The 137,254-nt window shown below is 40.6% G+C and overlaps 2 protein-coding genes across 4 annotated transcripts in view; both read left to right on the top strand.

Moving 5' to 3' along the window:
- The first annotated feature begins 16,133 nt into the window (after nt 1-16,133).
- On the top strand, nt 16,134-100,946 carry LOC116645323 (protocadherin alpha-C2). 3 transcript variants are annotated; one of them, XM_032425470.1, is made up of 5 exons: nt 52,961-56,577; nt 65,977-66,035; nt 68,836-68,924; nt 98,221-98,322; nt 98,762-100,946. In XM_032425470.1, exons 1-5 carry the CDS (start codon nt 54,022-54,024, stop codon nt 98,830-98,832), a joined length of 2,877 nt encoding a protein of 958 aa, XP_032281361.1. In that variant the 5' UTR covers nt 52,961-54,021; the 3' UTR covers nt 98,833-100,946. The 3 variants fall into 3 exon arrangements, with proteins under 3 accessions (XP_032281360.1, XP_032281361.1, XP_032281359.1); XM_032425469.1 differs by lacking the exon at nt 52,961-56,577 and adding an exon at nt 16,134-20,069 and having other exon boundaries at nt 98,221-100,946; XM_032425468.1 differs by having other exon boundaries at nt 52,964-56,577; nt 98,221-100,946.
- A 36,149-nt stretch (nt 100,947-137,095) lies between these two features.
- The window catches only part of PCDHB1 (protocadherin beta 1), a 2,460-nt gene continuing 2,301 nt past the window's right edge, over nt 137,096-137,254 (top strand). The window contains exon 1 of the mRNA XM_032425452.1: nt 137,096-137,254. This exon is cut by the window's right edge and continues 2,301 nt beyond it. Within this exon, the coding sequence (XP_032281343.1) occupies nt 137,099-137,254 (156 nt within the window). The 5' untranslated portion in view covers nt 137,096-137,098.

The following is a 137,254-nucleotide window of genomic DNA, read 5'->3' as shown; positions in this document are numbered from 1 at the left end:
TACTCGCAGCAGAGGCGGCACAGGGTGTGCTCCGGGGAGGGCCCGCCGCAGCCTAAGACCGACCTCATGGCCTTCAGCCCCAGCCTTCCTCCGTGTCTGAGTTCTACGGAGGGAACGGGTGAAAGAGAACCAGACTTAGAACATTTGAAAGAGGTGAGTTCGTATTAAAAACTGCCCTACTCTTTTAGCCTAACTCTCAGTGTTATCGTTTAAGGTTCGTCTTTCTCAGTTGTAACATTATTCTTTAATTTTGCTCGTCGTCATGGTATTTAATGAGTGTTACTGACATCATGGATTGAATTATTGTTCAGATTGGGACGCCTAGGTGGCTCAGTCGGTTAAGCTTCGGACTTTATTTCGGCTCAGGTCCTGATCTCAAGGTCGGGAGATTGAGCCTCAGGTGGGGCTAGCTCTGAGTGTTGTGCCTGCTTAAAGTTTCTCTCTCTTCCTCTCTCTTTACCTCTCCCCCCACCCCACGCGCCTGTTCTGTCTCTCCAAACAAACAAATAAATAATTGTTCAGATTGAAATCGTAAATAAAAAGCCATAACAAATTGCCCATAATGCTAATCATTTGTGCGGGTTTTTTTTAGTATTACTAACAGTTTGTAAGTATTTATTTCCTATGTGCACATTTACAAGAAACCACACATTATGAATACTTAAGCGTTCAGAAAGGTTTGTTTAGTGAGGCTAATGAGAATTTTAAAACAAATGTGTTTATTTAAAAAATTTATACATATGCCCGTATATGTGTTTTCTTTTAAAGAGCACATAACCTCTTACAAAAATGCCCTTTAAAAGTTCATTATTTTTCTTTTTAAAAAATATTTTATTGGGCGCCTGGGTGGCTCAGTTGGTTAAGCGACTGCCTTCGGCTCAGGTCATGATCCTGGAGTCCCTGGATCGAGTCCCGCATCGGGCTCCCTGCTCGGCAGGGAGTCTGCTTCTCCCTCTGACCCTCCCCCCTCTCATGTGCTCTCTCTCATTCTCTCTCTCTCAAATAAATAAATAAAAAATAAAAATAAAAAAAATAAAAAATATTTTATTTATTTACTTGAGAGAGGAGAAAGAGCACAGAGGGAGACAGAGAAGCAACGCCTCCCCTCTCCCCGGTGAGCAAGGAGCCCGATGCAGGGCTCGATTCCAGGGCCCTGGGATCATGACCTGAGCCAAAAGCAGACATCCAGCCGACTGAGCCACCCAGGTGCCCCAGTTCATTTTTGTTTCTTTAAAAAAAAAAAAAACTCTTTTGGTTTGGTCCCTCCTCATTTTCTTCTGGGCGCATCACCATTCCCGTCAGGTATCCAATACAAAGGAGGCTTGTGATTTTCTTTTCACATATTTATTTGCAGTCACTTAATTGCTCCACACGTGCATGCATCTGATGGATTTTTTTGTTATTGTTTATTTTAGAAAGTTTATTAGGATAGATAATGCATTTTACACTTCTCAATCACCAATGTCTTTGGAAATCCCCACAAATCTGATACTTTTAATAGCTGTCTAGTACCTCATAATGCAGGATGAATCATTGATATATTCAGTTATTCACTTGTTGATGAGCACTTTGTTTCAAGTGTTCTTTTGCCCTCATAAACCATGCTGAACTATCATTTACATATTTCTAAAATATTGGTGCTTTTATTTCTGTGAAATTCACTTTCAGGCATGGAACAGACACATCAAAGGGTATTAATAATTTTAATTTTAAAATGTGTTGCTAGAGGGGCGCCTGGGTGGCTCAGTCGTTAGGTGTCTGCCTTCAGCTCGGGTCATGATCCCAGAGTCCTGGGATCGAGCCCCCGGAGCCCCGCATTGGGCTCCCTGCTCGGTCGGGAAGCCTACTTCTCCCTCTCCCACTCCCCCTGCTTGTGTTCCCTCTCTCACTGTGTCTCTCTCTGTCAAATAAATAAATAAAATCTTTTTAAAAAAAAATGTGTTGCTAGAGTACATTCCAAGAATTTTGTCATACTTTTAATTTCCACCAGCAAGTAATGAGCACCCTTTCTTATCTCTAAAATCAATAGTGGTTTTATATATCATTGTAACTTTAATTTTAATTCCACATACCACCAGTGAATTTGAGCATATTATCATTGAAAGAGGTTTTCTTTGATTTGTCATTTAAATTCGTGCCCATTTTTATTTGAAAAGTTTTTTTTTTTCAGTTTAGGAAAGTTCTTTGTAAAAAACAGATATTAACTTTTATCTTTTACCTATTTCACAATTTTTTTCCTCCTATACAATTTATATTGATTTGTTTATAGTATATTTTGCTATGTAAAAGTGTTTTTTATATTTCTATATTAAAATATGTTTATTTTTCTTTTATGGATTTTATAGTCTCCATGTTTAGTTAGGAAGATCTTAATTTTTATATGGAACATCCATTAATTAAAATAATAAACATTTATTTCTAATTTTAAGTTTATTTGAAAAATTGAAATATAATTGACCCATAACATTGTATTCATTTCAGATATACAATGTAATTATTTGATATTTGTATATATTGGGAAATGATCACCACAATAAGTCTAGTTAATACCCATAACCATATATTGTTACAAAATTTTTTTCTTTTAATGAGAACTCTTCAGATCTACTCTTAGCAACCTTCAAATATGCAATTCAGTATTATTAACTATAGTAACTATTCTGTATATTACTTATTTATTTTATAACCAGAAGTTTGTACCTTTTGCTCACCTTCACCCATTTTGCCCACTCTCATCCACTGCAAATGGCAAGCACCAATCTGTTCTCTGTATCTTTTAGGTTTTTTTAGGTTCCACATAAGTGAGATCATTTTTCTTTTTCTTCTTTTTTAAAAAAAGATTTTATGTATTTGAGAGAATAAGAGAGAGAGCATGCACAAGCAGGGGAGGAGGGGCAAAGGGAGAGGGAGAAGAAGACTCCCCACCCGGGCAGGTTGCCCAGTGCGGGGCTGGATTCCAGAACCCTGGGGTCATGACCTGAGCCAAAGGCAAACGCTTAACCGACTGAGCCACCGAGGCGCCCCCTTTTCTTTTTCTTTTTTAAGACATATTTATTTTAGAGCAAGAGAGAGAGAGAGAGAGCACAGGGGAGAACAGGGGGGAGGAGCTGATAGAGTCTTTTTTTAATGAACCTTTTAATTAATTAATTTATTTATTTATTTATATTATTATGTTATGTTAATCACCATACATTACATCATTAGTTTTTGATGTAGTGTTCCATGATTCATTGTTTGTGTATAACACCCAGTGCTCCATGCAGAACGTGCCCTCTTTAATACCCATCACCGGGCTAACCCATCCTCCCACCCCCTCTCCCCTCTAGAACCCTCAGTTTGTTTTTCAGAGTCCATCATCTCTCTGGTTCATCTCCCCCTCCGACTCCCCCCCCTTCATTCTTCCCCTCCTGCTATCTTCTTCTTCTTCTTTTTTTTTTTAACATATAATGTATTATTTGTTTCAGAGGTACAGATCTGTGATTCAACAGTCTTGCACAATTCACAGCGCTCACCATAGCACATACCCTCCCCAATGTCTATCACCCAGCCACCCCATCCCTCCCACCCCCCACCACTCCAGCAACCCTCAGTTTGTTTCCTGAGATTAAGAATCCCTCATATCAGTGAGGTCATATGATACATGTCTTTCTCTGATTGACTTATTTCGCTCAGCATAACACCCTCCAGTTCCATCCACGTCGTTGCAAATGGCAAGATTTCATTCCTTTTGATGGTTGCATAATATTCCATTGTATTTATATACCACATCTTCTTTATCCATTCATCTGTCGATGGACATCTTGGCTCTTTCCACAGTTTGGCTATTGTGGACATTGCGGCTATAAACATTGGGGTACACGTAGTCTTTTTTTTTTTTAAAGATTTTATTTATTTATTTGACAGAGAGAGACACAGCGAGAGAGGGAATACAAGCAGGGGGAGCGGGAGAGGGAGAAGCAGGCTTCCCGCGGAGCAGGGAGCCCGATGCGGGGCTCGATCCCAGGACCCAGGGATCATGACCTGAGCCGAAGGCAGACGCTTAACGACTGAGCCACCCAGGTGCCCCGGGGTACACGTAGTCTTAAGCAGACTCCGCTCTGAGCACGGAACCCTATCCAGGCTCCATCTCATGACCCTGAAATCACCACCCTGAGATCACGACCTGAGTGGAAACCAAGAGTCCGACACTTAACTAACTGCACCACCCAGGTTCCCCAAAATCATTTTTCTTAATATAGTTATTTATTGCTATAGACTTCCCTCTTAGCCCTGCTTTTGCTGCATCCCATAAGTTTTGGTACGTTGTGTTTCCATTTTCACTTGTTTCAAAATATTATTTCCTTTTGATTTCATTTTTGACCCACTGTTTTTCAGGAGTGTGTTATTTAATTTCCACATATTTCTGAATTTTCTAGTTTTCCTCCAGTTATCGACTTCTAGTTTCATATGGTTGTGGCCCGAAAAGCTACTCTGTATGATTTCAGTCTTATTTTGTGACCTAACATATGCTCTATCCTGGACAATGTTCCATGTGCGCTTGAGAAGAATGTGTATTCTACTGAAGTTGGTGGGTATGTTCTGTACATGTCTGTTAGGTCCATTTGGTCTAAAGTAGAGTTAAAATTCAATGTTTTCTTATTTATTATCTGTCTGGATGTTCTATCCATTGATGAAAGTGGGGTATTGAAGTCTTAAAGTGGTTATCACACCACCATATTACAATATTGGGTATTGTTAATCCAACTCTATACTTACTTTTACCAGCATATGTTATGTTTCCATATGTTTTCTTTCTTTTTTTTTTAAAGATTTTATTTGGTCACCTGGGTGGCTCAGTCGTTGAGCATCTGCCTTCGGCTCAGGTCATAGTCCCAGGGTCCTGGGATCGAGTCCCGCATCAGGCTCCCTGCTCTGTGGGAAGCCTGCTTCTCCCTCTCCCACTCCCCCTGCTTGTGTTCCCTCTCTCGCTGTGTCTCTCTCTGTCAAATAAATAAAATCTTTATTTTTTTAAAGATTTTATTTATTTATTTGACAGAACGGGAGAGCAGGAGAGCACAAGCAGTGGGAGCGGCAGAGGGAGAGGGAGAAGCAGGCCCCCTGCTGAGCAGGGAGCCCGATGTAGGGCTCTATCCCAGGACCCCGGGATCATGACCTGAGCCGAAGGCACATGCCCAACCAACTGAGCCAACCAGGAGCCCCTTCATATGTTTTCATGTTACTAGTTATCACTAGTTATCATCCTTTCATTGCAGCTTGAAGAACTCCTTTCAGCATTTCTTGTAAGGCAGGTCTAATGGCAATGAACTCCCCAGGCTTTTGTTTATTTGGGAAAGTCTTTATCTCACCTTCATTTCTGAAGGATAACTTTGCTGCATAAAGTATTCTTTGTTGGTGGTTTATTTTTATTTCAGCACTTTGAATTATATCACCCCATTCTCTCCTGGCCTGCAGTGTTTCTGGTGATAGCCTAATGGGGGTTCGCTTATAAGAGAGAAATTTTTCTCTCTTGTTGCTCTTAAAATTCTCTCTTTGCCTTTGATTTTATACAGTTTTATTATGATTCATCTCAGAGAAGATTATTTTGGATTGACATTTTGGGGTGACCTATTAGCTTCATGAACTTGGATGTCCAAATCTTTCCCCGTGTCTGAGAAGTTCTCTCTCATTATTTCTTTAAATAAGCTTCCTACCCTTTTCTGTCTTCTTCTGAGATTCCAGTGATAGTTTCTTTTAAAGGTGTCCCTGGGGCGCCTGGGTGGCTCGGTCAATTAAGCATCTGTCTTAGGCTCAGGTCATGATCCCAGGGTCCTGGGATGGAGCCCCGCATGAGGCTCCCTGCTCAGCGAGGACCCTGCTTCTCCCTCTCCTGTTCCCCCTGCTTGTGCTCTCTCTCTGTCAAATAAATAAATAAAATCTTTAAAAAATAAAAAAAAATAAAGGTGTCCCATAAGTCCTGTACGTCCCATAGTTTTTCTTTATTCCTTTTCACTATTTTTTCTTTTTGTTCCTTTAAAAATTTTTTTAATTTAAATTCAATTTAGTTAACATATATTGTGCATTATTAGTTACAGGAGTAGAATTTAGTGATTCATCAGTTGCATATAACACCCAGTGCTGATTACATCACATGTCTTCCTTAATGCCCATCATCCAGTTACTCCCATCCTCCCACCCCCCTCCCCTCCAGCAGCCCCCAGTTTGTTTCCTATAGCGCTCCTTTTGACTGGATAATTTAAAATGATCTTTGTTGCTCCCTCTAGTGTCTATCTGCAGCATTTCAGTTTTCTGGTTCTACAGCAATAAGCTGTTCTCCCTTGTTCTCAGTGGTCACTAGGCATTCAAAGTGTGCTAGTTTCCTGTCAGCACCCTAAGTCAGGTAAAACAGATACCAGCTTCTTAGGCAGCTTTCCAAAAACCCAAAAATGTGGACACATCCTCACTTTTCTCCCTCCTTCCCGAAGGAGCAAGCTGTCCCCTTGGTTTTTTTTTTTTGTTCTCCATAGCCTTCAGGCATCCAAATGATGCCAGTTTGATCAGTTCTCTGATTGAAGCAATATAGAAACTAGTCCTTTAGGCAGCCTTCTGAGAAGCTGATACATTGGATACATGCTGTGTTCTCCTTTTTCCTCTTGAAGGTGAAATAGCAAGCCAGGGTGTTCTTTCTTGGTGCTGAGGTGTGCCAGCGTGGGTGAGGGGCTGATGTGAGCAAAGTAAAAGTATTCTTTGTACTTGTTTCAGCACAGCTATTTCAGCCTTGTGTTCACCTGGGGTACTCCAGCTTTGTAACTGGATTCTGGAATCCTCATAAAGGAATTTTGGTCCATATATTGTTGTTCATGGTATTTTTGTGGGGAAATAGGGCTGGGAATTCCTATTCTGTTTTGGCAACAACCTGAGCAAACTAATATATAAGATATATTACATTTATTGATTTTCAGATATTAAACCAACTTTGCATTTCTGGGATAACTCTTACTTGGTGATGGTATATAATTTCTTTTATATATTGCTGAATTTGGTTTTCTGGTATTCCATTGAGTATTTTTGTGTTTATATTCATAAAAGATAGTGGTCTGCAGTTTTCCTTTCTGGTGTCTTTGGTTTTGGTATCAGGGTAATATAACCCTCAGAATGAGCCAGGAAGTATTTGCTCCTCTTCCTTTTTTTTTTCTTTTTTTAAAAATATTTTATTTGTTTATTTATGAGAAAACAGGGGAGAGGAGGAGGAGAGGGAGAGGGACAAGCAGATTCCACATTGGGCACTGAACCCTACATGGGACTCGATCTCAGGACCCTGGGATCATGACCTGAGCCAAAACCGAGTCAGATGCTTAACCAACTGAGCCATTCAATTGCCCTTTGCTCCTCTTCTATTCTTTGAAAGAGTTTGTAAAGAACTGCTATTAATATTTATTAAAATGTTTGATAGGATTCATTCATGATGCCTTTTGGTTCTTTTTTTTTTTTCTGTGTAGTTCTAATGTTACTAATTCAATCTTTTTACATTTCATATGTCCAGTCAGATTTTCTACTTTTTTTTTTACCCAATTTTGGTATTTGTGTATTCTAGGAGTTTGTTTCATCTAAACTACTCATCTTCTCTGAGATGAATCATAATAAAACTGTATAAAATCAAAGGCAAAGAGAGAATTTTAAGAGCAACAAGAGAGAAAAATTTCTCTCTTATAAGCGAACCCCCATTAGGCTATCACCAGAACTACACGCAGTTTAGTTTCATCTAAACTGCGCCTGGGTGGCTCAGTCGTTAAGCGTCTGCCTTCGGTTCAGGTCATGATCACAGGGTCCTGGGATCGAGCCCTGCATCGGGCTCCCTGCTCAGCGGGAAGCCTGCTTCTCCTTCTCGCACTCCCCCTGCTTGTGTTCCCTCTCTCGCTGTCTCTCTGTCAAATAAATAAAAAATCTTAAAAAAAAATAAACTACTCATTTATTGGCATACAAATGTTCATAGTATTCTCTTATCTTTTTTATTCCTTTAATGTTTGTAGTACTGTCTCCTTTCATTTCTGGTTTTAGTAATTTTCATTTTCTTGCTTTTTCTCTTGGTCAGTCTAGGTAAAGGTTTGTCAATTATGTTGATCTTTTCAAAGAACCAACTTGTGGCTTTGTCGTCTTTCTCTACTGTTTTTCCCTTCTTTATTTCACTTATTTTTACTTTAATCCTAATTATTTCTCTCCTTCTGTTTGCTTTAGATTTGGTTTGCTTTTATTTTTCTGGCATCTTAAAGTAAGAGGTTAGGTTATTGATTTGAGATATTTCTTCCTTCTCGGTGTCGACATTACAGCATTTTCCTCTGAGCACTTTTAGTTGCATTCCATAAGTTTTCATATATTGTGTCTTCATTTTCATTTATCTCAGAGTGTTTCCTAATTTTCCTTGTTCTTCTTTGACCCGTTGGTTATTTTAGCATATGTGATTTAATTTCCACATATTTGTGAATTCCCCACATTTCATTTTGTTATGATTTCTAATTTCATTTTGTTATGGTCAGAGAACGCATTTTGTATGTTATCAGTCTTTTTAAACTTATTGAAGCTTATTTTATGGCATGGTGTTGGGAAGGGCACTCTCATGTTCAGTCTTTCAACTTTCACTCAGTCAGATAAGAATGGGTCTTGGGGGGGTGCCTGGGTGGCTCAGTCGTTAGGCGTCTGCCTTTGGCTCAGGTCATGATCCCGGAGTCCTGGGATCGAGCCCCGCATCTGGCTCCCTGCTCTGTGGGAAGCCTGCTTCTCCCTCTCCCACTCCCCCTGCTTGTGTTCCCTCTCTCTCTGTGTCTCTCTCTGTCAAATAAATAAAATCTTAAAAAAAAAAGAATGGGTCTTGGGCTTGGAACCCTTCGTTACCAAGAAATGGAGTCTACACAGCCAGTGCTAGGCTTATCATCTTGTGTGGGAATATCTTTCCCTGTTTCAGGCTCACTGAAGCTCTTTTGTCTCTGCTTGGAGCACGTGAATCATGTGGCACCTGGCCAACCCCACTGTTGTATCTATCCTCTGTGAATAGGGGAAAAGATCTTTCTACTATGTTACAAGAGGGGTGCATGTAGGCATATTGCCCTGCAACAGCCTCTAGGGGAAACCCACTGGCCATGGGGTACTGATGCCCAATACTGAAGCTGATCTCGCTCTGTCTTTCTCTACCTAAGTACAATGCTGTTCCATCCTGCTGGACTGTACTGTGTTCTTCTTGGCAACTCTGATACCAAGATGCAATGGGCAGAAAGTATTTAGAGTCCTCCTTTGGTGTTGATAACTGGTGCACAGTCATCTGCTTGACACTTAGCATGTGGTCGGTTATGGAGAATGTTCTGTATGCAGTTGAGAAGAATGTATATTGTGCTGTCAGTGGATTAGTATTCTGTAGATGTCTTTTAGGTCTAGTTGGTTTACAGTGTTTTTAAAGCCTTCCGTTTCCTTACTGATCATCTGCCTAGTTGTTATCCATTGCTGGAAGTAAGGTATTAGAATCTCCAGCTTTGGGCGCCTGGGTGGCTCAGTTGGTTAAGCAACTGCCTTCGGCTCAGGTCATGATCCTGGAGTCCTGGGATCGAGTCCCGCATCGGGCTCCCTGCTCAGCAGGGAGTCTGCTTCTCCCTCTCCCGCTCCCCCCTCTTGTGCTCTCTCTCTCTCTCAAATAAATAAATAAAATCTTAAAAAAAAAAAATAGAATCTCCAGCTTTTAGTATTGAATTGTCTATTTCTTCTTTCATTTCTGTTAGCTTTTGCTTTATGTATTTAGGGGCTCTGTTGTTAACTGTCTATATGCTTATAATTGTTACACTTTCCTAACAAACTCTTGTCATTATGAAATGTCCCTCTTTATTTCTAGTAATATTTTTGTCTGATATTAGTATAGCCACTGCAGCTCTCTTGGGGTTGCTTTTTTCATAATATATGTTTTTCCATCCTTTACCCTCAACTTATTTGTATCTTTGAGTCCAAAGGTGCCTTCTGTAGATGGCATATGGTTGGACCTTGTAATTTTAATATCTAGTCTGATAATTCTGCCCAAGAGTGAATCTAGGGATGTAGTAAGGAATCCCACCAAGTTCTCACAGTGAACATCCAAGAAAGATCCCTTTGTGACTCTGGCAGTGAGACAGATGTACATGTTTATTTTCTAATCTTTCTTATAGTATTTATGGAGATCCCATTTTGGCTTGTTTTTGATTACGACTCATTTTCGAAAGGAGTTCCTTCAAGACTAGCTATCTGCAGGTGGAGAATGTAAATGGATGGGCCAGCAGTGCTCTGGACTAACATGAAGGTATCCTTATTACTGTTTGGTAGAGTGGTTTGTGTGTACCTTAGCTTTTACATACCTCCAGCTGCTGAGAATTGGCAGCTGCAGAGCAATTTGTTATCCAGAATTTTCTCTTCACCTTACTACAGACAACCTTAGGTTCACTCTTGAAATAATAGTGCTTCTGCTCTCTGTCACATTTATCCTGCTTTCTCTTATATTTTGTGCTGACAAATAGGATTATAGGAGAATCCTGCCAGATTCAGCCTATGTACCTAGATCTTTTTGTTTCAGTCTTGGGAGGAAAAAGTTTTCTCTACCTTCAAGGTTCTTTTGGCTGGTCTAAGAATTAAATTAACATGAGACAGATTAACAGGAGAAAATAAAATTTAATTACATACATACAGGGAATCCACATAAACATTAGAGATTCCAAAGACAGACAAAATAAAGTACATATATGACTTTCTGAACTAAACAGAAAGGGGTAGGGTCTAAGGCTTCAAAGGGGAAGAAGGAACTTCATAGGAAGAATGGAAAGAGTAAATGTTTGGTAAACAAATGTGTGCTGGGCCATCCAAAAAAAATATGACATTGGGAGGACTTTGATCAAACAGGCCTTGCTAGCTTCTTCCCTGTCTACCATTCTAGTTCATATTATGCTGCAGTTATCTATGGTGATAGCTACCTTCCGGGAACAGGTCCTGTAAATTCTTTTAGGCAGTTAGAGGGGAGACAAAAACAAAAAAACAAAAAACTTCTTGAGTCTTCTGTTTCTTAAAATAACTAGCCTATGATGAGCATGGGTTGTCGTATATAACTTTGAAGCATTGAATTCTATACCTGAAACTAATATTGCACTGTATGTTAACTAACTGGAATTTAAATGAAAACTTGGGAAAAAATAACCAGCCTGAAATAATATACCAGCCAAAGAGACAGATTTTGGGGTGGCAAATTTTGCATTCCTGTAGTTCCAAACAAGGAATCATTTGTTTTGCATTTCAGTGTGAACCACTACTCTGGGAAACCCCAGTCTACCAGCTCTTCCCAAGTCTCCAGTGGCAGGAATTCACTCTTAGCATTTTCTCACATCATGGTCCAATTTTTGTGGCACTTGGTAACTTCTTTTCATATATATTATGATTGAAGTTCAAGTGTTTTATAGAGTTTCATCAAAGATGAAAGCTAATCATGTCACTGAACTCTTTTTAGTTCTAATTTTCTGGGATTTTATGAGTAGAAAATTATATTACCTATAGATTTATCATCTAACAATATGTGTTATCCTTCTTTCTAACACACACACACACACACACACATTTCTTTATCTTATGTTGACCAGAATATCCAAGTTGGTATTGAATAATAACTATGACATGAAGTGTCTTGTTATGCTCATGATTTTTTGTGGAAATAATTCTGGTGTTTTACTGTTTAAAATGAAGATTTGGGATGCCTGGGTGGCTCAGTCAGTTTACGCGTCTGCCTTCGGTTCAGGTCATGATCTCAGGGTCCTGGGATCGAACCCTGCATTGGGCTCCTTCCTCAGCAGGGAGCCCACTTCTCCCTCTGCCTGCTGCTCCCCCTGCTTGTGCTCTGTCTCTTCCTCTGACAAATAAAGAAATAAAATCTTTAAATAATAAATAAAATGAAGATGGTCATTGTTTTGTGACAGCTGTCAAATTTTTATCAAATTTCTTTTAAGCATCTATCATAATGATGATCTAGTAATATTTTGTTTAGCCTGTTTTGAAACGATAATGTGAGATTTATGTAGAGTCTTTTCTGGAGAATGTTGATAGAGTGTCTTTGTCAGATTTTTATTTCAGGTTAAGCACTAATAAACCGATGTCAGGTTGGTTGGTAATGGTTGCAGGCCTTCCTTTTCAGCCACACTTGATGAAAATTTTCATCTGCAGCTCAGAGGAAGATCTAGTGTGACTGCTTACCAAATATGTAGCAATACAAAATTTGAATGTAGATAAAATATATTATGTGATTGAACTAGATAGGTTAACTTTTAACCCAATGATATTCAGCAAATTGAAGTAAAAAGAAAAAGTACACAAGTCTAGGACTTTTTGATCTGTGGCTTAAGAGCATCTAGAAGAAATAGGTGTGAATTTTAGTTTTCAATCCATCATGAAAAAGTATGTGATGAGCTAGATGCAATTTTAGACTCTGTTCCTTGGTTTGTAATATTTAAAATGAAAGTGATGCAGGCTGGCTGGGTCCAAGGATGCAGAGGGGGTCCCACAGGACCAGCCAAGAGGGTCCTTGGCTTCACACAGGATGGAGTTCAAACATGAGCCCAGAGGAAGTGAGAGCAGGGTTTATTGAAGATTCATGGAGAGAGCAGATACAGACAGTCTGGGAGACTCAGAAAGGAAAGAAAGAGAATCTAATCTTTGCTTGGCATTTAGGGTTTGGATTGAAGACAGTGGTCTGTCCCCTCAGACATTCAGGAATTGATCAAAACAAGGATGAGTTCTTAGACATCCTCCATAAGTCACTGAAGCTCTGGAGTCAGTGGTCTTGGAAAACAGTTGTGACGACCTCTCTTGGTCACTCCTTAGATGTTATCTGTTGTGCTGGAAGACTCTGAAGAAATCATTAACTCCTTGACTGTTACAAGGAGGACATACATTGAGGCATGTGTAAGACAGGGAAACTGAAGGGACCGCATGAAAAAACTGTTTTTGTTCCTTTTCCTTCTTCTATTCTTGCTAGGACCTATACCCGCACCTTACCACATGCCTTAATATATGTTCTTCTTATAAAGGAGAAAAGATCTCTTATAAAGGAGAAAAAGATCTCTTTTTATGTCAGATGTGGCCAACCTGGAGTATGACTTTAGGTTCTGAGGGCTACACTTTGAAGATGAAATGGAAAAAGATTTTTATTTTTTTTTTAATTTTTAAATTTTTTTTTAAAGATTTTATTTATTTTTTTGACAGAGAGAGACACAGCGAGAGAGGGAACACAAGCAGGGGGAGTGGGAGAGGGAGAGAGAGAAGCAGGCTTCCCACTGAGCAGGGAGCCCGATGCGGGGCTCGATCCCAGGACCCTGGGATAATGACCTGAGCCGAAGGCAGATGCTTAACGACTGAGCCACCCAAGCGCCCCTAGAAAAAGATTTTTAGAAAAAGGTAATTTTTGGAAAATTGGTACATAATTATAAAAAGTAGTGAGCAAACACAACATAGAGTCAGAGTGAAGATTCTCGAAGAAAAGTTCAAGATACTTTATATGGTATTATGTCATGGAGAAAAACTAGCTCTTTGGGATTAGAAATTTGAGAAAGAAATTCTGTAGTAATGTGTTATTGGTAAAGGATGAAAGTTAAAAAAAAAGTGACATAGGATGTTGTATATTGAGAGTGCTTTAGCCACTTATTTTGTGTGCCCAGAGCCTAGCTAGATGCTTAAGAAACAAAATTTGAGTAATATAGATCTCTACCCCCAAAGAACTCCTCCTCTGTTAGACTTGATTTGGGGGGGGGGGGGGTGAGAAGACTTGCTTTAGACACTTCATCAGCCTTTATAGGATGAAAATGTGCTTAATGTTATGCTGATATCATGTCTTTAAATTTAGTTTAAGTAGATAATATATTCCCAAGGAATAATTTTAAGCACTAAGAAAATCTGGTTTAGAGATACTTGGTGGCTCAGTTGGTTAAGTATCTGCCGTCAGGTCATGTCATGATCCCGAGGTCCTGGGATTGAGTCCCGCATTGAAGGAGACTGCTTCTCCCTCTGCCTGCTGCTCCCCCTGCTTGTGCGCGCTCTCTCTGACAAATCAATCAATCAATCAAATCTTAATTTTGTTTTAAGTGCAATATTCTTTTGTTGTGGGTCGTCGAGCACAAGGGCCAAGAAATTCTTGAGATACAATATGGTGCAACTTAGTAATTTATTTAAGTAGTGAGGGGACAGGGCCCCTGGGCAGAAACAGCTGCACTGTGGCTGTATGAAGCTGGTGGATATATGCTTAGTGCTGAAGCGGGAGGGGACATGCAGGGAGTATTAGATCATAAATATTTCTTTGAATTTCTACTCATAAAACTACTTTTGCAAGATTTCTCTGGTGCTTATCATCCAGTTCAATATTAACTATCAGTGAGATATACAGGCAGTCATGAGACCCTTTAAAGATGTATTTGAGCCTTATTAAAACTATGCAGGCCTTCTGGGCTAAATGTGAACATTTTTCTGCTTCCATCCCTCGTCACTTTTGTGGTATGTATCAGATTTACTATTTTCTCATTTGGCTGCAAGATCTCTAGTAGGAGCTTATGCATTATTGCTAGAAATCTTTTGAATTTATAACTTAAGGCCAAGTTTGGTTGGGAGAGCTTTATAATAGTAAGTCTTGGCAATAGAACCCAAGCAGAAATTAAGACTGTTTCTGTATTGAGTCCACTTAAAGTTGTACTTGTGCCTAATTAAAGCTTGAAAATGCCTGAATTAGGGGAAACTATGGAAAATGGCATAAAATGGCAAAATGAAATATTAGGTTCTGCCAAAGAGAAGTTTTATCGATTTATGAGTTAATGTTCACCTAGTTATCTTATACAAAAGGAAAAACTCTTGAGACTTCATCTTTGGGATATCTAAATATCCCAAATGTCTCCTAAATATTGCTTTCCCACAAACCCCAGGTTTGCCTACAGATAGGGAGGCAGATGGCAGGACAAATCCCACTAGGTGAGTGCTATTCACTTATTCTTGATAGAAATTAAATCCTTTGAAAATAATAATCAGTGGCAGTGTAGACAGAGAAATGGGAAAGGGGAGGAAACCAGAAGTCTGAGAGGTGTGTGAAGGGGGAAGAGTTTTTGTCAAGATTTTCCATGTTGATTCTCAGTATGAGTTTTTCCTTTTCCCCACTTACTAATCCACCACACATACTGTCCTCCTAGACAGAGCTTAGAAATCCTAAACCCGGTATAACTGGAAACTTGATTGCAGGTCCTAAAATCAGGGGCCTTCCAAAAGTTGAGTTAGTCTCTCCAGATGTATTTCATCTGCTGCTAATGGAAAAGTGAAAAGTATAACCTTACACCCCAAAGCTGTTAGCTTAGCTGGCAGCATTAAACGAAAATGAGGAAATGCAAATCCTAATCTCTGGCACTGAAGTAGATAATTAGTTTTGGTTCTGAAATTTGGTGAATAAATTTAATTTTTATGGGTTATCTCACATCCTAATGAGCATTCCCCGTGATAGCTATACTTATGACCCTACACAACACTTCACAGGGCTGACATGTTTTCTGCTTTAGTTTTATCCAAGACTTGGTGTCAATGATTTTCTTGGTTCCTTAACTCAGAAAGACAAATTAGTGGAGAGCATTTACTACTTAAATTGCCTTATGTTGCTGCTTGCCATGCTTCCCTGGAAGAGATAAGGGTTTGGGTTTGTATTGTTCCAGGGAGGTGATTGGTTCTTAGTGGCATAATGAATTTACCAATCCCACTTTCAGTTTTAAAACCAGAATGCTGGAACAGCCTGCCACCCCACCCCTCATTTTAATCAGCAATTTAAGATAGTATTCTAAAGTACTCAAACATACAATAAAGTTAAGAGAATTGTGTAATTAGCTCCCTTGTATCCAGCATTCAGCTTCAATAATTATCAACACTTCTAGGCAGTTTTCTGACCAGAAAATACATTGCCCTGGGATGGCTGGGTGGCTCAGTCAGTTAAGTGTCTGCCTTCTGCTCAGGTCATGATCCCAGGGTCCTGGGATTGAGTCCCACATCAGGCTCCTTGCTCAGTGGGGAGCCTGCTTCTCCCTCTGCCTGCCGCTCCTGCTGCTTGTGTCCTCTCTCTCTCTCTCTGACAAATAAATGGGTAAAATCTTAAAAGAAAGAAAGAATGAACATTGCCCTGAAAGCTTCAATTCTTGATCAGTATTCAGCTTTTGTCTTTCAAATTTTGGTTCCTGGGGCTTTGGACCCTGCAATTGTATTAAAAGAAGTTTAAGAAATTTAGTGTTTAATAGTCTTTTGAAGGCACTCTCTTTTTTCAGCTCGCCTACCCCCTCAGGGAAATCCCCTGGTTGTAGGGTGCAAGGCGAAATCTGGAGATATTTTTTGTAGCTCGGAGATGTTTTTCATAGAACTGATCAATATCCCTATTTCCCTTCAGGGGACCGGCCTAAAAACGAAATTGGAGAACGTATGGGCGGCTCGTCAGTTCCTACCCTGCCTCAACGCTATTTTCTAAATATTTACAGAGAGTAAATTTACAGAATAGTTTCCTGGTCACACTCTGGAGAGTATCTCAATTACTTTCTTCCCACTCCACTTCGCACGTCCTGTTGGGGATGAGTGTCAGTCTTTCTGAGTTTCAGGTGCTTGTACGGACTGGTTTCTAACCTCTCATCCAGAACGTCCAGGGCCGCTTGTGAGGCACTCCGTAGTAGGGCCTCCTGGGGAAAGAGAAACTGCTGACCCACAAAAAGCCAAACGAACTGTAAGCCTTGCACTCACCCACCCGGGTGCCTCGAAAAGCCAGAGTGCCGGGGAAGCTTGAGGAGGACCCTATTCCCCAATTTGCCCCTCGCTGGTCGCCTCTATTGAATTCTTGGCTCCTAGTGTAAAAAAAAGGGTGCAGGAGAGACTTTAACCCGCAGCAGAGAGGCTGGGAATCCAGCATGCGATGCACGTCAGCCCTTAATTTGGGGGCTCCTGTTTCCTTAAGCTTCGAAGGCGTGGTCATTCAGGGTCCCGATACCGCCTCTCGCCGCCACCGCCCGGCGGTTTTTCTGGGAGTTCCGCTCTCCTCGCGGGCACTGTAGGGGTTCTGGGGGTCCGAGCGCCCGGCACTAGACGTTCCGCGGTCAAACAGTGGCGAGAGGAGCCCAGCCGAGCTCAGCCCTAGCTACGAGCAGTCTTTAGGCGGCGTCTGTGGAGGTTAAGACGGGGCCGGTCTTAGGGCGTTGTCCTTAGAAACGCCGGTGGAGGGAAGATGTGTTAATTTCCCCGAGCGTCTTCCTTGCCCCGCCCGGCGCGGGCCGCCGGGACTTCGGAGAGATCCCAGCCAGCGGGGGAATGGAGACGGCGCCTCCCTAGCCCGAGCCGTTTACCTCGTCTCTGCACCCCTAGGCGGCGCTGCGCTCCTCCGCACCGGCCAGCCCCGCTTTCCCAGACGGCTGCCAAAGCTCCAGTCCGGCGAGCAGACCTTCCAGCCCGCCAGTCCCGGGCAATTCCAGTATATTCAGGAGGCCGAACGTCGGCGATCTGTGCCCTTCTAGCCCGCTGCGGCGGGCGGCCGGCCCTTGCTCTTTCCTAGGGTTCGTGCTCTCCGGGAGTCCGGAGCATGGTCCTGGGTCACTGCTGGTGGAGCGAGGACGCCGAAAGGGAGGATGGCGGGCTGGAAGGTGGCGGTTTTATGTCTGTGGGTCTCCTGCGGCTCTGCCGCCGGACAGCTGGAATACTCAGTGTTGGAGGAGACCGAGCGGGGCGTAGCCGTAGGCAATGTTTCCGCGGACTTGGGGCTGTCAGCGGCCGCTCTGTCCTTGAGGAACTTTCGCTTCCTTTCCGGCCACCGCGAGCCCTACTTCGGGGTGGATCTGGCCAGCGGTGGCTTGGTGGTCCTAGAGCCGGCGGACCGCGAACGGCTGTGCGAGACCAAAGCTGTCTGCGTCTTGACCTATGAGCTGGTGCTCGAGGACCCGCTGGAGCTACACACGATGCGAGTTCACGTCGTGGACACCAACGACAACTCGCCTTTCTTCCCTGCCGGCGACGTGCAGCTGCACATCCCCGAGTTCCTGATGCCGGGAGCCCGCTTTACTCTCCCTAATGCCCAAGATGCTGACGAGGGAAGCAACGGGGTCCTAAGCTACAGTCTGAGCCCCAGCCAGCACTTTCGCCTGATCATGGGATCGCAGGTGGACGGCAGTGAATACCCGGAGTTGGTATTAGCGAAAGCGCTGGATCGGGAGCAGCGCGCCACCCACCAGCTGGTGCTCAGCGCTAGGGACGGCGGGCAGCCCGCGCGCTCCGGAGACGCACGAGTTACCATCATAGTGGTGGACACAAACGACAATGCGCCTGTATTTGAGCGCACAGTGTACCGCGCCAAGGTACCAGAGACTGCACCGAACGGGACTGTGTTACTACGAGTTCAGGCCTCGGACCCGGATGAAGGCTCCAATGGGGAAATCCGGTACTCCTTAAGCAACAGCACGCGAGCAGCGCTGCGACACCACTTTCACGTGCACCCTAGAACTGGGGAGGTGCGGGTAGCTGCTTCACTAGGTCCACCTGAAACGTTGTTGGAGGCGTACATTGAGGCGAGGGATGAGGGCACCTTCGGTTTAGCTAGTACTGTCAAACTGCTGGTGGAAGTGATGGATGTGAATGATCATGCCCCCGAGGTGAATCTCCTGACTCCGTCCAGTTCAGTTTCTGAGGACGCTGCGCCTGGCACAGTGATTGCTCTCCTCAGTCTCAGGGATGAGGATCTCGGTCCCAACGGTAAGGTCGTTTGTAGCATGTCCAGTGGAGGCCCTTTTAAGCTGAAGGCTTCCTTTGACAACTACTACAGCTTGCTGACTGATGGGCCGCTGGACCGGGAGCAGGTCGGCGAATACCAGGTCCTGATCACTGCCTCAGATGGTGGCTCACCCGCCTTGAGCACCCGCAGGACACTGACTGTGTCTGTTGCTGATGTGAATGACAATTCACCAAGCTTTGCTCAACCACAACAGGAACTTTTTGTGGCTGAAAACAATGGTCCTGGGGCCTCTCTAGGCTGTGTGTTTGCCCAGGATCCTGACCTGGGGAAGAATGGCCTTGTCTTCTATGAGCTGCTGGATATTATCTCTGAAAGGCAGACAGCCTCTAGCTTGGTGGCAGTAGAATCATCCAGCGGGGCTATCATTGCCAAAACGTCCTTTGACTTTGAGCAGCTCAGGGGGTTTCATTTCCAAGTGGAAGCCCGGGATGGTGGCATTCCTCCCAGGAGTGCAACAGTGACTGTGAACTTGTTTGTGGTAGATAGGAATGACAATGCTCCAGTCATCTTGGTTCCCGTGCCCAGAAATGGCTCCGTTCCAGTGGAAATTGTGCCCCGCTCTGCCAGAAGTGGACACTTGGTCACAAAAGTGGTAGCAGAGGATGCAGACAGTGGCTCTAATGCTTGGCTTTCCTACCATATTTCTCAGGCTTCTGACTCCAGCCTTTTCAGAATTTCAGCCAGTATGGGAGAGCTCCGAACTGCCCGATTAATTCTTCCCAGTGATGTGGTTAAACAGAGGGTGGTGGTCGTGGTTCGGGACCAGGGAGACCCATCACTTTCCTCTTCTGTCACATTGGGTGTACTGTTGAGCAACTCTGTCCCTCAGGTCCTTCCAGACTTTGAAGATACCTGGGAAACAGGAGGCCACCTTTCTACCCAGAACCTGTACTTAGTAATTGCTCTGGCCTGTATTTCCTTTTTATTTCTGGGGTGGCTACTTTTCTTTTTGTGCATCAAGGTGAACCAGAGCCCAGTTTGTTGTTCTCAAAGGTGCTGTCGCTCCCCAGAGGAACTGAGGTATGCGAGGAAGATGGCTTCGAGCCCTTGTATGTTATCAGCCACAGTAGACGTCACTACAGTTGAGAGACTTTCTCAGACCTATCTCTATCAGGCCTCTCTAGGACTTGGTTCCGATAATAACAGTTTGCTGTTGCGTGGGGAATACAGTACTGCTGACCTGAGAAATCTGGCTACGGGGGTAGGACTGAATTTGCCAATATCCTGCATTCATATTCGGAATAGGAAAGGGGATCACATAAATGTCAATGCCATGGTAAGCAAATTTTTGGAGATTTGATTCCCTTGGCCAGGAGATGACTGCTAGCTGTGTTCTGAAATGCTTCTTAGGTGAGTCTTCGGCAACATTTATTCCACTGAATTGAACACTCCTGCTTAGCACCCACTGTGCTAAGAATTTTGGGCATATATAAGTATTAAAAGACTGTCCAAGGAGTTTATAGTTTATTTTTGAGAAACAAGGGTAAGAAATTCAAAACCATCAAAGAACAATAAAAGTAATACAGCATAAAGGTCTAAAATTAAGAAATAAGGCACCAGTTTCTGGTACAGGTAATAAATGACCTGGAAAGTTTTTAATTGCCTTTGGGAATTTGTTTAAGGAATTATTTAAAGCATAAATCCCTTCATTCAAAAAACTATTTTGTGCAACAGATATGTGTAAGACATTCTGACACCAAAAGTGGGAATGAAAAATATACACTACTCTTTGCATAACATAAGCATGATATCATGGAAGATGAGACATTTGCTCAAACCATTACAATACATGATTTAATGATGATAACCTAAAAAATGTAAAAATAAATTGCAATGGGTGTTCAAAGAAGGGAGAGAGAGACTGTGAGAGAACATCTAGGAAAGGAGGAAGGAGTCAGAGAAGGCATGATGGTAGAGATGGCATTTGAATTAAATCTTGAATGATACACCATCTAATACAATGCAACATATTTTCTAGGTCATACTTTAAATAAATGCCATTTTTGACAGAGTAGTCCTTTTCGAGAATGACACTCTAAAACATAGCTAATAGCTCCATACAGTGTTTCTCAGTATATGGAAATTATAAGCATGTCTCAGAACACCTGTTTGTATTGGTAGAAAGAAGATCAAACCATTGGGTGTAGGACTTGACAACCTTTAATTTTGTGTTTTTATTGATATATTTCACAAATAAAAGATGAGTAGTTTTTTAAATTTTAATTCCAGTGTAGTTAGCATACAGTGTTATATTCAATTCAGGTGTACAATATAATGATTCAACAATTCCGTATATTACTCAGTGCTTGAAAGGAAATTGTTACATCAGAAACATTAGTGTGTTCAAGGTGCATTTGCCATTCAAAGTCCATTCAACTTGGATTTAATTTTCTTATTATTTTAGAGGGCAGTATACTTTAAAATAAGTAAATACCATATTTGAGAGTAATGCATCTAGTGAAAGTTAAATTATTCAAATACTTAAAGGTATCCATAGTGGCCCTTTGCATTTCAGAAACTTTTTGAATAGAGTGAGGACAATCTTTAGCAATTTTACGATATGACTTTCTGACTTCTCATAGAGATCATGGAAACAAGGGAAGGAGGTATGCAGAGATTAGGGAAGAGAATGGAAGATTCCTTGTTTTACTATTCCAGGTAATAGGGGAAAAGTGAGTTATAAGTTATTCTCCTCAAATAATGATGTTAACTGCAAATAAAATAGATTTACATGCATTATAGTTTTGCATATTTGATATTCTCACATGACATAATAGAATGTAATATATGAGAGTAAATGCTTGCTGAATGAAAGAATAAATACATTTGCTAATGTATGAATTGGGTGGTAACATTGAGGGAAGAGTTCAACATCAAGGGCAAAGATTTAACTCACTTTTCCACTTTATATGTATATATATTTAACAGTTTAAAGATCACTTTCAAATATATTATTTCAATGGTTATTTTCTTCCTCATGTATAATAGTTAAATAACAAAATAGTGGGGTTTTCTGGTCCTAGAACTAGCTTGAAAAACCTCAATGCTGTGTTCTGTTGCTAAATATGATTGCAGTTCCTCTCGATAACAAAGTGATTAGTAGGAATGCAGGTTTTTGTACTGTGAAAGTCACAGTGGATGCAAATTAAAATGCAGTTAATTTTAAGGGAGAAAATTGGTGCACTATAATGTTAGTATTTCAGGTATCAAAACATGTAATGTGTAAATGCTCTTCCTATCAAGAAAATTCATAATTTCTTTTATTTCATTGTTTTCTATAACAAAGAGAGATGAGAATACCAGTAATGTCTGAAGTTTGGGAGTCGGGTATTGTTTGAAAAACACATATTAAGCAGACTTGAAAGGAAATGGATCTGGGAGTTAGAAAATTATTTAAAAGGAAGAATGTAGGGGCGCCTGGGTAGCTCAGTTGTTTAAGCGCCCAACTCTTGATCTCAGCTCAGGTCTTGATCTCAGGGTTGTGAGTTCAAGCTCTACCTTGGGCTCCATGTTGGGCATGGAGCCTACTTAAAAAAATAAATGAAAGGATAAATATAACTAATAACAGAGAAAAATATCCCTTGCCACCAAATTTTTAAACTTAAATGAGTGACAGTAACAAAGATAAACTGTTCATACATTCAGGAATACTGTGCCATCCCATTCATCCACTTGAGAAGTCTTTTTCCATCAATGTTGATATTTCATTTTTTAGGTAGTCCATTGTCTGATAATAATTTTATGGACTGGATATTTCCTTATATATAAAGAAAGTATGATGTATAAGAGCATGAATAAAATAACTTCTAGATAGCTGGAGTATTTGTAATTCACCCAGTCATTTTATTACTTTCTTCTTCCTATCCAATTGCATATTGATCCAATCATGATTCTTTTTTTTTTTTAAAGATTTTATTTATTTAGGGGCGCCTGGGTGGCTCAGTCGGTTAAGCGTCTGCCTTCGGCTCAGGTCATGATCCCAGCGTCCTGGGATCGAGCCCCGCATCGGGCTCCCTGCTCAGCGGGAAGCCTGTTTCTCCCTCTCCCACTGCCTGCCTCTCTGCCTACTTGTGCTCTCTCTCTCTGTCAAATAAATAAATAAAAATCTTTTTTTAAATTTATTTGACAGAGAGACACAGCAAGAGAGGGAACACAATCAGGGAGAGTGGGAGAGGGAGAAGCAGGCTTCCTGCTGAGCAGGGAGCCTGATGTGGGGCTCCATCCCAGGACCCTGGGACCATGACCTGAGCCGAAGGCAGACGCTTCATGACTGAGCCACCCAGGTGCCCCCCAATCATGATTCTTTAGAAAAGAATGCTTGGCATAGTGTTCACTGAATGCCTTAATAACAAGAAGGAAAAAGCAATGCCTGGGAAATGTATGAATGGGAAAATTTTAACAATGTGACTGATAAAGATCTGTTGGTGTTTGTTGCCTTCAACATTTATAGTTAGAGGAAAACAATAATATTCCAGAGACTAAATACATTTTGCTGGGTTAGGGTGAAGATGGATTAAGTTGCAAAGAGGCTTTTACATTGGATATAATGGATATAATATGAGTATCAGAAATAATTAACATTTGGAAGAATGTCAAGTGCATGTGGATTATAGGCCAGGGTTCTGACTGAAGTATTATGGGAAGTAAGGAGTTTGTGGGTAAAGATTATTCTTAAAAACAAAAACTAAATCATAAAAGTGGTTGCTCACTTTGTTCCCAATTTTAATTGACAAGAGGAGAATGGTTCAGGATATAAATAAATTGCATGTCTCTTTTATACTGCGTTTATGAAAAAGAAAAGAATTAGGATAACAATTTCCTCCTCAAGCTAAAAACACAGAAGGTCATTTTATATTCATCTGGAATTTGTCTTTGAATCTAGGAATGAATATGCAATCACATCTTCTCTCTCCTGTGCTGCAGAGAAAAAGAAAACTTTTCTGTCTCATCCTAAATTCTTGGCTGTTCTAGAACCATCTGGTTGCCATCTACATATATACTGTTTTCTTAGAAGAACTGTAATGACATACCCTCAAAAATGTTCTCTGAATTCATGCACATTATTCTTTAGAATCTTTAAGCAAAGATTACAGCTGTTTTGTTTAGTCTAAAAATGAGGTTCATGCAAAATAAAAACAACTAGTTAAGACATCTTCATAGTGGGTTTTGCCTTTATACTTAACACTCAAGATGGGCTTGTCATTTTCCTTTCTTATAAGGGTTTGGTGTCAAGGTTATTAAACAAATTCAAAGGTTTTTTTTTTTTTTCTCTCTTTTTTATTCTCTGAACATGTTTATTTAGATTGGTGATATTTCTTTCTTAAATATTTAGTGGAATTCACTAGTGATGTTCTCTGTGCCTTAGTTTTCTTTGTGGGGAAGTTTTAAGTCATGAAATTATATTTCTTTATCAGCAATAGAATTATTTATATTTTAATTTTTCTTGTTTTGTAAATTGTCTTTCCCAAAAATATGTTAATTTCATCTCAGCTTTTTTTGGTATGAGGATGTTAATAATGTCCTCTTATGATCTTTTTAACATCTGTAGGATCTATAGTGATATTCCCCTTTTCAAGCCTGATGCTAGTTATCGTCACCTCTCATTTTTCCTGACTAGACTGGGAAGTAGTTTATGAATTATACTAGCCTTTCCAAAAACTAACTTTTGACTTTTGGGATTCTATTTCTTGTATGTTTGCTTTCTATTTTATTAATTTCTGCTCTTAACTTTATTTCCTTCCTCATATTTTCTTTGTATTCAATTTTCTATTTGTTTTCTTTTTTTTTAAGATTTTGTTTATTTGACAGAGAGAGAGAGAGCTCAAGTAGGCGGAGCGGCAGGCAGAGGGAGAGGCAGGCTCCGAGGAGCAAGGAGCCCAACGTGGGGCTCCATCCCAGGACCCTGAGATCATTACCTGAGCTGAAGGCAGACACTTAACCAACTGAGACACCAAGGCGGCCCTCTCTTTGTTTTCTACCTGCTTATTTAGCTTGCCAATTTTCAGGTTTTGTTTCTAATATATGGATTTTTTTTTAAAGATTTTATTTATTTATTTGACAGAGAGAGCACAAGCAGGAGAGGCAGAAGGAGAGGGAAAAGCAGGCTCCCCGCTGAGCAGGGAGCCCGCCTTGGGGCTCGATCCCAGGACCCCGGGATCATGACCTGAGCCAGAGGCAGACGCTTAACCGACTGAGCCACCCAGGTGCCCCTAATATATGGATTTAAAGCTATAAATTTCTTCTGGGGCGCTTGGGTGGCTCAGTTGGTTGAGCGACTGACTCTTGGTTTCAGCTCAGGTCATGATCTCAGGCTCCTGATCTCAGGGTCATGAGATGGAGATTGGTATTGGGCCCTAACTCAGCTCACAGAGCCTGCTAGAGATTCTCTCTCTTTCTCTCCTTCTCCCTCCCCCTCTGCTCCTCTCCTCGCTCTCTCCCGCTCTCTCTCTCAAAATAAATAAATAAATAAAATCTTCTTTAAAAAAGCTATAAATTTCCGGCGCCTGGGTGGCTTAGTCGTTAAGCGTCTGCTTTCAACTGGGGTCGTGATCCCAGAGTCCTGGGATTGAGCCCCGCATCGGGCTCCCTGCTCAGCGGAGAGCCTGCTTCTCTTTCTCCCTCTTGCGCTCCCCCTGCTTGTGCTCTCTCACTCTTTCTCTCTCTATCAAATAAATAAATAAAATCTTAAAAAAAATAAAAAGCTATATATTTCCACTAAGCATAGTTTTAGCTGCTTCACACAAATCTTACTTTAAAAATTTTTAATTGAGGGGCTCAGTCATTAAGCGTCTGCCTTCAGCTCAGGTCATGATCCCAGGGTCCTGGGATGGAGCCCCGCATCGGGCTCCCTGCTCAGCAGGAAGCCTGCTTCTCCCTCTCCCACCCCCCTGCTTGTGTTTCCTCTCTCACTGTGCCTCTCTCTGTCAAACAAATAAATAAAAAATCTAAAAAAAAAGTTTTAATTGGAGTGTAACATAAAAGTTCATATATCATAAGTGTACAGCTTCATGAATAATCCAAAGCCAAGCCAATCACATAACCACCACAGAGGGAAGGAAGTAGAGAATTACCAGCAACCCACCCCTACCCCACCCATCTATCATTACTCTCTTCTGAAAGATAACCATTATCATGAGTTCCAACACCATAAAAAGAGAATCATATAGTATGATTATGTTTTTGTGTCTGGCTAATTTCACTCAGTATTGTATATGTCTCCTTTCCCACAACAAAAATCCCAGTTTTCATTTATACCAACTTAATTACTCATGTTAACCCACACTGCTCAAACAACAGACTTAGAAAACAATACCAGCACTACACCAACAATATGATTATAGTATCGGTTTAATATTTTTGTCATTATTTTCATTTGTACTAGGCATGTACAAATCATCGTGTTTTAAAGTATCTTGGAAGAGTTCATCTCTTTGTAGTTAAGCTGCCAAGTACATACAGAGTTAGGTTCATTTATTTTAAGTTGCTTTCAAATTTAGGCCTGAAACTAATATTACACTGTATTTTAACTAACTGGAATTTAAATAAAAACTTTAAAAAATAGGTCTTGCTTTTTAAAATTTAATTTTCTTTTATAGTTATGTAAAATATTACAATGGTCCCAAAATAAATTTATAAGAAAGTGTATTTAGAAAAGTCTAGTATTTACTATGTCTGTTCCTCTACTTTAGTCCTTATTTCCTCTTACAAGTAATCAAATTTTATGGTTTATCCTTTTACTATTTCTTTTTACATATACATATATGTATATATATAAGCAAATATATATGTGTGTCTATCCTCTGCTTTTTAGGATAAATTATAACATACCAAACATATTCTTCTCCACTTTGGTTTTTTTACTTAAAAATATAAATTTATGATCACTCCATAGTAGTATATAGAGATACTCTGTGTCTCTTAATGATGTCTTTTGATTAACAGGAATTCCTAATTTTAATGAGATCCAATTTTCAATATTTTCTTTTTACTTAGTACTCTTTCTATCCTTTTTTTTTTTTAAAGATGTTTATTTATTTATTGAGAGAGATAGTGATAGAGAGAGAGCATGAGAGGGGGAGAGTCAGAGGGAGAAGCAGACTCCCCGCTGAGCAGGGATCCCGATGCGGGACTCGATTCCGGGACTCCAGGATCATGACCTGAGCCGAAGACAGTTGCTTAAACAACTGAGCCACCCAGGCGCCCTTACTTAGTACTCTTTCTATCCTTTTAATGAAATGTAGCCTACTTCAAGGTCATGAAGATATGCTTCTATATTATTTGCTAGAACATGGCTGTCCAATGAAACTTTCTGTATGTTGGAAATTTTCTATATCTGCATATATAGGACATATGGCTACTGAGCACTTGAAATGTGGCTAGTGAAACTGCAGGACTGAATTTTTAATGTTACTAAAATTAATTCAAGCTTATGTTTAAATAGCCATATCTGATTAGTGGTTGCCATAGTTCCAGCAGCTTCCTTGTTTTAACTTGCACATTAAGAATCTTAATCTATCTGAAATTGTATTTTTGAGTATTGTGTAATGTCAGAGCTGATATTAATTGTTTCCATATGTAAATCCAGTTAGATTTTCTACATATACAGCACCATTTAATAAAAAGACCACCCTTTTCTTACTACTCTGCAGTACTACCTTTGTCGTAAACCAAGTGACTGTATATTTGTGCCTATCTCTAGACTCTCATTCTGTTTCATTGGAGTACTCCATGGAGTACTCCATTTCCAATACTCTTCATTTTATTTATTTATTTTTTTAAATTTCTAATCATATAGTTTCTGTTTTATGGCTTTGTGGCATTGTTGAATTGATTTTAATGAAACACAGTTGTGTAAGTTCTCCCCCTTTGTTCTTCTGCTTCTAGATTAATTTAGCTCTTTTTGGCCCTTGGCATTTCTATAGAAATTACAGAATCAGCTTGTCGATTTCTACCAAAAAAACTCTGCTCTTATTTTAAGTGGTATTATTGAATCTGCAGAAAATATGAGGCATATTGACATTTTGACAAAATTTTACTTGGATTTTTATTTACTGTATAAACAATATGGGATTTATTAACATAATGACAATATATCCATAAACACTGGTCTGCTAACATGATATATCCTTCTATCTATTTTATTTTTTTCTCTCTGTTTATGTGTGTTTAATGTGTGTGTGGGGATATTTTGTACAAGTTCATTAGATATTTGGTATTTTGATGCTAATATAAATAGCATTTAAAAATTTCATTTTATAATCATTTTTTGCAGGTATATAGATATAAAACTAATTTTTGTATTAACTTTGTAGCTAGTGTCCTTGCTAAATTTTGTTTTGAAATCTCACATTTTTATATTATTTTATATTTTCTACATACACTGTTATGCCATTTCCAATACTCTTCATTTTATTTATTTATTTTTTTAAATTTCTAATCATATAGTTTCTGTTTTATGGCTTTGTGGCATTGTTGAATTGAAGTGATGATAGTCTTGTTTTATTTCTGATTTCAGAGAGAAAGTTTTTTATATTTAATGTGAGATACATTTTTTTCCCCCAGAGGTCCTGTCAGGTTAAGGAAGCTTCCTTCCTTTTCTAATTTACTAAGAGATCTTTAAAATTATGAATGGGTATTAAATTTATCATATATTTCTCTGCTTATTGAAGTGATCATATGATTTTATCCTTTTATTTTATTCAAATCATGAATCACATTGGTTGATTTATTAATAATAAACCAATATTGCATTCTTGGAATAAACCTTGGTTGGTTGTAATGTATTATCCTTTATATGACTGGATCTATTTTCCTAACAGTTTGCTTAGAATTTTAAAAATCTGTCTTTATGATAGAAATTAACTTGTAATTTTCCATTCTTGTAAGGTTTCTGTAAGGGTTTGATATCAAGGCTATCCTGGTCTCATATAGTAAGTTAAGAAGTTTTACTTCTTTTTCAATTCTTTGGAAAGTTTGTGTGTAAATCAGTGTTTTCTTCTCCCAAAAATATATGGAGAATTCAGAATTAAGCCTTATTGGATTAAAGTTCTTTTCATGAAAATGTTTTTAATTATAAATTCAATATCTGCAATAGGTATAGAGCTATATAAATTTTATATTTCTAGTTGTGTCAGTTTGGCAAATTGTTTTTTTCAACAAATTTGTGCATTTAATCTAAATTTTATAATGTAATATATAGGCTCAAAGTTATTCATTGATTTCTCATTATTTTAATGTAGTAGAAACCATAATGGTATTTCTTTTTTTTTTTTTTAAGATTTTATTTGTCAGAGAGAGAGAGAGAGCACAAGCAGGGGAAGCAACAGGCAGAGGGAGAAGTAGGCTCCCCACTGAGCAAGGAGCCCCATTCGGGACTCGGTCCCAGGACCCTGGTCTCATGACCTAGCCCAAGGCACTTAACCGAAGTGTCCCAATGGTGTTTTTTTACAGCCTTCATATTGTATTTTTGCTTTCTCTTTTTTAGAATAAGTTATGCCATAGATTTATTGACTTTAATAGTCTTTTTAATGATCCTCTTTTGATAGCCAGAAAATAAAAGACCTATTACCTTTATTTATGTATTTAGAGAGGGAGAGAGAGAGAGTGTGTGAGTAAGCAGGGGCAGAGAGAGTGGGAGAATCTTTTCTTTTTTTAAAGATTTATTTATTTATTTTTTAGAATGAGAGAGAGTGAGAGCATGCACGTGCACATACACTCAAGTTGAGGGAGGGGCAGAGGGAGAGAGAATCCCAAGTAGACTCCCCGCTGAGGCAGGGCTCAATTTCACCACCCTGAGATCATGAACCTGAGATGAAATCAAGAGTAGGCTGCTTAATCGACTGCACCACGCAGGTGCCCAGACCTATTACCTTTAAATGAGCAATAGCAAGACTGACAACTGAGCTCTCAAGAAAAAAAAAAAATGGAAGCCAGAAAACAATGAAATGACGGCTTAAAGAAGACAACTGCAAGCCTAGAATTTTATGCCCAGCAAAAATATCCTTCAAAAAGGAAAGTAAATACAATTATTTTCAAATGAACCAAAACTGAGGAAATATATCCTAAGCAGATCTTCACTGAGGTAAACAGTGATTTCTTTAGGTATATGGAAAATATTTCCAGATAGAAGCATAAGAAGTATAGAAAGGAAGGAAGGAAGGAAGGAGAATGGGAGGGAGGGGGAAAGGAGGAAAGGTAAGAAGGAAGGGAAGAAAGAACGAAGCAGTGAGGTAAATATTCACTGAATAAAACAACAATAATGCATAGTAGGATTTAAAATATAAAAAGAACTGAAATATATGAGAACAATAACGTTCTCATATATGGAAAAAGGTAAATAGAATTAATGGATTTAATAGAATTAAAATTTAATACAATTAAAAGATTCTAAGGCCATTGTGTCATCCTAGAAGTGGTAAAAGTAAAAATTTACATTAGACTTTAATAAGTCAAGGATGCATGTTATATCTTCCCGGGTAATCCATTTAAAATATTAAAAGAATATGTGGGGCGCCTGGGTGGCTCAGTCAGTTAAGCGTCTGCCTTGGGCTCAGGTCATGATTCCAGGGTCCTGGTTGGAGCCCAAGTCGGGCTCTCTGCTCAGTGGGGAGTCTGCTTCTCCCTCTCCCTCTGACCCTACCCCTGCTCATGCTTGTGTGTGAGTGCATGCAACATGCACCCTTTCTCTCTCTCAATTGAATAAATAAAAAAGATTTTTGAAAAAGAGTATGAGACCAGTAAGTTATTAATGGGGGAGACAATAGGATAAAAATATACTTAATTAATCTATAAAAAGGCAGGAAATGGGGGAAAAGACAAATTAGAGCAGATGGGATAAAAAAATAAGTAGTAAGATGACAGATTTAAATTGAAGTATATCAGTATTTACATTAAATGTAAACAGACTAAACATTCCAATTAATAAAGATGGTGGGACTGGTTAGAAATTAAACAACCATATGTCATTTATTAGAGACATACCTTTATTAAAAGGATAAAGAAAGGTTGAAAGTAAAAGGATGGAAAGAGGTGATATCATGCAAACACTTACCGAAAGAGAAACTGTATACAGTATCTGCTATACAAATGTCACTTACAGTACACCTTAAGGCAAGAAACTTCATAGTTATAAATAGGGACATTACATAATGATAAGAGCATCAAGAAGATAAAATAATCGTAAATTGCATCCTACATATTTTAATAATAATTATTAGATTATCTTGCTTTAGAAAAAAAGAAGAAGAATGTAGCAGGAGGGGAAGAATGAAGGGGGGGAAATCGGAGGGGGAGAAGAACCATGAGAGACGATGGACTCTGAAAAACAAACTGAGGGTTCTAGAGGGGAGGGGGGTGGGAGGATGGGTTAGCCTGGTGATGGGTATTGAGGAGGGCACGTTCTGCATGGAGCACTGGGCGTTATGCACAAACAATGAATCATGGAACACTATATCTAAAACTAATGATGTAATGTATGGGGATTAACATAACAATAAAAAAATTAAAAAAAAAAAAAAAAAAGATTATCTTGCTTTAGAACACCTGAACAACTTGAGTGTTTACAAGGGAAAAATGCTGGGTTTTTCTCCTAAAATTCCTTTTGTATTTTACAAGTCTGTTGAAGCTCTGTAGTGATCTATGCCTAGTCCTTCATAGTTGTGAAATGAGACGTTAGAACTGTCTGTATTTCTTTTAATCATCTATTTCACTGTATAGCTCCTATCACTCCAGAAACATCTGTTCATGCTCTCAGCTTCTAATATTGGCTTATTCTTTCTGTTGATGATTGTGATTAAGAATATTGTCTTAACTTCTCTGTTGGATCTGCTTCTGTAAATGTTGTAGGTCATGAGTTATTCTCTGAGACATAATTCTCTTTGGTTCCTATTTCTAGCCATAGTTGGGACTATTTTGGAAAATATTAAAAATAGTCCATCAGGTCCAATAATTAGTTGCAAGTTGCCAACTGAGCCAGATTGTCTCTAGTCTCCAACTCGGTACTTAGAAATAATATAGACACCGAGGAAGTTAATAACAGACCTTGTTTTTCATTCCTGCTCTTTTGATTTGGAAAATGTCATGTAATAGAAAAAAAAAAGATTTTACATTTGGCTTCTTCTCTTAAAAAGGACATATTCTACATCTCTATCAAAGCTTTTAAAGGGTACCTCCTAAGGTTAACGACAGCCTGAGCAAGATAGTTAATTATTAAGGTGTTTAAGATGAAATGCATCTCCCAAGCACCTGTTCTCTACCACCAAAGATTAAAGTATTGGGAAGATTATAGCCATGCTGTCTGCATTCTGGTGCGTTGTGAATCGGAGCTGGTGACCTCTGATGCTTCTCAAATGTTTTTTTTTTTTTTTTTAAGATTTTATTTATTTATTTGACAGAGAGAGACACAGCGAGAGAGGGAACACAAGCAGGGGGGTGGGAGAGGGAGAAGCAGGCTTCCCGCTGAGCAGGGAGCCTGATGCGGGGCTCGATCCCAGAACCCTGGGATCATGACCTGAGCCGAAGGCAGATGCTTAATGACTGAGCCACCCAGGCGCCCCGCCTCTCAACTTTTATTCAACTAAAAATCAAATAGGTCTGAGTTATAATGATGTTCCTTGTAGCTCTGTGGAGAGCAAAGGACCTTTTAATTTTGAGAGCATAAGCATTTGCTTTGCTTTGCTTCTTATATAGTGTGCTTCATAATCTATGACCCTGGGGCTCACAAATAGTTTGTTCATACTGATTTTTACCACCAAACAAGATTTACTGTCTGTGTAATAAGTGAGGAGTTGAAAGTAGTTCATGTTCATATTTGTAGTTATGATATTCTCTATTTCAGCTGCCATCTGCCTCATTCACTTTTGCCTCTCCTCTGAAGTACACTGTCCATTTTCATTCTATATATCATTTATAAATTAATCAATATTTTATCTATTGTTCTTATGAAATGTTCTACTGAAGGTTGTACCCTAGAGTGGTTTGACCGAATTTACTTTGAGCTTTTTTCTATTTTTTATCTATACAATGACTGAATAGTCTCCTATTCAAAAGCTTACTTGGGGGCTTTTAGAAATCCAAGAACAGGAGAAACTTAAATTAGTTTTTGTGTTTGAAGATTTTATTTTCTGTTTGTAACATCAGTAGAGTTTGTTTTACATCTAAAATAATACAAAAATATTGCACAAAAACTGTAAATCCCCAGAGTCCCCCAAGGTATTAAGTAACCTAAATTTAGATACACAACTCTAGGCAGTTAAAGAAAATGAGTAATTCCTTTTTTTCTTTTTCCAGTTGTCTTTTAAGATTGCTAGTGCTTCAAGGTAGTTTGGGCAGGATAAAAAACAAAAGGCAGTATCCACACTGGTTTAAGAACCTTAAATTTTTATAGTGACATTCATAATGTATCTGGCTTTATTTTTATCAACTTTAATATTAAAGTATAGGTGGCTAATATAGATTGCATCCATGTAAAGTATATGATTCAGTGAGTTTTGATGATTGTATACACTCTTGAAATTATCATGAAGATACAGAATATTTCCACCCCCCCCAAAAGTTTCCTTTTGTCCCTTTGCATTCATTTCCCTCCCTTTGTCCCAGGCCCCAGAGAACAACTGATCTGCTTTCTCTCACTGTTAGATTAATTGCATTTTCTAGAATAATATATAAATGGAATTGTTCAATATGGACTTTTTGTGTCTGCCTTCTTTACTCAGCCTAATGATTTTGAGACTGATTCATGTTGTATATATTCAGTAGTTCATTCCTTTCCGTTGTTGAGTAGTATTTCCATTGTATAGATATATCACATTTTTGTGATATATTTTGTTGATGGATCTTTGAGCTGTTTCCTATTTTTGGCTGCTGTGAATAAGATTTCGGTGCACACAAACAATGAATCATGGAACACTATATCTAAAACTAATGATGTAATGTATGGGGATTAACATAACAATAAAAAAATTAAAAAAAAAAGATTTCGGTGCACATTTGTGTGCAAACCCTTGTATGAATATATGTTGTTTCCCTTTTATTTCTCTACTACCTGTGAGTACACTGATTGGGTTCTGTAGTGGTTTTATGGTTTAAGAAACTGACAAATTATTTCTCAGAGTATTTGCACCATTGGGGCACCTGGGTGGCTCAATCGGTTGGGCGTCTGCCTTTGGCTCGGGTCTTAATCCCAGGGTCCTGGGATCCAGCCAGGGTCCTGTGATGGAGCCTTGCCTCGTCGGGGCTCCCTGCTCAGCAGGGAGTCTGCTTCTCCCTCTCCCTCTGCCCCTCCCCTCCACTTGTGCTCTCTCTCATGGGCGCTCTCTCTCTCTGTCAAATAAATAAATAACATCTTTAAAAAAAAAGTATTTGCATCATTTTACATGTTCACTAGCAATGTATAGGAGTTTCAGTTCCATATCCTCACAAACATTTGCTATTGTCAGTCTTTATTTTTTTATTTTTTTTTAAAGATTTTATTTATTTATTTGACAGAGAGAGACAAAGCGAGAGAGGGAACACAAGAAGGGGGAGTGGGAGAGGGAGAAGCAGGTCTCCCACGGAGCAGGGAGCCCGATGCGGGACTCGATCCCAGGACCCTGGGATCATGACCTGAGCTGAAGGCAGACGCTTAACGACTGAGCCACCCAGGCGCCTGATATTGTCAGTCTTTAATATTATCCATTCGAATGGGTGTGAACCATTATCTCATTATAGTTTTAATTTGCATTTCCCTGATGACTAATCACGTTGAGTGTTTTTTTTAAATGTGCTTCTATTCGTATGTCTTCATTTATGAAGTATGTTCAGATTATTTGCCCTTTTTAATTGGTTTGCATGTCTCATTATCATTATGTTGTAAAAATCTGTGTAGAAGTTCTATATCAGATATATTTATAGCATATCTTTTCTTCTGTTCTGTAGTTTGCCCATTCATTTTTTAATAGTGTCCTTTGAAGACCAAAGTTTTAAATTTTGATAAGGGTAAATTATTTTTTGTCTTATTATGTCTTCTGTGTCCTGTTTAAGAAACTTTTGCTTACCCCAGGTTCACAGTTTTCTCTCATGTTTTCTTCTTGAAGTTTTAGTTTTAGCTTTTAGATTTAGTTATCTGATCCATTCAAATTAATTTTTGTGAATGGTGTAAGGTAAGTGTCTAGGTTTATTTTTCTCTATTCGAATATCCTATAAACCATTTGTTGAAAAGACCTACTTTTTTCATCGAATTACCTTGGCATCTTTGTAAAAAAAATCAGTGGACCTCATTCTGGACTCTATTTCATTCCTTTGATCTATATGTCTATCCTTTCACCAATAGTAGATTGTCTTTATATTGTAGCTTATAAGTTTGGAAATCAGCTGTGTAAGATTTCTTAGGATTTTCCATGTGAACAGTCATATGATCTGGAAATAAAGACTCCACTTCTTTTTTCCAAACTTATATTTAATATTTCTTTTTATTGCTTTATTGCAATAGCTAAGATCTACAGTACAATATTGAATAGAAGGGTTAAGAGCAAGCATCCTTGCTTTATTTCCAGTTTAGGGGGCAAGTGTTCAATATTTCACCATTACGTCTTATGGTAGCCATAGATTTTTCATAAATGCTCTAATTGAGGAAGTTCCTTTCTATTACTGTTTTGCTCAGAATTTTGTCACAAATAGTTGTTGAATTTTGTCACATGCTTTTTTTTTTTAATCTATTGAAATGAAAATAAGGTTTTCTCCTTTATCCTACTAATATCGTGAATTATGTTGATTGATTTTTGAATGTTGAAACTACTCCCATTCCTGGATAAACCCCACTTAAACATGATAATTATCTTTTTATATATTGTTGGATTCAATTTGTTAATATTTTGTTAAATATTTTTACATCTGTGTTCATGCAAGATATTTGTACATACTTTCTCATCTTTTTTTCTTTTCCTTCTGCTTTTTTTTTTTAATGTCTTTGTCCAGTTTTGGTATTATCTGACCCAATAAGATGACTGAGAGGGTGTTCATTCCTCCTCTGTTTTCTGAAAGGCTGTGTAATATTGGTGTTATTTCTTCCTTGAATGAAACCTTCTGTAGTTGGAGTTTTCTATTTAGGAAGTTGTTGTTTTTTTTTTTTTAAAGATTTTTATTTATTTATTGAGAGAGAGAGAATGAGAGAGAACACAGGAGAGGGGGGAGGGTCAGAGGGAGAAGCAGACTCCCTGCTGAGCAGGGAGCCCAATGCGGGACTCGATCCTGGGACTCCAGGATCATGACCTGAGCCGAAGGCAGTTGCTTAACCAACTGAGCCACCCAGGCGCCCTATTTAGGAAGTTTTTTTTTTTTTAAGATTTTATTTATTTGACAGAGAGAGAGACAGGGAGAGAGGGAACACAAGCAGGGGGAGTGGGAGAGGGAGAAGCAGGCTTCCCGCTGAGCAGGGAGCCCAATGCGGGGCTCATTCCCAGGACCCTGGGATCATGACCTGAGCCGAAGGCAGACGCTTAACGACTGAGCCACCCAGGCGCCCCCTTTTTAGGAAGCTTTTTGTGAATGAATTCAGTTTCTATAATAGATTTTTTCAATTAAAAATGGAAACACTACATTTTTTGTTTTGTTTTTTGTTAATCTTGTTAAGTTGTATTTTTCAGAGAATTGAAATTCTTTGAAATATCCGTTTTATTTAATTTGTCACATTAGTTGGCACAAAGTTAATACTACTCTCTCATCTTTCAGTGTGTGTAATCTATAGTGATGGTATCTCTTTCATTCCTTATATTGGTGATTTGTGTTGTTTCTTTTTTTCTTGATTAGTCTACCTAGGAACTTATTAATTTTGTTGATCTTTTCAAAGAGCCAGTTTTTGGCTTTGTTGATATATTCTCTATTGTTTTTCTGTTTTCTATTTCTTGATTTCTGCTTTTATCTTTATTATTCGCTTTCTATTATGACTTTGTGTTTGCTTTTCTCTGCAGATTCTTATGTAACTGATTTTAGACATTTTTTTCCTAATATAAAAAATTAAAGCTATACATTTCCCTGTAAGAACTGTTTATCTGCATTAAACAAATAATTCTGATGCTGTATTTTTATTTTTGTTCATTTAAAAAGGTGTTCTAATTTCTCTTACTTATTTTTTCATCCATTGATTATTTAGGAATATGTTCACATTTATAAATATTTTGGTTTTCCCAGATATCTTAGTGCTTTTGATTTCTATTTAATTCTCTTTTGGTCAGAGAGTACCTTCTCTGCATGATTTCAGTCTTTTAAAATTTATTGAGACTTGTTTTATGGCCGAGCATGCAGTCTATCTTGGTGAATGTACCAAGTGCACTTGAAAGAATGTGTATTCTGCAGTCTTCAGGTGTAGTGACTTATAAATACAATTATTATTCAGATTGTCCTTAATGGTTTTTTCTAGTTCTATCAGCTGCTCAGAGAGCAGTGTTAAAATCTTTATTATTTTTTTTTTCCCTTTAATTGTGTCCATTTTTGCTTCATGCATTTTGAAGCTCTGGTATTAGGCATATATACACATTTATGATTGTTAAAAACTTCCTTATTTATTGATCTCTTTATCATTATGAAATATGTCTTTACTGCTGTTAATACTTTTTTTTTTTCTTTTTTGAAGTATATTTTATCTGACACTAAAGTGGCCATTCCAGTCTCATGTTTAGTGTTTGCGTGGAATATCCCTTTTGGTCTATTTACTTTCTGTTTCTTTAAATTTAAAGTGTGCCCTTGTGGGGCGCCTGGCTGGCTCACTTGGTAGAGCATGTGACTCTTGATATTGGGGTTGTAAATTCTAGCCCCACATGGGTGTAGAGATTACTTAAGAAAAAAATAAAATCTTTGACTAGCTAACAGACCCATGAAGAGATGCTCAACATCACTCATTGTCAGGGAAATATAAATCAAAACTACAATGAGATACTACCTCACACCTATCAGAATGGCTAAAACTAACAACACAGGAAACAACAGGTGTTGGCGAGGATGCGGGGAAAGGGGAACCCTCTTACACTGTCGATGGGAATGCAAACTGGTGCAGCCACTCTGGAAAGTGGTATGGATGTTCCTCAAAAATTTAAAAATAGAACTGCCCTATGACCCAGGAATTGTACTACTAGGAATTTACCCAAAGGATACAAAAATACTGATTCAAAAGGGCACATGCACCCTGCAGCATTAGCAACAATAGCCAAATTATGGAAAGAGCTCAAATGTCCATTGACTGATGAATGGATAAAGAAGATGTGGTATATATACACAATGGAATATTACTCAGCCATAAAAAAGAATGAAATCTTGCCATTTGCAAGAACATGAATGGAACCAGAGTATATTATGCTAAGTGAAATAAGTCAGTCAGAGAAAGACAAATGACATATGATTTCACTCATATGTGGAATTTAATAAACAAAACAGATGAACATGGGGAAAAAAGAGAAAGAGAGAGGCAAACCATAAAACAGACTCTTAACTGTAGAGAACAAACTGAGGGTTGCTGGAGGGGCGGTGCGTGGGGGATGGGCTAAATGGGTGATGGGTATTAAGGAGGGCACTTGTTGTGATGAACACCAGGTGTTATATGAAAGTGGTGAATCAATAAATTCTACTCCTGAAACTAATATTACACTACATGTTAACTAACTAGAATTTAAATAAAAACTTGAAACATTTTTTAAAAATTAAATACATACATACATACATAAAGTGTGCCCTTGTAGAAAGAATATTTCTGGATCGTGTTCCTTTATCCATTTTGCTAATCTCTGTCTTTTAATTGAAGGGTTTAGTCCAATAACATTAGGGTAATTTTTGATATGTTTGAATTTGTGTTCTCTAATATATTTATTATTTGTCTTCTATTTGTCCCCTCTTATTTTTTCTTCTGTTTCCCCTTATCTGTTGTCTTTTGAATTACTAGAATATTCTTTTTAATATCGTTTCATTTTTAGATATACCTATTTTTAGCTATACATGTACTTTCATTTTTTAGTGGTTGCTCTAAGGATTATAGCATACCTCTTAACTTTCCTCAGTCTACTCACAGTTACTAGAATACCATTTTCATAAAACATAGAAACTTTACAACTGTGCAAAACCATTTAGCTCTTCCTATGCTATTGCTTATGTTATAATTTTTGTTAGTATTAAATATCAAAAGATATTAACCCCACAAGACAAAATTATAATTTTTGCCTTAGCAGTCATTATGTATTTTAAAAAAATTAAGAAGAAAAAGGTCATTTTTATTTATATGGATATTTGCCATTTGCACTGTGATTAATTTATTCCTAAACAGTTGATTTTCCCCATAGTATCTTTTCACTTCAACCCAAAAAAACTTCATTTAGCACTTCTTGTAATGCATATGCGCTGCAACGATTCTCTTCCTTTTCCTGTATCTGAAAATGTACTTATTTCTCATGTATTTTTGGATGATATAGAACTCTGGGTTGATAGATTTTGTTCTTACAGCATTTCAAAGATTTTATTCCAGTGTCTTCCAGCCTCTATGATTTCTGAGTTTTCTATAGCTATTTGAGTTCCCTTTTTGTAATATGGTTGTTTTTGTTTCTCCATTTGGGGGGTAAGGGACGCTGATTTCAAGGTTTTTTTTAACTTATCATTGGTTCAGAAGTTTGACTGTGATGTGTTCATTTGTGCCTTTCTTCATATTCATCCTGTTTGGGCTTGGCTGAGTTTATTGAATCTGCAAATTTATGTTTTTCACAAAATATGGAAAATTTTTGGTTCTTATTTCCTCAGATATTTTTTTGGTTCTCTTCTCACTCTCCTCTCAGGATTCCAATTACCTACATATGAGATATCTTGATATTGTCTGATTTCATCATAGTAGGGTTAAAGTTTGGTCTTTAATATTCATTATTTGTATTCCTATCTTGTCCCATAGGTGTCTGAGACTTTATTTTATTTCATTTCTTTTGCTCTTTCTTAATTCATATTTGATCATTTCTATTGCTCTATTTTCAGGTTCACTGCATTTTGCCTTTGTTATTTCCATTCTTCTACTAAGCTCACCCAGTGCATTTTTATTTCAGATATTCTGCTTTTTAGTACTAAATTTCCATTTGACTCTTTTTTATATTTTCTATTTCTCTGCTAAGATTTACTTTCTTTCCATTCATTACCAGCATATTTTCCTTTACCTAATTAAATATAGTAGCTACTTTTAAGTCACTGTCTGCATTATCTCAGGTTTGATGATGATGAGCTTCTAAATGGTCTTTACCCTTGAAAATGCATCACATTTTCCTGGTTCCTTATATGCTAAGAAATTTTGAATTGTGTCCTGGATATTATACATGTTTTGTTGTGGAGACTGCATTCTGTTATATTCCTCTGAAAGGTGTTAATGTTTTTGTTTTAGTAGAGGAAAAACTTGGTTAGACTAAAAATATAAATTCTCTCTTGCTTGTGATGGGCAATAGCTCATTAGTTTAGTTCTTTTAGCTTTAGCCTTGTTTTCTATATGTGTGTTTCAGGGATCTGTAGATATGTGGAAAGAATTCAAGTACAGACTTTAAAGATCCCTTTTTTGGTTCTCTCTAGTTCAAGTATCCTCCCCCACCCTGCTTGCTTATTGCCACTGGCTCCTTCCTCTTGTTCCTCATGCAAGAGAAACTGAGGGCTATCTATTAGAACTTTAGCTTCCTCATGCTATGCCACAATCATGACCTGCACGCCAAAGCAGTGAAAATTCCATGCTAATCCCTTTCTCCAAATTTTGACTCCTTCCCACTTCCCCTCAAATCTGCCTGCTTTTGCTTATTCTCAAGAGCTCTCAAAGAGTTACTTTATGAATTTGTCCAGAGGCTACATTGTTTTCTCTGAAAGGCCTGTTGTGACCTTACTTAGATATACAGGATTCAGCTTCAGATCTTATGTTTTAAGTTTTTGCTTAAATATCACATTTGTCCAAGAACTAAGTATAATAATTTCTTTATTTTTGGCTAAAGGGGCTGGAGAGTGAGATATCAAGAAATATATGTTCTTCAGGAGGGGAAGAATGAAGGGGGGGAAATTGGAAGGGGAGAAGAACCATGAGAGACAATGGACTCTGAAAAACAAACTGAGGGTTCTAGAGGGGAGGGGGGTGGGAGGATGGGTTAGCCTGGTGATGGGTATTGAGGAGGGCACGTTCTGCATGGAGCACTGGGTGTTATGCACAAACAATGAATCATGGAACACTATATCTAAAACTAATGATGTAATGTATGGGGATTAACATAACAATAAAAAAATTAAAAAAAATATATATGTTCTTAAAGGAATAAACTTTAACCCTGTTGGATATAGGGTAAAGATGATATGAAACACTATGATGAAACTAGTCGATTTAAGTAAAATAAATTCAAAGAAGTAAGCAGACTTTTTCAGTGAGCATTTAGGATTTATGCAAGTCATATGAAATATATTATAATGTGAGACCTTTTTATTAAGGAAAACAAAATACTGCTGTGAAGGTGATTCTGTGTTTCTTTACTACATCATGAACTAAGAATTTTGGAGACAAATCGAAGTAAATGAATTGGCTTGTTTACTATTGATTGAGAGTATAAACTGGCACAAAAATTTAGGGAAGCATTTTGGCCTGTCTAACTAAGAATTAAATATGCATACTTTTAACTAAGTATCTCTCAGAATAAACACACAGGCATATACATGCACACACTTTCAGAAATGCACCTACATATTCAATCATGGAGTAAAAATAAATTATGAAATATCCATACATAGGTGGATATCCATTCTTAGCTATTATTAAGAATGAAACATAAGTTTAGGCACCCCAAAGGCAGACACTTAACCAACTGAGCCTCCCAGGCACCCCATCCATCATATATGTTATGTAAAAATAAAAAAGCAAAGGTTCATGATACTGTATAGAGTATGGTTACATTTTTTTTTTTCATGATTAAGTGGTTTTTATTCTGGGGATGCAAATATGGTTCAACATCTACAAATCATTAAACATGACATACATTAACAAAATGAAGGATAAAAATCACACGATCATCTCAATAGATGAAGGAAAAGCATGTGACATTATTCAACATATGGTTACATTTTGACATTTATACATTTATATATGTATAAGTAAAAGTCTGCCAGGACATACAATTGTCTATTAAAGGTGTAGTCTATAAGAGAACGGGATTTGAAGGATTTTCACTTTTTTTTTGTTTTTGTTTTTTTTTTACAATTCTGGGTGAATTGAATTTTGTACAAGGACACATATTATTGAACCTAAATTAAATAAATAGAAGACCAATAAAAAATAAAAATAAATCACATAGGAAGTATAACCAAAATTTATGTCTTTTAAAAACCTAAAATATATGTATGTTGTATTCACTTATTCAAAAATCACATATGTGTGTAATAGAGGCTCTTTTTTTACAGCAGGATAAGCTGTACTTTTACTGGCTAGTGGTCCCCAGGTGTCTTTTCCTTTATTAGTTGCTTCTAAGAATATCCAGAACACCAAGTACACTTTGCTTTGGGTAGGTCTTCTGTACAATTTTGTAAGTATTTCACGAAGGGACCTATATATAAGAAATAAGGAGTATTGCTATAGCAGAAAAGGAGAGTAAGGCCAGTACACGAAGCTACTATTAAAGGATAAAGGGTAACTCTGCCCCTTTACCCAGTGTCCACATTCATTCAGAAAATATTTATTCATTTGTAATTTTATTTAATTTTTAAAGATTTTATTTATTTATTTGGCAGAGAGAGAGAGAAAGCACAGGCAGGGGTTGGGGCAGAGGTAGAAGCAGGCTCCCCACTGAGCAAGGAGCCCAGTGCGGGGCTCTGAGCCAAAGGCAGAGGCATAACCAGCTGAGCCACCCAGGTGCCACTGTAATTTTAAATTCTTCAGCCCAGACCCTTCTGCTGAGTTCCAAACTCTCCTGTCTGATCACCTAACATCTCTGCTTGGCTTTCTCACAGGCAGTTCACACATGTCTAAAATTGAACCCTTGATTTCCAGACCTGCTCAGGCCATCTCTTCCCACAGTCTTTTTAGAAACTGATTCCACTGTCCACCTGGTTCTTCATGGTGGAAGCTGGGGAGTCATTCCTGACAGCTCCCTCTCTAAAGGGTAGCTTGTCATTGCTCTTTAATTAATCAGTCCTATAAATTCCACCGCTGAAACTTAGTTTACAGGTGTCCATCTTCGACTAACAGCCATTACTTTGGTCCACATCACCATCTTACCTCCCCTGGACAGACGTAGTATCCTTGTAATTGCACCCTTACCCCCAATCCTGCTCTCCACAGATCATTCTCCGTATAGCAATTATGGTAGTATTTTACAATATATACAATTAATCATCTCATGCACTGTTTAAAACCTACAATGGCTTACTACCTTGGTATAAATGGAATAAAATCCAAACTCTTTATGGTAATGAGCAAGACTATAAGATCCCGCCCCTGGTTGTTTCTCATCCATCTTAGGCCACTCTCCCATTGCTTCTTATGCTTAAGCCACACTGACTGTCTTTCTAATCTTCAAGTGTGCCCTGACTTTTTCTACTTTAGTACCTTCACACTTGGCTGTTCTCCCAGCAGGTAATGCTCTCCTCACTAGTCTTTGCATGACTGGCTTCTTCTTATCCTTCAGGTCACAGTTTTTAAATGTTACCTCCTAAGGAAGGCCTTTGCTGATATCCATTTCTGAGTGTATTTCCTTCAGGTATCCTTTATTGTAATTTCTTGACTGTTTCTTTTATGACATTTATGACATTTTCACTTTTTGCCTACTTTGTTCACTTGTTTATCATCCACCTCCTTTATTGCACTACTCCATGATCAATATCATGTCTATTTCTTTTGCCATTTCCTCCAGTAGCCAGCAGATTGTCTGACAATAATAGTTATTCATTCAGTATCTGTAGCATGAATGAGTAAACTCTGTCCCTTAAGCATGTTGAACAGGGAAGATATGTACACACCTAACCCCAGTTTAATATATAAATTAAAACTATACATAAGAGGTACCAGGAAAGTGCTACAAGAGGTTAAGTATTTAGTTCAGTTCTTGCCACAAAGTTAACGTTCAATAAATGTTGAATGAATGAAAAGTTCCCCAGCATCTGAACATGGACATGTTTTCTTTTGTGTTGTGGTGTGTGTGTGTGTGTGTGTGTGTGTGTGTGTGTATGTGTGTCTAAACAAGTATTTAATGCATATATTCCAAACATCAGGAGAATAAACTATTGTTTAGAATGATGTTGGTTCTATGTAAGAAAATCAAGAATATCACCTATGTGTGCTCAAAGAATAAAAGCATTCCTATTCTACTTTAACAGTTCATTCCAATTCATTATCATATCAGATATCAAGTAAGTTCTTTTCTTTAAGTAATCTCTGCCCTCAATGTGGGGCTCAGACTCACAACCCCGGGATCAAGTGTTGCATGCTCTATGGACTGAGCCAGTTGGACACCCCAAGTAAGTTCTTGGATGGAAGATCTGCATTGGAGAGACAGCTGGGATATGTTTTCTTTTAATAAAAATACAGTGAGATTGTTTTGTTCTGACTTATCTCTGCCATTAAGATTCTTACACCTTAAAGCAATTTTTTCTTTACAAATTCTGAGATTTAAAAATTTTAAAAAGAATAGACATAAGGTAAAATTAAATGGAAATACAATGCACATATTTCTAAAGGGTTAAGTTTCCAAAATAAGTGTGTATGGTGAATATTATATCTAAATAATATTAAGCTTGAAAATCACATAAATTTTTCAAGTACAGTGTTCCTAGTTGTATTGGTACCACCTTACAGAGAAATTCTTATGGATGCCAAAACTTGAGAGCCATTAAACTTACCTAAATCAAGGAAGAAAAGAAATGTCTTTATCTAGACCTTCAAACTTTTCTGCCTTTAAGATAAATGATGAATGAGGGTTTGTTGGAGAATTACAGTGTCTGCTTGCCTACAGGGTTTACTCCATACACTTTTAATGTTGACTCAATAATCTTGATGCGTATTAAAATATTTCTTTAATGAGATTGGCACATACTAGATTATGAGTGCTTGATAAATTTGAATTTAAATCTTCCTTAATTAGACCAACGTACAAGAGTTTCTGAAATAATTATATGGAGATAAATGTGATTTCCTACTTCCTGTATTTCCAAGTTGGCACTTCCTGTTTAACACCATTGAATCCTTTAATAATTTTTTGCAAAATATATTGGTCCTGGGGGAATTAAGATTTGGGAATAATTAATGATAATTTTCTGTGTCCGTCTGCATCCTACAATTGCCAAGTTCTCAGAATTATAATCAGCGTTTTCATCCAGAGATGTAATATTCATCCTTGTACCCAGGAAATCACAGCCTGACTTTATCGAGATGATTGCTACTTTCTTAACACATCATTATTGACCCTTGGAAAGAATGACTTTTTGTAATTTGAAAATCCTCTTTATTTCTCAACTCTTGGTAGCTTAAATCCACATATCCTAGGAGGCAGAGCTGTCCAATATATCCTATGTATATATTGATTTATAAACCAATAAATGTTTCATATACAGCTGAGTTTTTAAATGAGCTTATAATAACTGGATCAAAGGAATACTAGTCTAGCTTAAGAGTACTGTAGACAACTAATCATGGGAGGCTGTGATAAAATTTTAATTGTAAAGGATATTGAAAATCCTAGGGTGACAACTCTGTTATAATAGGTGTAACATTGAATTGGAAAGAGAGAAAGTGAGATTTTTACCCATGTCTGCTTGAAATCAATTCCATATTTCTAGTAAACTATTGCACTATTCTATGCCTCAATTTTATATCTTTGTTAAAGTTACCACTCCATTGTCTTTGGTTCACTGGATTTATTAGAGAATTCTCCAATAGATTTAGATAAAGAAAAGTCACAGGTTAAAGTGTTGATTGATTGGGGAGTTTTATGTATATTTTTTTTCCTATTCAGTGCTGAAAGTTAGATGCATCAAGTTAAATGATTTTAAGATATTTTGAGACCATTAGTTCAGAGATGCTGTATAAATAGAACCAGTACTAGATTTTCTTTCACTCTACCTTATTCTGTCAGTTAGGTAGAATATGCTTTTTTTGCTTGTAATATAAAAAAAGAGAATGCAGAAGATTGGATTTCCCAATTTTTTTGACTCATCCCTCCCTTCTCCTCAGGTTATTTGGATAATTTCATGAGACTTCTATCTCTATGCTACCCCTTCTTTTTTCTGGCTAATAATCACTGAGAACTTATATACTGAAATTTTTACATGCTATATCTCAATAAATGTTTGTAGTAAGTACTATGTGTTTCTTATTTTACTAAGCTGAGTTTTAGGGAAATTAAACAACTTTTCTAAGGACACATAATTAGTAAACAGTAGAGCTAGATCTTGAATCATAGAATCTGGTTTTACTTTAAGCAGGAGTACTAGAAGAGGGCATTACCTAGGTGCATGATTTTAGCATACAATGTGATTAAAAACCTTGAAGGAGCTGGGGGTCTATAATTGCTCGTGGAATTTAATCCTAGATCTTACTACCTAAAAGATGCTTTGTAAAAAATTCTGAGGTTACCACAAAATTGAAGAATCTAAATGTCTTTCCTGAATAACTTGAATAAAAGGAGCTTTTTTAAAAAAAGAGCTTATTTATTTATTTGAGAGAGAGAGAGACAGAGATAGCGAAAGAGAGCACGAGGGGGGAGGAGAGGGAGAAGCAGGCTCCCCGCTGAACAGGGAGCCCAACTTGGTGCTAGATTCCAGGACCCTGGGATCATGACCTGAGCCAAAGACAGATGCTTAACTGACTGAGACACCCAGGTGCCCCAAAAGGACCTTTGATGAAGAAAGTTTTTTAGATAACCTTAATTATCTCATCAAAATTCCTTAAAGGATCTTTTAATATTCACAGAAAACACACTACATCTTAACTTAGCTAATTTAGAGGATTTATATTTTACCCACCTTATAATGTATTGTGTACATAACAGCTGAATTATGTTAACAAAATCTATCTCAAGGAAGACGTGAGTGGGATTTGTATCAGAAAAGTCCAAATCATTTGTAAAACCCCATTTGTAAATTTAGGCAGAATATCGTAGGTGGGACGATGATACTGAAAGGAGAGGTTGGGGTATGAAATACAAATTTATTTTATATCACAATTTTATCAAGTCTAGTCATTAAAAAAATTCAGAAGATCCAATCGAAGTTTCTTTTTTTTTTTTTAAAGATTTTATTTATTTATTTGAGAGAGAGAGAATGAGAGAGAGAGAACACATGAGAGGGGATAGGGTCAGAGGACGAAGCAGACTCCCTGCCGAGCAGGGAGCCCGATGCGGGACTCGATCCAGGGACTCCAGGATCATGACCTGAGCCGAAGGCAGTCGCTTAACCAACTGAGCCACCCAGGCGCCCCCCAATCGAAGTTTCTAAAAGAAAAAGAAATTTGTAGTTATGGAAAGAATTGAATAGGATCCCATTTGAAATACTTGGAAATTAATAGCTCTTGAGACCAAATAATACAGTTCTTTTTTTTTAAAACAATTTTATTTATTTATTTGACAGAGAGAGAGAGACAGACAGACAGCACAAGCAGGGGGAACAGCAGGCAGAAGGAGAAGCAGGCTCCCTGCTGAGCAGGGACCCTGATGCGGGACTCGATCCCAGGACCCTGAGATCATGACCTGAGCTGAAGTCAGACGCTTAACCGACTGAGCTACCCAGGTGCCCCAAATAATACAATTCTTAATCAGGAGTGCATGTGTAGTGGTCAGATATTATAGTAGAATCTCGAGAAACAGAGGCATGGAAAAAAGTTCCCTGGAGATTCTGATCCAGTATCTTCATCAATACCAACCTCACTGTGCTCTTGTGAGGATTAAATGAGATAATATGTATAGAAATAATAACTGTTAAGTGCTAAGGCATCAGGATGAAAGAGGGACCCCAAAAGCCAACAATTACCTCATACTTTGAATATATGAACAGATACTTTTGAGATGTATCTGAGAGGTGTAGTTTGTTTGTTTTTTCCAAGCAGCAAGCAAATTATGGCCTTCACTTAGACTGAGCTCAGGTCATATCTTGGAAAACAGTTCAAATTCAAGGAACCTCAACAATATGTATATTTTTTTTGAGAAAGGAAAAAAAGTATCCAAATCAATGAATGCTTTGGCTAAAACCCACTTGGGAACAAAGATGTTCTTTAGTGCCAGATTCCCATCTCATTTCATTCTATGGCTAAAATCCCAAGAATTACAAGGAGAAACAAGGCCAGAGAAGGATTTCTATTAAAATAAGAGGCCTCAAGTGATGAATGGAAACTGGGAACAAGTTTTAATGGCAATACTAGAAGCCAGAAGTTAGCTTAAATACAAACTTAGGAATTTCTGGCATGTACTGAATCTCAGATAGAATACTGGTACTAATTTCAGTGAATTAGAAACATGGTTAACCTAGACAGTTGTTCTCATTCCAGAGAGCTCAACTTATTGCTGGATCGGCCTGGACACTTGAGGCTTCCTTGTCTTGAATCATTGATCAAATGTTGAATGGAGTAAGACCAGTCAGTGGATCGCTGTATCCACCCACTTAGGTTTAACCTTCTGAAGCATTCCATTAATAAACACTCTTTGGCAGTGTTATTCAAACAGTTAAGAAATCACCTAATTATACTCTTTTGCAGCCTTTCTTTCTTCATTTTGTCTGCAAGGTTATATTGGGAGATTTTGTTTAACCGTCTCCATGAACTTCGGAGAGATTATGCCTGTAGCATTTCCCTTATGAAGGATTCTAGCAACTGAAAATCTAAAATGCCAATGTGAAATATTTTTTTTAAGTCTATGCAGTTGGTTTGATGTTTCAAGGTTTGTTAAGCCGAAGTAGTCCCTAGCATGAATGCCTTCATTTCTAAGTGCTCATAAACAATCACTTTTTTAATATTAGAGTTTTAAAGGAATTTATATCAAGCTCAATGGCACTTTATTTTTTTTTTTTAAAGATTTTATTTATTTATTTGAGAGAGAGAGAATGAGAGACAGAGAGCATGAGAGGGAGGAGGGTCAGAGGGAGAAGCAGACTCCCTGCCGAGCAGGGAGCCCGATGCGGGACTCGATCCAGGGACTCCAGGATCATGACCTGAGCCGAAGGCAGTCGCTTAACCAACTGAGCCACCCAGGCGCCCTCAATGGCACTTTAAAAAAAAAAAAAAAAATAGGAAATTTGGTTCCCTGGTCACATCTGTAAGTTCTTCCATTACCCCGGAAGATCATTTATCTTGTTAAAGACACTTGACTAACTTCTGGCACTGATCTTGAGGTTCAAATTTTGTTTAAACATTTCCTTCAATGAAAAATAAAGAATTTGGGTGATACACTCTCTGAATATCTCTCAACCTTTAACATTCTATGATTTTTGTTAGGCTATCTCCATTGAGAATACTGATAGATAAGCATGGCCACAAAATAATTGAACAGTTTTATTTTATCTGTTAATGTTACACTGTCTGTCCTAATCCTTTAACCTATTCTCCCCTTTTATTGTTACTCACCCAAAGATATTTTGAGTCCCTTTGTTTATTCTAAGCAATTTTTAGATGCCTCAGTCAAGAATCAACAGTATATTAGATTCTCAGAACTAAAGATGTAGAGATCTCTCCCTGAAAGCTAATGCCTTCTGGAGGGAAGGGAAAGTAAAAAAAATTTAGCTGTCATGTTATATGAAAAATCTTTTTTATCTCCCCATCCACTGGATGCTATACCTGTAGAGAATGCTGTAACCATATAGGAAAGTATTTTACTTCTGGAGATGCATAAAGATTAGAAGTCCTATTCCTTTATAACAAAGTGAAAATTTTTAATAACTTTGGACTGCACTAAACATTGGGATATTCATGTGTCTGTTTTTAAATTATATATCATGCACTCAGTTTGTGGAACAACATAAATATACATCTTACAAATGAAAATTAGATCCTTCCTGATTTGGCAGATATTCTCATCATGGTCAGCCCAAAGCCTGATCAAACTAATGGAGTATGTCCCCTTGCCCTACGGCCAGAAGACTCCACATAGTTTGGTTCTGATCATTTCTTTTTTTTTTTTTTAAGATTTTATTTATTTATTTGACAGAGAGAGACACAGCGAGAGAGGGAACACAAGCAGGGGGAGTGGGAGAGGGAGAAGCAGGCTTCCCTCTGAGCAGGGAGCACGATGCGGGGCTCGATCCCAGGACCCTGGGACCATGACCTGAGCCGAAGGCAGACGCTTAACGACTGAGCCACCCAGGCGCCCCTGGTTCTGATCATTTCAAAGTAAAATTATTTGTAATGATGCAATAATAAAGGACAAATTTATGTGAATTAGGAGAGTTCACTGAGTGCCAGTATTTTTCTTATAGGCTTAATTCGGTTGTGGTTGTGATTGGTTTTGCTCTTGTGCCCAATGACCTCATGATAGATGCATTTGACAAATACAATTAAGGGATACAATTGAGGAATACTATTTCAAAATTATTGTCTACCATGGGGATAAGCAAAACTGTGCCTACCATGGCACAAAACCTTGCCTATCATGGCACTTCTCTTAACCTGTCACTTTTCTTGTTAGTTATAAGCAGCAAATACTTGTACTTTATAATTACAATATAAAGTAGAAAGAATGATCACATAATACTTTTGGGCAGAACCTTTTTTAGAGTCCAACAACTTTATTAGTGGGATCCAGTGCCAAGCACTGTATTATGTGCTGGAGATTACAGCATGTTTGGGAACTCTGCTGTGCTCTGTTGCTAAAGTATTTTCATATATCCTAAAAAGGTGAATCTCTGGGGGCACCTGGGTGGCTCAGTTGGTTAAGCATCTGACTTCAGCTCAGGTCATGATCTCAGGTCCTGGGATTGAGGCACCGCATGGGGCTCTGCACTCAGGGGGAAGTCTCCTTGTTCCCCCTCCCTCTGCCTCTCATCCCCACTTGTGCACACGCTCTCAAATCTTTTTTTTAAAAAAGGTGAATCTCTTGTGAGGAAGCAAATCCCTTGAAGGAATCCTCATGACAGAAGTCCCTTTTCCTTAGTGATATAGAAAGGGAATGGTTTTTGTCTTCAAAATATAGGATAAGCTCTAGAAGCAATTGGGAAAGCTTAACTTTGGTGCACACTCCGCTTCCTATCATCATTGACTTCCTCCATGCTATGTAGAGACTATCAACTAAGGTATTATTTGGTGATAAATGGTTGCATTTTAATCATAATAATAGTTAAAACATACTTGTCAATCACTATGCAAATTGCTTTAAATACATCATCTCATATAATCATAACTACCCTATGAGTTTTACTTAATATCGTCTGTCTTCACTGATTAAAATGAGTAAACTGAAGCTTAGGTTTCAGTGCATGTCCAAGGCCACACGGTGAGTCACTGGCAAGTGTATGACTGACTCCAAAGTCTGTGTTCCTAAACACTGTGCTATTCTGCTTTTTAATAGGGGTTCCTGAAGGTCCAAGGGAAGGAGTACATAACAAGGGAAGAAGTGGTCAAGGCATTAACATTCATATTGTCGACAGGGCACTTGCCAGCAATCTAAGCAACCTCATTCCACCAACTAGCAAGGCTGGCAAGGGGCTAAGTACGATAGTGTGAGGAACAAAGTCATTGTAGTGCTAGATATAGGACAATCTCTGTAGTAGGATGTCTTCGAAAAGATGGCGGATTTGTGTCCGCTTCCTGTTTGCCTTCTCAGTCACCGAGGGAGTAAATACTAGCTGAAACTTACGATCCTGACACATCAAAATGGACAACCTGGCAGGTGTCCTTGCTGAAAGATGGCAAAATTGCTAAAAGACAAGCCTTGTTTTTTCTCTAGAGATGTGACACTTGGGGGCTTCCATTAAAAACTTCACCAAGCCTCTGTCACTTTAATCTCTTTCTAAGTGCCTGTGATCTTTTCAGGGACACAGATCCACGCATGGTCAGTACCCAGTGGCCAGGTTTCTGACCTGTGCGCAGAGGTGGCAGTGACCGTCAGGGCCTGGGAGGAGATGAGAGAAGAAAAGGTCACTCTTCCTGACAACTTCTAACTTGATTCCACTTATAAGCCATTTATTTTCAGAAATAAGTAATGGGTGAAGACACAGGCCAGGCCCACGATTCATGCACTTGAGAGTTTAAGGCTTTCTGAGATCAAATTACCATAGCAAACAGAGACAGAGTTATTGTAGGGACATTTGGGGAGGAAGCAGACAGAGAGGGAGAAGCCAGAGACCTAAGAAAGGAGACAGGAATAGAATGTGATGGAAATTGCTTCCCACTCTGCACCCTTGAAGGAACAAAGAGGACAAATAAGAAGCAGCAGTGATAGGAGGAATCTGGGAGCATCTCTGGAATAAAAGTGGTTAGGTTGTGGAGTGTTGTCAGCAAGTGAACTTGGTGGGAAGGAAGGGATGTGCTAGTTGAGGCCTTTGAAATCTGGGTGTCAGGATCATTGCTTTGGCCCCTTCACCTGTCCCCTCAAGGAGGGAAGAATGCCAAATGTCAGCTCTCATTCTGGCTTTATTCCAGCCCGGAGCTAGAAAATGACCCACAGAGGGAGATCTTAGCAGTGAGAGGATGCTGGGAGATGAGAAAGGGAAAGGACTTTTCGGTGAGTGCTTTTTGCATGTGGGGCAATGGATTTTAAATTCCTGTGGAAGAGAGGAGAAGGCCTGGGAAGAGTGGGTGTCTGGAGCAGAGCAGCGGCCGTGACACAGCACAGAGACACTTCCTCGGATCCTTTTGCTTTCTTGTTCACTGAAGAGAAAACTGGTTGTCTTTTTGTTGTCTCTGTAGCAATACAAGGTTGAGTCTTAGAAGAAAGGAGGGCCAGAGGTGTAAAGGAGCCTCATATTTATGGAAGGGGAGCCGTAGCCATTGAAACTTGCTGGCTGTTGTAAGAGAAATCCCAGCCTCCCACAGTTTGCTTAATAACAGCAGATTTTTCACTGCAAAGCATTCAGTGGAGTCCAAATTCCAGCCTGGCTTGGGAGATCAAGAGTAACCCTCTTGATGTAATGGTTTTGCAGGCTCTTGAAGACATTGTCATCTGTTAAAGAAAAATTTTAAAAACACTCTTGAAAGAACAAAGAAAATGTCTTGGATGATAAATTTAAAAGATTTGAAGTAAAAGAAGGAAAAGCTCGAGGAAAGAATTTTTTTAAAATTTTACCAGATGTCCCCACTCTGATATAAAGGGGTCAAATAAGACCTTAGCCTGCAGTTTCATGGAGCCATTTTTGAAAGAAAAATTTAAAACTTGAAATATTGGTTATTTGCCAAGGTACACACTGAAAGCAAGCCCCTGGCTACGAGCAGAACTGAGTACTGGGATCCCAGGATGTTAGTTTTAGGCTTGCTCCGCAGAAGAGAACCGCACTTGCCATCCCCCTCCCTTTGCCCCAGGAGTTGAACACTTTCTGCACTATTTAGGAGTATTGTAGGGAAAAGGTTGGGGTCAGGTGAACAATTCCCATCATCAGCAACCCCAGAGCGCCTTCCTTGCGTTTGTTTCTTTTGAATGTGTAGCCGCCGCCCAGGTGCCCATACTTAGCTAAGGCCCCGAGTTTATTTTCCTGAATTGCGCTTGGAAATCTTTTCCTGGGAAGGTGATAGCCCAAGTCCTAGAGACATAACTGCTTGTCCTAGAATAATCTCCTTACGAAACCCGTTCAGCGGCCGAGGGACGGTGGAGACTGGCTGAACAGGGAGATGGGGGCAGGGAGAAAGGGAGTGGCCGCGTTCCCGCGGTCCGCCGGGATCCCGCGGGTCCAGGGTGAAGGAGCCGGAGTTGGAGTGGCTGGAGCGACCGATCACTCCGGGTCGCCGTCTGCCACCTCGGTGCGGAACCGGAGCCGGACTTGCTGAGCACTCCTCCCCCTCCCCTTCTGCTTCCTTTTCCCTCCCCCTGGAGCGGCGGCGGCGGCGGCGGCGACGGGCAGGCAGCGGAGCCAGGCGGAGCGACTGTGCGGCGAGCGGAGGAGCTGGGATATGGGGAGTCAGCGGGGGCGGCGGGGCCAGGAGCCCTCCAGGGGGCCGACGAGCGGAGCGGCCCCCGGCGTTTGCTAGCGCGTGAGCCGTGGGGGAGCGGGCGCACGGTGGCACTAGCGGAGGCGGAGGCGGGGCCCGGGCGTGGAGCACGGCTGGGAAAACTGCTGCCTCCGGCCCTGCCCGGCTCCTACCTCCGCCGCGGCCGGTGGCTATGGAGCTGGCGGGCCCCAGACCTGGGGCGACAGAGCATCCGCGACTCCGGGCGCCCATGTCCTGGCTGCTGCCGCCGCTGCCCCTCCTGCTGCTGCTGCTGGGCCCAGCGGCCTCCCAGCTGCGATACTCGGTGCCGGAGGAGCAGGCACCCGGCGCGCCTGTGGGCAACGTGGCTAGCGCGCTGGGGCTGGAGCTGCGGCGCCTGGGGCCCGGCTGCCTGCGCATCAACCATCTGGGTGCGCCCAGTCCGCGCTACCTGGAGCTGGACCTGACGAGTGGCGCGCTCTTCGTCAACGAGCGCATTGACCGGGAGGCGCTGTGCGAGCAGCGGCCTCGCTGCCTGCTCAGCTTGGAAGTGCTGGCGCACAGCCCCGTGGCGGTGAGCGCCGTGGAGGTGGAGGTCCTGGACATCAACGACAACTCGCCGCGCTTCCCGCGGCCCGACTACCAGCTGCAGGTAAGCGAATCGGTGGCCCCCGGAGCGCGCTTTCACATAGAGAGCGCGCAGGACCCCGACGTGGGCGCCAACTCGGTGCAGACCTACGAGCTCAGCCCCAGCGAGCACTTCGAGCTGGACCTTAAACCCCTGCAGGAGAACAGTAAGGTGCTGGAGCTGGTGCTGCGGAAGGGCCTAGACCGCGAGCAGGCAGTCTTGCACCACCTGGTTCTCACAGCTGTGGACGGGGGCAGTCCAGCCCGCTCGGGCACGGCACAGATCTCTGTGCGTGTCCTGGACACTAACGACAATTCTCCCACCTTCGACCAGTCCACTTACCGCGTCCAGCTCCGGGAGGACGCCCCCCCAGGCACGCTGGTGGTGAAGCTGAATGCCTCGGACCCGGATGAGGGCTCCAACGGCGAGCTCAGGTACTCCTTGAGCAGCTACACGTCGGACCGGGAGAGGCAGCTCTTCAGCATCGATGCCAGCACTGGGGAAGTGCGGGTAAGTGGAGCCCTGGATTATGAGGAGGCCTCTTCCTACCAGATCTATGTGCAGGCGACCGACCAGGGTCCCGTGCCCATGGTGGGTCACTGCAAGGTGTTGGTGGACATTGTGGATGTGAATGATAATGCACCAGAGGTGGTGCTCACGGACCTGTACAGCCCAGTGCCTGAGGACGCTGCATCCAACACCGTTGTGGCCCTCCTCAGTGTCAACGACCAGGACTCGGGCCTCAACCGGAAGGTGAGCCTGGGCCTGGAGGCCTCACTGCCTTTCCGACTGAATGGCTTTGGAAGCTCCTACACGCTGGTGGTGAGCAGTCCTCTGGACAGGGAGCGGGTGGCTGCCTACAACATCACGGTGACAGCCGCGGATGGCGGAGTACCACAGCTCACATCCCAGCGGACGCTGCAGGTTGAGATCTCTGACATCAATGACAACCCACCCAGCTTCCGACAGGACTCCTACTCCATCTACATCGAGGAGAACAATTTGCCAGGGGTGTTGCTCTGCACTGTGCAAGCCACAGACCCGGATGAAAAGGAGAATGCGGAGGTGACCTACTCCCTCCTGGAGAGGGAGGTTCAAGGGCTACCGGTCACCTCCTATGTCTCCGTTAACAGTGCCAGTGGCAGCCTTTATGCTGTCAACTCCTTTGACTATGAGAAGTTTCGGGAGTTCTTTGTGACTGTGGAGGCCCAGGACAAGGGGAGTCCACCCCTGAGCAGCACTGTGACCGCCAATGTGTACGTGGTGGACATGAATGACCACGCCCCTCACATCCTGTACCCTACCTCAACTAATGCGTCAGCAGCCATCGAGATGGTGCCTCGAACTGCCCCTGCTGGTTATCTGGTCACCAAAGTCATAGCCATGGACTCAGACTCTGGCCAGAATGCTTGGCTCTTTTACCATCTGGCCCAGACTTCTGAGCTGGACCTCTTTAAAGTAGAGCTACACACAGGAGAAATTAGGACTACCAGGAAGATGGGAGATGAGAGTGGGACGACTTTCAACCTGACGGTGGTGGTCTGCGACAATGGCGAGCCGTCACTGTCGTCCTCCGTGGCCATTACAGTGGCTGTGGTGGAGAGAGTCTCCAGAATCCTCCCTGATACTCAGAGACATGTTAAGAGTCCTCGGACATACTCTGAAATTACACTCTATCTAATCATAGCATTAAGCACAGTGTCTTTTATATTCCTTTTGACAATCATTGTTTTGAGCATCATCAAGTGCTACCGCTACACCGCGTATGGGACCGCGTGCTGCGGGGGCTTCTGTGGAGTGAGGGAGCGGTGCCCCGCTGAACTAAACAAACAGGCCAACAACAATATCGAGGCCAGGATACCGCATGGCCTCAAGGTGCAGCCGCACTTCATTGAAGTGCGCGGGAATGGCTCCCTCACCAAGACCTACTGCTACAAGGCCTGTCTGACAGCAGGCTCAGGGAGTGACACTTTCATGTTTTATAACACAGGGGCACAGACAGGACTGGGGCCCGGGGGAGCCCAAGCAGCTGCGAGTGAGAGCAGGCACCCCACAGGCCAAAGTGGGCAGAGTGCCGGGAACCTGATCATTCTAAAAAATGATGCTGTTTCTCAGAACGAGGTGAGAGAGCAGTCAAGGGGTCATGCATTTGCACACATCCCCTCCCCCGCGCCAGTGTCATTGGCTTTATTGAGTTACTAACAGTGACAGGGGTTATCTGGTAAACTGAATGTATATAGTACCTGTGACTTGATTATAACCTACTTTGTTTCCACTCTAGGAAAGTAACATCAGAGAATTGTTTTACTTTGTTTTCTTTTCAGATATATGAAGGCTTGACCATAACACTGTTAAGAAGTAAGGATTGGTCTTAAATATTTGATGTTAAAACATAGCTCTGCAGAGGGCTGGAACAGGCTTGAGAATAAGATGATGCCATACTGGGTAATGTTTTGAGATTCAAGGAGAAATGTCCTCTGCTGTATCATCTATAGGGAAAGTTCTCTTTGGAAATGCTATAGGAGTGTTGTTTTTTAAAAAGCTCTGAGACCTCTAGGGGTTGTGGTGGTCAACTCTGCATGCTTTCCTTGTTTATATATCCAGTTACTATTTCCAGTAATTGCACTGAACTGATGTGATAGGATCTTCTGGCAATTCATGTCAGAGGTGATAAAGCCATAGACTGTGGATCTCACCTTGAAGCCAAAGTTTGCTTTGTGGTAATTCTACTGTAGGGGTTTTCTGAGGAGATGAAGGATGGTAAGACAAAGAGACCAAGAATGAATTTGTCTGGTTGGACTAAGGAGATATTAGAACAAGTGGATCAATGATGTGGGGATGTGGTGAATAACAGGACAAGCTGGGATTGGGGAGAAAGAGGAGAAAAGAACTCTCCCATTAGTCACCTTTCTTGGCATAGGGGAAGTTCATCGTAAGATGATTTCCCTGCAGTAGGTTAAATGCAATCTGTAATTTCCTGATTTCCTGTTGACAATTTCGAAGGTTTTAATGAGATGTGAAGTAGCCTCTCAAGCCCTTTATATCTTTAAATTAAATGACAATACTTCAAACAACACTCCAACATATTCCGAAGTACATGTTCATTTTCGGTATCTAAGATTTAGTTTGCAATAGCTAGAAAAGCCTTGGAAAGTGGATGGCTTGCTGTACATGAAAGACAAGTGTTAGTAAATACATGGGTTTTAAGTTTTGTTTTGTTTTGTTTTTAAGATTTATTTATTTATTTGAGAGAGAGAGAAAGAGAGAGCGTGGAGGTGGGGGGTAGGGGAGGAGCAGAGGGAAAGAGAGTCCCAAGTAGACTCCATGCTGAGTGCTGAGCCTGACTTGGGGCTCGATCTCACAACCCTGAGATCATGACCTCAACCAAAACCAAGAGTTGGACACTTAACTGACTGAGCCACCCAGGCGCCCCTTAAGTTTTAAGTAGGCAGAGGCCAATTCGCTCATTATTATGAAGAATGTACATAAATTATTGGACAGTGCATGAATGTGTGGATGTTTTTGTGTAGTGTGTCTCCATATGCATGCTTGAAAATAGAGGTCTGCTTTGTGATACTTTCAAGTTGTATTTCAGAAGCCAAAATTTTGTCCCATCAATAGTGATGAATTGTTATCTTCCCAAACAACTACTTTGTAGCTAGGACTTTCAGAGGTACTACAAAAGGAATTAATAATATTTGTCCCTTCTATATTTTTGTGATGTATTTTCATTGACATACTGCTTTCTTTTTTTTTTTTTTTAATGTCCATAGTTTCACATTCTAAATTCATGCTAATCTTGAGGAAAGTAATGCATAAAATACAGAAAAAAGCCCAGATGGATAGAGAGTATTTCCCATGTACATTGTATGTAGGTGTATTAGAGAAGCCTGCTTTTAGTCAATATTGAGCAACCACCGGAGGCAGATTGCAGATTAAGAAAAACAGGGAGACAAAATCAAGGAGTTTCCAGAATTCTTTAGGTCATAGCTTTTGGAAGCCTGTAAAAAGGCTTAATAAGGATGCTGTAGACATTTGCTTAACAAATTCTTGTGAAGCCCCTCTGGGCCTGGGGTGGGCTGCAGGTGGTGAAGATGCTGGGAGAGCAGGCCGGGCAAGCTTTGCCACCAGCTGTGAGGAGGAAGCTCAGCTGCAAGACACTCTTCCCCTCCTTCTCCTGGCTCAAAGCGTGGGGCAGTTTGGTACATGAACTATTTCTGTCTTACACTGACCTGTGTGGAGAAAATTATGTCAGATAAGTCCTTGCTCTTGTGGGATTTTACCAGGAGGATGAATGCATGATTTTAATAAAGGCAGATTTCTGCCAGCCACGTTCAAAAATCCAGTGAAGAGCCCTAAGGTCTCTAGCTCCTGAAATTATTACAGTTAAGAGGAGAGAGTGAGTCAGGTCAGCGTGGCAAAATGGAAACAAAAATCACTCAGCTCTGAAAGTCATGACTGCTAGATCAACCTGTTAAACTTCCACGTTAGGCTTTCTCTTTTCCCTGCCTAGTTACTGCAGATGGCAGAAGAGTCCTAGGGTGCACTTCATGCCATGTGCCTATGTTAATGAGATGAAGATTATAAAGGATGAGTAAGGGAATCTGCACTCAGTGACCACTATGTTATATAAAAATGTTCTGCTTTGTGATATATGTGTGATTTCATTCCCTGTAAATCATACATGAAAGAAACATTTATGAACATCTAACATATGAGGAAATAAGCTCAGAGAGGTTAAGTAACACACACAGTCATTCTGTTAGTCTATTTTAAGTCCTGTCTCTCTGATTCCAAAGATTAAGCTGTTTGAAATAGTATGAGTAGACAGAAATCCCAATGTTTATACTCCTTTTGTTATGTGATAATCTGGCATTTGGCTACTACGGGTTCTAGTGTAAATTGACTGCTTTTGGAGAAAGAGTAATTCCTTGCATAAAAGTAGGTCACAGGCGGGAGGATCGATGAGTAAAATTGTTACTATCAAGCTGATATCTTTTTATTTGTTTATCTGTTTCACTTTGGCATAGCCTGTGATGATCTTTCATCTCGGTTCTTTTTCTGATTTCTCTTTTGTTGCTTATTAAACAGCATTTAACATCAGACTCTCATCTTTTGATAGATTTCACCCCCGGTGAGCCTATTTCATGAGCCATTTGTGCAGTGAGGTTTCTGAAGTAACTTTTTGGCAATGGGGCAGAATTTCTCTTTTGAGATTTCTGAAAACCTGATATTGAATGTGGTTGGCACCCCTTTCAGAGCCTCCAAGAAAAGGAAACCAAATCTTAAGGTAGATTCTGTGCGTGGTCCTGTGACTCCTCATGAGTCACTCTGAGTGCTCTGGGCAGATTTGTCCAACTGTGCTTCCGTGGGACCAGGTGGCATAAGATGTGGAAATCACAAAAGACTAGCAGAAATAAGTTTGCTGTCATTTCTTTTCAAGCAATTTGTAGCCATCAGATCTTCAGTATTTCTGCCACTGTGTATATACATTCACCCCAATTGCAGATGCGATGATCCGAAAGAGCTAACCCTTCTTTTAGTGGAGCCTAATTTTTTCCCCTAGGACTAACTTTTCTATCTGGTGACTCTGTCCTGTATCAGAATTTACACTTAGTGCAAAGGGACACGGTGGTCAATTCATAAAAAGTGTGTGATGGTCAGAATAGGCAAAGAAATTCTATCTGTGAACTTCCATTCCAGTGTTTCACCCTCTCATGGTCACTTTTGAGTGGTGGGCTCCTTTGTTTTGCCATTTCTATATTGGTTATAGGACTGTTCTTCTGAGAAAAGGTTTCTTTTCTTTGGTCTGGTAATATAATAATTTCTTCAAATTACCTCCTTCCTTGCTTTTTCTGCAGATCTGCTGAGCCAGATGGAATTATGGCTGAGCTCTTCTCAGTCTCTTTATCTTGCACATATTCTGACTGAGGAAGAAATCTATTTATTGTAGCTTGAATGTCATTGGCTTCCCCTTTCCTCTGACATGGGCATCTGGTCTACCTCCAAACACTGCAGGGACACAGCCTGGCATATTATAAATTGCCTATTGGCATGCTGTCTGCTTGACAGAAGAGTAGAGTCAGTTCTGGATACTTGCCTTGGTTTGCCACCAATTTTTGCTCTCAATGAGGTTAGGAAGATGTCAATTCACAAATATTTGAGGAAAACTTGCCATCACAGAGCCCAGAGGTTTCGATGAATTTAATGGAGATTTCCAGGTGCCTTTGAATGTGACTTTTGTTAGGAATTCACCTGGCTCAAATTTCCTGTGCATAATAAGTATGACTATAAATTTAGTTTATCCATATGATCATATTTTGAGCATTATAATCTATAATCATGATTTCAAAAATCAAAGGGCAAGAGGATTCCTTAGCAGTATTTCAAATCTGCTCACCTAAAAATTACAATTTTTTTCTTTCAGGAATATGAACTTGACAAATGTAAAGAAATATCTGACATTGCAAAGGTGAAGAAAAATGTTAGTTCCTTGGCACATAAGCAACATCAGTTCCTTTCTGGCCTTGCAGGGTCAGAATTCTGGGCTCCAGGGAAGTGAAACTGTGAGTGAGGGAGTAACTGCTGTGCTAGCAGGCTCTGCGTCCAGAATTAAGCAAACCTAGCATTTTCTGTTGTGCTGGAACCCATTAGTATGTTTCAATATTATGTTTATTTTACTTCCCTGCTTCATGGATTAGCAAGTGACTTCAGAGGAAAGTAGTTCATTTTGAATTCTCATATTTCTCATCTTTTCAGTTGCTTTACTAGAAGACTAATAGGTAATATAACAGTGATTATTTTAAATGTTATACTCCTTCTTGCCTTATTGACCAACAGTTTATATATTCATTTTCTATTGCTTTGTAAGAAATTACCACAAATTAGTGGTTAAAAAGAACTCTCATTTATTCTCTCAGAGTCCTGCAGGATGTGAGCAGGTTCTCTGCTTAGGTTTTCACAGGGCTGAAATCAATATGGCACCCTGGCTGAGTTCTCTTCTGGAGGCTTTGGGGAAGAACATGCTTTCAAGTTCATTCAGGCTGTTGGCAGATTTTACTTCTTTGTGGACTACCTACTTACATACTGCTGGCTGGAGGTCACTCTCAGCTGCTAGGGGTTGTGCTCAGGTCCTTGCCTCATGATCCTCTCCATCTTTCGAGCTAACAGTGGAGAATCTTCTCTCATGTGGAATCCCTCCCATGCTTCAAATCTCTCCAATTTCTGTCTCTGATCTCTAGACCCAGATTTAAAGGGCTCATGTGATTAGGTCAGTCGGCCCAAATGATTTCCCTGTCTTAAAGCCAAGTGTGTCATATAACATAACCTAATCAAAGTAAGAGCCATCGTATTTATTCTTGGAGATTATGCAAGGCACATACACCAAGGTGTGAGGATCTTGGGGGGCATTTTAGGATTCGGCCCCTCATAGTTTATATCAATGATCTCAAAATATCAGTGTGAAAAATCTGCAGTGGATACATCCTTAATAGAGTCCTAATAGGAAGCAAAAGGAGATGCGGCATGTAGTTACATGTCTCAGAGGGCCATTTACTGATAGCATCAACATGGATTTCCATGACAAGGAGTGTCATTTCCTGAGTGGTCCTATGATTTTCTTTTGAAGTGATAAGGTATTTTAAACCTATTTTATTTTAAATTTGTCTTGAAAGAGTGATTCACCCTTCTGTAGCTCAGATATTCTATGGTGTAAATAATAAATAATATTGTTACAGGATAAGTTAAATCTTTGTTATAATTTTGATAGAAACTTAAACGGCTTCTTGTTCTTCATTAATGCTACATCACCCATATGGACTACCTAATTCAGTTTTTCCACATCTGGAGCTTTGTGGCTATTAGTCTCCTGAAGGACTAAGCTTTGAAAAAACAGAACATAATGGGGCTTTCCACCAATAGGAATTAAGCATAGTTCTGGAATGTATCATCCAAGTGTTAGAAAACTAATTCAGATCCTTAGTATATGTCTTCAATGTATCTGGCATATCAGTAGTCAACCTTTAAACTTGAGTTTTTCTGATTTTAATCAAGTTTGGGTGAAACCCACATATATTTATTACCTTATATTTTGTATCATTTAAAAATAAATTTGTATCTGGGAAACTCAGATGTAACAAAGAGAAAAAAGAAAAGTACAGTTGGCCCTTAAGCAATACAAGGGTTAGGGGTGCCAGACCAATGCACAGTTGAAGATCCAAGTATAAATTTTGATTCCTCAAAAACTTAACTACTAATAGCCTATTGTTGCCCAGAAGGCTTACCGAGAACATAAACAGTTGGTTAACACATATTTTATATATTGTATGTATTATATACTGTATTCTTACAATTAAGTAAGCTAGAGGAAAGAAAATGTTATTAAGAAAATCATAAGGAAGAGAAAATACATTTACAGTACTATATATGGTATTTATTGAAAAAAATCCACACATAAGTGGACCAATGCTGTTCAAACCTATGTTGTTCAAGGGTCAATAATATATGTCATTCCATGTAAATTAGTTTAAAACACAAACTTTTGTGGGGCACCTGGGTGGCTCATTCAGGTTAAGCGGCTGACTGTTGGTTTCGGCTCAGGTCATGATCTCAGGGTCCTGGGATCAAACCCTACATCAGGCTCTGTGCTCAGTGCAGAGTCTGCGAAAATTTCTCCTTCTCCCTTTGCCCCTGTCATGCGCCGCCCCCCGCGCCCAGCCTGGCTCACGTTCTCTGTCTCAAATAAATAAATCTTTTTTTAAAAAATGCACAAACTTTTGTGTTAGGGAGACCTAAATGTAACTATCAGCCAAACCCACCAATCAGGCAAATGATTTAATCTTTCCAAAGCTCAGATTTCTTATTTCTATAAATTTAAGTACATTAATATTACCCTTGCATGATAGTTCATTTGTTCAGAAACATTTTTGGGGCACCTGGGTGGCTCAGTTGTTGAGCATCTGCCTTTGGCTTGGGTCATGATCCCAGGGTCCTGGGATCGGGCCCCGCATCGGGCTCCCTGCTCGGCGGGGAGCCTGCCTCTCCCTCTCCCACTCCCCCTGCTTGTGTTCCCTCTCTCACTGTCTCTCTGTCAAATAAATAAATAAAATCTTAAAAAAAAAAAAAAAGAAACATTTTTAAAACGTACCAAATACCTGAACCCTGCGAAGCTCTGAGGACATAGCTATGTATTATGAATATCTGAGGATATTCATATGTTTTATGGACAAAACAGATATGCCTTTTATAGAATTTATGGTCTAAAAGAAGTGTTAGGATAAATGCACCAATATGTTTAAAGTGCTTATCCTATTGCCTAATACTGTGTGGAGACTTAAAATACTGTATATTCTTCCTTTCTTTTCCCTGCCCAATCTTACTACCCTAAGACATGTCCTAATTACAATTCTGATAAATGAATCTGAGAAGCATCTTGTTGTTGATGGACTGTTACAGAAAATAGCAGCATGACAAATTGTCATTTGAGGAAGTGAGGTTGTGTAGGGAACTGAGTTCCTTGGTCAGTCCTGCTAGAACTGTGCCTTTCCGCAAAATGAGGTTGGTGCTTTCATTCCAAAGATGAAGTCGCAGCAGTCTTCATCACGAATGTTACCCAATCACAGAAAAATTGGCAACATTTGCCTAACAGATGTCCAAGTCTTTATTAAAGGAAGGTTCCTACAGTTGACACGAGTGCTGCTGATGGTAAGGGGAGAGATGGTGATGATTGGATTAATAGGAAATAGTTCAGCCATATTTCCAGCTTTACAGAATGATTTGCAAATAATTTCTCTTTTGTTCCCTGCAACACCACTGGTAGAAAATGAGAACCCTTTCATTTCATCTGTAGAATTTTATGCTACTTTATACGGAGCATCCATAGCATGCTATGAACTTAACCACCAAGGATGAAGCAGCTTGCATGTTCATATCTTGCCAGCAGAGTGGAAGGGACCAGAAAGGGCAGTTAGTGTATGGGGACATTTGAGGTCAAGTATCCTCGAGTTGTAGCTTTTTCTGGGCCTTGACTTCGGCTAACTCTCTGAATACCATCCAACCACCCCGAAGTCTGTCTGGAAGTTGAGATGCTGATCACTTCTTTCCTAGGTGTTGTGAAAAAGTGTGGTTAGGAAATACTCTGCATCCTTTGAATAAACAATAAAAAGGTTAAGAACAAGAATTACTGACATTTTGAAGTAGTTTACTGGTATTACTATGGCTTTGTGTCTACCAAATATGATCATTATAATCCAGAGGAATTTATAGAATACAACCTCCATCTCTTCATCTTTCCACTGAAATAGACTTCAGTATTTAGTGGCAGGACCACTTTAATCTATGCCCATGAAAACACGTTGAGAGGAACATCTATCACAGGTGGGTTTTTTTGTAAAGATTTTATATATTTATTTTTGAGAGAGAAAGAGAACACACATGCACAAATGGGGAGGGGCAGAGGGAGAAGCAGACTCCCCACTGAGCAGGGAGCCTGATACAGGACTCGATCCCAGGACCCTGGGATCATGACCTGAACCAAAGGCAGACACTTAACTGACTGAGCCACCCAGGCGCCCCTCATAGGATTCTTTTATAACAAAATTTTTGCTAATAAATACAAGATAGTGATGGTGGTTCATTTTGTCCCCAGGAATTCCTGAGTACCTTCTAAGCAGCCCATAACTCCTCCAGCAGTCTTTAGGGGCCTATATTTTCCTTTTCTGTCCCCTCCACTTGGAATTGCCAGTCTGTGGACAGAGGGTAACAGATCTTTCCAGTACGCAGGTGGTGCAGACTGAGCCAGGCTCTTCTTGGGTTTCAGCAACTCCCTGTTAAGCAATCAGAGCCGAGCGAACAGTAATTGAGGGAAGAGGCAAAACCCTCAGAAAAGCAGGGAGCGAGTAGGATTTTATGAAAAGGATTATGTAGCAAAACAAGGTCAAACTCCCGTCGTGGTTTGTTTTCCTTCCTGGGGATTCCCCTTCAAGCGGCAGAAGAGGCAATTCTCAGTCGCTGGCGTGCGGACGGGGCACATCCGTCCTGGGTCGAAGATGCTGCACTCTGCAAAGGCAGCAGCAGATTGCGGTCCTCTGCAGTCCGGCCAGACCAGCAGAACTCGTGTAGTTTGTACGCCGTTACAGCTAGAATGCCAAATGGGAGCCGTTCCTTTAGTGTGAAGCATGTGAAGGCAAAAACAATGAACGCTTTCCCTGTCTCAAAATAGACTGCCCTCCCCCTAGCGCTGCTTTAGGAACATAGACCTGTTTTGAGCACGGCGAAGCCACAGCTGGTCCTTACAGCATCATTAAATCTGGTTTTTCCATGATATTGAGTCTGTGGAAGGACCCCGATGAGCTAATTTTCTCCTGAAGTGCTATATATATGGATATCGTCTTAGAGTTGCACATAAAATGGCTCCTTCAAAACTTTTTTCAGATACACGGAAATATTCTAGAAACAGCTAATCAGTCACGGGGAGATCACCGCTTTGCCTTATTAACAAAACCTCCCTTTGTGATTTTGCAGCCGCGACAGCCCAACCCTGACTGGCGTTACTCTGCCTCCCTCCGAGCAGGAATGCACAGGTATGTAGTTCCTTCCTCTTTTCAGTCAGAAGAACTTTAACTTTGTATGGCTCAGACACACGCTGTGTCTAGAGGCCAGAAACTGCTGTCAAACTGAGAGGCTTCAGATACTTCGCCAGGGGAATGTAGTTCCTTTTGACTCCATGTCTATTCCTTGGAACATTGGAAATAGTGCCAAATGCTTCTCAAGGGCTGGCAAATGAGAGTTCCCTGTAAAATTACAGAGACAGGCTGCTGTGTACTTTCTCTCATCGAAAGTTCTATAAGGAAATAATTACAACTTCCCTTATCCCTTCCCCAGCTATACTTTCTGTCCCTCCCTTAGAAATTATAATTAATACCGATGCTTTTAGATCTGAATATAGGTACGTGTTGTCTACCTTGGTTTTCTGTCACACATCGACTCTTTTATCCATTAACCACAATAATTGGCAACATGTTGTTCATGTTCATCCATATTAGAATCTCCTTATCTTTTCCATCTTGTTACTCTCTCGTTGCTATCAATGGCATGGGCTCTTCAGAGGATGAGCCATGTGAAAGGCCTTTATTGAATATCTGGAGACCAAATCTATCTTATTTTAAATGAACCTGGAGTAATAGCATTACTCTAAGACTCAGATTAAATATAATTTTGCTTTCTCTACTTTGTCTCTTTGACAGTAATTGATTAACTACCATTATTCCCAGAGCTGATTTAGTGCCATAGGGCCAAATAAAAGATTCTTTATTTTTGAGTATCTTTGGAAACCAAGAAACTAATGATCACTACCAGCAAAAGGATTTAGTTTTAAGGAAGAAATAAACTCTAAACTTAAGCCCCTCGAAATGTCTGGGCAACACTTCAGTAGATCTTTACCAAACCTACATCAGTTTCTAAAGAGAGCTTACAAAATGTGTGTTAAGTTAATGAAAAATTAGTTTTGAGTCCACTTAGAAATGCATTAAAGTAAAATAAATTAACATATTCTCAAGCATTACATTACAAGTCGAGCAGAAATCATTACAATGGGTGCTATTTCTGAACAAGAAGCAATCAGTGAAGGCCTGAAGATCCGTAGTTGGCATAGTGAGATGTCACATTGGAACCTGGGTCATAATTTTAGCCCAGAAACACTTGTGCAGTTGCTGGAATATTAGGTGTCAGGAGGGTTCTTTCTCTTTGTTAGTGACCAGCTTATGCTTTTGCCTACATCTGAGCTATTGTTGCAAACCATACATCAGGAAAAAGCATGGTTTATAATACCAGCTTTTTCTGTCCTAGTCGAACTAGTGTTCTACTTGAGAAGTATCAAAGCCATGAGATGTGCCTTTAAAACTACATTTGAAACAAAATGCTAAAACATATCACTTCCTTATTCCATTTCCAAAGGAAAAAAAAAAAAGCCAAGTGTGCTCCTATTCAGGTTTCAACTAAGATACCATGAGATACAAGTAGGATAAGGAATGAAATAAAAATTGAAGCTAAATGTAACTTATTCCTCACAGTAGAGTACACTGAACATATATTAGAGTTGGAAACGTACAGAATACTCTTCTCTTTTTACACATGTGCTTGGCTTCTTGGCCGTTCCAGCCTCAGACATCATGCAACTATTTCTTTGAAAATTCTGCTTTGAGTTGAGCTGGTTCCAGGGTAGTTACATCTCCAGAATGAATCTGATTGAACCCGTAGAATTTGCTGGTAGAATCCAGAAACACATGAAGGATATTAATATTTGAAAAAAAAGAAGATTCTAGGATGTAGATGAAGGGAAGAATCGCAGTAGGGCAGAGCTTAATGAGTGAATTTTGATTAGATATGTTATTCAGAGTCAAGAGTGAAAGAGTATTCAATTGATAGATGGGCTTCCCCCACAATAGTTCAAGATTGTCTGCTCTGCTGCCTCATATAACCCTTCAGATAGTAGTATAAAATTAAGTTTTATAACTTAATTTGCAAGATGAACCAATGTCTTTTTGAAAAGAATCCTCTAATCCTGATGAGGATTTTCTTGGATGATGTTTACTCTTAGAGTCCCATTTGTTCCTTCCTTCCTTCATCCATCCCACAAATAGAGGAGGGTCTCCTATATATGCGAGCATTAGACATACATAAATGAACATGATGTTTGCTCCATCCCTGAACGGTTTATCTTCTATCTCTGCTTGCCTCTAAGGGCGTCCCAGTTCGTGTCTCACTCCCTGCAATAGTTCATGCTGAATTAATCTCTTCTGAATTGGGATCTGTGAGTGGTGGCGATAGGTTTCCTCAAGTTCCAGGAAATGGAGGGTGGGTTGTCTGTAAGTAAAAGATACAGAAAGAATAAAACAGAAAATAAGGTTAAGAAGTAATTGGGTAACTAAATTGGAGTAACGCTACAGTGGTCAGCAAATAATTTTCATGTGTTTTCCTCTTTGCTGTAGAGGACCCAGAAACAAGAGAATCAGCAAGAGAGGCCTGGGGCTTCTGAGAACAAGCTCACCTCACCTGCTTCAGCATTAAGATGTTAAAATGGCGTTAGCCCTCTGATGGGCTTCCTGTTAGATTTACTGAACACCACGTGGCATTAATGACAAGCAAAACTGTCATAAAGATAAAACATGTTTATTGCCTGAATAGTATGGCAAGCAGTAAGTCAGCAGTGCTTTTGCAGTTTGTGTGAGGTGACTGCTCAGCAGTAATTGCTTCGGTTCAAGTAGGAGTAGAGTGTGTTAGCTGCAGCCCTGCCTTCAGAGATGCATGCACTTTCTCAGGTGGAAGGAGATCTGGAAAGTCGTCTGTGGTCTAACCATTATTTGGGTCTGTGTGTTTACTCAGCTCTGTGCACCTAGAGGAGGCTGGCATCCTACGGGCTGGTCCAGGAGGGCCTGATCAGCAGTGGCCAACAGTATCCAGTGCGACACCAGGTAAAGACCCAACGTCTCTCTCTTCTTGCTGGGTTCTAGAAGGCAATCAGATGACCTGCTTTTTTTTAAGACCAGGAATGTTAATGGTTCTCTTTTTAGTCTTTCTTCTTTTCCTTACATACATACATGATTATTTTGATTTTCAACTTAATGTCCTTCAAGAATTGAAAACAGGAGAGAGGGAGAGAGAGAGTATGTGTGTGTGTGTGTGTGTGTGTGTGTAAAGTTCTTTTGTAAAGTAATCAGGCATCTTTCACATGCTTAGGCTATCTGAGCCACACAGAGAAGGTCTGGTGGCCTCATGCACAGAGATGACACTGTTAGCAAAGATCTTTTGGTTGAAGACAATGGAAACCCATTCAAAGTGGTAAGCAAAAGGGAGATACATAGATCTAGAGACAGATACATAGACAGATGCAATGGAGTTTCTCGTGGAAGTGGAAAGTTATGAAAACTTTTTATGAAAACTTTATGAGAGGCACCACTCTCTTTGACTTCAGGTCAAAGTCAGACCTGCTTCTTTCTGCATATCTACATCAATCTGCATACTGACTTTTACTGCCTTGACATGTATATTTACACATGTGACCATCTCACAGTTTCTTAGTTTAGAGGACCAATGGGGACTGATTCCTAATCCATACTTTCAGGAAATAGAATCTGCCGAATTGGATCAAGAACCCAGTGGCTGGGAGAGCATAGAAAAATTCCTTAAACTCATATTTCCTTAGTTTCCTTATTCTTGCCTAATCACTAAAGCAATGTCATATAATAAAAATATGGCTATGTAGGCCCATCCCTGTGGCAGTTTTCATAAAGGAAGATTTCAGAGACTGTAAATGGTGTCTATCATAATCCTCTATTAATAGAACATCATGATGATAATAATAGTTCCTGATTATTGAGCCATAATCTACCCGGACATTGTGCCGAGCACATTAAATATGTGATCTCATTTATCCCCCATGACAACCTTGCAAGGGATTTATTATGTCTATTACACATATGAGAAAGTGGAGACACAAAGAGGGTAAGAAACATACCCACGTTCACGTAGTCTGTAAGTGGCAGAGGTAGGATTCAAACCCAAGTGTGTCTAGTTCCAAATCCAAGTGTATGTAGCACTTATATTCCTAGCATGGCTAGCTTGCAAGAACCCATCAAAATTCAAATACATATATTACAGATGACATAAGTGTGCGTGTGAAACATTCTTTCCAAAAATAATCAGGTGCCTTTCAAATGATTGGGCTATCCGAATAACATGTGCAGCTAAGGGCCCATTTTTGCTGGCAACACTAAGGGCTTTCGTTGATTCTAATCAGCCAGCATTTGCTATTTATGAATGTTGCATGATTCAACTAAAAGTCACATTTGTCAAAAAAAAAACACCAAACAAATGCACAAGTTAAAGCAATTCATTAGAGGGTAATATTGCCAGATGGCAAGGAGAGGGACATAAAATAGTTCATTGACAAATCTGCAGCCCCAGTGCCAGTGATGGAGTGAAGAAATGATGGAGGAGGAAGGGGCGTTGGGCTGCCAAGTATTGCAGGCTGGGAGGCATCTGGAATGGTAAGAGCTATCCTGTGAAAGCAGCTTATACCCATGCCCTGCTCACCTGCCTTCGTTTCAGGGCTTTCCTATTCTCACAGAGCCAGGAACTAAGTCTGAATACATTCTCCCTTTCCTTGATGATGCTGGTGGGTGTACATTCCTAGGCAAATGGGCAATAGCAACTGCCCGCTGATTATTTCATCTGCATCTGGCCCAGGTCTCTTTGCTTCAGATTTGAAAGAATGTTAGGAACCCATCTTCTTGACAGAAGATAAGGAAGGAGTCTCCACTGCTCCCCTCCTCTATTGTCCCAACCCCTCTTGTCTAATCCCTTCTGTCCAGGACTGTGCCTGGTTCCTGCCGCATGAGTCACAGTCCTCATGGACTGGGCTGGACAGAGCTTCCATCTTGCAAGTAGCCCATGGGTGATCTAACCATACTTTTCAGCATACCTCCTCACCGGTGACATAGAGTTCAAAGGATGCCCCTCTGCCTTCTGCTCTGTCCTTTTGACACTTTCAGGTTTTAGGACTCAAAATATGTTCTGCGCTGTCATTAGGGAATATGGCATAAGGATTAAGGTTATGATTTGGAGTCAGCTGAATAAGCAAATTGCTTAAATTCATGTTTTCCTAATTACCCCATCTATAAACTGGGTATAATGATAACACCTATCTTAGTGAGTTGCCATGATTACTAAAGAAGAAAGTTGAATATAGTGCTTGACATATAATATTAATAAATGCCTAATTTTCTCACTGTTTTTTTTTTTTTTCTGGAATAGTTTTGTGCAATCTATGATGTGGCCTTGGCTGATGACCTGGTGGCCAGAATTCAGTAATTCTCATTTCTGGACCCAGAGACCCACCCTCTAAGGTTGTCTGGATCATCGTGACATCTGCACAGTCCAGGCACTCTCCCTACCCCCCAACCCCAGCTGTCCTTCTGGGGATGGAATGAGGAGGCTTCATTAGTTCTGCCCAAAGAAAAGGAAAATGCTTCAAGAAACCTGGTTGTTTCCAGTCCCAAGAAGAGCCTGCCTTTCATTGATTCTGTTGCTCCCTCACGATGAAGGTGCAGTTGCTTCCAGAAGGCTTCCTCCTGTTGCCTGGGTCTCCTTACACTTGTGTCTGAAACCCCCCCCCCCCCCCATGAATCACTACCTTCTCACTCCTAAAAGAGCTGTAGCCGGGGGGCATGAAGAGAGAGGGCCCAGCTATGCATTAGTCCTCATTCACATGTCTTCCTTGCGGTTGTTTTTCCTCCACTGATGCATTCTTTTGCTTTGTCACTAAACTGTTCATTTCTCTTCACAGTCCACAAAAACCTAGGATAAGATGTCACCCTCTGAAAGGATCAATGGGGACATCACCAGGTGATGTTTCTGGCAGGATAAACAAGTCAGGCATCAAATCGGTTAATCCTGATTACTGGCCCCCTTCTCCAGCCTCGCCTCTGTGTGAGCAGACCTGGACGAAGGGCTTCTTCTTGAGCAGCTTCCCATGAGACCGAGCAGAGAAAGAAAATGGGCTGAGGAGGGAGAGCGCGGCATCCAGTTACAGCTTCTTCCTCAGAGGGAGGGATGTGCTGGGGGCGGTGCTTTAAAGGGCCAGTCATTCACATTTGCAACTCTCACTTTCTCAATGTGAATGTTCTGAAGAGGTTTTAATGAGTGCCCTCTTGTGATCAGTTCCGAGAGGGAAGCCTGAGAGGTTATAAGAAGACTACCCCTGCCTTTGAGAGAGCCAGTCGGGCTCCAGTGCACCAGGCTGCTTTGCTATTCCCTACTGGTTCTTCCAGGGGTCCCCTTTTCTACTTTTCATTACTTAAGGCAACAGATTATTTTTGGAGTGGGAGATACTATTTTCAAAAGAGCTCAGGGAATTCCGAAACACACCGCGCTGCCAAAGATAACGCCATAGCTTGTCAGGGAAGACCGCAGGGGCTGGGGGACTAGGAAGTGGAAGATTAATTAGGCAGGCCAGATGACTCAGGCAGGGAGGCGTAGGGGACCTTAGTTTAGAGTGACCAGACAGTGGTTTGCAAACTATAGTACTTGGAGCAGCTGCCCTAATTCCTACTGAGTCAGAAATTCTCAGAGTGGGGCCCAGAAATCTGTGTTTTAACAGGCCCTCCGTGTTATCCCAATGTACCCCAAATTTAAGAACTGGTGTAGAATGAAGAGTAAATATTCCTGAGGTTGTGCGATATCTTTGGAGGCTCAGAAGTCGTGCGAGGAAGGCATCGACTCATGATTCTTGCAGGAAGCAAGAACCCTTTCCTGTATCAGAGAAAGAATCACTAAGAGTTCAGGCTCCAGGTCAGAGTAACCCTCCCTTGAATTCTATCTCTGTCACTGTGCAGTTCAAAGTCCTTTATGTAACTTTTCTGATTCCTAGTTTCTCTGTAAGATAGTAGTAGTGTCCACTTAGTAAGGTTGTAACAAGAATTAAATGAGATAATACACGCATGTTACAGAACCTAGAGAATAACGATTGGTAGATGGTAGCTATTTCTGGGGATTTTTCAAGGTATGAGTCTATCTTTCACATTGAGAATTTAGGTCTGATTTGTTCTGAGTAGTCTCTGTGGGAAGGCTCTGTTCTAGAGATTTTTCTTAACGCGCCTGTTTTTTTATGTCCCTGAGGGATTGTTTTTGCCCTGGTTTGCCATATGTCTTTATTCTGTGGATGATGGACACAGTTTATGTGCCCTAGTTTTATGGGGGTGGGGAATTCATGCTTTTATTTGTTTTAGGGTTTCCTACCTCTGACAAAATCAACTTTCCAAGAAGGGGCTTCATGTAGACTCCATCTCTGATTCTTCTCCAGAAAGAAGCCATGATCCTTGAGTTTTTTTGGAATCCATATAGGAGAACTGCCAACACGAATTTTTCCACTTCATGAGTGAGTGCAGCCTCAGGCCTTGTTTGAGAATTTAGAAAGCCTGCTGTTCCACTAACCTGCTCACCCTCAACTTCTGCTGTTGTCATGGCAATCACAGACCTGGGAGGTGTGTACAGATCCTTATTAGGAAAAAAAATGAGATCAGTGATCTGTGTGTGTGAGGCAGCTCACGCATTGGCGTCCTCCGCTCCCACCTGCATCTCGGGGCCAGAGTGCCAGCCTGGTTGAGAGGTCTCTAGCTGAGGAATGTGAGTCCTCGTAAGGTGCACTTTTACTTTTTGGGGCTTTGGGTCTCATCATGTCTGCTGGAGTTCTCTGTGTAGCTTGTGTTTTGTGTTCTGACCTGGCCTGGAGGGAGGGAGCAATACAGGGTGGGAAAAGGGAATTAGAATCCTCTACCTAGGAGAAGCAATGAAACTTAAGTCTTTGCTGGCTTTATTCATTCACATTTGCCTCCTCCTTTAGAAGAACACCCTGCACTGTCTATTTTTAATGGTCATGTAAATAAAAAATTAGAATGAAAACTTTCTGGTTTTCGCCAAATTAACATTTCCATTTATTGTTTTTTTTTATTTTATTTATTTGAGAGAGAGAGAACGAGAGAGAGAGCACAACCACAGAGGGAGAGGGAGAAGCAGACTCCCTGCTGAGCAGAGAGCCCGATGCAGGGCTCCATCCCAGGACCCTGAGATCATGACCCGAGCCCAAGGCAGACACTTAACCAAATGCGCCACCCAGGCATCCCTAAACATTTTTGTTTAGTAAATTGATTCTGAGATAATTCTTTCCCTCCACCCTGTGTTTCCTCCACCTCTCTCATTTTTTTTCTACACCATTTTCTCCAGGATTGGTTAGCTCTGGGCAGAATATAGTCAGGGTTGGAAACATGATACAAAATAAATAAATTTTTTTCTTTAAAAGTGGCCCAAAACAGAGTTCATATGCTTCCTGAAAATCAAGTCCCATCTGCACTCTAGTGTATGCTCCTGGGCATACATTTTAGAGGGTATAGTGAGGAGAGAAGAGTAGTTAGCCTCCAGTTTCCTTCAAATCCCACAGATGCAGAGAAGCAGCTAATGCAGGGTCAGGAAATGGATACTCATTATAGTTCCTTAGGTTATCATTGATCCATTTAATGTGTCACTGGAGTATACAGTCTGGCCCCTGAAAACTTCATCATGAGAAACAACTTTTGAATAATGTCTTAGGAAAATAATACACTTTTATCCTTCTTTTGTTTAGGAGTATTGCATGGGACAATAGATTTTCCAAATTACCTTCTCTCCTAGTTTTATCTGTACACCATAGTTTGTAGCTAAGTTTTTAAACCCCTTATCAAAAGGGAAATTCAGGTTTCTACCGGGAAGATTCTAGTGTCTCAAAGGATCAAGGAAGGGCAGCGGTTACCAAATCTGCCACGTGACTGGGCTCAAAGATGACAGGCTACCTGTGTAGCTTGAGAGCCCTGTGGCAAAGTAGAAGTGAGAGTCTGTACTTCATTCTGGAGGAAAGATGGCTTGGATTGTTTGGAATTGGTGGGCTGAGAGCTCTTTCCTGAGAGGTGCTTAGACAAAAGTACCTACTTATAACCTGGGTTGAGGGCAGAAGAGAGGTAATGGCTTGTAATTACTTTAAGCTTGCAGCTCTAGCAAGCATTTCCTGAAACCTCACTAATTCTAGTAAAATACAAATGAAAGTCTGTCCCCAGCAATAGCAAGGGTCTTTAATTACAAATATTTTCAGAGAAACTCAGCCCAGATTCCAAAAGAACTTGAAATGTTCATTTTCACAGAGGCAGTCAACTTTGAGTTGAAAAGGTCATTGCCTAATTTGGAGAAACATATTTAGGTCAAGCACTGGCTAGAGCCTAAGGGCCCCTAGGAAAGGGCCATAAGAGAGTTCATTGCCGGGAGACCTGGACTTGAGCATGTGGACTGGAGAGGAGTGTCTTCTGTCTCTACACTTAGAGCTTGTTACCCACAGTCAAAAAAGGAGAGGGAGGGTGCCTGGGTGGCTCATTCCGTTAAGCGTCTGCCTTCGGCTCAGGTCATGATCCCAAGGTCCTGGGGATTGAGCCCCACACTGGGCTCCCTGCTCAGCAGTGTGTCTGCTTCTCCCTCCCCCTCTGCCCCTGCTCATGCTGTCTCTCTTGCTCACTCTCTCTCAAATAAATAAATAAAATCTTTAAAAAAAAAAGAAAGGAGAGGAAGCAGAGATCAATGCCATTCCACTCTTATCTCAATGAGACTAAGAGTTTCCTCAGCAGTAGCCCTGCCTGGAATGGTCTATCTCCAGGGGAGTGGGCTAGGTGAAGGATGGGAGAAGACAGTCCTGAGGATGGCAATACCAAAAGAAATAAAGGGGGAAAGGAGTACACCTGAAACTAGTATAACACCGTGTGTTAACTATACTAGAATTAAAATTAAAACTTAATAAATTTTTTAAAAGGATGTTTGTATCAGTATGGAAACAGGAAATTGAGAGCTTTATAGAAGTCAGACTCACAAGTGTAACTCTAGAAGGTTAGGGTACAAAAAGGCAATTTTTAGGAACTAAATTTGTATCCGCAGGAAAACAGGGATGATGAGAAGCTTATTGTTACTAGAGTTGTGGCTCTTGACGGCTGAATCCCAAACAGTGTACCTGGGCCTCTAGATTACAGCTGCCAGTGAATGTAAAACAACCCAAACAAACTTAAAAAATGAAGAAAGTCTGAACAAACAAGTTTGTTGTTGACAGTCCAAGAAAGTCTGCCAGTTTGTGCTTACTTCCAACATTGGACCAATCCCGTGTCAGCATCATGTGCCAGGCTGAGTAGTGAGGTGACACTTCCCAAGTCTTCTCTTTTATGTTTTTTGATTCTGCCCTATAGGTGCTGTCTTACCCAAAACACATGTGTCACATCTCTGTTCCCATAATCATCTAGGATTACCCAAAAGTTTGTAGCAAGTCTAAAAGCCTCAGCCTGTGTGAATGGATGATTTACATTACATCATGCACACCAAATTGCATGTCAGAGAGTTTTGGGGGCAAAAAGAGTATCACCAGGTATGTAGACAGCCCTGAGGTGGACACCTTTGAGCCTATGATATTGGCTTTGTGTTTGATGATGAGCCATGGGATACACATACCTATTAGCAAGGAAGTATGTATGTTGATGAGAGGGTCTTTGTTGTTGAAGTTTCAGAGTCTTTAAATCCTGTGCTGTTGCCCCCTGTTGTTGTAAAACAGTCTTTTAGAACAAGACAAAGGAAGACTTAATGAATTACTATGTATTAAAACTATGATAACACTTTATATGCATTGCATACTTAAACAGGAGAGAAACGCATTGTTATTCCCATGTTTTAAATAAGGAAATTGAGACTCATAGGAATTAAGTGACTTCCATACATTTACACATTTAGTGTTTTTTGCTCACTGTTTTATTCCCAATGTCGAGCAAGGTGTCTAGCACACAGTGATGCTTAATATCTGATGACTCATTAATGAGTACAATGGCAAAGGCAATATTTGGACCCATGTCAGCCTGCTGGTGAACCCTGTGCTCTTAGCTAACACACTACTGATACTTTGTCCTACATGCCAGATGAAGGGAATATTTTGGTAACTTGGAGAGGACTATTCATTGTCTGAGTTCCAGGCTGATTGTGGGGTCTGTATTAGTTTCTCATTACTATTATAACAAGTTACCACAAACTTCATGGCTTAAAGCAATGCAAATTTACTATTGTACAGTTCTGGAGGTTAGAAGTTTTTTTTCTTTTTTCTTTTTTTAAAGATTTTATTTATTTATCTGACAGAGAGATAGAGAGAGAGCACAAGTAGGCAGAGTGGCAGGCAGAGGGAGAGGGAGAAGCAGGCTCTCCACTGAGTAGGGAGCCGGACATGGGGCTCGATCCCAGGACCCCAGGATCATGACCTAAGCAGAAGTCAGCCGCTTAACCGACTGAGCCACCCAGGTGCCCCTGGAGGTCAGAAGTTTTATTGGGCTAAAATCAAGGTGGATTCCTGTTACTATATAACAAGTATCCACTTTCCTTCAGTTTCCAATAACCTGTTTCTCATTTGCCTTAGAGCTGTCACTGATAGCCTCTTTAATGTCCTATTTCTACTAACAGTCTGTTCGTGATCATTTAGGTATTCCTTAAGATGATGGTATGTTTTCTCTAACATTTCTCACGTCTTTCTGAGTCCTCTCTAGCAGAGTCTTAGTAGATACTTTTCTACTAAGAGTCTGTTCAAAGTAAGTTAGGCAATTGATCTCATGCTTCTCAGAATTCTTTCAATCTCTGACCATTGCCCAATTCCAAAGCCACATCAACATTTTTAGTTATTTCTAATAGCAGGACCCCACCTCCAGGTACCAAAATCTGTATTAGTTTCCTGGGGCTGCTGTACCAAATTACCGTAAACTGGGTGGCTTAAACCAATACAACTTTATTATCTCATAGTTCTGGAAATCAGAAGTCCAAAACGGGTTTCCCTGCACTAAAATCAAGATGTCAGCAGGGCTCCATTCCTTCTGGAGGTTCTAGGGGAGGGTCTCTTTCCTTGTCTTTTCCAGCTTTTAGAGGCTGCCTGCATTTCTGGGCTCCTGGATTCTTCATCTTCCAAGCCAACAGGATAGCATCTGCAAATCTCTCTCTGACTGTGATTTTCCTGCCTCCCTCTTCCCCTTATAAGGACCCTGGTGATTACATTGGGCCTACTTGGATAATCCAGGATAATCTGTCTCAACATCCTCAGTTAAGTCACATCTGCAAAGTCCCTTTTGTCATGTAACATAACATTCGCAGGTTTCAGAAATTAGGATATTGGCGTCTTTGGGGGACCGTTATCTGCCTACCACAGGGTCTTTCATGTTCAGGCAGACATGGCTGTGTGCATCTGTGTGTTGTAAACTTCAGTAGAGGTGAAAGTAAAATAAAGTGCATATTAGGACCATGAAGAGGTGTAAAGAGAGTCCAGTGTGGACCAGACTTTACACAGCTTTGAAGGCTATTATTAATTGTCAGAACTTTGCTGGAGACTAATTAATCACCTTCCTTTCCCTCTAAGTCTTAACTAATTAAGAATAGATACAAGGAGCCAACTAAGGAATCAAAGTTGAGAATCAGATTTATTATTGGTAAAGATGGTCTGGAGAATATGGCAGGGCCTCTACCTCCCAAATACAAGGGAGGAAAATCAAGAATGGCAGACCACTCCCTTGGTGAGGAGGGGAAACTATCCTGGTTTGATTACCAAACAGAGCTAGAGCAGAGAGTGGAAAAGAGTCAGAGGAGAGGTATATTATGAAAAAACAGTGACTGTTAGTGCTAACTTTCCCCAATCAAAAAAGCATGATCCATTTGAAATATGATTTATGGTAATCTCCCCAACTGGACAGATAACTTTTTCTTCCTGGGAAGAGTAAGTATGGAAATGGAGCTAAAGGTGAGAGCCCCCTTCCTAGCCCATTGCCTAAGGATGAAAGTATTGGTTGCTGGGTGTCTCTTTTCTATGGGCAGAGGTGAAAATGGGGAGACAGGAGGAAGATCGTACATTGTTATGTTAAAGGCTTAGAGATATTGTTCTGCCCCAGGCCTGAGAGTATTTTCCCAAGAGTTAGAGACCAGACAGGAGAGGACAGGAACTCTTTGGATCACCCACAGCCTGATCTGGAAGGAGTCAGTTAAAGGGCATGGTAGCCAGTGGAAAAGTCACTGTCCCTGGGGTGATGCCAGGAGATAGGGACAGTGCATATTGCCTGCCCTGTGTATGCATCTAGCATCTGTGTCTGGGTGAAAACAGATTGAAACATGTATTCAGGACTTCCCCGAAGAAGAAAGTACAGAGCCTGATTGGTGTGCATGTGTGTGTTGGGGGTTGTGGGCCGTTCGGAGGAGGAGATACTTCAGCCAGTGTTCACACGCTTTTCCTGAGTGTGACGTCCTGTCTCAGGGACAGGGGTTAGGTCTGTGGATACACAGGACACAGGATTTGTTTGTGTGTTTTTTAGGAGCGTTTGCATAAAAGACCTATTCTCATACTAGCTACCTCCTTGAGATCCAAACAAACTAGATACCTCCAAAGCCTAGAGCCTCTCAGCATCCTCAGCAGCTCTGACTGGAGACCAGATCACTCCCCATGCCTCTGACAGTGATTAGGCATGAGACCCATGAAAGAACCTCCTTGGAGGCCAGCATCCCCTCTACAGGGGATTGCATCACCAAGATGTTAATCCAGCTGTTGTCCGTGCAGCCTGCAGTGAGTGGGGTTGTGTTTCAGTCATCAGTACCATGTCAGTTTCCCACTGTTGGACCAAGTATAAATTGATTCTAATATTTGCTTTGGGAAAATTTCTTTAGTAAGAATGAGCTCTCTGTAAATCTAAGGATTTAGAGATCTAAATTACTTCTTTGTCTTCTCTCACTCAAGGTTGCAACCCTGCATTTAGGATACTAACCCTTTAAATGCTTGTAATTTGAGGAGCACTAGAAAGATCCTCCTCACAAAACCCACCTCACAGGCAGGTTCCTAGAACTCCACCATTCACCACCACCAGCATTCTCTTTTAAATTCCCTATTCATTCATTCATTCTGTCTCTCTCTCTCTCTCTCTCACACACACACACACACACACACACGTGTGAAGTATTAGAGTATCCTATCCAACAGTACTTTCCTTGGCTTGGCTTTAATACAGAATTTGGTTAGAACACTCTGTATAGTCATTAAACAAACATTAAGCACCTATTTAAAGTCAGCCTATCTAGTAACACAGTCCTGTCCTCATACTTTAGTGGGGGAAGATAGAAATGTAAGGAAATAAGGTAGAAATATTACAGTATCATGTGATAAGGACCATGATAGTGCCATGCACAGGCAGGGCCAATGAGGAGGAAGGAAGCTGGGACAAACCACCAGGGCCTATCAGTCCAGAATGGGACCCAGAGTCTACCTATATTGTAATCAGTACAAACTATATGTAAATGTGATAAGCTGGTCCACCTTTCCTGAGAGGGCCCCCAGAATTGTTTTCATGGGTCCTAAACCCTCTTTCAGCAACCATGAATGCTGGATGTTGTGGAAACCCAGAAGATGGAATTGGGGATTTAGGGGACCATCTCAGAGACTATGACATTTAATACTGGGTAGTGAAGGATGGTATGTAGGATATGGAATGGAAGAGAAAGAGTTCTGGACAAAGTGAACAATACCTGTAAAAAAAAACACCAAAAATCAGGGTGGCTCAGTCGGTTTAGCATCTGACTCTTGATTTCAGCTCAGGTCATGATCTCAGGGTCATGAGATCAAGTCCTGTGTCAGGGTCTGCATGCATGTGCTCTTTCTCTCTCTAGAAAACAAACAAACCAACCAATCAAAAAAAACCCCCAAAACAACACAACAATAACAAAACAACAAAAATCAGAAATGCATAATCTAGGTGAATAGAATGAGTACACTTGGTGGGTGGAAGGGATAAAGGACTGTTGGGAAATGAGATCAGAAAGGTAGACAAAAATTAGATTTTGTAGGGCCTTCAAAATCCTGCTAAACATCTTGAAGTTTCATCTGTTGACAGTGGAGAGCCACCAGAAGGTTGGTTGGTTGGTTGGTTGGTTTTTTAAGAAAAGAAGCTCTACTGAGCCCCTTTACCTCTGCTGAATCTTCAGAAATCATCCTATAATATGTCAGGACAAGCTCATGAACTATCAACTTAGTGTTTTTCCCCACCTAAACCAAGGACTGGAAACTTTAAATTCCAGTATAGTTAACATACAGTGTTATATTAGTTTCAGGTGTCTAATATAGTGATTCAGCAATTCTACACATTATTTAGCATCATGATAATTATACTCTTAATCCCCATCACCTAGTTCTCCCATCCCCCAACCCACCTTCCCTCTGGTAACCATCAGTTTGTTCTCTATAATTGAGTCTGTTATTTTGTCTCTTTTTCTTTCTTTCTTTTTTCTGTTTCTTAAATTCCACATATGAGTGAAAGCATATGGTATTTGTCTTTCTCTGACTTATTTCACTTAGCATTATTACCCTCTAGATCCATCCATGTTGCAAATGGCAAGATGACATTCTTTTTTATAGCGGAGTAATATTCCATCGTACATATATACCATTTCTTTTTTTTTTTTTTTTTAAGATTTTATTTTTTTTATTTGAGCAAGAGAGAGAGAGCGCACAAGCCAGGGGGTGGAGAGGCAGAGGGAGAAGCAGACTCCCTGCTGAGTAGGGAGCCCAACTCAGGGCTCCATCCCAGGACCCTGGGATCATGACCTGAGCCAAAGGCAGACCCTCAACCAACTGAGCCAGCCAGGCACCCCATATACCACATCTTTTTTAAAAAAAATTTTTATGTCTTCTTTATCCATTCATTTGGTGATGGACACTCGGTTGCTTCCATAATTTGGCTACTGTAAATAATGCTGCAATAAACATAGGGGTACCTATATCTTTTTGAATTAGTGTTTTTGTATTTGGGTAAACACCTAGGAGTAGAATTACTGGATCAAATGGTAATTCTATTTTTAATTTTTTGAGGAACCTCCATTCTCTTTTCCACAGTGGCCACACCAGTTTTTGTTCCCACCAACAGTGCATGAGGCTTCCTTTTTCTGCACATCCTTGCCAACACTTGTTATTTCTTGTGTTTTTGATATTAGCCATTCTGACAGGTGTGAGGTGATATCTCATTGTCGTTTTGACTTGCATTTCCCTGATGATGAGTGATGTTGAGCATCTTTTCATGTGTCCGTTAGCCATCTGAATGTCTTCTTTGGAGAAATGTCTGTCCATGTCTTCTGCCCATTTTTTGATTGGATTATTTGGGTTTTGGGTGTTGAGTTGTATAAATTCTTTATATATTTTGGATACTAACCCTTTATCGGCTATGTCATTTGCAGATATCTTCTCCCATCTAGTAGGTTGCCTTTTAGTTTTGCTGGTTCTTTCCTTTGCTATGCAGAAGCTTTTTATTTTGATGTAGTCCCAATAGTTTATTTTTGCTTTTGTTTTCCTTGCCTCAGGAGACATATGTAGAAAAATGTTGCTATGGCTGATGTCAGAGAAATTACTGCCCGTGTTCTCTTCTAGGATTTTTATGGTTTCAGTTCTCACCTTTAGGTCCCTAATCCATTTTGAATTTATTTTTGTGTATGGTGTAAGCAAGTGATCCATTTTCATTCTTTTGCATGTAGCTGTCCAGTTTTCCCAATACCATTTGTTGAAGAGATGGTCTTTTTTCCATTGCACAGTCTCACCTCTTTTGTCAAAGATTAATTGACCATATAATCATGGGTTTATTTCTGGGCTCTCTATTTTGTTCCATTGATCTATGTGTTCCATTGGTCTATGTGTCAATACCATACTGTTTTGATTACTACATCTTTGTGTAGTGTATCTTGAAATCTATGATTATGGCGCCTCCAGTTTTGTTCTTTTTTTCAAGATTGCTTTGGCTATTCAGGGTCCTTTGTGGTTCCAAATTTTAGGATTATTCTAGTTCTGTGAAGAATGCTGCTGGTAGGGGCACCTGGGTGACTCTGTCAGTTAAGCATCTCCCTTTGGCTCAGGTCATGATCTCAGGGTCCTGCTCAGCAGGGAGCCTGCTTCTCCTCCTCCTCTGCCTGCCACTCCCCCTGCTTGTGCTCTCTCTCTCTGTCAAATAAATACAGAAAACCTTTAAAAAAAAAAAAAACCAGAATACTGCTGGTATTTTGATAGAGATTGCATTAAATCTGTAGATGGCTTTGGGTAGTATGGACATTTTAAAAATATTTGTTCTCCCAATCCATGAGCATGGAATATCTTTCCATTTGTTTGTGTCATCTTCAATTTCATTCATCAGTGTCTTAAAGTTTTCAGAGTACAGGTCTTTTGACTCCTTGGTTAAGTTTATTCCTAGCGGTTTGCAGGTTTTTTTGTTTTGTTTTGGTGCAATTGTAAAAGGGATGGGACTGTTTTCTTAATTTCTCTTTCTGCTACTTCATTATTAGTGTACAGAAATGCAACAGATTTCTGTATATTGATTTTGTATCCTAAATTTCTTTTTCATTTCTACTAGGATTGGAAACTGTCTAGAAATGTGGAACCAAAAGGGAGGTGATGACAGCATTTTTGTAAAAAGGACTGGCCTTGGAAATGTTCTGAGCTAATGCTGGTGGACTTGATCTGATCTTGTCTGAGAAAATGTGGAGAGGGAGGCTAGGTTTGTTTAAATTTTGCTTTGGTTTGCTTCTTAAGGGAGGCAGCACAACATTGCAGAGTGCCTCAGGTCCCTGTTGTACCGCTCAGTCATTGTGCCTCAGATTTATTAGTGTGTAAAAGAGGAAAGACCGTTTGCTGTTGTAAGGATTAAATGAAACAGTGCATGCAGAATGCCTAGTGCCATGCTTAGCTCATGGTAAACATTCAAAAAATGTTATCATTTACTCAATTTAATATTCCTGGCACTTAGCACAATGCCCGGCACACAGTAAAATCCTTCCACAGAAAGGATTCAAAATGGTTTTGTTAAATTAAATGAAATGGGATAGGAAGTGCAAGGTCAGGGGGTAGTGATGGTGGAGAGGGTTTTCCCCAGATGGTACTCTTTCTCTTGCCCTCCTTCTCCTGTAGCATTCTGAGGGCACCTCCATTTTATACCCTCCGTGCAAGGAGATCACTGTTTGGCTAGAAATGGTTGCTCAAGGCTGAGAAGTGACACAGCAACATGGCCTGGGATTGCTGCCAGATTTTAAGAAGCGCAGATTGCAACCAAGTGAGGGGGAAGGGTAGAGATGAAAAGTTTGAAAACCCAACCAGACCCACCTAGAAGCAGTTTTATTATTGGGTGAAAGGACTGTGCCTCCCAGTTCCAGGTGGGGCAGGCAGCGTGAAAGCTGTAGGAAGAGTCCCTGTCGTAGGAGGGACCCAGCAGGGGGCTCTTGGGGCCAGCCGGGCTGCTTCATGGGGCCTTGGGCCTAGGAAGACCTCTTCAGTTTAATATTATGTTGTTGCCATCTTTGAGTACTTAGGAATTTTTTATGGGCCCTGCAAGTTATGTAGCGGATCCTGGGTCCAGACTGTCTAGGGCATCGATGTTTTGTTTCAGCTAGTTTTTGAGCCAGTTTTTGAATTTGCAGCTGATTAAGTAGGGGCTGGGCGAGTCATCTTTTTAATCTCTCTCTCATTTAATTATAAAAGGCCAAAAATTGTGACAAATTAAATCTGTACAAAACTACAGTAAAATGACTAGTACCTTACCTCCCATCTCTAGTCATGCTCCCAGGAAATAACCACTACCGATAGTTTAGTGTGTATCTCCCAGCTTTTTTTTTTTTTTTAAAGATTTTATCTATTTATTTGAGAGAGAGAGAGTGAGAGAGAGGATGAGAGTGGGGTGAGGAGCGGAGGGAGAAGCAGGCTCCCCACTGAGCAGGGAGCCGGATGTGGGGCTCAATCCCAGGACTCGGGGACCATGACCTGAGCCGAAGGCAGATGCTCAACGACTGAGCCACCCAGGCGCCCCTCCCCCAGCTTTTTTATAAATATAAAATTCAAAGTACTGTATAATAAAACAACATGTAATTATATTGTTGATATGAATATTAAACAATACAGCATCATTTGCATGAAAAGATTCATTTCCCTCAATCCCACTTCCCTTCAGTGAGGCAGCCACTGGTAACAGTTTTGTGTGTGTCCTCAAAATATTTTTTTAAGTTAACAGACTCAATTTTTTAGAGCAGTTTTAGGTTCAACAGAAAAATTGAGTGGAAAGTACAGAGAGTCCCCATCCGGCCCCATCCCCACACCCGCACAGCATTCCCCGCTATTGCTATCCTGCACCACAGTGTGCATTTGTTACATTCGACGAACCTACGAGGACATGCACTATCACCCAGAGTCCATCGTTTACACTAGGATTCGCTCTTCCAAATATTTTTCAAAATAATTTTTCTAAACATTTTATTTATTTATTTATTTGAGAGAGAGAATGAGAGAGAGGGAGAGAGTGCAAGCATGAGGGGGGGAGGATCAGAGGGAGAAGCAGACGCCCTGCCTAGCAGGGAGCCTGATGCGGGACTTGATCATGACCTGAGCCGAAGGCAGTTGCCTAACCAACTGAGCCACCCAGGCGCCCTCAAAATAATTTTTTTTTTTAAGATTTTATTTATTTATTTGACAGAGAGAGATACAGCGAGAGAGGGAACACAAGCGGGGGGAGTGGGAGAGGGAGAAGCAGGCTTCCCTCAGAGCAGGGAGCCCGATGCGGGGCTCGATCCCAGGACCCTGGGACCATGACCTGAGCCGAAGGCAGACGCTTAACGACTGAGCCACCCAGGCGCCCCGCCCTCAAAATAATTTTTAATCACATAATTCAACTGAGCCAGCCAGGCGCCCCTGAATGTTTTTTGCTTATTAAAAAAAAGTAGGTTTTCAGAAAGCAAAATGAGATGTTACACATACTAGTAGTATACAGCTGTTTTTTAACAAGCACCTTTTCGAGTCAGTCCGTATAGACCCACCTCATTTTTTTTTAATAAGGACATACTGTGTTGTATGCCTATATTATTTATTTATCCAGTTTCTTATTGGTATCCATGTTTTTTAAACAAAGCAATGTACATTCTTATACATATATCTTATGCACTACAGAAGTGTGGTTACTGGGTTACTTGGCATGCTCCTATCTAGGATTGGACTGCATTTGTTTTGCACTTCCCTCTGACCCTCACCCCTAGCTAGTACTGTATGTCACTATATCACTTAAGTTAATGATCCCACCAGCAAGGAACTTAGCCCTCAGGCTTGAGAATACTGGAGCAGAAATATGAGATAATTTACTTGTGAATAAAAATGGTAATAGCTTACCCATATTGAGCACTTAAGCTGTTTTGTTTACTTAAGCCAGGCACTGTTCTAAGTACTTTACATGTAATATCCCCTTTACTCTGTATAACCACCCCCAGAGATAAGTCTATTATTATACCCATTTTAATGGCTAGGAAATTGAGGTACCTAGGGTTCAGTAAGGTCCCGACGTATCTGTCTAGTTAAGTGGTGGGGACAAGATCTGAAACAGGGTTCTTTAACTTCTGAGCTAGTGCTCTTAACTGTCTCTAGAAAGTTTAATGCCATCTCTTTGCCAAAGTTTCTCTACCTTGTTTATTCCTTATTTTGCTTTTTGAAAACCTACTTTTTTTTAATAAGCAAAAAACATTCAGGGGTGCCTGGCTGGCCCAGTTGAAAGAGCATGCAACTCTTATCTCGGGGCTATGAGTTCAAGCCCCATGTTGGGTGTAGAGATTACTTAAAAATAAAATCTTAAAAAAAAAATTCGTTTATCACCTGGGGCCCAAGGGTACAGGAGCACCCGGCCCCAGGGGTCCCAAACAGACCGGGTTCGTCACTCGCTGCTGACAAAATCCAAAGGCAGAGAGACGAGGGGTGGGGAAACCAGAAAGGAATTTATTTCCAGGAGGCCAACACCGGGAGGACAACAGACTAGTGTCTCAAAGACTGTCTCCAAAATGCTGCTGTCTCCAGGGGAACAAAGGTCGGTGGGTACATGTGCTGGGCAATAAAGGTCAGGTGGCTCACTGTGTTGGGGTCAATCACGCAGGGTCTAACTGGAGTCAGGGCCTTAGTTAATGCTTGAGGGGGCAGTTACAGTTCCATCAAGGCCGCTTTGACCACTGGGAAAGATAAGCTGGAAGGAAGAACTTAATCAGAAAGTACGGACTGAGGTCACGGTAGAGGCAGTGGAAGTCCCCTTTCACTTAAAACAATATTGTATTTATTCATTTGCCTTTTTCTGCGCTTTAACTCTTTGAGAGCAGGGCTCAGTGTCCTAATATTATTCATATCCCTGTCCCTAGTTCCTAGCACAATGTCTTATTTATTGTCCATAATAAAAATGTTTAGTTGCATAACAGTGCCTCTAGGAGGTGGCTACTGTATCCATGTTACAGGTAAAGAAGCCACAAGTTGGGGTAGTAGAAAAGAGTAGAAAGCAGAATGGTAGAGCTGCAATTTGAACCCAAGGCTTTTGATGCCTCATCCGTTGGGTGGTCCACTGCGTCCAAGCTGCCTCCTTCCCGCCAGCCTCCGAGGGCTCTGGAGAATGGCTCCCTACCCAGCAACCAGTTCTAAGTTGGAAAACTTCACAGCTAGACTTCTTTAATGATCCCTGGGAGGGGCAGAGCCAGATGGGAAGAGGGCCTCTGGAAAAGAGAGTTCCTGGAAGTACTGCATCTAAGAATAAATTGTTGGTGCACAGGTCTGTGGGGAGTCCGGTTCCTCAGAGGAATGCTACATTGTAGTAATACCTATCCTCTATTTCGTTTTCTGCATGCCAGGCATTGTTCTGTGTGATTTACGACCATTGTGTCTTCTTAATGCGCACAGTCCCATTAGATGGATATTGTTATCTCTATTTTACATATGAAAGAATGCGGGCTGAGAGGCCAAGTGACTCGCTTAAGGTTGCACAACAAATAAGTGATAAAGCTGAGATTCCAACTCCAATCTGTGTGTGTGTCCCCCAAACCTTCATTTTAAGCCTTCTGCTACCTGCTACCTAGGTTTTAACAGCCTGCTGAGGCTGGGGGCAATTTAAGAAGAAGGCTATAAGGGGAAATTGCCCTTTGGACTGTGGGGGACTCTAGCAACCAGGAATAAGGTACAGAAAACCTTGTAGTTTGAGCCCTGCTGGGTTAGGGGGTCATGGAAAGAATTTTTTTTTTTTTTGTGGCTGACTATGGAGAACTTGGAAGATTTGAAACCAGCCATTCCAGTTTTTGAATCTGGGTTCACAGCACATGATGTCTTTATACTCTTAACCTAGAAATGGTAGAGTTATTTTGGGCACAAAGCAAGAGCTGTGGCTTTAAAAATATGCCACTGTATTTATCTCTTCCGCTCCAAGATTACTGAAAATTAGCCCAGCTGTGGCCGGAGGCAACAAATAGCCACAAAATCTCCTTCCAGATCACGCAGACCCTCCCACCCCCACCCCCACCCCCACCCCCAAAGGAGGCGGAACACCCGGGAGTGGCAGCCTCTGGGGAGTGGATTCAGATCAGCCTGTCTCCCATTACACTCATACTACCCCCTCCCAGCTACTCTAGGGGTCAGAATGCTAGGTCTGTGAATGAGCTCAACTCTCTCTCCTCCCTCATCGTCAAGGCTTCACAGAATTAAAATAATAATAACACATCGATTACTGAGCTGGGGAGTCCGTGCAAGAATTTTTCAGCTTTATTACCAAACCCTGTGTGATTTAGGGCAAATCACCTTGCTGTAAATTATGCTTTCAGTTTCCTTACCTATAATATGGAAACCCTTTTCTATATACATATATATGTGTGTGTGTGTATGTGTGTATATAAGGGATATATATATATATATATATGAGTTTCCATATATAAATATACAGAGATATACATATATAAATATATAAAGAGATATATATTATCTCCTTTTCACATGAAAACTGAGATATTAAGTGATTTGCTAAACATCACATAATTTATATGGTATAGCCATATTTAAACCTCCTATTCTGATTATAGAGCCTAATGTCTTAGAGAACAGGCAGTATATTTGTACATTGTCTTGTTCCCATGGAAAAATCTCTCCACTGTCATTTGAAGATCTAAGAAGCATGAGGAAATGGTGGAAATGCTAGCCCAGGTGGCTTGAGCTTCCTCCCCCTCTCTCTGATCCTGGATAGGATTTGGGTTGCAGACTGCGGTTCTCCTGTGATTTGTGGGCTGTAATTACTCAGATTAACATTGCCCGATTCATAAAGGCTGAGTGAGCAAGAGGAGGTGGAGCTTGTTCAAGCAGCCCACAAGCCCCACAGATGGTAGGATGGGGGTGGGGAAGGAGCCAGGGATGCTGTACAGCCTGGTCTTTCCGCAGGTTTGATGGTGGATGGGTTTTGCCTTTTGCTCAGGCTGAGCGTGTATGATTCTACAATCTGCCAAGTTCTGCTACACACGCACACGCGCGCGCGCGCACACACACACACGACTGAGAGAGAGAGACGCATGAAATGGTTGCTCAAAGCCAGGAGGGTACAAACCAGTTCGGAGCTGCTCGAGCTGCAGTGGCTGGCTCGGGTGTGGAGAGGAGTCGAGGAAGGGGGAGAAGCAGGGTGTCCCTACACAGAAAGCCTGGATGTTCACCTGCAAACCCAGAATCCGCAGAACCATCTGTGCTCTGGCTTTCCCCCCTGGGCAGCCAGAGGCAGCAGCAGCAGCCCGAGCCGGAGCCCGAGCAATCCCGGGGAGCTGTCTGGCTGGGAGCAATCCAGGGGAGCTGTCTGGCTGGGCCGGAAATGGCTGGAATCATTTAATAGCCTTTGCTGGCTGCACTGACCTAGCAGAGTGGGCGGGAGGCAGGCTCCAGAATGCTGTCTGGCAAAATAGCCTGGGCTTTAATCAAAATGATGGGTTTTCTGGAAGCTCTTTATTAACTTTAGGACCAAAATCCCAAAGACGGCAACAAAGGGATGAATGGGGAGGGAAGAGGAAGGCTGAAACCTGCAGAATGGGCTGCGATTTTCCTGAGCTTGTCACTCCTGCATCCGTGCCCCTCCCCCAGCCTCCACTCCTTTCTGCTGATTCTAGCTTAGAGGTTCCTGCCTGCATCTCTGTCTCCCGAATGATGGCAAAACAAATAGAATCAAAGTAATTGCTACATTTGTATAATGCTTCAGGGTTTTCCAAGGGTCTTCATATACAGCTCAGGATGGGGTGGAGTGAGGCTGCCTAGATTCCATCCGGTCCTAGGTGCTGCCAGTTCGTAACCTCAAGACCATTGGTCCTCCGTTTCTTCATTTATAAAAAAAGATATATCTATAAAACAGACACAGATATTGGCAATATTTACTTCCTATGGTTCTTGTGAGGAGCAAAAATTTTATTGCATGCAGATCTGCTTAGCCCAGTGCCACACACATAGGAAGATCCCAGTAAATGTAAAATACAACCATAATCCTGTGGTGTGACAGGAAGGTGATCATCTCCATTTTATGGATGAGGAAACCGTAGTTCAGAAATATTCATGTAAACTGCCCAGGACTTAGTACTATTAAGTGAGAGAGTCAGGGCAAGCTCTTAAGTTCAGAAGAGCAAAGCAAGATGAACGGAGGAAAAGAGAATTCAGTTACTCTTCCGCATCCTCCAGCCTGTGCCCCTCCAAGAGCTTTTCTGAAAACACTATCCTTGGTCAAAATAACTTGGTGTTGTTCTTTCAGGGAGGATCAGTGTAAATCAGAAAAACGCTGTGCTGGACTTAGTTGATTGTCCAGAGCAGTTCAGAATAGGGGTTGGGGGTGAGTTTACAAGTCTGGCGTTTGCTTCACCATTTTCAGGACCTTCCCCAGCATCTACATTGGCTAAGACTCCAGCCCACTCATTCCCAGTCCCTGAGGCCAAACTCTGGCCAGAGTTCCTTTAGCAGAAAAGAGGAAAGTGGGGGAATGTTGCCAGAAGGACCCTGGGCAGTGCCTAAGGGGGGAGGTGTCTGAAGTGGCTTATAGGATTAAGTGTAGTGGCCAGTTACCTCCAGAGGGCAGTTTTTTAAGTTGCAGATCTATACACATTTTTAAAAATATGTATGTTGTTCTGATTTTTAAATGTATTCCTACCTATGGTGGAGAAATCAGCCAATACCAAAAAAAAAAAAAAGCAAAGCCATTTACTGTAATTATGATTATATGCTATTAACGCTTTTAAATGCCACTGGGTTGTAATCTGAATGTCAGGAAAGGGCTCTGCCTAAGAATCCAGCCCTCCACCTGCTTGATGTGTACCCGAAGTCCTCTTCCTGGGCTCTAACAGAGTCTTGACTACCTGTCTTGTCCTTGCCAGTGAGCTAAATCCCCTGGGACCAGAGAAGAGGGACTTGTGGGAAGTCACAGGAGGGGGAAGGGAAGCAGCACCAAATGAGGAAACATTCCCTTAATGGACTATTTGCTGGTACTAGTCCTGGTGTCTTTTCCTTTCTCATCTTCTTGAAAGGGGAGTCTCTCCTTGCTTCAGCCCCCAAAGTCCCAGCATTTTATAGGCAAAGCCGGCCAAGGGTCTCTAGTACTGGAGATTAGGAGGTCAGTAAATGTTGTTTGTCAGATCCTGAAGCTATTATTTCACCTGAATGAGCCCCCAGAGATGTTTGCTTACACATCAACCAGAACAGGTGAGTCACAATGGTCTGTGAGAGACTCGACAAATCAGATTTCGTTCTGCTCTGCAGAAACTGGATAAGAGGGAGATGCACCGGAATGGATCTCTCTGATTGCTTCTTGAAGTTTAAGGCTGAGTCAGACCAACCAAGACTCCCAGCAAAGGCCGAGAAGCTCAATGACGTGTAAAAGCAGCTCATTAACTCTTAGCAGTCCTGCTGTGAGGGGCTCAGTCGGCCAACAGGCAGGGCCATTAATGTCCTTTAATTCTGCAGGATAAAGATATCTCTGAGCTCGGCATCTCCAGATGACAGTCCTGAGGCCTCATGCAGAGTCCTGGCTGTGGTTGGAAAGAATTTCCATCCTGGGCTATGTGAGAGCAACTCAAGGACTGTGGAGTGGTACTGAAACCCAGTTCTCCTAGATGCCAAATCCCAGGCTTTTGCATACCAGTCTTGCCTTTGTTTCCATTCTCTCAGGGACAGGGCCTGCATTTTAAAGGTAAACAGGTAGGTTCTGGCTGAACTCAAGTGCTGATTTATCTTAGATGGCTCAAAGAAATTAGTCTTAGTCCCGGAGAAAAAGCATCTATGGCCCTATGTCCAAAGAGCTATAGATGAAGCTCCACCAGGGGAAGCATGGTGTAGGGAAGGGGATTTGGGAGAGAGAAAAAAGGTTCTTGCTTTGTTTCCCTCCTGCTTGCTGGTGCTTGGACTAAATTTGCAATATTCTTAACCTGCCTTCCTGGTCCCAAGGGCTGTGCCATATATAGGTGCCCATATGTGATTCAGCTTCTTGGGCTGTCGCATCGAGCGGGCGCTCAGGCTTAGCACTTTCCACACGTGACTTCGCTGTCTTTAAGGGCAATAAGCAGAGAGCTGCTGATCTGCCAGGGTGGCTACCACTTCTCATACCAGTCTTTTCATTCATCCACCTAGCAAGTATTTATTAAACACCTGTTAGGGGCCAGGAATTGTGCTAGATGTTGGCTGTGTCGTGGTGAATGAAACAGATATGTTTTCTGCCTCTGTGGATGTTACAGTGTCAGATGGAGGCGAAGGGGTCGCTGCTTGGCTAGGAGGGTCAGAAAAGGCCTCTGCCGCGGAGTTACAGTTAAGCACAGACTTGAAGAATGAGGAGTCACGCTAAGAATGGAGGGGAGATCATTCTAGACAAAAGGAAACTGTACAGAACTTGAGGCAAAAACAATCCCAAGGGGTGTTTGAGGAACTGAAAGAAGGCCTGTGTGGTAAGAGGGAGACTTGTAGATGAGATTGGAGAATAAAAAATATCAGATTATTGCAGGCCTTTATACACCATGTTAAGGAGTTTGCCTTTTTTTGTTGTTGTTAAGGCAGTAGAAAGCTTCTGAATAATTTTAAGCAAGGGAGTGATGTAATCTGGTTTCTATTTTTGAAGGATTTTACTGTATGTATGTTATACTTCAGTTTTTTAAAAAGGAGGAAAGACTTAAGGAATGAAGAGAACTCTGGCTCCTGGGTGGAGGGCTGGAGGGAAGACTGAACGAGGGGCTCTTGCTGTAATTCACATTCGGGATAATGGTGTTCTCAAGAAAAAGATAGTGACAGTTCAAACGGGGAGAAGAGGACAAAGTCAAGGTGTATTTAGGAGGCAGGAACAACAGGTATCGATGGATGATATATGGAGAATGGCTCTGAAGTTGCTGGCTGGAGCATTAAGGTGAGTGGAGTACCAGTTATTGAGACTGGAGAGATGTAGAAAGGACTAGATGAGAGGAATCAGGAGTTCCTTCCGCTTGAGATGCTCCATGAGGCTTTCCAGAGGAGATATGGGATAGGCATTTGGAGACATGAGACTGGAGCACAGAGGGATAAGAGGGGCTCTAGATAGAAATCTGTGTCTCATCAGCATATTTGGACAGTGTGGATGCCCATGGACATGGCTGAGATCCCGACAGGAGTGAAGAGAATGAAGAGAAGAAGGTCTAGGGCCAACAGAGAAAGGTCAGGACAGGGAACTCGTAAAACCCAGTGTCTCCAGAAGGGACTGACAAATGCCACTGAGGGGTTCACGACAGCACAGACTAAATTGTGACCACTGGCTTTGACAATAACGTGATTAGTGGGCTTGACATGAGCACTTTTATAAAAGTAGTGCTTACGGATGCCAGATTAGAAGAGGCAGGGAAGTGCTAGGTCAGGAGATGGAAAGAGCAGATGTAGAGAATCCCAAACTGCAATCAAACACTAACGGTTTCTCTGGCAGAACTTTTCACGATTCCACCGAAGGAGCAGTGTCAGATACGAGAACGCTACTATGATGTCAAAGGGTTTCAATGTCATGGCCACTGGGATTACTTTGCCCAGACAGATCATTACTCTTCCTCTCTAGCTCTGACCTCTACTCTTCTAGAAGTCGGTGTGTCTTCCAGCTGGACTCTTGGGAAAGTCTTGCATCAAAAACCCCTGTGGATGCATAATAATTTCCCCCAGTCTCACTCCAAATTTCATCTCTCCTCTGGAATCTCCTTTGACCTTCTCAAGTATAATTAATAATTTTCTCTGGAATCCCAAAAACATTTCACATGTACGTTGGTCATTGCATTTATCCAATTGCCTTATAATCACTTGAATGTCTGTCCCAACTAGACGCTGAGCACACTGAGGGAGGAGACTGGGTTTGGAAAGTAAGGTTGACTCCCAGTGCTTTGCCCAAATAGACCCATATTTACAACAGGATCTTCTCCTGTGCTGGGCCTTCAGGGTTACGGTGATACAGTTAGGATCAAATTATTTATTTATTTGTAAGATTCAACTAATTTATCCTTTGTTTTGGACAGAGTAGGTGTCAAAATACATGTGTAGCCAAAATGTTCTCTAATTCACATGCTAAGAATTAGCATATTCTTCTCCTTCTTTTCACATCTGAAACTGCATCATGTACCTCTTGTGTAGGTTTTTCCCCATCACCTGAAGACAATTAAAGCACTTTGAGTATAATTGCAGACAAATGTTCTGCAATCCCTTGACAGTTCTTAGTTTGGGGGGCATCGTCTACTTATTCAGCTGCCTCTTCTGTTACCAGCATTATCGAAACCTCCATTTTGAAAATTATGACAGCAAACTTGAGACCCCAGAGGCCCTGAGAAGTGGCTGGAGAAACAGTAGTATGGTACCTGACTTCAAATGAGATTCAGGTATTTCAGTGGTGTTTACAAGAACAAATGCCCAGGGCGTCTTTCAGTGTAGAAAGGCTAAAAAAAGTTAACAACACTAATTGCTCCAGGGAATGCCCTGTTTACAACAGCTCTTAGAACCTCAGGTCTTGTGGTTTTTTGTTTCTTTTTTTGAAAGAGATTCTCTTTAATAATTTTTTTTTTTTTTTTTACTGAAGTATAGACATACAACATTATATTAGTTTCAGGTATACAGTATAATGATTTGATATTTGTATACATTGTAAAATGATCACATTAAGTCGAGTTGACATGTCACTATACAGTTACAAAAGAATTTTTTGGGTGTGATGAGAACTTGAAGATCTACTCTCTTAGTCGCTTTCAAATATGCAATACAGTATTATTAACTATCATCACCATGACTTACTAATTTATAACTGGAAGTCTGTACTTTTTGACCTCCTTTACCCATTTTGCCCACACCTGTCGCCTTCCTGCCTCTGGCCTCCACCAGTCTGTCCTCTGTATCAGTGAGCTTGGCTTTTTGGTTTGGGTTTTGTTACTGTGGTTGTTTTTTAGATTCCACATATAAGTGAGATCATACAGTATTTGTCTTTTTCTTTCTGACTTATTTCGCTTAGAATAATGCCCTGAGAGTTCATCCATGTTATTGCAAATGGCAAGATTCCATTCTTTTTTACGGCCAAATAATATTCCATTATATAGATTGTCAAACCTAAAAATAAAAGAGCCAGTTATTTTACCAGCAAAATGAGTTTATTAGGGAATAGCAGAGGAATTGCAGTTTGGGACAAGCAAGTTATGACAAACCACAGGCAAGTCCAAAGAGACAAAGGAAAGGTCACCTCTTATTAGGTTTTAGGAGGAAATTGGGGAGGGTTGTTTTGAACAAAAGTTCTTTGGGGGGGGCGCATGGGTGGCTCAGTCGGTTAAGTGTATGACTCTTGATTTCCGCTCAGGTCATGATCTCAGGGTCGTGGGATTGAGCCCAGCATCCAGTTCCACGCTCTGTGGGGAGTCTGCTTGAGATTCTCTCACTTCCTTTCCCTCTGCCTCTCCCCCTCTAAAAAAAGTTCTTTGGAAAAGAACAAGAGTCTGAGATTGTGTTGGTTTCTCTTTGGCTTCAGGTGGTGGTTAGTGTGTTGTTGCTAGGACAGGGAGAGATTGTCCTTTTTTTAAAAAAAAAAAAGCAGGAGATAAAATTCCGTTGTGAAAAGTATCTCTCTTTGTCAAGTTAAGAATTACCTTCCTTCTTCCTGCTGGTAGTGCAGGCTGCTAGGAGTGGTATATGTGAGAGTGTTCCCCGCTTAGGGCTTCCTGACTCCTTTTTTTTAACGTAAGCTCTACCTGCAACCTGGGGCTTGAACTCACCACCCGGAGATGGAGAGTCTCATGCTCCAGGGACTGAGCCAGCCAGATGCCCTTCCTGACACCATTTTAAATGAGATTTTCTTTACTCATTTTTACAATATTTACATTTTCTTTATCCATTCATCCATCTATGGACACCTTGGTTGTTTCCATATCTTGGCTATGTAAATAACACTGCAGTGAACATAGGGATGCACCTATCTTTTCTTTTTTTTAAAAAAGATTTTATTTATTTATTTGACAGAGAGAGAGACAGCAAGAGAGGGAACACAAGCAGGGAGAGTGGGAGAGAGAGAAGCAGGCTTCCCGCGGAGCAGGGAGCCCAACGCGGGGCTTGATCCCAGAACCCTGGGATCATGACCTGAGCCGAAGGCAGAGGCTTAACAACTGAGCCACCAAGGCGCCCAAGGTGCACCTATCTTTTCAAGCTAGTGTTTTAATTTTATTTTTTTATGATTTATTTATTTGAGAGAGAGAGCTGGGGGAGGAGCAGAGGGAGAGAGAGTCTTAAGCACAATCCGTGCTGATTGCAGCGCCCAACATGGGGCTCAGTCTCAACCACCCTGAGATCATGATCTAAGCCAAAACCAAGAGTCGGAGGCTGAACCAGCTGTAAACACCCAGGTGCCCCAAGCTAGTGTTTTCTTTGGATCAATACCCAGAAGTACAGTTACTGGATTTATGGTATTTCTATTTTTAAATTTTTGAGGAGCCCCCATACTGTTTTCCATAGTGGCTACACCAGTTTGTGTTCCCACCAGCAGTGCACAAGGGTTCCCTTTCTCCATGTCCTCACCAACACTTGTCTTTTTGATGACTGTCTTTTTGATGACTGCCATACCGACAAGTGGAAAACGACCATTCCATGTACCTGTTGGCCAAGTGTATGTCTTCTTTGGAAAAAAGTCTATTCAAATCTGCCTATTTTTTAATCAGATTGTAGGCATTTTTGCTGTTGAGTTGTAAGAGTTCTTCATATATTTTGGATATTAACTACTTAACAGATACACAATTTATAAATATTTTCTCCCCTACAGTAGGTTGCCTTTTCATTTTGTTGATGGTTTAATTTGTTGGACAGCAGCTTTTTAGATGTAGTATAGCTTCTTTTTGCTTTTTTTGCTTTTGCTTTTAGTGTCAGATTAAAAAAGACTCATGTCATGGAGCTTATTGCCTATGTTTTCTTTTAGGAATTTTATGCTTTCAGGTCTTACGTTCGAGTCTTTAATCTGTTTTGAGTTTATTTGTGTGTGTGGTATAAGACAGGGGTCCAGTTTCATTCTTTTGCACGTAGCTGTCCGGTTTTCCCAACACCACTTACTGAAGAAACTGCCCTCTCCCCAGTGTATATTCTTGCCTCCTTTGTTGTAAATTAATTGACCATATATGTGTTGGTTTACTTCTGGGTTCTCTATTCTGTTCCATTGATCTAAGTGTCTTTTTTTATGCCAATACTATACTGTTTGATGACTATAGCTTTGTAATATAGCTTGAAATCAGGAAGCATGCCTCCAGGCTTGTTCTTTTTTCTCGTGATTGCTTTGGCTAGTTAGGGTCCTTTGTGGTTCTATACAAATTTTGAGATGTTTGTTCTATTTCTGTGAAAAATGCCATTGGAATTTTGATAAGGATTACATTGACTCTATAACCATATTAATTCTTCCAGTCCATGAGCACAGAATATCTTCCCATTTATTTGTGTCATTTCTTCAATTTCTTCCATAAATATTTTCAAGTTCATAGTACAGGTCTTTCACCTCCTTGGTTAAATTGATTCCTACTTCTTTCATTGCCTATTCTGCTTGGATCTAGTACATTTCCCATCTTATTCTCAGGCAAAATAATCACAACCGTATTCTTTAGGAAATTCTTCACAAGGAACCAAAAGTATGTCACTAGAAAATTAGATTTCCAGACCCTCTGGTGAGAAAATCTGCCCTCCTGATTGTTTCCAAACTCTGACCTTGCCCTCAGGCTTGAAGAAAGAACCCCTGCTTTCTCGGGGGGCCAGGCTCGCCTGTGCAGCTTCCCGTCTCCCACCCACTCGCATGGCCTGGAAGGCGTGTGTTGACTCTTGCTGACTTGTGATGTTCTGTCTTTCAGAACCGGAGGCCGGAGAGGTGTCCCCTCCAGTCGGTGCTGGTGTCAACAGCAACAGTTGGACCTTTAAATACGGACCAGGCAACCCCAAACAATCTGGTCCCGGTGAGTTGCCAGACAAATTCATTATCCCAGGATCTCCTGCAATCATCTCCATCCGGCAGGAGCCTACTAACAGCCAAATTGACAAAAGTGACTTCATAACCTTCGGCAAAAAGGAGGAGACCAAGAAAAAGAAGAAAAAGAAGAAGGGTAACAAGACCCAGGAAAAAAAAGAGAAAGGGAACAGCACGACTGACAACAGTGACCAGTGAGGTCACCTCATGGAAACAAGCCACTTAGCCAGTTTTTGTAATAATGGCAAATCTCTCCCATGTAGCAACTCCCCACTCCCTTCTCCTATCTCCATGAGCCCTCTCCTATAGACCTCAGAAATCTGCAGAAAGTGCCCTGTGTCTGTGTAGATCACATTGAACAGGTTTTGTCTTAAAAGCTTTACTAAGTCTGGTGTTAACTCTTTCTCTCCATTCTGGCTTGTTTTCAGAACCTAAAAAGCAGACCCAAGTTTCCTTTCTCCTCCGCCGAAAAGGAGAGGCTTCCCAGTCCCGCCAGTGAGAGGTTGGACTCTCTGCCCTGTGTTCCGGGGATGCTGTCTTGATGACACTTGCAGGGCAGGCTCACAGGCTTTGAGATTGAGCAGCTTGGGTGTCGGTGGCCACAGGCTTTGTGTGGTCACGGGCGGTGCGTGAGCGCCGGACATCGGCTGGGAGGGGCCAGATGAGACTTAGTTGGCACGAGGAGGGCTGCTGGGAAGAAAGGCAAAGGAACAGCGGGGGTTGCCAATCCAGGGGGGAACGCGAAACGAAAAGGGACCAGACTAAATCTTACAACTCAAGAGGCAGTGGCTGCCCTCCCACAGACAAAACTACCCCCACTGACGAGGCTCTAGGAGGCCTCGAATCTGTCCGCTGTGGTGTCATGATCCCCAAAACCCGCATTACACCGGCAAGCCAACAGTTCAATGATGAATGGGGCCGACCAGGGTGACCGAAGCAGATCTGAGGTGTTTGCTGTGGATGTCCTTGTGCTCACTTTACTACAAATTCTTTTGCACACAATGTTTATGAAAAGGCCAGATCCTTTTCCAACACATATGCAAAAGCAAACGTGAAAGAAAACCCCAACACCTCACTTTATGCTGTTTGTTGTTTGATAGATTTATTTAAAAAAGAGAAAAATCTATAACTATAAATCTTTAAAGAGAAATATGATGACTACAGTTCCCCTCAACTCTCCTCAAAAGAGAATCCAGTCTACAGCCATTTAAATGACCACTGCTGCTACAGAAGTGCTTTAAGAGAATTGCCTGAAACATCTGTATTATACTGGCCACCTGCCAATCACAGCTTTACTCTTTCAGGTCACTCTGGGGCTGCCTCTTGCATGTATTAATTACTAAATAAAAGGATCTCTCTCTCTCTCTCTCTCTCTCTTTTCTAAGAAACAATTCTGTGCACTTTGAATACACAACCTTCTCTAGCCAACTATATCAATACCCCAAAATTGAAGAAAAATCATTGTTTTCTCATACACACAGTGAGCCGACTTTTTAACCCTCGAATTCTGTGGTTTGTCTTGGTGTGCTAGCCCACACCTTTTCTTTGGCTTAGTTTGCCTTTTTTAGAACACTCTGAATTGCTAATCTTGCTAACACCTATGATGTTACCTGAAATCAATCTCCCATATGTATGCTGTATGCTATTATAAGACTCCTGAAATATACTTACTCTGTGCTTGTGTATGTGAATGTTAATGCAACTATTACCTAGAGTGAACTTTAAGCTTTATTGTTGAATGTAATTCCATTATATTTCCTTTTGTACACCTGTGAAAAAGTGGAGTAGTGTTTTTTTAACCATTGTTTAATCAGCTTTTGTGTATGAAAGACACAGTAAAATTTCTTTCTTAAATCAAGACACTGGTGATTCAAGGAATTTTATTTATGGTCAGCCAAGAGCTGTCTCTTGCCAAGACTCCTGCTGGCAAGGGAATGGATAAAGCTGTTTTTTTCTAGTAACGATTCTGGAATGAATACCGTAGTTATTCCCTAAGGGTATGCAAGCACAAAATTTACCAATCTGACCTCGCTGAAGTCGCAGAATGCTTTGAAATTCTGACATCTGGAATATCAGCTCATATAGAAGAATAAAATTTACTGTCACCTTAGATAAGAAATTTTAATTTTGTTAAAATGTACAATTTAGAAGTTTAATTATCTTTTCCAAGTTATCATAAAAGAGGTAGGAGTCTGTTATTAAAACAAAAACATTAAATCTCCAAAAAAAGCCTGTTTTGTCTACTTTTAGCTTCATTCTCCCATATTTTGAAGGGTGTGTAACTTCAGCTCTGCAGGATTGCATGGGGTAAAACTTGTTGCCAACACATGTGAACCATTGCTACATTGTAGGTTGTGATCATTTTGCCCCATTGAACCCATGTATCTGACCTTACGTGCCTTTTGAATACTAGGAGAATCGGGCTAATTTATTAATGATGATAATTATAATGTATCTGTACAGCACTTTTTACATTTGCAAAGTGCTTTCCAGTCCATGTTAGTTACTAGTTATTACAGCTGTAAGGATAAAACACGTCATGTGGATTCATTTTTAATTGGTGCTATTGGTATTTATTCTGTTATTGCTAATAAATGGAAAATGGTGGTATGAAAGAGATGGTGGTCATTTCTAAGTATAAGAGTAGGAGAAAAATAGAACGCTGATTATCATTAGCTGTTGTCACTGAAGGAAGTCTGCAGTATGAGACTTCCACGGTATCACTCTCTGGCTACCTCCCGGGCTTTTGTGTTCAGCACTAAAGACCAAACACCCAGTGGAATCAAGACTCAGGCTCCACCATGTGACCAGAATGGGCAACCAGGAAGCTTCTGGGTCACTTCCCAACACCCGGTTTCAGCCTTCTCTATTAAGAATTGCAACAAACCAATTTTTATCACTAGAGCCCTCCGCTCATCTTAATTCATTACTTGCTTAGCCTTCTGTCCTCTCTACAATTGGGCAGTCAAATAATGCCCGCAGGAATTAAACTCTTATTGAGTACAGGTCTGTGCTAGCCACTGTATGAGGTAGGTTCAGTTCACAGCCTATGTTCCGTAACAAATAGATGATATTTTCCTTCTGTAGTTACATTTTATGAGCAGTTGTTCTCAACTGGGAGCACTTTTGCTCCGCAGGGGACATTTGGCAACATCTGGGGACATTTTTTTGGGTTTTGTTACTTGGATGGGCGTGCTACTGGCATCTAATGGGTAGAGGCCAAGGATGCTGCTAAACACCCTATAATACACAAGACAGCCAGCCACAAAAGAGTTTTCCAGCCCCAAATGTCAATAGTACCAGGATGGGAAAACCTTGAGATAGAGTGACCATATAATTTGTTGTTGAATCCATTTTTGAGTTGGAAATAATAATCAGGATACAAGATGTAAGCTGGGACTATCCTGGGCAAACAGGGATGTATGGTGACTCTGCTTATAGAAAGAAAAACTAATATTACACTATATATTAACTAACTGGAATTTAAATAAAAACTTGAAAAAAAAAACCTGGAAAAGGAAGGCAAGAGAGAGAGAAAGAAAGAAAAAGAAAGAAAAGAAAGAAAGAAAGAAACAGTTATTGCTCTGTCATTCACTAGCTGGGGACCCTTGGGCAAACCATTGTGTCTCTCAGTAGTTCAGCCTCAGTTTAATCATGGGAATAATTATAGTAGACCTTACAGATTTGTGGGGCAGATAGAGCAAAAGAATCTCAAAAAGTATTAGCACAATGTCTGGCACACCACAGTGCTCAATAAAGAGTTGTTATTCTTAATAATCGATTTCTTCCACCTGTTCACCCTTCTTTTTTTTTAAGATTCATTTATTTATTTTAGAGAGAGAGAGCATGTGTGCATGTGAGAGGTGGGGTGTGGGGTGTGGGGTGAAGTAGGGTGGGGGGGAGGGGCAGAGAGAATGAGAGAGAATCTTAAGCAGGCTCTACGCCCAGAGTGAGCCCAATGTGAGACTTGATCTCACAACCCTGAGATCATGACCTGAGCCTAAATCAAGAGTCAGACGCTCAACCGACTGAGGCACCCAGGTGCCCCATCTCATCTTTTTTCAGAAATTTAGCTATTACACTCAAGACACTTTTCCTACTGATTAAAATGTGAGTGATGGATTACAAGTCAACTTAAACTTTGCAATAAAAATACTTTTACTCCTGAAGGAATACATTTTTACTCCTGAAGGAAAAATATTTTCACTTCTGAAGGAAAAGTAGTCAGGTCAGTTTCATAACACTTTACCTACTTCTATCATGAATAATAATCAGGTCTCTAAGTGGTCAAGTGACCAGTCTGTTTACAGCTGTTCCATATCAATGATCAATGATCTGAAAGCCAGAGACCAAAGGGCTTAGAAGTCACTTGGCATATAAATTCCACATGAGCCTAAGTGCAACAGCTTGCGAGAGAAATTGGAGTCAACTCCAACAACTTCTTTTGGCAGATGGGCAAAACACCAAAGATCCACAAACTTGCCTAGTGTCCTACAGCTAATCAGGAACAAACCAAGTTTATCTCTCTTAAGCACCAGGCTGCTTGATGTGGGTCTTAAAGAGAGTGCAGGATTCACTCTTTTGAAGAATTACAATTCACCTGATTTGAAAGGATGAGGTTCCTCAATGAGTATCAGAGCCTTTACTGTTGGCTTTTAGGCTAAAGTATGATTCTAAGTCACCAAAATGTCCTATTAGTGTATTTTATGTTTTATAAATTCAAAACCCAATCCTAAAGCTCAAATGTAGTTGACCAAACACTAAAGCAATTCTAATGTTAAATCTAGATTTTAAGACCTCCAAAACAACAAGAGGCATGCTAAAACAAACACACAAAAAACTACAGATCAGCTTCCTCAGGATTTGAAAGCCCCGAGAGCTTCCTTAAGAAATGGCAAGCTAGCCACTCTTTGACCCTGTTTCATCACTTTTTGTATGTGTTTCCTCTCCTTGCAGAAGCAGCAGATCACATAATTTCTCCCAGAATTAGCTTGGCTGTTGTCTAGCAGGACATATAATTGCAACCTGGGATGCCCCTTCTGATTTTATGCAGACATACGTACACACACAGACCCTTCTGTTATAATGAAGCAGGGGGCTTTAGGAAATAGAGCAGTGTGCTCTTCTCCCTTTGAAGTTGTGCCTAAAAGAGGTATATCACAACCCCATTGTCAGAACCAGTTGGGTAAAATGTTTGTTTGGTTCCCATTTTCTCATGGGGTTGATCCATGGGGAAATGCCCGCTGCAACATGAAATCTTAAAAGTCTTTCGCGGACGCCTCGGTGGCTCAGTCATTAAGCGTCTGCCTTCGGCTCAGGTCATGATCCCAGGGTCCTGGGATGGAGCCCCGCATCGGGCTCCCTGCTCCACTGGAGGCCTGCTTCTCCCTCTCCCACTCCCTCTGCTTGTGTTCCCTCTCTCGCTGTCTCTCTTTGTCAAATAAATAAATAAAATCTTAAAAAAAAAGTGTTTCGCTTCAAAAAAAGTCTATGAGTTTATCTCTGAGCTTAAGTTAAGACATAGACTGACTGCTAGATTTACTTCCATAACATGGAGTCTAGTCTGCACAAAGAAATAAGGGCGATTAGGCAGTGAAAAACATAAAGCCCAGCAATTTGTTAGGTTATGCAATTATCCTGTGACTGGGGAATCACCAATCCACAAAGAACATGAACAATTCAACCACTCAGCCAGCAGCTGGTCTTTAAGCAGAGCTAAAGAAATTGACAACTGAGGCATAAACATACAGGAGACTTAATTAAACAGCTCCCTTTTTTTTTTTTTTTTTAAGATTTTATTTATTTGACAGAGAGAGACACAGCGAGAGAGGGAACAGAAGCAGGGGGAGTGGGAGAGGGAGAAGCAGGCTTCCCGCTGCGCAGGGAGCCCAATGTGGGGCTCGATCCCAGAACTCCGGGATCATGACCTGAGCCGAAGGCAGACGCCCAACGACTGAGCCACCCAGGCGCCCCTAAACAGCTCCCATTTTTAAGCTTGGCTTTCACTAGCCTAACTTGATTTAATTTTATGTGACACTAAATTTTTATTATAAAAGTACACGTTCTTCTTTATAAATTAAAGAATCTTACAGTTCTCTCTCACACAGGTATTCTATGTCTATATTTTCAGGTGTGTTTTTCCACATTTTCCTCTATGTGCACACACACTCATAATTAGGAAGGAGACCCGCCAATGATCATGGTGCTCTTCTCCCTTTGAAGTTATGCCTAAGAGGGGTCTATAACAACCTTACTGTCATAACCAGTTAGGTAGAAGGTAAAATATTAAACTTACGTGATAAATGTGTATCACATATGCATAAGTGTAATTGTTTTCTTTTTCAAATTAAAAAAAAGACAATACCACACTCATTACTCTAAAGCTTTTTTTTTTCACTTACAGTAACATGGAGTCTTCTCCAGTTTAACTCTAAATCACTCCTTTTAATTCCTATACAAATTTCATATAATGGACAGATCACAAGGTCATAATGCATTCACCTGTTCCTTTATTAATGGACATTTAGGCTAATCCAGATTTTTGCTACTAGAAACAAAAAATGGCACCTGTGTGCAATGATAAATTCAGTACCTGAGCTTTATAAAACCTGGTCTAGGTGTATCCCAAAGAGGAATTTTATAAGGCCTTTAGGAACTTAATGTGATTCCCTCCATAACAACCACAGTCCTCCATCTGAACCCATACTCAATATTGGTACTCAGCAATAAATTATGGCTTTATTTATATAGATGAATGACTAAAGCAGAAGAGACATTCACAAGAGAGAAAGACAGAAGTGAGAAAAATTTGTTTTCATTTACTTACCCAAAATAATTCCTTTTTTTTTTAAAAGATTTATTTATTTATTTGAGAGAGCGAGAATGAGAGAGAGAGAGAGTACATGAGAGGGGGGAGGGTTAGAGGGAGAAGCAGACTCCTCACCGAGCAGGGAGCCCGATGCGGGACTTGATCCAGGGACTCCAGGATCATGACCTGAGCCGAAGGCAGTCGCTTAACCAACTGAGCCACCCAGGCGCCCCCAAAATAATTTCTTGAGAGCTCCATTTCATCCAAAGACTTTTCTTCATCCAATCATAGACTGAGATGCACATATGAAAGAAGACAATTCAAATACTTGCTTGGGTCTACGATATATTAATACCATCTGGTTGAATACTGCATAGAAAACAGTTCAATTGTCTTCAAGGTTGTTACATCCTAGCTGAGAAGTAGACATACAAACCTAGTACCTGTGGACCGGATTTCATTTTAAGAAAAATAAATTGTTTATCAGTAATGACTCTGAGTCAGCCAAGAATCAAGGTAGCCATTCATATGTTAATCTGTTACAAAATCATCTGGCTCATAGCTTTGAAAGACTTGCCTCACTATTTTATTGATACAAATCAGCCTTTCAAGAAAGAATTAACACTCCCAAGTCCTTAGGTTTATTCCAGCTTCTATGGCATTCATTATCCAGATGAAATACACATTTCCTCTCAACGGCAGTAACTTTCCAGATCACTTTCCTCTTTGTCTTCCTCAGGCCTACAGCCAATTCTCCAAGAGCAAGGGAGTCTAGAAGCCTCCGACTTCCTTTCATACCTTTCACAAGGACAAAGCTACCTCAGAGCCCAGTCAGGTATCTGGTAAACCAGTTCGGGAACATAGGTGTGTGGTGCACAGGTTTGGGAGCAGTACCTGGAATAGGCAGTGCTAGATCTAGCCTGGGGGTGCTTGGAGGGCAGGGAGGTGGGTTTCTAGGCAGAGCTTCCATCAGAAATATAGGAGCATTCAGTTACTGTCTTTGCACAGATGTGGAATGAGAGGGCAGAGGGGCTGTGGGACAGGTCTATTCTGTTGGCAGAGATGTACACCGTACAACAGATTTGCGGTCACAAGTTAAAGAAACCAAATCCATCTAGATTAAGCTAAAAAGGACAATTGACTATAAAGACAGAGAGGTTGTCTCACTGAAACCAAGAATGGGAAGGCAGCCGGGCCTCTAGAAGAGACCTAGAGGCCAGAAAGCCAGAACTGTTTCGTTTTTTTTTTTAATTTCATCTTTTCTAATTATCTTTCTTAATCTGCTTCATTCTTCCCTATCTCTACAGACCATTGTTTCTCTCTTCTTTTCCACAGCTTCTAAATGTATTTATCCTTAGTTCTGGTGGTCCACAAAAACCTACCTTCTCTTTCTAAATACCCATTCTAAAATTCTTCATGGAGAGAAAAACTGATTGGATTGCCTGGAATCTGGTGGTCAAATGTGGTCCCATCAGCTATGGGCCAGTGAGATGGAGATGGAAAAGAGAATTCCCAGAAAAGGGGAGATCAGACATTTAGAGACAACTCTAAAAGCTTGCTGACCACTGATACTCCTCAAGTGTAAACTAAACATCAGTGTATAGAATCTTAGAAAGTTAGGGCCTATAGGAAACTTATTTAACAAGAAAACCAAGGAAGGGAAATGTCTCATTCAAGGTCACAGCTAGTAAGTGACAAAGCAGAGTCATTCTTCTATTACCAGGGACTGCAAGACCAGAGGCCACCAGAAGTGAATGACAATACCCATTTCATGATACCCTTCACAGCCGTAAGTAGTATAATTTAAGGTGGCCGTATTTATTTTATTTTATTTTTTAAGATTTTATTTATTTGAGAGAAAGAGAGAGAGTGTGCGTGTGTGCACACGAGCAGGGGGGAGGGGCAGACAGAGAGGGAGAAGCAGGCTCCCCACTGAGCAGGGAGCCTGACATGGGGCTCAATCCCACGATCCTGAGATCATGACCTAAGTCGAAGGCAGATGCTTAACCGACTGAGCCACCCAGGTGCCCCTATATTTATTTTATATAGAGAGTAGTACATCATTGTTATTCTCTTTTTATTCAAAATGGAAATATCGATATTGATTAATTTTAAAGAGAAAGTAAAAATAATACAAAATTATATATATGTATCTTTCTCTCTATATATAGACATATATATCTTAAAAATAAAATATACAGAAGCCTAGAATTTGGAAAGCATCAAGTTCAGTATCTACAGAGAGGTACCACTGAGAGTTTGGAAGCTACACTTCCATGAACTTTTCAATGCATATATAACTGGGTGCTGGAAGGACCCAATAAATAGCAGCCTTCTTCCTTGTCCAGAGTAATGAATACATTGATAAACAAGACAAATGAATGGCATAAGAAGGCAAAAGTGCTACTTTCATTAATGATAAAGATGAGTTATAGGACAGAGATCAGTGTGAATGTCAAATTTAGGGACTAACTGAACCCCACGTTAGTCAGGGTTTCCATCCCAGTATCAGGCAGGAAAGACAGTGTGGAGGAGCAGAAGGGAACCAGTAATCCCAGCAGGCAGCCTACTTCCAAGAGGCAAAGGGGCAGAGTCAAGTATTAATAGTTTATTCTTTCCCACATTGCCAATCAAAATAAGTCACTCCAATCCCATGAGGCAGAGTGAACAGGGGCACAGAAAAGCTAAGAGTGTGACTCTGAGTCCCCTTTGCATGAGGGGAGCACCAGGAATGAGAAGATGCATTTTTCTGTATATATGTGTACTAGTCTTATTTCTGTAACTTGCTTTTTCCCACATACATATACATCGTTTAAATTACTTGCATATATTTCCTGACATGGTTAAACTACAATTTATTTAACCAGTCCCTGTTAATTGATATTAAAGGTTTTGCATATTTTTACCACTGTAAACAGTGCTACAATGAACACTCTTCTACCATGTTTGGCACATTAATCCAATATTCCTGCAGGATAGGTTCCAAAACATGGAATTACTAAGAAGCAAAAAAATATGCACATTAAACCTTTTATGCATATTACAAACTAGGCCCCTGCAAATGCAGTATACTCCTACCAGCCCTTTATGAGAATTCCTTGCCTAATGGATATTATCATTCCTTCTCATCTTTGAAAAGAAGATAAGCAAAGCATTGTGGTTTAATTTGTATGTCTTTGATTACCATAGAGTTGCACATTTTTTTCTACCAGAAATTATGATTTAACTGATCTGACTTAGGGTTGAAGCGTAAGCTGAGTGATAACGGGCTTTTCTTTTTGTTATGCAATTGCCTGAATTTTTTTTTAAAGATTTTATTTATTTATTTGACAGAGAGAGACACAGTGAGAGAGGGAACACAAGTAGGGGGAATGGGAGAGGGAGAAGCAGGCTTCCCGCCGATCAAGGAGCCCGATGCGGGGCTCGATCCCAGGACCCTGGGATCATGACCTGAGCTGAAGGCAGACGCTTAACGACTGAGCCAACCAGGCGCCCCCCGAATTAAGTTTTGATTGCTGAGGCATTCACTTTAAGAAAGGCACCCCCTGCAAAGATGGTTATGCCAAGTAACTGCGGGCCTCGAGACAGCCACCGCCCTCCACCCCTATCTTGGTGGATTTCCATACCTGACCTTTCAGGTAGCTAGTTTTTTTTTCTCCCTGCACTTTAAATTCCCATTCTTACGTTTTAAATTCACCAATAAAGAGTGAGGCCACGAGGCTCTCGCCTCCAATAAAAGCAGAACCGCAGGTGTTTGCTCTCCTCTCCCTCCCCCTCTCCCTTCCCCCCTGCCCGCCACCCCCGCGACCTAGCCATTGGCCCCAGCTATGCCACATACATAATTTCCAGTATCTGTAAGTAGTAAAGTTTTGTTTTTGTTTTTGTTTCCCCCACAGAGTTTCCTTATGGTTCTTGCTGGGGGCGTCTTACAATCGTAAGAACCACAAGGGCCTCTCCAGCCACAGCCGTGGTTATTGATAGGCTGAGATCAATCAGCACAGAACAGGTGTCAAATATTTACCAGGATACAAGATGCCTTTAAGAATCCAAACAGTAAATTTGGCTTCAAAACAGTGTGAAAAATTGATGGTGTTATTTGGCCCAGTAGATATGTGAGATAGATTACAGTGTGTGATCTCAGAATCAATATTCAGTCCATATATTTGTGCAATAGATAATTACGCTAATAAATGCAGACTTGACATCTCAGTAGAAGGATGCATTAGGCCTGTGTCCCAGGGGGCTTACTGGATCAGGAGCTTAGAAACTATGGAGTACAATGGGCCACCTGCCTTTCTTCTAGACTTCTACCCTTCAGTCTTCATAGTGACTCTGAGACCAAACCAGAACATGCAAGAGTTTGTCTTCCATTTTCCTCATGTCATTGTTCCTGATTCTCTGAGCGCATTGATAGAAGTTTGACTAATTCCCCAAGTAGCAGACCTGGAGCCTGTTGGGTATGGGTCAAATTCAAAATAAAACTCCTTTGAGATAAACTTTTTCATCCATTGATTAAAATGGTTATGCAGTTTAACGCCACAGTGTGTTAGCAAGGTACTTCTTTTGCCATCTTTCAGATACTTCTTGTGCCTTTTCTCGTATCCTCTAAACTTCACCTCTGATTCTGTCTGTTGTGGCAGTAAATAAAATCTTCTGTGGGCTTACATCAAAAGGAATGAGATCTTGCCATTTGCAACGACGTGGATGGAACTGGAGGGTATTATGCTGAGCGAAATAAGTCAAACAGAGAAAGACATGTATCCTATGACCTCACTGATATGAGGAATTCTTAATCTCAGGAAACAAACTGAGGGTTGCTGGAGTGGGGGGTGGGGTGGGAGGGATGGGGTGACTGGGTGATAGACACTGGGGAGGGTATGTGCTCTGGTAAGCGCTGTGAATTGTGCAAGACTGTTGAATCTCAGATCTGTACCTCTGAAACAAATAATGCAATATATGTTAAGAAAAAAAAGAAGAAGATAGCAGGAGGGGAAGAATGAAGGGGGGAAATTGGAGGGGTAGACGAACCATGAGAGACGATGGACTCTGAAAAACAAACTGAGGGTTCTAGAGGGGAGGGGGGGAGGATGGGTTAGCCTGGTGATGGGTATTGAGGAGGGCACGTTCTGCATGGAGCACTGGGTGTTATGCACAAACAATGAATCATGGAACACTATATCTAAAACTAATGATGTAATGAATGGGGATTAACATAACAATAAAAAATTAAAAGAAAATCTTCTGTGGGCTTAGACTCATTTCTGGCTGATAGAGTCCTGCCTTAAGCATGCATTTATGTCTTTTGCTTTCTTTCCTAGGGCTTTTCTGATGTCTTATGGGACACTGGTGCGTGAAGGTACAGGTTTACCTAGGAGTGTGGGACTTACCACCTCTGGGTCAACCTTCAACCAATGAGTGACAAGAAACAAATGTTTCTCTCAGTTGATCCTTGGGTGAACAATTACAAGAGACATCCTACACCCCACTCTGAAGTTCTGGCTGGCTGGAGCCTCAGTTGTTCACAGCGGCGATCTCAATAATGCATCCTGGATTGGCTTTTTTCTATCTCACTTTTCCTGGTCCTTTGGATCATCTCCCAAACAATTACCTGTGCACAAACTCTGGTCTCAGGCTTTGCTTTTGAGAGTAAATTGAGCTCAGACATATTGCTAATGGGATATAAATGGGTAAGAGTAATTTGATAGTTTCGGGGCACCTGGATAGCTTAGTCGGTTAAGCCTCCAACTCTTGGTATCACCTGGGGTCTTGATCTCTAGGGCAGGCCCCGCATTGGGCTCCATGCTAGGCATGGAGCCTCCTTAAAAAACAAAAACACAGGGGCACCTGGGTGGCTCAGTCCATTAAACATCTGACTTCAGCTCAGGTCATGATCTCAGGGTCCTGGGATTGAGCCCCACATTGGGCTCTGTGCTCAGCGGGGAGGCTGCTTGTCCTTCTGCCCCTCCCCACCCCTCGTGCTCACTCGCTCTCTCAAATAAATAAAAAAAATTTTAAAACAAAAAGTAATTTGACAGTTTTCACTATAATTTTTAAAAATATTGACCTAAAAATTCCACCTTAGAAGTTTATTTTAAAGATAGATACTAATATTTTGGCATGTGTGAAGTGATGGTTATAAAAGAATATGCATTGCAATATTGTAAAATAGCCAGGAATTTTTTTTAAAAACCCCACTGAAAAAAAACCCCCACTGAATCCCCAAATAGGAGGTTGCTTAAATAAATGCCAATGTAGCCATGCGGTGAAATAGCAGGTGGAAGATAATGAGGTAGCTTTATATGGAAAGGTCTTTAAAAACTGAGAGCAGTAAATAGAATAAGTTACCATTTTGTAATATATATGTGCATGTGTGTACATACTGGTGTGTGTTTAAAATATCCCTGGAGACACAAAGATGTGACATTAGCGGGCTGTCTCTAAGGAGATCGTGGCTGCAGACACGAAGTGTGAAAGAGACTTGTTTGTATTTTTCTTGGCTAATAATATGTCATAACTTAGTATTACTTTGCTATTTGGAGTACTGAACCCTGTCCAGATGCCTGTCTGAAATGTCGATTACGTCTATTTACTGTTTCTTTTGTTTTTTGTTTGTTCGTTTTTTAAACTCTATCAAAAGCTTCAATTATATAGGGGCACCTGGTTGGCTCAGTGGAGCATGTGACTCTTGATCTCGGGGTCATGAGTTTGAGCCCCACACTGGGGCTTTTTTTAATTGAAACTTTCTTTAAAAAGTTTCAATGACATGAATTAGGATAAATCGTACAACAAACCCTCATGTGCCCATCATCCAGCTTAGAACAATTACCATCATCTTGCCAATTCTGTTTTATTTTTCTCCCCACTTTCCCCCCTGGAATGTTAAAGCAATTGCCAAATATTTATCATTTCCCCTGTAAATATCTGTTACTTTCAAAGCTTCAGTGCTTCACTAATTGGATCTGACATGGTATATTTTAAAATTCTAGTAAATGTACAAAGGAATACAAAACAATAGCAAAAAGAAAGCAAATACTCAAAAGGGTTAAATTGGATGAATCAAATGAAGCCTAATATATTATAAATATATAAAATAGAATTTGAAAATAATATTTAATAGTCCCTTAGAAACTAACAGGCTAAAAATGAAACCTTGAACTGCCCAGAAATGGGAAAAACAGACTTTTAAAAAGATGCAAACTTATTCGGAAAACATTAAATAAACCCAGTCCAATCTGTGTGGTCTACATAACTAGAGCCAATCCTGGATAAAACTCGAGTTACAGGTAGAATTGCCAGATTTAGCAAATAAAAATATAGGATAGCCAGTTAAATTTTAGGTAAATAATAATTTCTTAGAATACGTATCGTGCAGGGGCGCCTGGGTGGCTTAGTCGTTAAGCATCTGCCCTCGGCTCAGGTCATGATCCCAGGGTCCTGGCATCGAGCCCCGCTTCGGGCTCCCTGCTCGGCGGGGAGCCTGCTTCTCCCTCTCCCACTCCCCCTGCTTGTGTTCCCTCTCTTGCTGTGTCTCTCTCTGTCAAATAAGTAAATAAATAAAAATCTTAAAAAAAAAAAAGAATATATATCATACAATATGTCCCATGCAATATTTGGCACATATTTATATTAAGATATTATTATTTGTTTTTATCTGTATTACTTGCTTATCTGATAATGCCTGGGTTCTACGATAGGCAGAATGAATCAGAATTTCTGGGGTTTTGGCCTGGGCATTACTTTTTAAAAAATTCCCTAGGTCAGAATTACCTACTTCATATCCAAGATTAAGAACCACTGCTCTAGAAAATGCTAATTTTAGCCAAATCAATTAGGTCAATTGACATCAGGAGAATTGACTTTAGGTGAATTGGTATCAGGTGAACTAAATCCTCATCACCATCTTAGCATGCTGCTTTGAAAAGGTGTCTACCTCTCTTGGTGTGCTATGTCCTTCTAAGAACCTGATTCATTTTGTAGACACGACTTACAGGGTCCCACCTTGGATTTGGCATCTGCCTCTGGCTATCCTCCTGGCCTGAGTGAGGTCTCTTCTGGGAGGAGCAGTTTTCATTTCTTGCCTATTAGCTAAGGTCTGGAACTGAAGATATGAACATTCTTTCCACCCTGGAGGTTGAAACACCCTGCTCTCAAGTCAGCCATGTCTCAGAAATCCCCTTGGACACTTTTGGGCAGTTTTATTTTTGACTTGCATACATGGAGAAGCTGTAAGAGTAAGTTGGTGACTTTTAAGTGTCAGGGACAGAACCAGAGGCAAACTAAGGTACCCTAACTTCTACTTAAGTTGATTTAAGAAAGGGTAACATGAAGAAATTTTCCAGGATTGTTTAGGGTTGCTCAGAAAAACAGACTTGTATGTTTCTAGACTTTTCCCAAAACAAAATGTCACCTGAAAGCGCTTCTTTCTCCTTTCCTGTAGCTAAGGTGCTATCTGTCTCCCCATCAGCTCCCAGTGACCATGGTGGCAGAGAAGAATGGGCTGTTATTTGATGCCAAATTGAATCTGCAGAGATTCAGTGAACTAAGACTAGAAAATTATTACAGTGACTCAGAATGTGTGTGTCTCTTCGTGATTTTTAGCATTGATAGCAAGCAAGACTTACTTTTAATTTCCTTTTAAATATTAGGATGTTTCAAAATGTCCACAGTTACTGATTAGGCCAATGTGTTTCTGATCTTGGTGATAGAAAGTAGCCAACTTTTAAAGTAAAAAAAAAAAAAAAAATTCCTCTGGGAGGCTTTAAGTAAACTCCCCTATTTCAAGAGTACCCTTTCTAGCCATAGCAAAAACATGAGCACTCTTCCGCTCAGTGCTACTTTTAAGGTATTCTTGTTGCCCTGGGGCGCCTGGGTGGCTCAGTCGGTTAAGAGTCCGCCTTTGGCTCAGGTCATGATCCCAGGGTCCTGGGATCGAGCCCCACGTCTGGCTCCCTGCTCAGCGGGGAGCCTGATTCTCCCTCTCCCTCTACCTGCTGCTCTCCCTGCTTGTACTCTCTCTCTCTCCATCAAATAAATAAATAAATAAATCTTAAAAAAAGAAAAAAGATATTCTTGTTGCTCTTTGGTTGTCACAGGCCATTGCTCCACGTGAGAAGAACGGGCAACATTGGCAGCACAACGATCCCCGCAGTGTTCCAGTCTTTGGAGAAGCATGGGCTTCAGGAATGGATTTGTCCTCAAAATGGGTAGAAAGCCAGCACCTTTTGATTCCTCCAGCTGTGGATACTATCCAAGGCAGTGGAAGGAAACTCTCATGTTAGATGGCCATTGCCCCATGTCTCCGGCCTCCAAAACTGCATTGGCAGGGGCTGGGGGGGGGGGGGGGTCTCTATGTGGCCCTGTGCCAAAGGGAAGACACCAGTTTTAGCTACACAAGAGCCCAAGAATCCTGAATGTTTCTGACGAGACCCCCTGCAGCTTATCCCTGAGTCACAGCCTTAGCAACATTATCTGCCATTGTGACCATCAGAATTAACTTTCCAGTTTATGTGAGTTTCCAAAAGTTCAGAACTCCCCCAACAAATCTTTGCCCCCAGAGAGTAACTCCCATGTTGTTCTGTGGATTTCTTTTCTTTTTTTTCTAATACGATTTCTACCTTCTTCCATTCTTTTTTTTTTTTAAGAGAGAAAGAGAAAATGAGTGAGCAGGGGGTGGAGTGGGGGGGAGGGGCAGTGGGAGAGGGAGAGAGAGAATTTTTTTTTTTTTTTAAGATTTTATTTATTTGGGCACCTGGGTGGCTCAGATGGTTGAGTGTCTGCCTTCGGCTCAGGTCATGATCCCAGGGTCCTGGGATTGAGTCCCGCATCGGGCTCCCTGCTCCTTGAGAGCCTGCTCCTCCCTCTGCCTCTCTCTCTCTCTCTGTCTCTCATGAATAAATAAATAAAATCTTTAAAAAATAAAAAGATTTTATTTATTTGTTAGAGAGAGAGAGCAAGCACAAGCAGGGGGAGTGGCAGGCAGGGGGAGAAGCAGGCTTCCTGCTGAGCAGGGAGCCCAATGCGGGACTTGATCCCAGGACCCTGGGATCATGACCTGAGCTGAAGGCAGACACTTAACCGACTGAGCCACCCAGGTGTCCCGGGAGAGAGAGAATCTTAAGAAGGCTCCATGTTCAGCCTGACTCGGGGCTCAGTCTCCTGACCCTGAGATCATGACCTGAGCTGAAATCAAGAGTGGGACGCTTAACTGACTGAGCCACCCAGGCGCCCCACACCTTCTTCCACTCTTGAAACCCTTCCACTGTGCCCTCTGGTCAGTCTGCAAAATCACCTATACCATCAGTCTCTTTTCTGAAAATTCACCTTCTAACTAAAACCTGGCTGTCCCTAAAGACATTACCTCTATTTTTTTTTCTCATAATGTAGCTGTGGTTTCTCTTTAGCTCTAATACTACTGGGCCTAGAAAGAAGAAATTCTCTTCCTGCCGCTCACTGCCACTTCTGTTATCATTCTACCCCCTTTTGCCTAACAACATTCAGCTTGGAATCTCATGTCATAGAGTTTTTCCACCTTCTACCTCTCCTTCTGGCGGTCATCTACTGACCCTATGCCACTCATCCTCATTTCTTGAAGATTTTAACTGTTGACTCTTCATAATCCTCCCCAGTGTTATTCCAGTCATAAGTCTTGGTGATATTGATCTCCACATAGGTGTGTCTTCCAATAGCCTCTCCATCCCTTGACCTCTCCTGCAGTCAGTGCTCTCCCTATCTCAGCCACTTACTCCCAGCCAAAGTCAGATACAGACTTCATGTTATCAATACTTGCAACTTCTCTGTTAGCCATTTTAAGCATCTAATGTCTGGCTACCCCTTCAATTTTTCCAGCTCATTCCCTGCAGGATCCTAACTTCAAAAATAACTTCAACCCCTCCAATACATAAAATCCATTAGTCCTGCCATCTTTTCATCATCCCTACCACCCCCATGTCCTTACTTCTCCTTATTGAGCTAAAAGCCTGTGGCCAGTCATTATAAGCATTCCGTTTTATACGCCCTTAACTCCCTGACCTTCTTGCATTTTAATATATATGCTTCTAAAAATGCTACTCTTCATAAATCCAAAACTTTGTCTATACCAGGCCTGTATTCACATTGATTAAAGTGATAGGAGAGAGGGTCCTGGCTGGCTCAGTTGGTGGAGCATGTGACTCTTGATCTCAGGGTTGTGTGTGAGTTCAAGCCTGAAGATGGGTGTAGAGATTACTTAAAAATAAAATCTTTTTTCTTTCTTCTTTTTTTTTTTTTCTAGAGAGAGAGTTTGCACGTGGTTGTGAGTGGAGCGGGGGGAGCAGTTGGGCAGAGAGAGAGAGGGAGAGAGAGAAACTTAAAACAGGCTCCATGCTCAGTGGAGCCCGAAGCAGGACTCAATCTCACAAACCTGAGATCATGACCTGAGCTGAAATCAAGAGTTGGATGCTTAACCAACTGAGCCACCCAGGCGCCCCCAAAATAAAATCTAAAAAAAAAAAAAAAACAGTGATAGGAGAAAATACCACAATATTTCTGGCTGTTCTCACATTCTATTTGTAATTACAAATTTCAAATGGCCTTTAATGCTGCCTGGTGATCATATTGTGTTTTCCTAATCCATAAGCCCTCCTACCCACACCTACTTGCTGTGACTACTTCCTACTCTCTGCTCTTCTCAACCTTCAGCACGCCCCCACTTCTGTATCAGTAGAGCATCTTCTTTACTCATTGATAAATGAAGCAATCAGAAGACTGTGTCCACAAACTCACACCACATTGACCTTCTGACCTGTCTTTGTTCCCTTCTCCCCTACCTGATGTTCTGTGGCTATTAGATAAACTGTCCATGCTCCTTGCTAAAGCTACCCTTCCACAAGTACTCAGATCCCCTTCCATGTTATATATTCAAAGACATTGCTTTCTACCACCCCTGTATTATCAATTTTCTCCTTTCTACAGGATCTTTCCTATCAGCATACAGGCATAATGTTATTCCTCACATTTAAAATAACCATTTATTGACCTCATTCTTCCTTCTAGTTACAGTTCATTTCTCTCTTCTTTACCAAAAAAAAAAAAAAAAAAATTTCCTGGGCACCTGGGTGGCTCAGTTGGTTAAGCGACTGCCTTCGGCTCAGGTCATGATCCTGGAGTCCCGGGATCGAGTCCCACATTGGGCTCCCTGCTCAGCGGGGGGTCTGCTTCTCCCTCTGACCCTCTGCCCTCTCATGCTGTCTCTCATTCTCTCTCTCTCTCAAATAAATAAATAAAATCTTAAAAAAAAAATTTCCTTGGAAGAGTTCCCTCTACTTACCACCTCCAATTCCTCTCCTAATCTTTTCCCCCCCAAAGTTATAAATGTTACATTTAAAGAATTAGTACTCATTGGGGTGCCTGGGTGGCTCAGTTGGTTAAGTGTCTGCCTTCGGCTCAGGTCATGATCCCAGGGTCCTGGGATCCAGTCCCGCATCGGGCTCCCTGTTCAGCAGGGGAGACTGCCTCTCCCTAGGGCTCTCCTGCTCATGCTCGCTTGCTCTCTCTCTGTCTCCCTCTCTCTCTCAAATAAATAAATAAAATCTTAAAAAATAAAAGAATTAGTCATAGCTACTTGGAGATAAATTCAAACTGCTTCATTTGAAACCATTGTTACTCATATTACAAATAAATTTGTGGCCTGAAGAGAAAGTCACAATGACTCAGATTTATTTTATTTTAATTTTTATTCTATTTTTAAAAATCAAACCTCTTGAAAAGTTGACAAATTATTAAAGTTAAAAAATAAAATTTGGCATTTATCTATAATAGTGAATAATCAATTTCAAGGTTGTTTGAAAGTCACTAAGAAGTATTGAGATGGGTCATCCTAAAGGAGAGAAAAATAATGATACAGTTTATTCCCTTGCTCGCAGAGTTCTTCAAATGCACTATCCTTCTGTTTTTCCTTGACTCTAAACCTATGTAGGTACTTTTCCCTATTACTAGTCACTGTTTTCCTTCCTGGATAACTCTTCATCTTTCCTAAACTTCCACCCCCAACCTGCAGTTTTGAGTTCTTCTACTATCCTATAGTCTTCTTCTGATAGTGTGCAACGTATTTATTATAACAGTTTAATTGCCTGTCTTACCTGTTAGGATCCAAGTTTTGTGAAGCTGGAATGGTACCCATTTCATTCAATACCATATTTTCTGATCCTAGAAGAGGCCAAACACATAGAAGATGCTTAATAATATTTAGTAACTGAATGACTATAGTGCTGTTAGGTAAAATGAAACAATCTTTAGAAGAGAAGTTTCTCAAAGTAACACTTCTGTGGAAAAGAGCTGGCAGAGGGGCGCCTGGGTGGCTCAGTTGGTTAAGTAACTGCCTTCGGCTCAGGTCATGATCCCAGGGTCCTGGGATGGGGCCCTGTGTTGGGCTCCCGGCTCAGCGGGGAGTCTGCTTCTCCCTCTGCCTCTGCCTGCCACTCCCCCTGCTTGTGCTCTCTCTCTCTGTCAAATAAATAAATAAAATCTTAAAAAAAAAAAAAAAAAGAGCTGGCAGAGATTATTGAGAGATCGCATTCTTAAACTTCTTGACTGGGCCCATGCAAAGGACTTGGGAGCTCTGTAAAGTGGACACCCTGTGAGATTAGGAGGCCTAATGATCATGACGGTGATTACTGGAAACAGCCTTATCATGGTATAAACACAAGTAATGCAAAGAACTAGTTTGCAAACATCAGTGTATCCTATGGAGGTCTTGGAAAATGCTTTGAAATGCTTGGAAAATGCATTGGTTTAGTTAAAATAGAAGTTTAACAAAAAGCTCTCCACAAGGAAGTTGATTTTTCTATTTCGAGGTCAGAGTAGGCATCTTCAGAGAGGGGAAGAATTTAAAACTATGACTTCTATTATTGTAAATTACGGACAGAGAATAAAGTAGTATCTTCAGAGCTATGAAGAAGTAGTCTCAGTCTTCCCCCTGCAGCCACCATTACAGTGAATCACTCTATATACTTTGATCTAATATCAAGAAATTGTGAATTTAGAAGTTTTGCTAATTTATTCCATGTATATAGACCATCAATCTTGGCAGTTCATATAATCTCTACTTCAAGTACTGTTATTTAAAAGGAATCCAAACTGAATAATATTTTCATAATGGGTTATCACATTAGATCAGGTTTTTGTTTTGTTTTTTAATTTTATCACTTCATTGAATCTGCTCTGCCAACGTCACAGGGGACCTCTATCTTTACATCTCGTGTTTCAACTTACTAAACTCTCAGCAGTGTTTCCTTCCTCCTTCTCTAAACACTTTCTCCACATGACTTTCAGGGCACATTCTCTCCTGGATTTCCTCCTACCACACTGGCTATTCCCCCTGAGTCCTGTTTGCTGGCTTCTCCTCACATTCTAGACCTCTGAATGTTGAAGTGCCCTAGGACTGGCCAATCTTCACTATCCTCACTAATTTCCTAGGTGATCTTATCCAGTTTCATTGCTTCAATTACAGTTTTCCTAATCTTTACTCTAAAATTCCCATTTCTAGATGTGATATCTCCCCTAACTCCTCAGACTCAAATATTCAGTTGCCCAATCAATATAATTTATAACTTTAACAAACCTTTCAAATTTAACATGGAAAATCAAGAATTCTGTACATTCCCAAATTAACCCCCACTTTCCCCATATCAGTAAATGGTACCACCAACCACCAAGATGTCCCAAACAACCTGAGGGCCATTCTTTAGTATTTAACATTCCACATCCAAATCCATCATCAAACCATGTGAATTTTATCTTGAAAATATGTCTTGGGGTGCCTGGGTAGCTCAGTCGTTAAGCGTCTGCCTCCAGCTCAGGTCATGATCCCAGGGTCCTGCGATCAAGTCCCGCATCTGGCTCCTTGCTCAGTGGGGAGCCTGCTTCTCCCTCTCCCACTCCTTCTGCTTGTGTTCCCTCTCTCACTGTGTCTCTCTCTGTCAAAGAAATAAATAAATAAAAATCTTTAAAAAAAAAAGTAAAAGAAATCTTAAAAAAAAAAAAGAAAATATGTCTCATGTCCAACCAATTTTTATTGACTCCAGTACTATCATCCTAGTTTGAACTACCATTATCTGCTGTCTATTCTACTGCAGTGGTGTTCTAACAGGTCTCCCTTCTTCCACCCAGACAACAACCAGACTTCTCTCTCTCTTTTTAAATATTTTATTTATTTGTCAGAGAGAGAGAGAGAGAGTGCACAAGCAGGGGGGAGCAGCAAGCAGAGGGAGAAGCAGACTCCCCACTGAGCAAGGAGTCCGATGCGGGACTCCATCCCAGGACCCTGGGATCATGACCTGAGCCAAAGGCAGATGCTTAACCGACTGAGACACCCAGATGTCCCAAGACTTCTCTTTTTATAACATAAATCAAATATCCATTCAAAACCTTTCTTCTTTATAACTCTTGCCATACCTCACATAATATTATGTATCAATTTGTAGGCTCCCTAAACATAGGGACTTTGTATTATTCATACTGTGTACTCAGAGCCTAGAAGCCTATTAACATGACACTTAACAGATGATCAATAAATATTTCTTGAATAAATAAATTAATCACCAAGTATTAAAAAAAACCCTTTGGTATCTGATAGTATAACCTGGTAAAACAGATAAACGATGATTATCTGATGATACCTCTCTTCATAGCTGTATCCTAGGATCAGACTTAGAGCCCTATGCACCATATTTTCCTCACATTATAACAAAGAGTTACAACTTTTCATCCTTGATGATCTTTTCTTCAGCAGTATGACCCCTGTGATATGCTATTTTCCGGGGGAAGGTAACTTACAAACTATCCTTTTAAGTACAATAAAGAGATGAAGATATGTATAGGACATATATGGGTCTCTATCCGTGGGCATCGTTTTTTTACAGTGAGTTAGTATGATGGAAAGTTTGAAAAATCTGTGCTGTAATTCCTCCAGAAATCCCCCTCCTGCCAAGATACAATATATATTTTTATATGAGAAGGAAATACAAAAACCAAACAGAGCTGTTAAGGGTCAAAACATAAACCTAAAATCATAATCATTTCTTTATTCTTTCCACTAATCCTTTTTGAACTCCTACGTTGCTCCAGGCATTAGGCTAGGCCCTGGGGAAACAGCAGCTAACAAGACAGATAGATGGGGTCTGTGCTGGCATAGAATTTACATTAGAGTGGACAAGTGAACAAGGAAACAGATAGATAAAACAATTAAAAATTGTGATGAGTGCTTTTAAGGAAATAAACGTGATGCTGTGCTAGAAAAAGAGGGGAGGGACTAGGGTAGGCAGAATATTGCCCCTCCAAAAGATATCCCCAGAATTTTAAATATGTTATATCACAGAACAAGTGGGAATTAGTGTTACTAATCAGCTGATCTTGATGTCAGGAGATCATCCTGGAGTATCTGGGTGGACCCAGCATTATCACAAGAGTGGAGAAGAGAGGCAGGAGAGAGTGTCAAAGTCAGATTTTAAGCTGTTGCACAGCTGACTTTGAGGATGGATGGAAGAAGGGGCCACAAGCCCAGACAAGCAGGCACCCTCTAAAAGCTGGCAAAGGCAAGGGGATGGGTTCTCCTCTCCTGCTTCCAGCACGAACGCACCCCTGCTGATACCTCGATTTTAGCCCAGTGAGACCCGTTTTGGACTTCTGACCCTCAGAAGCCTAAGATAATAGATTTGTGTTGTTTAAAGCCACTAAGTTTGTGGTAATTTGTTACAGCAGCACATAGAAAATTACCACAGGGACTTTTGATAGGAGATTCAAAGAAAGCTTCTCTAAAAAGATGTTATTAATCTGAGGGTGGAAGGGTTCGAAGGAGCATGTTATGAAAAGAGCTGGCAATAATGCATTCCAGACAGAAAACAGCAAGTCCAAAGGCCCCAAGATTGGGAAGAGATTGGTATGTTCTAGACACTGATGAAAGGTCAGAGTAATTCAAGTGTGATAGTGGAAGGAGAAAGTGGTTAATAAGAGATTAAAAATTAGGTAAGATTAGTTTATTAGTTAATTCATAGGCAAACTAAGGAATTTACATCATGCTCTTAGTGTAATGGGAAGACACAATGATTTTAAATGTAAAACATGAAATGATCTGTCTTGTGGTTTTTTTGTAACATGATGAGCACATACAAATCATAGTGTATAGCTCAGTAGATTTTTACAGAGTGAACACACCAGTAACCATCATCCAGATCAAGAACTAGAATATTACCAATACCCCTGAAGCCTCCCTTGAGCTCCTTGCTAGTCTTTATCTCCACCAAATGGAACCTCTATTCTGATTTTAATCATCTTAGAGTAGTTTTTTTCAGTTATTGAGCTTTATATAAATAGACTCATATAAAATGTTTTCTTTGGTTTCTGATTTTTTTCTGCTGAACATTATGTTTGTGAGATTTATACATATCGTTGCTGTAGTAGTAGTCTTAAAAAATGTCAGTGCTGTATATATTTCTGTATTTGGTGATAGCAATATCTTTTCCATTCTACTATTGAGGTACGTTTGGAGTCCTTCCAAATTTGAGCTATGATGAACATTCTTGTACATGTCATTTTTTATGCACATATAAGCATTTCTAAGAGTGTAATTACTGAGTTGTAGGGAATATGTATATGATACTTGACTAAATGCTGCCAGTTTTCCAGAGTGATTGTACCAATTTACACTCGACCAGAGTGTGTGATAGTTGAAGTTGTCCAATCCTTTCCAACACTTGAAAATGTCAGGTTTGGGGGCACCTGGGTGGTTCAGTCGTTAAGCGTCTGCCTTCGGCTTAGGTCATGGTCCTAGGGTCCTGGGATCAAGTCTCTCATCGGGCTCCCTGCTCAGCGGGGAGCCTGCTTCTCCCTCTCCCACTCCCCCTGTTTGTGTTCCCTCTCTCGCTGTGTGTCTCTCTCTCAAATAAATAAATAAAATCTTTAAAAATAGAAGATGTCAGGTTTTATTATTAATTAATTAATTAAGCCATTCTCTTGGGTGGGTAAAGGCATTTTATTGTGGTTTAAAATCTTTCTTTGATAAATAATGATGTTGAAAAACTTTTCATATGCTTATTGGCTATTAGGGTGTTCTCTTTTATTAAGTGCTTGTTTGCTGACTTACTACTTAGGTTTTTTTTAAAGATAATCCTAGCTTCCATGGGAAGATTATAATTATATTATCATTATATATATCCAATTTTAAGCACTCATTTGGATCTTTGTGCAACATGAATGAAATTTGGTATACGCATAGAAAATCTATATTACCAGTGCTCACATAGAGAAGGAATGCTACAAAGACACAGGCATTCAACACACCATCAAAGTACAGTTTATCTCTAAGATTAATCATGAAACTGTGAGTCAAATCATGCTTTCTGAAAAGTGTTGCTCTATCTTGTTAAGACATCTTCCTCTTGCCCCCTGCCATAGCGAACTTTTACTCTCCCAAGTGTTGAATTTATTAATGAAATGGTATCCCTTAAAAATAAGCTTTACAGAAATTTAACGTTTAAAGGAGAGAAAATGTAATGCCACATAAAACTTAGTTGAATGGCCTCCAGAAAAAATTAATTTTACTAGTTTGAAACTGAGTTAGATGAATTCTGAGACATAAATATATGTAGGAGAAAGGACATGTTCAATTAATGGGATTTCTGGCTGCCTGCCCAAGGAGATTCTGCAAAATCCTACAATACTAGGTAAAACGCCCCTGTGGAGCAGGTAGTATGTTTGTCCAGAATGTGGAGGGCTCTTCCCAACAATAAATTAACTTGGTGCAGCGTGCTTTATTGCTCTGCCCTGTGTTCTGGCAGGCTTTCTCTCATTGTCTCTCTCCCTGAGTGGCTTGCTTCACTTGTCTTGTATTAAAGATGACTCAGCCAGACTCTTGGTCTTTCCTCTCATCCTCTCCTTTTCCTACCCCTCAATCCCCCATCTTTGTTCCTAGAGTAGCAAAGCCAGAGCAGAGCCTTTTTTGTTGTTGATATTCCAGCATAGTGAGCTATTGATCCTGAAAGGTAAACTGCTTCTTTTCTCTTTGGAACCTTCATAAGTTACACTCCTCTAACTAGGCTACCCCTGGCCCTCTTAATTCTCTGAAGCTAGTGATCCCATATATCCAGTGGCTGGGATGGGGCTGCTTTTCATCCCTGCCCCCTCCTGGAACAACCATTGCCAATCCTCTCTGCAGCCCCAAGCGAGGAGACACAAGAGCAGCCACAGATCCAAGGTTGGCAGGATGGGCACTCTGCCAGGTTCCGTGGGCTACTGTCTTTTCACCACACCTTCCTCAGCTGGTGTATATTTGACGAGCCTAGTAAATTAATTTCTCCGGGGCAAGGGGAGAGGGGTGGGGGTAGGAGGACGGGAGGAGGGAGTGTCTTAGGGGCGAAAAATGCAGCCATTTCGCCCTCTGCTGGTTAAAGATCTAAATTATCGCCGCCAAAACAAAGTGGGAAAGAGAAAGAAATCGGTTTAACATGGATAAATTAGCTAAAACTAAGTCTAATTTAGCCTGTTAGTCCATCTTAAACAGCTAGCTGTTCCTATTTAGCCCCACCTGCTGCCCCAGGACTGAGATTTAATTAGACTCTGATTCTAATTCCTACTCCCAGTTAATGTTACGCTGTCCTGAGCCCATTTTCATTTGCCCTTGAGTTTTTGCCATTCTGAGACACGAATTAAAACGTGCAAACATGTTCTTTTTGTCTAATTTGTTGCTAAGCAACTGGAAACATAACACCTAAACCGTCACTTTTTGAGCACACTTGTGCTTCAGTCCAAACAGTCTCTTTGCCTGAAACAGTCATTTCATGTGAACAAATACGGCTGCTATTTGTGCTTTCGAGAGTAATTATGGAAAACAATGCGGAAAAAGCAGTCCATCTCCACGCTAGTTTCATAGGAAAACTGACAAGCAGCTTTGTGCAAGATGAGGTATTGGCCGCCATAACTCGCACAGACTTGTACCGCCTTTGCTGTCTTACGCATTTTGTTGGAATAAACCAATACACCAAGGTTGGACGATCTAATGTTTGTCCCACACACGAAGACAGCATTTACAGCATGCACTTAGAATCCGGGAGTAGTGAGAGAGAAAAAAGTTGGCATTTTGCAATAGGGGATATTATTTAATATCAGCTGGTTTCCTTGCCAGCCTAAATATCCAAAATCAAGGGGTTCTTACCCCCCTCCATATCTGGCATTGTAACTTAGTCAGTCACGCGGCCCTTAGAACCAGTTAGGATTGGCCAGCTCCTTTGTCAGGTGAAAACCTCTGCAGCAAGTCATGGGACTAAACTGGGCGGTGTCGCTGTCCGCGTCTAGGGTGCTGAACTCTAGGCGTGGCCAAAGAGGTTTCCTTTACATGACAACTTCCGGTAGGGCGGGGTTGGGCTCCTGCTCCAGAAAAATGGATCCATCTGCCACCTGGTGGTAGAATAGGAAAATGCTTTTGATAAAGTTCGAAGGGGACTTTGGATTGAGACCCTAAACTCTTTTTTTTTTTTTTTTGAGACCCTAAACTCTGAAAGAACAAATTGTATGTAAAGGTTTGGGATCTTAGACGTCCGGAGGTGGTTTTTGGGAGATCTGCCTATTCTTAAAATCCGTAAATATGTATAGGGGAATTGAGAATTTCCAGAGTGATCTCTCACTTCTATCCAAGAAAATAATGTACAAATAGACAGAAAATTTCCCAGGCATTTCTTCCAACACATCTTCTTATCAGATAGGTATCTGAGAAATATTTGTATATATAGGAATTTAGAAATATTTACTAAAATATTCACAGAGTACATTTTACTAAAAGAAAAGCTCTATCTTGCTAGCCAAATACATTTAAGAAAGCATAGCTGAGAGTATTGCTCTGATTTCAGCCTAGGAGGGGAAAAAGTGTAATTATATTTAGATGTGGTAAGAAGTAATAGGAATTCTAGGAGTAAAACGGCTTTCCCCCCATTTTCTTCCTGTCCTAGTATGTAAGCTGTCGGAGAGCTGAAAATAATAGGATTTTTTGGTATGCTTATTGTTTTTACTCTGTGTATTTTACAGTTTTTACCTTGTATCTTTTTTAAAAAAAGATTTTATTTATTTGACAGAGAGAGTACAAGCAGAGGGAGAGAGAGGGAGAAGCAGGTTCCCTGCTGAGCAAGGAGCCCGGTGTGGGACTCGATCCCACGACCCTGCGATCATGACCTGGGCCGAAGGCAGCCGCTTAACCGACTGAGCCACCCAGGCGTCCCTACCTTGTATTTTCTATACAGTGATGATTAAATCACGATGAATTAATTACATTCAACCTCAGATGGGGAGGCTCTTCGGTTGATAAGTGAATAGAGATTATTTGATAGATAGCAAGAAAAAAAAAACAGGAGAAAGAGCTAATGAAATGCCTCATTCAATGTTGTTATTTTGATAAAAATACTGTAAAAAAGTAGATACATATTTTTAGAAGCTTAATCATAGGAAACAAAATGAGCGTTGCTGGAGGGGAGAGTGGAGATGGAGTAACTGGATGATGGGCATTAAGGAGGGCATGTGATATAAGGAGCACTGGGTATTATATAAGACTGATGAATCACTGAACCCTACCTCTGAAACTAATAATACATTATATGTTAATTAATTGAATTTAAATAAAAATAAAATAAAATGTTAATAAATAAATAAAACTATAAAGTCAAAATTGCAGCTAATCATCAAATTTCTATTTCTATATTAGTAACCTCTCCTTCCTAATTAGTTTAATATCGTTCTTTCCATCTTTTGAAACAAGTGACTGCTGTATAGCCGAACTTTACTATATGTTCAGATGTATGGATTACAGTGTAAAGTTAATTCTAGCAAGTTGAGAGTAAAATAAAATTCTTTCTCGAGTGAATAAATTTATCAATCTCAGAAAGGAAAGACCTATTCAGGAAGTACATTTGGCTTTGTCAGCCAACCCAGTTAATATTTAGTATTCTTATAATTTTCTCACTTGCTGTTCTGTGGATTTTTTAAAAAGATTTTATTTATTTTCAAGAGAGAGAGAGAGAGAACGAGCAGGGGGAGGGGCAGAAGGAGAAGCAGACTCCCTGCTGAGCAGGTAGCCCGATGCAGAACTCGAACACAGGACCCTGGAAACATGACCTGAGCCGAAGGACTGAGCCACCCTGGCGCCCACTGTTCTGTGTATCTTAATACAGAAAATATAGTTACCATTTCTGTTTTAAGGTATAAAACAATTTCAAGATATTAATTTCAATAAAAAATTGAGGTACTGATTTAGGGTTGTTATGTGAATTGACTTCAATTATAAAATGAAGAAATTGGTCAGAGTTTAATGAAGAGAAAAATTATCACTCTAGCCTAGGTTCCATTTGATTAAATTGGGAAGTTTTCCAAACACTCATCAAATTTCATGGAAAGACACCTGTAACCTATGCGATCAGAGTTAGCATGGAAAACAAACAAGCATGAATAAGAGCATGAAAGCCATCTGTTTAAAATAAGAATGTAATATAAATCTGGACTATAAATGGTATTGGTTTGTATTATGTCTTCTTATGTTACTGTGAAAGACTGAAACATTATATGCACATGCACATGGTGAACAATAAGAGGTATTGTCATCCAAAGCAACAGATGGTAGATCAAGAGCAGCTGCAGTACACTGAGCTGCCTAAGAAAGACTTCTGGACCCCTGAAGCCTCCTGTTCCTGCCAAAATGAATAAGAAACCTAAAATGCCTGAAAAGACACATGGAAGAAAAGAATTCTAAAATAGTAGTAAAGTCTATAACAGCAGATGTGACCTCAGTGTCTCAAAATACATTTTAGGAGCCTAGGCTCCTAAAAATAGACAGGTTTTTTTTTTTTCCAGATTAAGGAGTATATATGAAAGAAAATTAGAGGGGAGGCCAGATATTAATATGACTATAACAATAAGTATTATAAATATTACAACTCTAAGACAACTTGAAGTTTGCATACAATAATAGAAACAACAAATGGAAAGATTCTCCAATATTGTAGTTAGGTAGGGTATTTTTTCTGAAAGAAGTTGAAAATAGAGACAAAATTCTCAGAACAATTTCAGAAGCATTTAAATGTATGGTGTAAAGGTAAATGAGTAAACATAAGTGACACATTTTACATAAATTTTAGAACAGATTTTTATCTAAACTAGTTTTTTTTTTTTAAGATTTTCTTTATTTATTTGACAAAGAGAGACACAGCGAGAGAGGGAACACAAGCAGGTTCCCTGCGGAGCAGGGAGCCGGATGCGGGGCTCGATCCCAGAACCCTGGGACCATGACCTGAGCCGAAGGCAGATGCTTAACCATCTGAGCCACCCAGGCACCCCTCTACACTAGTTTTATAATCAGGAAATAGAGAGTTGTATAGGACAGAACATGGAGTAAAAGGAATTTGTTATCCAGTATGAGTCTAATTACATTTCTCTGGCTTGCCTGACTAGATTTTCAAGCAAACGAACAAACAAAAATGGCACTCATATAATAACGTAATTCCAAATTCCAAAATCTTTGGTGTATATATTTTTTAAAAGACTTAATTTTTTTAGAACAGTTTTTGGTTCACAGGAAAACTAAGCCCAAAATACAGAGTTTGCATATATTCCTTGTCCTCACACATGTACAGCTTCTCTCACTATAAGCATCTTGAAGCAGAGTAGTGCATTTGTTACAATAGATGAACCAATAGTGACGCATCATTATCTCCCAAAGCCCATAGTTTACATTAGGTTCACTCGTGGTGTTGCACATTCTATGAATTTTGACAAATGTATGATGACCTATATTTACCATTAGTATCTTACAGAATAGTTTTACTACCCTAAAAATTCTCTGTGGCTTTCCACTAAGGTGGAGAACAGGGCAAAGATGTTCCCTCTCACCACTGCTTTTATTATTTTTTTTAAGATTTTATTTATTTGAGAGAAAGTGCATACAAGCAGGGGGGAAAGGGAGAGGGAGAAGGAGAAGCAGACTCCCTGCTGAGCACAGACACCTCCCCCCCAACATGGGGCTTGATCCCAGGACTGTGGGGCTCAATCCCAGGACCCTGAGATCATGACCTGAGCTGAAGGCAGGCATTTAACCGACGGAGCCACCCAGGTGCCTCTCACCACTGCTTTTAAACATTGCCTGGAAAAGGAAACAAAAAGTATACTGCTTGGGAAGAAAGAAAGAAAACTGTTTGCGGATTACGTGAACAGGTATGTGGAAAATCTAAAAGGCTCAACAAAAAACTCCTGGAACTAATAAGTGATTATAGCAGTGTTGCAGAATATGAGGATCATATAAAAAAAGACAATCATTTTCCTATATACCAGTAATGAGCAAGTAGAATTTAAAATTAAAAACACAGGAGCACCTGGGTGTCTCAGTCGTTAAGCGTCTGCCTTCGGCTCAGGTCATGATCCCAGGGTCCTGGGATCGAGTCCTGCATCAGTCTCCCTGCTCCGTGGGAAGCCTTCTTCTCCCTCTCCCACTTCCCCTGCTTGTGTTCCCTCTCTCACTGTGTCTCTCTCTGTCAAATAAATAAATAAAATCTTAAAAAATAATAAAATTAAAAACACATACCACCTACATTAGCACCCCCCCCCAAATGGAACACTTAGGTATAAGTCTAACAAAATATGTACAAGATCTATATAAGAAAAACTATAAAATTCTGACGAAAGAAATCAAACTAAATAAATGGAGAGATATTCCATGTTGATGGATAAGAAGACTCAATATTGTCAAGATGTCAGTCCTTCCCAACTTGATGTATAGTTAATAGAATCCCAATAAAAATCCCAGCAGGATATTCTGTGGATATTGACAAACTGATTCTAAATTTATATGGAGAGGTTAAAGACCCAGAAGAGTCAACACAATATTGAAAAAGAACAAAGTCAGAGGACTGACATTGGCTAAGTTCAAGACTTATTATAAAGCTACAGTAATCAAGACACAGTGGTATTGGCAAAAAAATTGACAAATAAAGAGCCCAGAAATACACCCACATAAAAATAGTCAACTGGGGAGTGCCTGGGCGGCTCGGTTGGTAAAGCCTCCCAACTCTTGATTTTGACTTAGGTCATGATCTCAGAGTTGTGGGATCGAGCCCTGCATGGGACTCCATGCTCAGGGCAGAGTCAGCTTGAGATTCTCTACCTCTCCCTCTGCCCATCCCTTTGCTCATGCTCTAAATAAATAAATAAATAAATAAATAAAATCTTTTTTTAAAAAGTCAACTGGGGGTGCCTGGGTGGCTCAGTTGGTTAGTCGTCTGCCTTCAGCTCAGGTCATGATCCCAGGGTCCTGGGATGGAGCCCCGCATCGGGCTCCTTGCTCCATGGGGAACATGCTTCTCCCTCTCCCTCTGCCTGCCACCCCTCCTGCGTGTGTCCCCCCCCATCAAATAAATAAATAGAATCTTTTTAAAAAAGTCAACTTGGGTGCCTGGGTGGGTCAGTCGGTTGGGTGTCTGACTCTTGGTTTGGGTTCCGGTCATGGCCTTGGTGTCAGGGTATTGGCTGGCGTCAGGTTCTGCGCTCAGCACAGTGTCTGCTTGTCCCTCTCCCTCTGCTCCTCCCCCCCCCCGACTTGCATGTACTCTCTTTCTCTAAAATAGATAAATAAGTGAAATCTTTTTAAAAAAATCATCAACTGATCTTTGACAAAGGAGCAAAGGCAATGCAATGGAAAAAACAATCTTCAACAAATGGTTCTGCAACACATGCTAAAAAAAAAAAAAGAATCTAGACATAGACCTTATACCCTTCACAAAAATTATCTCAAAAAAGGAAAAAAGGGGGCACCTGGGTGGCTCAGTTGGTTGAGCTTCTGACTCTTAATTTCAGCTCAGATCATGATCTTGGGGTTGTGAGATCAAGCCCCACATCAGGCTCTGTGCTGAGGGTGGAGCCTGCTTAGGATTCTCTTTCTCCCTCTCTGCCCCTCCCCACCCATGCATGCATGTGCTTTCTCTCTCTCTCTCTAAAAAAAAAAAGGAAAAAAGACCTAAATATAAACACAAAATTATAATACTTATAGAAGATAACATAGGAGGAAATCTAGATGATCTTGGGTGTGGAGATAAATTTTTAGATATAATACCAAAGGTATGGCCCATGAAAGAAATAATTGATTAGCTCGACTTCATTAAAATAAAAAATTTCAGGGTTCCTTGGTGGTTCAGTCAGTTGGACATCCTATTCTTGGTTTTGGCTCAGGTGGTGATCTCAGGATCTTGGGAATTGAGTCCTGCGTCAGGCTCCTTGCTCAGCGGGGAATCTGCTTCAGGATTCTCTCTCTCTCTCTCTCTCCTTCTGCCTCTCTCTTTGTCTCTCTCACTCTCTCTCTCTCCCCTTCTGCCCTCTCTCTCCCTCTCAAATGAATAGATAAATATTTAAAAAATTAAATTAAATTAAAAATTTCTCATCTGCGAAAGACACTTTCAAGAGAACAAAAACACAAGGCACAAATTGGGAGAAAATATTTGCAAGAGACATATCTGATAAATGACCATGGTTCATATATATTCAAAATATATAAAAAATTTGTAAAACTCACAATAAGAAAACAAACAACCCAGCTAAAAAATGAGTCAAAAACCTTAACAGACACTTCACCTATATAAAGATAAAGATGGCAAATAAACATATGAAAAGATGCTCCACATCATATGTCATCAAGAAAATACAAATTAAAACAACAATGAGATACTACTACGTACCTATTATAATGACCAAAATCCACAACACTGAAAACACCAAATGCTGATGAACACATGGAACAACAGGGACTCTTATTCATTGTTTGTGGGAATGCAAAATAGTACAACCACTTTGGAAGGTAGTTTGGCAGTTTCTTACAAAACTATACATTCTCTTTACCATATGATCCAACAATCATGCTCCTTGGTATATACCCAAAGGAGGTGAAAACATGTCAACACAAAAACCTGAACATGGGTGTTTATACAGCTTAATTCATTATTGACCAAACTTGGAAGCAACCAAAGACATAACTAAAGGACATCTTGGTTTCTTCCAAGTTTTAGCAATTATGAATAGAGCTCTTCTAAACATCTGTGTGCAGAGCTTTGCATGGACATAAGTTTTCATCTCCTTTGGGTAAATAACAGGGAGAATGATTGTTGGATCTTATGGTAAAAGTAACATATAATTTAAGATTTAGGTAATAAATAAATATATTGCTAGTGTTGGGAAGCAAAGATTCTCACTTTGGTACAAGGCTAGTATAAATACGAGTTGGGGGTGGAAAGGAAGAAACCTGTGTTAATGAATTGAAAATATAAGTACTATGATTACATATATGTAAGTATTTGTGTATACACACACTTATAAGATATAAGTACAGGTATGTACTAATTCAGGCAAGTATCACCCATGGATGTTGGGAAACACTGAGCAATTGTTTTGGAAACAGCATATTCACATAGTTTTGAAGCATCTCTCCACAGATAACTAATTAATTATAAAAAGAATTAAAAAGGTACCTTTCCAGTTGAGAAATTTGATGTAAGATGTTTTATAACCAAATGATCAAACTTAATATCACCCATAATGGGATAAATGACATTATATACCTCCTGGTGTAATGCATTGAAAAGGATACAAGATCACCTGTGTGGTATTGGTGTAAAAATATTTCATCTGAATCTAATCATGAAGACACGATAAAAATTCCAAATTGAGGAATATGCGTAAAATGATTTTTTTAGATTTATTTATTTATTTGACACAGAGAGAAAGAGAGCTCAAGCAGGGGGAGCAGCAGGCAGGGAAGAGGAGAAGCAAACTATCCACTGAGTAGAGCCTGACATGGGACTCAATCCCAGGACCCTGGGATCAGGATCTGAGCCAAAGGCAGACACTTAACTGACTGAGCCACCCAGGTGCCCCTCTTTTTTTTTTTTTTTTTAAGATTTCATTTATTTATTTGACAGAGAAAGCACAAGCAGGGGAAGTGGCAGGCAGAGGGAGGGAGAGAAGCTTCTCTCCCTGCTTCTCTCTCTCACTCTCCCTCTGTGCTCTCTCTTTCTCTCTCTCAAATAAATAAATAAAATCTTTTTTTAAAAATGCTTTCTTTAAACTGTTGCAGTGTAAAGGAAAACTGGGAAAACATGACAATTAAATGCAGTGTGCAATCCTTGATTGTGTTCTGGGTTTTTAAAAACAACCACAAAAGGCAATATTGGAACAATTGAGGAAGTTAGAATATGGAATATATATTACGTATTAGTATTGTATTCATGTTAAATTTCCCGAGTGTGATAATTGTATTTTGAAGTTATGTGGGAGAATGCCCCTGTTCCTAAGAGGTACATGTTGAGATATTTAGGGATGATATGTCATAATGCCTGCAACTAACTCATAACAAAATTAAATGTTTATGTATTGCATCCGTCAGCTATTGTCACATGAAACAGTGTAACAAAACACCTCAAAACTTAGTAACTCAAAACATTAATTACCACTCATGCATATGGGGGTCAGCAGATTTAGGCTGAGATTAGCTGTGCTTGACTTCAGTAGGCAGGCTGTGTCCAGTGCTGTTCCATCCTCATCCTTGGGTCAGTGGGCTATACAGAGAGTGTTCTTCTCAAGGTGGCAGAAGAGCAAGAGGGCAAGCCCAATTATTATAGCACATTTCATGCCACAACTTAGTTTATTCTGTGTATTAGTTTCTAGGACTGCCGTAACAAATTACCACAAACTGGGAGTCCTAAAAAATATAATTTTTTTTATATTTAAAATTTATGGCTTTGGGTTGAATTATTTGAAAATTGATTGTATTTTTTTTTAAAGATTTTATTTATTTGACAGTGAGAGATACAGCGAGAGAGGGAACACAAGCAGGGGGAGTGGAAGAGGGAGAAGCAGGCTTCCCGCCAAGCAGGGAGCCCGATGTGGGGCTCGATCCCAGGACCCTGGGATTATGACCTGAGCCGAAGGCAGACGCTTAACAACTGAGCCACCCAGGTGCCCCTGAAAATTGATTGTATTAAGACTTTCTTGGTGCTGCCTGTAGTTAATAACATTGTATTGTATATTTGAAAATTGCTAAGAGAACAGATCTTAAAAGTTCTCATCAGGGCAGGTGGGTGGAGAGATGAGTGAAATCGGTGTTGGGGACTAAGGAGTGCACGTGTTGTGATGCGTATACCTGAAACTCCTATACTGCTGTTAACCATACTGGAATTAAAATAAATTTTAAAAAGTTCGCATCACAAGAAAAAATATTGCAACTCCACGTGGTCATAGATGCTAACTAGACTTACTCTGGTGATCATTTCATAATATATACAAATATCGAATCATTATGTTGTACACCTGAAACTAATATAATGTTATATGTCAATTATATCTCAATTTTTAAAAAGAGTCCCTAAGATGCCATAAACTTCTGCATAATGTGTGAATCACTGGGAGAAATACCTCATTTTAAATAAAAAACTCTGTAGACATATATTGACTTAAAATAAACATGTCTCATTCTCTCACTTATGATATTCAGGACTCCTATTCAGAATATAAGAAGAGCTACAAATCAGTAGAAAAAAGGTAAATGATCCAACGGAAAAAAAATGGGCAAGAGACCTGAACAACCCTCCCCCCACCCAAAGGATAACTAGGTGACTAAAGATAAATTAAACAGTGTCCTACCTCATCAATAATTAATCATCAGAGAAATGGAATTAAACCCACCCTGAGATAGTAAGAATGGTTAAACTTTAAAAAGATGAGTAATGCTAGGTGTTGGTAAGAATTTGAACAACTGGAGGTCACACTGCTGATCAGAGTATAAATTGGTACAACCCCTTAGCAGTTTGGCAGTAGGAAGGAAAGCAGAAAAGAACATACCCCATGACACCAGTGCCTCCTCTGAGTATCTGCCCCCTCATCCAAAATATGTATACATGTGACATATACAAGGGCATACTGCTATGAACAGTAGCAGTTCTCAATAGAATGGGTAAATGAGTTTTGCTATATTCATACTGAAAAAGACAAAAGCAGTTATCTGACAGCTAGCAGCTGACCTGATACTCCAAGCTGGGCCAGCTTGAACAAAAACAATTTCATAGAACACCAACATTACACAAGGCCAGTCTGTGACTGTGATGGATCAAAGAGCGCACCATAATCATGTCTAAACATGGACAAAAAAGAACACTGTCCAATCCACAAACAATGATCCAATATCTCTCTATCCTGGCTGATATGTCAGTCACAGCTTGTTGGCCAGTCACAGCTTTACCTCCTCCTTTCTCTTACTTTCTACCTAAGAATTATTAATACACCCAATCATAGTATCAACTCCATTTCTGACAGCATCCCATCCAGAGCAAAGTCCTGCTTCACCGCCCCCCCCCAATCACCTTGCACAAGATTAAATACCCTAAGTCGTTTCTAACCTCCTACTGAGATGTCTTATGATTCTCTGGGGTGTGTAGTCTCCCTTGTTCCAATAAGTCAGAAAATACAACTCTGTTTAACTACAGGTGTGTTCCTGATGCTCTGTGGCCCAAGGATACTGACAACACTCTGAAATTCTACACAGGAATGGAATGGATGAATGAGAATAAACATAACACTGAGTTAAATAATGAAGGAAAGAAACTAGATTCAAAAGATGACCCACTATAAATGTTATGGTTTTATTTTTTACCGTAGTAAAAAATATTACCTTCCATACACTTTATTGTATATACTTTGATATACAGTTTTTTAAAGAGACAAAATTAAGCTGTTTAGGGATGCACACTTAAGCCAAATGTTAAGATTTGTAATGGAGATTGAGAGATCCATCTTTTTTTGAGGTGGCTTATCATTCTTAAACCTTCTGTGATCCTATGATTGTAAAAGAAACTCTGAACAAATATCTCCCAAATTTCTATCAGGTTATTTTCAATATATGTAAGTAGTCTCTTATTTCCTTTCAAATCCAAAGCCAAACATCTTCATTTCATTTATCCACCATGTTATCTGGGAAACAGAATAATATACTGATTAACAGCATGGACTCTGGAGTCAGACAAAATTAAATTGAATTCCTTCTCTAATATTTATTCAGTAGGAGGTCTTGGGAGAGTGATGTAACATATCCAGTCTCAGTTTCTTTGTCTGTAAAAAAAGAAATACTAATGTGTGCTTCATAGAGTTGTTGCAAGTATTAAATTAAATAATGCGGATAAACAACAGTGTACCAGCACTATATAGAAATCATACCCAGTAAATAGTACTGCCATCATAATCTTAAGTGCCAAGCCAACTGCTTCCTGGGCGTTTGAGAGTTCTGGGAAAGGAATGGATTTGTGCAAATCGGGAGCCTAGTTGGTCAGTTACCCTATCAATGTACCTACTGGACACCAGGTTCCTGAAGGAAACATCTGTCTGTCCCCTTTCTTTTTCCTGCTGATCACTTTCTCCAATTCCCCGCCCCTCGCCGCCATCCATTTGGCTCCAGGATCTTTTTGCCTTTCCCTTGATCTCAGGGCGGACTGTGTGGAGTATGCAAAGTAGCTTGTTTACTCCTCGCTGTTTGCCGGTTGCTGCAGCGGCCCCAGCCGGCTCACAGATTGAGTAAGCTTCAGCTTGAGTGAGTATCCTCATTGGCTTCTTAATTCCCAAGGATTTTTTTTCTGAAAGGGACTTAAAGGGCGAGTCAGCCGTTGCTTTGGCAACAACTTTCATCCTCTACCTAATCTCCGGAATGAGAACATACCTATTAATACACTGGATAGACTGGGGAGTTGAGTTGCTCAATGCAAATTTTCTTTCAAGTACAAAACAGCTTACCGGGAGCGGCAAGCCCTTGGTGGCGCTGCGGTTAGAGACGAGCGAAGCTGAGCGCAGCAGTTGCAAGAACCTGTGGGCGGAAAAGTGAAGTATATCCGCAACAGGTGGTGGTTGTTGCAGACTGCGCGTGCGAGAACGGATGGCGGCGGCGCACAGAAAACCCCTGCAGAGCAGGCAAGTAAGCTCTCTTCTTTTTTTGTTGTGCGTATCTATGGGGAGTGCGGCCACCATCCGCTATTCAGTGGCGGAAGAGATGGAGAGCGGTTCGTTTGTGGCTAATGTGGCTAAGGACCTG

Source organism: Phoca vitulina, unplaced genomic scaffold (assembly GCF_004348235.1).
Source record: "Phoca vitulina isolate PV1807 unplaced genomic scaffold, GSC_HSeal_1.0 scaffold32, whole genome shotgun sequence".
Classification (NCBI taxonomy): Eukaryota; Metazoa; Chordata; class Mammalia; order Carnivora; family Phocidae; genus Phoca; species Phoca vitulina.
This window is presented reverse-complemented; position numbering and strand designations above follow the sequence as displayed.

Coding starts and splice junctions, on each gene's coding strand:
- LOC116645323 (XM_032425468.1), top strand. CDS start 54,022: ATGGAGCTGGCGGGCCCCAGACCTGGGGCGACAGAGCATCCGCGACTC. Junction 56,578..65,976: donor ATGCTGTTTCTCAGAACGAG/GTGAGAGAGCAG, acceptor GTGATTTTGCAG/CCGCGACAGCCCAACCCTGA. Junction 66,036..68,835: donor CTCCGAGCAGGAATGCACAG/GTATGTAGTTCC, acceptor GTGTTTACTCAG/CTCTGTGCACCTAGAGGAGG.